This window comes from Schistocerca piceifrons, chromosome 3 (assembly GCF_021461385.2).
Source record: "Schistocerca piceifrons isolate TAMUIC-IGC-003096 chromosome 3, iqSchPice1.1, whole genome shotgun sequence".
NCBI lineage: Eukaryota > Metazoa > Arthropoda > Insecta > Orthoptera > Acrididae > Schistocerca > Schistocerca piceifrons.
This window is the reverse complement of record NC_060140.1, coordinates 182,349,295-182,493,473: the sequence shown is the minus strand read 5'-3', so window position 1 is coordinate 182,493,473 and position 144,179 is coordinate 182,349,295. Positions and strand designations below refer to the sequence as shown.

The window sequence follows — 144,179 nt, the reverse complement described above, 5'->3', positions numbered from 1 at the left end:
GACGTTAAAATGTAGCTGAGACTATACTTCTATATGAAGTTGCCTAGTTTACAAAAAGGCCCATTCCTGATGACTATAAAGATCGAGAAACTACAACAGAGAAACGTGGTGAATACGCATGTTACATAGGAGAAAAGACAGAAATAACATGCTGAAGCTTATCATAAGTACTATGTTCAATGGTTTAATTTCTATGATTAGTATAATTGTACGCTAAAAATACACTCGGCATGATTTACTATTAAGTAAAGCACTCCTATGTTAGATTTCGAAACCGAAACAAACATTCTGGAGCCCCACCTAACTAATACACTAATCAGCCAGAACATTATGACCACCGATCTAATAGCTGGTACGTCCATCTTTGGCACGGATAACAGCGGTGACGCGTCGTGTCATGGAAACAGTGAAGTCCTGGTACGTTGCTAGAGGGAGTTGGCACAACATGTGTACATACAAGTCACCTAATTCCCTTAAATTCCGGGGAGGGGGCGATGAGATCTGACGCCACAGCCACTGACATCGCAGGTGTGTTCGATCGGGCTCAGATCTGGCGATTTGGGGGCCAGCAAATAAATTGAGACTCGCCACTGTGTTCTTAAAACCACTTAGTTACACTCTTGGCCTTGTGACATGGCGCATTATCTTGTTGAAAAATGCCACTGCCGTCGGGAAACATAATCATCATGAAGGAGTGGACGAGATTTGCAATCAGTGTACGATACTCATTGGCCACCATGGTGCCTTGCACGAGCTCCACTGGACGCATGATTGCCCACGTGAATGTTCCCCAGAGCATAATGGTGCCGTCTACAGCTTTTCTCCGTACTGCATTGTATGTATCAAGGAACTGTTCCGCTGGAAGACGACGGATTCGCGCCCTCCCATCGGCATGATGAAGGAGATATCGGGATTCATCACACCATGCAATATTCTGCCACAGCGCCAACGTCCAGTGCCGATGGTCACGTGCCCATTTCAGCCATAGTTGCCGATGTCGTGCCGTGAACATTGGCACATGTATGGGGCGTCGCCTGCCGAGACCCGTAGTTAGGAGTGTTCGGTGCCTTGTTCTTCAGACATACCTGCCCAGCATTAAAGTCTGGCATTAGTTCCGCCTCGGTTCGCCGCCCTTCCTTTTATACCAGTCTGTGTAGCCCACGACGAAATGCGGGGTGGCTGCCCAACGTCATGATGTCTAGACGTGGTTTCACCTCAGCTTCGCCATGTGCTAAAGACACTCACCACAGCACTCCTCGAACACCCGACAAGTTGTGCTGTTTACGAAACGCTCATGCCGAGCTTCCGGGCCATCAGAATCTGCTCTCGGTCGAACGCGGATGGATCGCGTGCCTTCCAAATTCTACATATGGACAGCACTCTCACTGATATTACAGGGTGTTTCAAAAATGACCGGTATATTTGAAACGGCAATAAAAACTAAACGAGCAGCGATAGAAATACACCGTTTGTTGCAATATGCTTGGGACAACAGTACATTTTCAGGCGGACAAACTTTCGAAATTACAGTAGTTACAATTTTCAACAACAGATGGCGCTGCAAGTGATGTGAAAGATATAGAAGACAACGCAGTCTGTGGGTGCGCCATTCTGTACGTCGTCTTTCTGCTGTAAGCGTGTGCTGTTCACAACGTGCAAGTGTGCTGTGGACAACATGGTTTATTCCTTAGAACAGAGGATTTTTCTGGTGTTGGAATTCCACCGCCAAGAACACAGTGTTGTTGCATCAAGACAAAGTTTTCAACGGAGGTTTAATGTAACCAAAGGACCGAAAGGCGATACAATAAAGGATCTGTTTGACAAATTTCAACGGACTGGGAACGTGATGGATGAACGTGCTGGAAAGGTAGGGCGGCCGCGTACGGCAACCACAGAGGGCAACGCGCAGCTAGTGCAGCAGGTGATCCAACAGCGGCCTCGGGTTTCCGTTCGCCGTGTTGCAGCTGCGGTCCAAATGACGCCAACGTCCACGTATCGTCTCATGCGCCAGAGTTTACACCTCTATCCATACAAAATTCAAACGCGGCAACCCCTCAGCGCCGCTACCATTGCTGCACGAGAGACATTCGCTAACGATATAGTGCACAGGATTGATGACGGCGATATGCATGTGGGCAGCATTTGGTTTACTGACGAAGCTTATTTTTACCTGGACGGCTTCGTCAATAAACAGAACTGGCGCATATGGGGAACCGAAAAGCGCCATGTTGCAGTCCCATCGTCCCTGCATCCTCGAAAAGTACTGGTCTGGGCCGCCATTTCTTCCAAAGGAATCATTGGCCCATTTTTCAGATCCGAAACGATTACTGCATCACGCTATCTGGACATTCTTCGTGAATTTGTGGCGGTAAAAACTGCCTTAGACGACACTGCGAACACCTCGTGGTTTATGCAAGATGGTGCCCGGCCACATCGCACGGCCGACGTCTTTAATTTCCTGAATGAATATTTCGATGATCGTGTGATTGCTTTGGGCTATCCGAAACATACAGGAGGCGGCGTGGATTGGCCTCCCTATTCGCCAGACATGAACCCCTGTGACTTCTTTCTGTGGGGACACTTGAAAGACCAGGTGTACCGCCAGAATCCAGAAACAATTGAACAGCTGAAGCAGTACATCTCATCTGCATGTGAAGCCATTCCGCCAGACACGTTGTCAAAGGTTTCGGGTAATTTCATTCAGAGACTACGCCATATTATTGCTACGCATGGTGGATATGTGGAAAATATCGTACTATAGAGTTTCCCAGACCGCAGCGCCATCTGTTGTTGACAATTTTAACTACTGTAATTTCGAAAGTTCGTCTGCCTGAAAATGTACTGTTGTCCCAAGCATATTGCAACAAACGGTGTATTTCTATCGCTGCTCGTTTAGTTTGTATTGCCGTTTCAAATATGCCGGTCATTTTTGAAACACCCTGTACATGCACCGAGTATGTCTGACCAAGAATCATTCCTCCCAAGGTGGCGCTGCTATCACCTGGACGGGTTTATATCGATAATAAACTGGTTGAAATGGCTCTAAGCACTATGTGACTTAACATCTGAGGTCATCAGTCCCCTAGACTTAGAACTACTTAAACCTAACTAAGCTAAGGACATCACACACATCCATGCCCGAGGCACGACTCGAACCTGCGGCCGTAGTAACAGCGCGGTTCCTGACTGAAGCGCCTAGAACCGCTCGGTCACAGCGGCCGGCTATATATCGATAATAGGTCGGTGGTCATAACGTTCTGGCTGATCAGTGTATGTCTAGTATGCCTGACGTTCCAAAATATTGCGGCCGGTGTTGCTTGTTGCTGCCACCACATCAGTATAAGGCGCAGATAGCCTCTCTATAATTTCTTACTGTTTTAGAGACTCATAGGTTTTTTGGTTCATTATTCTCTGAAAGTTATTTACAAAACTTGGAAACTGATGTATGTAATTATACAAACGCCTTCAGAAAAATGTTCCTTTGTGGTAGGAGTGAAGGGAGTGGTGACCAGTATGCTTCTCATACCCTCCCGCCTCACCCTCCCTCCCCCCTCCCCAATTGGATCCACACCCAAACTAATAGTGACCTTGTCGGAGGGACTATCCGAATACTCATGAAATAATTTAGCGAAAGCAGGGGAAATTGAAAAAAAAAAACCAAGTGGCCGGATGAGGATCTGATCTATCCACATCCTAATAAGAGTTCAGCAACGTATTATATAGCTCCCTTTGAACTGATATTCTTCTGTTTTGGCGTAGAGCTATTAAGGGAGGTGGGCAAAACTTTGGAAACAATGCGTTCTTGAAAATAAACGCATATGCTAACCAAGGGTTGCAGATTGTGCTGATTTATTTGATGACGAACCGCGCCTGTTCAGTATCACCAGTTTGTTGCAAGTGTTAGTCGTGGTAAGAACACTATCTTTTGCAGTTGTCATGCGCTATGTTGGAGTTAAGTGAAGTCGAGCGTGGACAAAGTATTGGTACTCGTACGGTGGGTTCTTCCGTAATCAAGTGAGGCGAAGTGTTTTATGTTACAACAGACATCGTATCGACGATTCACATTGCATACAGGAAAAACGGAGAAACATCTGCTATGTCTGAACGTGGACGAAAGTGTGTGTTGTGTGATCGTGACAGACGGTCATTGAACAGGAGTTGAACGAAAAATAAGAGGGCCACGTCTGCAAAAAGTCACTGCTCGACTGGATGTCGCACTTGCGAGCCCAGTCAGCACCCAAACAAAACGAATGAAGCTCCATAAGCTACACTACTGGCCATTAAAATTGCTGCACCAAGAAGAAATGCAGATGATAAACGGGTATTCATTGGACAAATATATCATACCAGAACTGACATGTGATTACATTTTCACGCAATTTGGCTGCGTAGATCTTGAGAAATCAGTACCCAGAACAACCACCTCTGGCCGTAATAACGGTCTTGATACGCCTGGGCATTGAGTCAAACAGAGCTTGCATGGCGTGTGCAGGTACAGCTGCCCATGCAGCTACAACACGGTACCACAGTTCATCAAGAGTAGTGACTGGCGTATTGTGACGAGCTAGTTGCTCGGCCACCATTGACCAGGCGTTTTCAATTGGTGAGAGATATGGAGAATGTGCTGGCCAGGGCAGCAATCGAACATTTTCTGTATCCAGAAAAGCCTGTACAGGACCTGCAACATGCGGACGTGCATCATCCTGCTGAAATGTAGGGTTTCACAGGGATCGAACGAAGGGTAGATGCCGGCCGGAGTTGCCGTGCGGTTCTAGGCGCTTCAGTCTGGAACCGCGCGACCGCTACGGTCGCAGGTTCGAATCCTACCTCGGGAATGGATGTGTGTGATGTCCTTAGGTTAGTTAGGTTTAAGTAGTTCTATGTTCTAGGAGACTGATGACCTCAGATGTTAAGTCCCGTAGTGCTCAGAACCATTTGAACCTTTTGAATGGTGGAGCCACGGGTCGTAATACATCTGAAATGTAACGTCCACTGTTCAAAGTGCCGTCAATGCGAACAAGAGGTGACCGAGATGTGTAACCAATGGCACCCCATACCATCATGCTGGGTGGTACCCCAGTATGGCGATGACGAATACACGCTTACAATGTGCGTTCACCGCGATGTCACCAAACACAGATGCGACCATCATGATGGTGTAAATAGAACCTGGGTTCATCCGAAAAAATGACGTTTTGCCATTCGTGCACCCAGGTTCGTCGTTGAGTCACCATCGCAGGCGCTACTGTCTCTGATGCAGCGTCAAGGGTAACCACAGCCATGGTCTCCGAGCTGATAGTCCGTGCTGCTGCAAACGTCGTCGAACTGTTCGTGCAGATGGCTGTTGTCTTGCAAACGTCCCTATCGAGACGTGGCTGCACGATCCGTCACAGCCATGCGGATAAGATGCATGTCATCTCGACTGCTAGTGATGCGAGGCCGTTGGGATCCAGCACGGCGTTCCGTATTAACCTCCTGAACCCATCGATTCCATATTCTGCTAAGAGTCATTGGATCTCGCCATTAAAACTACTACACCACGAAGATGCTTTTCAGAGCATTCACACAAGGTTGGCGCCGGTGGCGACACCTACAACGTCCTGACATGAGGAAATCTCCAGCGGATTTCTCATACACAAACAGCAGTTGACCGGCATTGCCTGGTGAAATGTTGTTGTGATGCCTCGTGTAAGGAGGACAAATGGGTACCATCATGTTTCCGACTTTGATAAAGGTCGGATTGTAGCCTATCGAGATTGCGGTTTATCGTATCGCGACATTGCTGCTCGCGTTGGTCGAGATCCAATGACTGTTAGCAGAATATGGAATTGGTGGTTCAGGAGGGTAATACGCCGTGCTGGATCCCAACGGCCTCGTATCACTAGCAGTCGAGATGACACGCATCTTATCCGCATGGCTGTAACAGATAGTGCAGCCACGGCTCGATCCCTGAGTCAACACATGGGGACGTTTGCAAGACAACAACCATCTGCACGAACAGATCGACGACGTTTGCAGCAGCATGGACTTTCAGCTCGGAACCATGGCTGCGGTTACCCTTGACGCTGCGTCACAGACAGGAGCACCTGCGATGGTGTACTGAACGACTAACCTGGGTGCACGAATGGCAAAACGTCATTTTTTGGATGAATCAAGGCTCTGTTTACAGCGTCATAATGGTCGCATCCGTGTTAGGCGACATCGCGGTGAACGCACATTGGAAGCGTGTATTCGTCATTACAATACTGGCTTATCACCTGGCGTGATGGTATGGGGTGCCGTTGGTTACACGTCTCGGTCACCTATTGTTCGCATTGACGGCGCTTTGAACAGCGAACTAACATTTCAGATATATTACGACTCGTGGCTCTACCCTTCATTCGAACCCTGCGAAACCCTACATTTCAGCAGGATAATGCACGACCGCATGTTGCAGGTCCTGTACTGGCCTTTCTAAATACAGAAAATGTTCGATTGCTGCCCTGGCCAGCACATTCTCCAGACCTCTCACAAATTGAAAACGTCTGGTCAATGGTGGCCAAGCAGCTGGCTCGTCACAATACGCCAGTCGCTACTCTTGATGAACTGTGGTATCGTGTTGAAGTTGCATGGGCAGCTGTACCTGTACACGCCATCCAAGCTCTGTTTGACTCAATGCCCAGGCGTATCAAGGCTGTTATTACGGCCAGAGGTGGTTGTTATGGGTACTGATTTCTCTGGATCTATGCACCCAAATTGCGTGAAAATGTAATCACATGTTAGTTCTACTAATATATATTTGTCCAATGAACACCCGTTTATCATCTGCATTTCTTCTTGGTGTAGCAATTTTAATGGCCATTAGTGTTTTTGGTGTTTTCATACGTTTCTCCAATCCCTGTATGTGCGCATAGTGAGATAACATTAGATACTGATATGGGTGGATAGGAGTTTTTATAGAGACTGTCGGGAGGTAGCGTCAACAGTTGTCGCAGAGGGAGTGGCGAGGCGGCTGAGTGTTGTGGAGCGGCGCGGACACGCGCGTCTTGAGGCGGACTGCCCGGCGCTGCGCGACTCGCCGCGGCCGATGCCTGCCTGAGCAGTGCCCCTATCACAGCCTATTAAGTCTCGTTTATTACCACAGATCTCTTTTTGACGTCATTCGCTGTTTAACTCGAGGCGAGAAGACGCGCTCATTAGGCACGGCCTGTGACGCACCAGCTCACGTGGCAGCCCTTTTGTTTGCCCGCGTGGCGCGCGAGGCGTTCATATACGGGAGCACAGCGGGCAGGCAGTAACATTCTGGTGCGCGTTCGCTCTCTCTGGATGCCCGCACGAGCTGTCCAGCGACACTGAACACAAATTATTCCCTGTACTTGTACCGTTATCGTTCCTCTGTTTCTTCGATTATTTTTCCCACTTTCACTTAATTCCACTTCCTTCGAATACGTGGATGGTTACAATTGCGATGCTATTGTGATCTATCGTACAACCAACAGCTGATACTAAACAGTATACTTTGTATTAAGAGAACATTAAACGTGCATGTGTTTGCACGATACAGGCCCTTGAAATTACAACACCAGGAAAGAGAGAAAATAACAAAGTTTTACTTATTGTGCAAGTATACAGCGTAGCCCATTGATAGTGACCGGGCCAAGTATCTCACGAAATAAGCATGAAACTAAAAAACTACAAAGAACGAAAATCGTCTATCTTGAAGAGAAAGAACCAGATGGCGCAATGGTTGGCCCGCTAGACGGCGCTGCCATAGGTCAAACGGATATCAATGGCGTTTTTTTATTTAGGAACTCCCATTTTTAATTACATATTCGTGTAGTACGTAAAGAAATATGAGTGTTTCAGTTTTACCACTTTTTTCGCTTTGTGATAGACGGCGCTGTAATAGTCACAAACGTATAAGTACGTGGTATCGCCGGCCGCGGTGGTCTAGCGGTTCTGGCGCTGCAGTCCGGAACCGCGGGATTGCTACGGTCGCAGGTTCGAATCCTGCCTCGGGCATGGGTGTGTGTGATGTCCTTAGGTTAGTTAGGTTTAAGTAGTTCTAAGTTCTAGGGGACTTATGACCTAAGATGTTGAGTCCCATAGTGCTCAGAGCCATTTGAACCATTTTTGAACGTGGTATCACGTAACATGACGGTATTTGCTTCGTGTTCAAATGGAATGCGGAAAAGGTCGATATCGTGTTGATGTATGGCTATTGTGATCAAAATGCCCAACGGGCGTGTGCTATGTATGCTGCTCGGTATCCTGGACGACATCATCCAAGTGTCCGGACCGTTCCCCGGATAGTTATGTTATTTAAGGAAACAGGAAGTGTTCAGTCACATGTGAACCGTCAACCACGACCTGCAACAAATGATGATGCCCAAGTAGGTGTTTTAGCTGCTTTCGCGGCTAATTCGCACATCAGTAGCAGACAAATTGCGCGAGAATAGGGAATCTCAAAAACTTCGGTGTTGAGAATGCTACATCAACATCCATTGCACCCGTACCATATTTCTATGCACCAGGAATTGCATGGCGACGACTTTGAACGTCGTGTACAGTTCTGCCACTGGGAACAAGAGAAATTACGGGACGATTACAGGTTTTTTGCACGCGTTCTATTTAGCGATGAAGCGTCATTCACCAACAGCGGTAACGTAAACCGGCATAAAATGCACTATGGGCAATGGAAAATCCACGATGGCTGTGACAAGTGGAACATCGGCGACCTTGGCGGGTTAATGTACGGTGCGGAATTATGGGAGGAGGGATAATTGGCCCCCATTTTATCGATGGCAATCTAAATGGTGCGATGTATGCTGATTTCCAATGTAATGTTCTACCGATGTTACTACAAGTGCACGACAGAATGGCGATATACTTCCACCATGATGGATGTCCGGCACATAGCTCGCGTGCGGTTGAAGCGGTATTGAATAGCATATTTCATGACAGATGGATTCGTCGTCGAAGCACCATATCATGGCCCGCACGTTCACCGGATCTGACGTCCCCGGATTTCTATCTGTGGGGAAAGTTGAAGGATATTTGCTATCGTGATCCACCGACAACATGCGTCAGCGCATTGTCAATGCATATGCGAACATTACGGAAGGCGAACTACTCGCTGTTGAGAGGAATATCGTTACGCGTATTGCCAAGTGCATTGAGGTTGACGGACATCATTTTCAGCATTTATTCCATTAATGTGATATTTACAGGTAATGACGCTGTAACAGTATGCTTTCTCAGAAATGATAAGTTCACAAAGGTACCTGTATCACATTGGAACAACCGAAGTAAAATGTTCAAAAGTATCTACGTTCTGTATTTTAATTTAAAAAACCTACCTGTTACCAGCTGTTCGTCTAAAATTGTGAGCCATATGTTTGTGACTATTACTGCGCGATCTGTCACAATGCGAAAAAAGTGGTCCAACTAAAACATTCATGTTTCTTTGCGTACTACACGAATATGAAATTAAAAATGGGGGTTCCTATTCAAAAAAACGTAGTTGACATCCGTTTGACCTATGGCAGCGCCATCTAGCGGGCCAACCATAGCGCCATCTGGTTTCCCCCTTCAAGCTAGACAAGTTTCGTTCTTTGTAGTTTTTTCGTTTGTTGCTTATTTCGTGAGATATTTGGCCCGGTCACTATCAATTGACCACCCTGTATACTAAAAAGCCAAAGAAACTGGTACACCTGCATAATATCGTGTAGGGCCCCCGAAAGCACGCAGAAGTGCCGCTACACGACGTGACATGGAGTCGACTAATGTCTGAAGTAGTGCTGGAGGGAACAGACTCCACGAATTCTGCAGGGCTGTCCATAAGTCCGTAAGAGTACGAGGGGTGGAGATTTATTCTGAACAGCACGTTGCAAAGCATCCCAGACATGCTAATTAACGCCCATGTCTGGGAAGTTTGGTGGCCGGCGGAAGTGTTTAAACTCAGAAGAGTGTTCCTGGAGCCAATCCGTAGCAATTCTGAACGTGAGGGGAGTCGCACTGTCCTGCTGAAATTGGCCAAGTCCGTCGGAATGCACAATGGACATGAATGGATGCAGGTGATCAGACAGGATGCTTACATACGTCTCATGTGTCCGAGTCGTATCGTATCAGGGGTCCCATATCACTCCAACGGCACACGCCCCACACCATTACAGAGCTTCCACCAGCTTGAACATTCCCCTGCTATCATGCTGGGTACATGGATTCGAGAGGTTGTCTCCATACCTGTACATATCTATCCGCTCGATACAATTTGAAACGAAACTCATCCGACCAGGCAACATATTTCCAGTCATCAACAGTCCTATGTCGGTGTTGACGGGCCCAGGCGAGGCGTAAAACCTTGTGTCGTGCAATCATCAAGGATAGACTCATCACTTGAAGTATTTCTTCTGTTAACCGAAGTCTCTCTGCAGTTCACTGTATCTATATTGTCTGTCTAACGTCTGTGGTTTCTCTTTTTAGAGATGTCCATTCCTCTTCACCTAAACTGCCTGCACTGTGGTATTCATTACTGTAGTACCTACAGCGTTAAAGAACTTCAAAAGTATATTATATTCCTCCGTACATCACTACCGCACTGTTTTCTATGTTGATTCTTTCTGACAGTACTCTTTAAACTTCAGTCTACTCTTCATTGTCACGTAATTGTGCTCTGTCTCTTTGTCTACTCCTGGGTATGCCTTACTATCCAATATCTAATTTCGGAATGTGTTTCTGACCATGAAGTAATCCAGGCGGTATTTTCTGTGTCTACAGGCCCTTTTTCTACCTTACTACCTAGTATTCACTGTAAACAGTGTAGTTCGCAGTTACAAATACGGGCAACCATCAGCTGTATAGTGGAATGTTGACAATGAAAATTTCGTGCTAGGGGTGGGAGTGGAGCGTCAACAGCTTTTTGAGTGGATTGATGCATGGGTGAAGTCTCACATTATCCATTCGCAATAACTACACTGAAAGAAAAGACGACAGGAACAAAAATTAATGTTTCCCATTGTCACTGGATCAAATTCGGCAGTGACATTGCAGGCTCAGGGAAGGAGCTAAATAAAATGCTTAAAGTCTCAAATCAAGAGATATCAAAACAAAAACTAAAAACAAATACCAAGAAGACAAAAGTCTTGGTTATAGACAAGAAAGAAGGTGGACGTAGCACTGACATACGAATAAGCAGCGAACAACTCCAGGAAGAACTGAGATTTCGCTATCTCAGTTGCAATGTGGAGGAAAACAGTAGATATCGCAAGGAAATAGAGAGAAGAAAAGCACTGGCCAAGAGAGAAAAATAACAAAAACCTTCTGCTGTAGAAGCACATCAGCTTCCACACTAAGATTTGAAAAGACCTGTGTATGGAGTGTCCTGACGTACTGATCTGAAACCTGAATGTTAACTATGCAGGAGAATACAGTTCGCCTCGAAGCTGCGGGAGTGTGGTTCTGGGCGAGAATTACATGAACTAGCTAGGCTGACAGAAAAACGATTGAGACGGTTCTACAAAAAATAGGAGAGAAGAAGAAGTACTAGAAGTTATTGGAAAACGCAAAGAAAAACTCATTGGACACTTCTTTTCTTCTACAAGACTTTCGAAGGCAAGATCGTACGGAAGACACAGAGGGGACGACTGAGAACATCTTATTTAAAAAGTTGGATTAGTGAGATGGGACGTTCTTCATACACGGAAATGACGAGAACTGCTGAAGAGAGAAAGCTATGGTTGCGGAGATAAGACTTAGCCTTTTGAGAGAAGAAGAAGAAGATGTATTTAAAACGAGAGTTTATCAACAGTAACGACCAAATACAACTTTGAAATGAATCCATTTTAACGATAGCTAATGTTTCATTACTTACACTTCAATAGTCTCCACTCCTGTTTGCAGATATTTCAGATTTTAAGTTTGCTGTGAGTAGCAGAAACATCGATAACGTAGCGCGGTGGTCAGGACATTACATTACAGTTCGTGAGGAACGAGTTTCAGATCGGCATTGGCTCGTCCAGATTTAGGTATTCTTCTGCTACCCTAAAACTTTTTAAGGTAAAATTACCTTAAAAAGCGAAGACACGGTCGATATCCTTATACTTGTACGATTTTCTCTCTGTCGTTCTTTGCTGTGTGATCTGCCGTTTTAAAAGATGAAATGTGATGTCTATGCATTACCAAATTTTCTGTGAATTGTCTTGCACTCTCTAGGAGAAATTTACACTTAGTTTTGTGTGAATCGACATTCTGTGTTATATTTATAATACTATTTGATTAAACACCTCGCCTTAACTTTAGTAGTAGCCTCATTGCATTTCGAATATTATCTCATCTCTTCTAATCTCCTCTCGTCGCTCACCTCATCACATCTCCTCTCTCCCATCTCATGTCATTGCACTGCATCTCCTCTCATCTATCTCCCATCTATTTCCTCTCATCTACCTCCTATCTCCTATCTATCTTCAGTTTTCTGTCATGTCTTCTATCTTTTTTACCATCTTATCTCCTACCTCCTATCCTATCTACTGTCTTTTCTCCTGTCCTAGCTCCTCTTCTGTCTCCTGTCCTATCTCCTATCACCTCTTCCATCTTCTGTCCTCTCTCCAGTCTCCCTTCTCCCATCTCCTCTCCTATGTCCTCTCCTATCTTCTCTCCACCCTCCTCTTCCATCTCTTCCCCATTCTTCCCTCCACCTCTTCACCTTCCCTTCCCATATTTTGTCCCCTCGCCACCCGTCCCCTCTCCTCCTACCACTCTCTTTGCTTCGTCTCTCCCTTGTTTCTGTTCTTTTTTTCATACCTGCAACACAATCTTCTGTGTATGTAAATACTTTTGTGCTTTGGTTATCGCTTACCTCATTTTCAGCATAATCTGCTTTTTAAACATATTGTGTTAATTAATTTATACTCTAGTATATCTTCCTTTTGTCCACGTCCGTAGCTGACTGGTCAGCGTACACCTCTGCCACGTGAAGGACCTGGGTTCGATACCTGGTATTGTCAAGAATTTCACCTTGATGGGAGAACTGGAACGGGTTTGAATCAGCCTCGTAATAGCAAGTGAGGAGCTACTCGAATGAGAAGTAGCGGCTCCACAGTCTGGGACGTCGGCGAAACGACTGGGAGAGCAGTGTGCTGAGCACATTCCCTTCTACACCGTATCTCCAAGACGCCGCGAGGCAGAGGATGACACGGCGACCGTCGACGTCCCTGGGGCCTTCAAAGTCTGGAGGAGGAGCTCGTTTTTTGTATCTTACTATTACCAGAAATCGGAGTAAGAAATATTAATCAAAAATAGCAATACTCACATTATCATTGCAAAGTGCAAATGAATGTGTTGCACGTCAAGCGTTTACCACTACTACTAATGCTCATTCAGCACAAGGTTGTGTCTAAAGGCAAGGACACTGAAGGTGATTAGAAAGGTGGTCGTGGGAAACGGGCTGGCGCGGCTTGTGGGAAGCAGCCCGTAGCTCTGTGGGCGCTCTTTCCGCCGATCCGCACCGAGGCTGCGGTGGGAGCCGCGGAGCTCGGCCCGCACCGTTAGGTGGCTGCAGTAAGCGCGCCGTGGCACAATTTGCCGTAATGTTCGGCTATTGACGGGCCGGGTCGACGGCCGCCGGCTTCGGGGCGGCCGAGCGCGCGAGCGGCACGGCGAGCCAGCGTTGGAGACACGGCACGCACGCCGCGCACCCAGTCTCTGCCCGGCTGTGTATGTCGCACTGCACCTCACGGAATCTGCGTCTACGAGGGGTGGCCGTTAAGTTTTGATTACCATGCGGGAAAAATCAAGGCGCTACCAGGAATCGTGGTGTTAGTACTTTAGCGCCCTGATTGCAGAAGTCCATTTCGGCTGATCTGGAAATGTTCCAACTTATCCTCATAGTGAAAATGTCTGCACATAAACGCTGCAGCATCTATGAAAACAGGATGTCGTCACTTGGTGTCAAGTCAGACGAATACGAGGTTCAACGACACAACTGGCCATTAAAATTGCTGCACCACGAAGATGACGTGCTGCAGACGCCAAATTTAACCGACAGGAAGAAGATGCTGTGACATGCAAATGATTAGCTTTTCAGAGCATTCACACAAGGGTGGCACCGGTGGCGACACCTACAACGTGCTGAAATGAGGAAAGTTTGCAACCGATTGACCGGCGTTTCCTGGTGAAACGTTGTTGTGATGCCTCGTGTAAGGAGGAGAAATACGTACCATCACGTTTCCGATTTTGATAAAGGTCGGATTGTAGCCTATCGCTATTGCGGTTTATCGTACCGCGACATTGCTGCTCGCGTTGGTCGAGATCCAAAGACTATTAGCAGAATATGGAATCGGTGGGTTCAGGAGGGTAATACGGATCGCCGTGCTCGATCCCAACCGCCTCGTATCACTAGCAATCGAGATGACATGCATCTTATCCACATGGCTGTAACGGATAGTGCAGTCACGTCTCGATCCCCGAGTCAACAGATGGGGACGTTTGCAAGACAACAACCATCTGCACGAACAGTTCGACGACGTTTGAAGCAGCATGGACTATCAGCTCGGAGACCATGGCTGCGGTTACCCTTGAGGCTGCATCACAGACAGCAGCGCCTGCGATGTTGTACTCAACGACGAACCTGGGTGCACGAATGGCAAAACGTCATTTTTTTCGGATGAATCCAGGTTCTATTTACAGCATCATGATGGTCGCATTCGTGTTTGGCGACATTGCGGTGAACGCACATTGGAAGCGTGTATTCGTCATCGCCATACTGGCGTATCACGCGGCGTGATGGCATGGGGTGCCATTGTTTACACGTCTCGGTCACCTCTTGTTCGCATTGACGGCACTTTGAACAGTGGACGTTACATTTCAGATGTGTTACGACCCGTGGCTCTACCCTTCATTCGATCCCTGCGAAACCCTACATTTCAGCAGGATAATGCACGACTGCGTGTTGCAGGTCCTGTACGGGCCATTCTGGATACAGAAAATGTTGGACTGCTGCCCTGCCCAGCACATTCTCCAGATCTCTCACCAATTGAAAACGTCTGGTCAATGGTGGCCGAGCAACTGGCTCGTCATAATATGCCAGTCACTGCTCTTGATGAACTGTGGTATCATGTTGATGCTGCATGTGCAGCTGTACTTGTACACGCCATCCAAGCTCTGTTTGACTCAATGCCGAGGCGTATGCACCCAGATTGCGCGAAAATGTAATCACATGTCAGTTCTAGTATAATATATTTGTCCGATGAATACCCGTTTATTATCTGTATTTCTTCTTGGTGTAGCAATTTTAATGGACAGTAGTGTAAAATCCAACAGCCCAAAGAAGCAAAGAAGCGTGACCGGGTGCTGTTCTGAATTACGGTGAACTGAATTACGAAAGTAACTTAAGCGATGTATGTCACAAGTGACATAGCTCCACGAATGTTGGGCCATACATACGATGGGCGTTCAATAAGTGATGCAACACTTTTTTCCTCGGCTAATTTCGGCTGAAAAAATACGGAATTTATTGCAGGACATCGTGGAGTATTCTCACTTGAGCCCCTATAGTTGGATCAAGTTCCGAAAGGGGGTGGCGCTATAGGTAGCCTTCAACATGGCGTCTGTAGCTGTATGCGTTCCAAGCAGAGAGCTGTCACTGGGTGAACCAGAGGATTATAGATATTCATAGGCCACTGCAGGCTATCTATGGAGACCTGAACAGTGAACAAAAGCACGGCGAGTCATTGGCTGAGGCGTCCGTCATCATCGCAACCAGTTTGCGTATACCTGTCCGATCTCCTGCGTGCTGTGATTTCTGCAATTCTGGAACGTGCGGACACTCCTATTCGAGATGATCGACGCATCACAGTCGAACACCTCGCTGCTGAACTGGACTTCTCTGTTGGTAGTGCTTACACACTCGTCCACCAACTGTGTTACTCCAAAGCGTGAGCGCGCTGGTTTCCTCGCTGCCTAACACAAGACCACAAAGAGCAACGAAGGACAATCTGTGCGGAATTGCTTCCGCGTCACGTGCCTGATCGTCATAATTTTTTGTCGAACATCGTCACAAACAATGAAACAAGAGTTCATCACTTCGAACCGGAGACAAGACGGCAATCCATCGAGTCGCGCCACATCATCTCTTCTCCGAATAAAAAGTTCAAAGTCGCAACCTCAGCCGGTAAAGCTATGGCGACAGTGTTCTGGAACTCTGAAGGGGTTATTCGGTTTGATGTCCTCCCTGATGGTGCAACAATCAACTCTGAAGTGTATTGGGCTCACGAAATTGAAGAAATCTCAGCGTGTTCGTAGCCATAAAAACGCAAACGAATTTCTCCATCTCCACGACAAGGCCTCACTAAAAAGTGGTTCAAATGGCTCTAAGCACTATGAGACTCAACATCTGAGTTCATCAGTTCCCTAGACTTAGAACTACTTAAACCTAACTAACCTAAGGACATCACACACATCCATGTCCGAGGCAAGATTCGAACCTGCGACCGTAGCGGTCGCGTGGGTACAGACTGTAGCGCCTAGAACCGCTCGGCCACACCGGTCTGCAATGTGGTCGTGCTGCAATGTGCTCGATGGGATTTAAGTTGGGGGAACGGGTATGACAGTGCATTCGCCGAATATCCTCTGGTGGCAGGAGCTCCTCGATGTACGCTGTTCGACGCGGTCGCGCATTGTCGTTCATGAAAATGATGTCAGGGCAGAATTCACCTCTGAAAAGACACACATGGGGAAGGAGTATATTTTCACAATAACGTTGACCGATGAGCTTCCCACGTTCAATGATTTGGAGATCAGATGCTTCCCCACACGTCAACTCCTGGACTACCAAAACAATTCTGTTCGACAGTGCTGGACGTACCATCATATGACGAAAGCTGGGAACACGTAGTGCACCTGTAAACATTGTCGTATATGATCGTTTTGCTGGTCCAGATGTTATGCTGTTCGGAGGCAAAATATTGCATGAGCGCACTGACACTCAGCTCTGCGAAAATGATATTCTCACCTGTCAAAGTTATTGTGACTGTTCTGTATTCTTTCCCCACGTGTCTCTTTCCAGAGTGCATTCGTCCCTGATTTCATTTTTATGGATGATGCTGCGCGACTGCTTCGAAAAGCGCATTTGGAGGAGCTTTTGATTCGAATGGACTGGCGAATGGACTGGCCTACCATTGCCCCTACTTAAATCCCAAAATACATATCCACTTGCACCAACGACCATCCAACAGTTGTCAACTGCTCTGGTGGAGGACTGGAATGCCCAACCACTAGAAATCGTTAACAACCTTATGGCCAGCTTGGGAGCACTTTGCAGAGTTTGGATAGCTGTCCGTTATGATCACACGCCCTATTAAGATCCATACTCCTGCCGTTTGTAATGTTCACGAGACTAGCATAAAGGCCGGCAGCTGTGGCCGAGCGATTCTAGGCGCTTCAGTCCAGTACCGCGCTGCTGCTACGGTCGCAGGTTCGAATCCTGCCTCGGGCATGAATGTGTGTGATTTCCTTAGGTTAGTTAAGTTTAAGTAGTTCTAAGTCTAGGGGACTGATGACCTCAGATGTTAAGTCCCATAGTGCTCAGAGCCATTCTAACCATTCGAGCATAAAGCGCAGCCACTTCAGCCTTATTGTCTTCGAAAAAAAATTGTAATTTCTATCTGTGTATTTCCTTCAGTTACCTTGTGTACTATACTGCTGCAGTTCTCTCTAAGCGAGGTCCAAGTTTCACCGAGATATGTTACTTGTCAGTGAGACGTCGTACAACAGTTACTTTCATCATTAATTTATGCACACCAGTGTAGCAGGCTGGGTGTCGTGAACCGAAAATAATACCTTGGACAGCTTACCGCGTATCTTCGTTTTCACAAGCTCTCGTAAATTCATTATGTGATTTCGATAGTATCTTCTTGTGATGGTTTTACCCGTACCAGTACAATCTGTTAACACCACATAACACCAGTCCCAAAACACATTCACAATCAGTCTGCCCGATGATGGTTGGATCTTTGGCTTTTCCGTCTCGTGTTTCCACAGTTGCTTTGCTGCTCTGTGTTGGGATCGAAGTGATATACCTCGCACTCGTCTATGCCGATCAAGCGGCTAAGGAAATCATCTGCATTGGCCTGACGCTGCTACAAAACTCACGCTGCTGTATTGTGTATGGATGGGTGCTTCAATGAGTGTGAGCAGCAGCGAAATCTTACGGACAACGGCTTCTGCCATGTCCAAAGTGTAGTGCAAAATATTGATTATAAGAATGTGTGATGTCTGTTCTTTCGGACATGTCCGAAAGAACAGACACCATGCATTCATATAATTTGACAGGCCCAGCTGGGCAATGGATCCAGTTCTTCAGTGTGGATGCACAAATAGGTCCCACCTCCTGCAGGAATTTCAGAGAGCGAACATGGAGGAAATTGGCGGAAACTGTAGATAGGTGGCGCCCGATGGGAATGTGAATCGGCCTCGAGGAGTGCCGCCATAGTCCGTGCAATTGCGTTAAAGCTGTGTCCCGGCTGACGCAGTGGTTACCGCACCTGGCTAGTTAGCAGGATATCCCGGCTTCGAATCCCGGATCGATGCACATTTTCCCACGTTGCCGCTGACTCCGCATAATGTCCTAATGAAGCTGACAGCAGTGATCCCCAACCTTCCCATTCCTTTCTTCCCCTCTCCACCTTCAATTTACATACAAAATACTGATAACTGCCCCGTGACTGATTTTCACTTTTCCCGCTATCGAGGTTCCCGGTTCTTCGCAGAAGGATATCCTGTCGTTTATTGTTAGACGACATGAATTCTATATTTCATTTTCTCAATGGGCTGTCTCGTTTTCTGATGCTTTTCTGTTGACGAGCTGCGGTACCGCGGTGCGCGGATTACAATGTTTACCAGAACGGCAAACTGGAAAAAAAATCAGTTACATATGCCGAGGTGAAAAGTCATGGGATGCCACCAAATACCATGTCGGGCCTCCGTTTGGCCTGCGTAGTGCAGCAATTTGTCGTGGCATGGATACAATAAGACGTTGGAAGTCCTCTGCAGAAATGTTAAGCCGTGCTGCCACTATAATCATGACGATCAGGTCTCATACTCCGAGGAGCGTAGGGGACGATGCGGAAGACACACACCGCCGACTAGGCAAGGTCCTAGCGGAGGTAGTTTGCCATTGCCTTCTTCCGACCGTAATGGTGATGAATGATGATGATGAAGACGACACAACAATACCCAGTCCAGCCGACCATAACTGCGAATGTGTTGCCGGTGCAGGAAGTTGTGCACGAATGTGAATACCTACAGATGGTCTCCAAGTAGCCGAACATAGCCATTTCTAGTCAATGATCAGTTCAGTTGGACCTAAGGACGCAGTCCATTCCACGTAAACACAGCGCACACCATTGTGGAGCCACAACCAGTTTGCACAGTGCCTTGTCGACAACTTGGATCCACGGATTCATGGGTCTGCGCCACACTCGAACCCTACCGTCAGTTCTTACTAACCGAAATCGGCACTCATCAGACCAGGCCACGGTTATCAAGACTTCTGAGGTATAACCGATATGGTCACGAGCCCAGGAGAGGCACTGCAGTGGATGTCGTGCTGTTAGCAAAGGCACTCGCTTCGGTCGTCTGCTGCCATACGAGGTGCATTCAAGTTCTAAGGCCTCCGATTTTTTTTCTAATTAACTACTCACCCGAAATCGCCCTGCAGACGAACACATTTTTCACAATGCTGACGCCATGATTCCATGGCAGCGGCGAAGGCTTCGTTAGGAGTCTGTTTTGACCACTGTAAAATCGCTGAGGCAATAGCAGCATGGCTGGTGAATATGCAGCCACGGAGAGTGTCTTTCATTGTTGGAAAAAGCCAAAAGTCACTAGGAGTCAGGTCTGCTGAGTAGGGAGCATGAGGAATCACTTCAAAGTTGTTATCACGAAGAAACTGTTGCGTAACGTTAGTTCGATGTGCGAGTGCGTTGTCTTGGTGAAACAGCACACGTGCAGCCCTTCCCGGACGTTTTTGTTGCAGTGCAGGAAGGAATTTGTTCTTCAAAACATTTTCGTGGGATGCACCTGTTACCGCAGTGCCCTTTGGAAAGCAATGGGTAAGGATTACGCCCTCGCTGTCCCAGAACATGGACACCATCATTTTTTCAGCATTGGCGGTTATCCGAAATTTTTTTGGTGGCGGTGAATCTGTGTGCTTCCATTGAGCCGACTGGCGCTTTGTTTCTGGATTGAAAAATGGCATCCACGTCTCATCCATTGTCACAACCGACGAAAAGAAAGTCCCATTCATGCTGTAGTTGCGCGTCAACATTGCTTGGCAACATGCCACATGGGCAGCCAGGTGGTCGTCCGTCAGCATTCGTGGCACCCACCTGGATGACACTTTTCGCATTTTCAGGTCATCATGCAGGATTGTGTACACAGAACCCACAGAAATGCCAACTCTGGAGGCGATCTGTTCAACAGTCATTCGGCGATCCCCCAAAACAATTCTCTCCACTTTCTCGATCATGTCGTCAGACCGGCTTGTGCGAGCCCGAGGTTGTTTCGGTTTGTTGTCACAAGATGTTCTGCCTTCATTAAACTTTCGCACCCACGAACGCACTTTCGACACATCCATAACTCCATCACCACATGTCTCATTCAACTGTCGATGAATTTCAATTGGTTTCACACCACGCAAATTCAGAAAACGAATGATTGCACGCTGTTCAAGTAAGGAAAACGTCGCCCTTTTAAGTATTTAAAACAGTTCTCATTCTCGCCGCTGGCGGTAAAATTCCATCTGCCGTACGGTGCTGCCATCTCTGGGACGTATTGACAATGAACGCGGCCTCATTTTAAAACAATGCGCATGTTTCTATCTCTTTCCAGTCCGGAGGAAAAAAAAAAAAAAACGGAGGTCTTAGAACTTGAATGCACCTCGTAGTTGATGAACGTTATATTTCGCCGCACTGTCCTAATGGATAAATTCGTCCCACATTGATTTCTGTAGTTATATTCCGCAGTGTCACTTGTCTGTTAGTACTAGCAGCACTACGCAATCGCCGCTGGTCTCTGTCATTAAGTGATAACCCTCGGCCACTGATTTGCACGTGGTGAGAGGTAACGCCTGAAATTTGGTATTCTCGGCTCACTCGTGACACTATGTAGATCGGAAAGTTGAATTTCCTAAAGATTTTCAAAATGGAAGGTCCCATGCGTGAAAGTCTGTTTATTCCCGTCGTGCGGCCATAATCACGTCGGACACCTCTTCACATGAATCACCTGAGTACAAACGACAGCTTCTCCAATGCACTGCCTTTTATACAGGGTGTTACAAAAAGGTACGGCCAAAGTTTCAGGAAACGTTCCTCACACACAAAGAAAGAAAATATGTTATGTGGACATGTGTCCAGAAACGCTTACTTTCCATGTTAGAGCTCATTTTATTACTTCTCTTCAAATCACATTAATCATGGAATGGAAACACACAGCAACAGAACGTACCAGCGTGACCTCAAACACTTTGTCACAGGAAATGTTCAAAATGTCCTCCATTAGCGAGGATACATGCATCCACCCTCCGTCGCATGGAATCCCTGATGCGCTGACGCAGCCCTGGAGAATGGCGTATTGTATCACAGCCGTCCACAATACGAGCACGAAGAGTCTCTACATTTGGTGCCGGGGTTGCGTAGACAAGAGCTTTCAAATGCCCCCATAAATGAAAGTCAAGAGGGTTGAGGTAAGGAGAGCGTGGAGGCCATAGAATTGGTCCGCCTCTACCAATCCATCGGGCACCTAATCTGTTGTTGAGAAGCGTACGAACACTTCGACTGAAATGTGCAGGAGCTCCATCGTGCATGAACCACATGTTGTGTCGTACTTGTAAAGGCACATGTTCTAGCAGCACAGGTAGAATATCCCGTATGAAATCATGATAACGTGCTCCATTGAGCGTAGGTGGAGGCGTAGGTGACGAAACTAAAATGAGCTCTTACATGGAAATTAAGCGTTTCCGGACACATGTCCACATAACGTCTTTTCTTTATTTGTGTGTGAAGAATGTTTCCTGAAAGTTTGGCCGTACCTTTTTGTAACACCCTGTGTATTATGTACGTGATACTACCGCCATCTGTGTGTCTGTATATCGCTATCCCATGACTAATGTCACCTCAGTGTAAGTTCACTTTTTCGAGATGATAATTAAAACTTTATGACTACACTCGCACATTTAGATCTACATTTGTACTCCAGTATTCACCATAAGGTACGTGGTTAAGAACACGTAGTCATTCTGAATTATGCACTCCTTCCCCCTCCTAATCTATGCGCAGATGATTCGTGGGAGGATGGAAATCCGCACCCTACTCTGTAAGGCTACCACGCCAGACTTAGCCACAGACGGAGAAAGTGGAGGCTGTCACAGAACGCTTAGGGCTCTATCCAGTTCTGAGCAGCTGGTATATCGAGAGACATTTGTCCTTCCGTGTAAACAAGAAAATCAGTAATTACTTCATGACAAAAATTTGGAACGGAACAAATATTTAAGAAGACAACAAACTTAATGGTAGGTGATGTGATTACGTTCAAAAGTGGTGTGAGTGTTGATGAAGAAATGGAAGTAGCGAGTAGCACATGCACAATGACAAAAGATTTGTAGAGCTGCAATAACTCTTCGTACGTAATCCGGTGGATTGCTCCCCAGAGTGAGACCGTCTCAGGGAATTGTTATTAACTAATTCCTATCAAAATAAAGAATATTCGAAATAGCAAAACTCCAGAATGAAATGTTCACTCTGCAGCGCAGTGTGCGCTGATATGAAACTTCCTGGTAGATTAAAACTGTGTGCCGGACCGAGACTCGAACTAGGGACCTTTGTCTTTCGCGGGCAAGTGCTCTGCCATCTGAGCTACCCAAGCATGACTCACACCCTCTCCTCACAGCTTTACTTCCGCCAGTACCTCGTCTCCTACTTTCCAAACTTCACAGAATAGCAAAACTGTCTAAAACAAAGACCAGCTCGCGTTTACGAAGGTCATTCAAGAAGTAATGGAACACATTTTTTTAATGAAAGTAAGTTCTTTTTATTCAGGATTCCAGTACACTATATTATTTACCATTCTTTTGGATACAAAATCTAATTTTCCAACACAATTTTCGTTCAGTGCGACGGCCTTACGATACCTCACTGGGATGACCTGTATAACCGCATGGTACCACTCTACCGATCGACTTTTGAACCAACGTCTTGCCGTATCAGCAACCACCCCATCATTCACGAACTGCTTTCCACAGAGTGCATCCTTCGCTGGGCCAGACAGATGGAATTCGGAAGGTACAAGATCCGGTCTCTGTAAGGTGGATAAGGAAGAACAGTCCAACGAAGTTTTGTAGGGTCCTCTCGGGTGCACAGAATTGTGAGGCATTGAAACTTCCTGGCATATTAAAACTGTGTGCCGGACCGAGACTCCAACTCGGGACCTTTGCCTTTCGCGGGCAAGTGCTTTACCATCTGAGCTACCCAAGCAGCACGACTCACGCCGCCCCCTCCCCCCCCCCCCCCCCCCCCCCCCCCACGTGAGAGGCATTGTGTTGTAGTGGAAGAGGAGAAGCTCGTTTTCATTCTTGTGGCAACGAACATGGAGAAACTGTTTTATGAATTTCCTGAAGGTAGCAGAATACGTTTCAGAGTTGATCGTTGCACCATGAGCGAGGACCTCAAACAGAGCAACTCCCACCGAGACCCAGAAGACTGTCGCCATGAATTTTCCGGCTGGGGTTGCGGCTCTGAACATATTCTTCGACGGAGAGGTAGCGCGACGCCACTCCACGGACTGCCGTTGTGTTTCATCGCCTGTGACGATTTTCGACAAAAAATTGGCACGAAGCGCTTCGTAAGGTGCAAGCAATTCCGAAAAGACGGTCATTCGCTGCTCTTTATGGTCTTCTGCTACGTGGCGAGGAACCCGGCGGTTATACGTCTTTGAGTATCACAACAGGTGGACGAGTGTGTCAGCACTGCCGACAGGGATGTCCAGTTGAGCAGCGAAGTATTTGATTGTGATACGTCGATTACCTCGAATGAGAGTGTCCGCACGTTCCAACATTGCAGGAGTCACTGCTGCGTGCGGGCGGCCGGCACGCGGAAGATCGGCAGGTCTGCGCAATTTTGTTGTGATGATGATAGACGCCTCGCCCAACCACTCACCGTGCTTTTGTTCACTGCCAAACCTCCGTATACATTCTGCAGCGTCTGTGAATATCTCCAATGCTCTGGTTTTCTGCCAAAAGAAACTCAATGACAGCCCTCTACCTGGAACGCACCTCCGTTACAGACGTCATTATGAATGCTATATAAAGCGCCGCCACCAATCAGAACTTCATGAAACTATAGGGGCCTAAGCGAGAATATTCCTCGATGTCCCACAACAAATGCTACATGAGAAAAAATAAATTACTTTATTTATTGTTCGCCCCTCGTAATATACCAGCCCAGATAGCCATGTGCGTTATCACTCCGCTCCCAGGATTCGGCAAGACGCGCGTGCTCCGCCGGCCTCGATGGCCGAGCGGTTCTAGGCGCTTCAGTCCGGAACTGCGCTGCTGCTACAGTCGCAGGTTCGAATCCTGCCTCGGGCATGGATGTGTGTGATGTCCTTAGGTTAGTTAGGTTTAAGCAGTCTAGGGGACTGATGACCTCAGATGTTGTCCCATAGTGCTCAGAGCCATTTGAACCATTTTCGCTCTCTCCTTTTCGACTGCCCTGGCGGACTGACAACGACGGCCCGTGTGCAGGCCAGCCGCCACATCTGTCTGTGTGAATAGCGGGCTGGTACCCAAGTTCCTCATCAGTTACATGATTTTCAAACGTACAGAAAACGTCAGCACACGTTGACATGGCATAACACTACACGCAGCAGATGGGGTAGACAGTTTCCATCTTAGGGGCGGGGAGGGGGTGTAGGGGGGAGGAGAGGAGGGGGGAGAAGTGCCGTCAGGAAGGAGATCCTAGAATCCTATACTATTAACAACGCCACGTCCGCAAATTAACAAATGGTTCAAATGGCTCTGAGCACTATGGGACTCAACATCTGAGGTCATCAGTCCCCTAGAACTTAGAACTACTTAAACCTAACTAACCTAAGGACATCACATACATCCATGCCTGAGGCAGGATTCGAACCTGCGACCGTAGCGGTCGCGCGGTTCCAGACTGAAGCGCCTAGAATCGCTCAGCCACACAGGCCGGCGCAAATTAACAGGCCAACACCATGAGAAAACGGGCAAGAGCCAGGAAAAAGAATATATACTATCTTATAGTATACAAAAAAGAATGTTGTATGTTCGTTTTCTATGCCTTCCTGTATGATTCATAAAACACCAATAAAACTTTGGGGAGTTAACGTGTACATGTCCACGAATGTTTTTGTGACGGTTTCACTACCGCCAATAGGGGTGGTGGTGAAAAGGGAGTGACATAGACGTTTAAGTCAGAAACGTCTGGAGCAGTATCTATCAAGTGATGCATGTACACAGCTAATCATTTGTATAATTATTTGTATAAAAATATTGTAGGGTTAATATACTTCAATCACTTCTAAGGGTGGGGGCAGGGTTAGGAAAACGTTATATGTAAAAATCTTCGATAATGACTGATATTAGTACCAAATTCATAGATTTCGGGGTCGCTAGAATTACTTGTGGCAGTGACGACGGCGTTTCGGCCGTAGACCTGGGAGTGGGAGAGGGGTGCGAAGACAAAGACGTACCAGCGTATCTCTGTAACGGCTGAAAGAATTTCTGCCAGAAGTGTTACACATATCACTTGCTATTTCGAAAATTTAACGTGACAATACACGTGTAGCACCCATACGGCTTACGGTTTGGGGTGAAAAGACATGACATAAAAGCGTAACCCAGGCATACCAGGAGCAATTTGAACCAAATTTGGTATGTACATGACTCATTTTTTGTATAAAAATACTTTGGTAGTGAGATATCCCTGCTACCAGTAGGACTGCAGGCGACAATGAGATGGACTGACTTGCAGGAAAGTCTGGTATTTCTTTCCTGTAATTAGTTGGCTTGGAATGCTTTGAAATATGAAGCAGAATCCATTATTCGCATTGTTGAGTGCCTGAACTATATCATGATTGTGAGCACTGGAGCGAGCCAATAATTTTGCCAGCGTGCTTCACGCCACACGGCTCCATACCTCAGGTATACTTAGCGTCCTCTCTAATCTCCAACGGTGTAAAATAGCGGAGAGTTAGAGAGTTATTAGCGTCAGATCTTTTTTTCAAACCGACGATCAGTTGCTGGCGCAATTGCAAGTCTCTTCAGAATTCAGACAAAACTGTAGGGTGAAATTTTCTAAACACAGGGATGAAATATGTATAAAACTTGCGTGAAATATGATAGATGTAGGTGATAGCCTCAATTTTAATTTTTTTTTTTTTTTTTGCAGGAGACGGAAAGACCTAAAATAATGTATATTCCAAAGCATTTGAATAAAAATTTTCAAATCGTATTCGCAATTGCGAATACGGACAACCATCAGCTCTATAACGATGACGACAATGAAAATCTATTCAGGATCGGGACTCGAGCATGAATTGCTCGCTTATCGCGAGTGGTCGCCTTAGCTTAGGCTGTCCGAGCACGTCTCAAGGCCAGACTCAAACTCTGTATGTCGTCGACCATGTGTCGACAACCAGTACTCGTACACCCGTTATGTATATACCTGTGCAGGACGATATCCCTCATGCCACATTCTTCCTGCAGCAGATCTTGCCAGAAGCTATATCCTTCCACATTCCTACCAAGACCGTACATCGTCACCGCTCCACCCAACCCCCCCCCCCCACCCCCCTCCGGTCCCACAATCCACAAGCCCTACTACTCCTACTAGTATCCCGTCTTATGTACCGCTTCTTCTTGCAGACTCGTGACCAGGATACATTCACACGCCACTGGCAAATACAAAGACATATCAGGAATTTATTAAATGCAAGAAAACGCCGGGAATGGCGTAACACATGCCCCATACTCAACGCTACTCTTCCCGTTAACTCTTCCAATGTCCCAAGTACTGGAAAGCATTTCGTCGACTCACTGGGAATACTTTACTACCCTCTTCTTCTCGATAACCATCGCTTACCTGACAACATGAGCAAAGCTAACCACTTTGCATCCTGTCGGTCTGACATCTTCTCCATCCCTGACGGCCCACATTTTGATTACTCTCTTTTCCCTACCCCCCATAATCTTTCAAATATCGCTGTCCCACCACTTTCTCCCAGCTTTCAGTACTTGGACAACATATCACAAACGGAATACAGCAGTTACAACAAGCGACATAAAACATGTACTCCACAACAAGCGCAAGACTTCCCCCGGTCATAATTGCATTGCTTATCAACACCTCGAAGAATACACCTCTCCTTTCTATTCACTCTTGCAACCCTTTACACAACTGTTCTCTCCTACTGTCCTCTACATTAGAAAACCTCCTTTTTTCAAGCCACAAAAATCTGCTACTGATATCTCCACCTACCACCGCAGCACCCTCACCTCAGTGTTTAGCAGGTCTTTGAATCTGTCCTCTTCTGATGCATCCATCAGCATTTGAATCAACACCACATTTTTTTCCTGTTAATCAGTGAGGCTTCGTCCCAATTTCTCACTGGATTTGATCAGTGCTCTGACTCACTCTGTAAATGGGGTATTGCGGAGTCTCCGAGCTGTGACTGTAGCACACTAGACATTAAACTCCTCATACCTCTACACTGGTGTTGTCGGCACGTACTGTTTGTTCAGGGGTTTCTACTGGCTGTTGCTGAGGCAATTATATTTCTAAAAACCATGTCAGTGCTTGTGATGGTACACTCTTTATAGTTATTAACAATTTCCATTTTAGCGTTATTTTATTTATACTAAGTTCTAATTGACTCTAATTTCTTATTATGCTGCGACAGTACCTAACTGTTGTCTGCTGCCGAGCTGATCTTCCAAACAGCATCCTATATGAGCAAACCAGGTGCGTCTTTATCCATGGTTACTTGTACAATACGTATTTAGGCTACACATGGCTCTGGTTAAAAAGAATATCTCGATGTAGGCACAGGTTCGAGCCGCGTAAATCTACTATCATGCCCCACAGCTTATTCGCTGCATATAATAACCAGTAGCTGAGATCCTGCAGTGAAGTAGTCTACGAAATGGCTGGTATTGCTAGTTACTAAAATGCACACAAATAAAAAATGAAAGTTAAATGAATAATGTTACTTTCACGACAGGTTTGGTGTGAGATGAGAACAACGTCACCTTGCAGGGAATCAGTAAACTGAGACCACCGCTGGAGTTCTGCAGGGGATCGTCTATGGATGTTGAAGTCTGTGGCAATAATAAAGGTGGAAAAGATACGATCTAGGTGGGGGAAGAAGTCGTGCGGGATGGGGTGATTAGGTTGGCACAGGTAATGGTTAGGGTTTGGAAAAAAAGGTAAGGATAAAGTGTTCGGTGGGTTGTGGCCAACTGCAACTCTACCTCTGGCCAGGGGAAGGTGGACGACAAGGATCCAATATATATACTCCGTCGCTGCAGTACTGTGCATTCCAGTCACTGATGCTGGTCCGCAGCAAAGAAGTACACTTGTACCTGCACCACCCGTGGGAAAAGTGTTCAGACATTCGAACCGCTTATCGATGTGTACTCGGCGGCGTTAATACCTTGACGACATTTCTGCAATGTAATTACACCAAGAGCCGGATTCCAGGCCTTATCCAAATTAAAACCATTATCTCTATTCATTAAGTTATTGGTTAATCTAATTTCAATGGCTTCCTTGAAAATAGAATCCCATGAGGTGGGTGTTAAAATCTACACGTCACTGTAGCTCATCGAATGACACATATCTATACAATGTTCAGCCACATCTGACTTGTCAGGCGGTAATAAGCGTGCGTATCTTCGGCGTTTCACACATCTCTAGTGAACGTTGCCTGAGGTCTGACTTGTATATGACATGCCATAATTTCCGCAAGGGATCTGATACACACCCGCTTTACGAAGCAATAAATCAACCTTCAGAGACCGAGTAAGCATACAACCTTCGTAGGAGAGTGGAAGATCACCTTAACACTATGTTTCTCGAGAATAAGTCTTATCTTCGACAAAACAGCACCCACATAAGGCAAAAACGCTCTTGATCTGATGGTATTATTTTCTTCTTCTAGATCACGTACTTGCATTCTAGCATTCACACTGAGTGCTCTGCGAATTTGATGCTGGAAATGTATATTGGTTTTAAAAATGGTCTTGAGGTGTGTAAGCTCTTCTTCCAAATTATCGAATCTTAAGGCCACCTATGGCCGCGCGGGATTAGCCGAGCGGTCTGAGGCGCTGCAGTCATGGACAGTGCGGCTGGTCCCGGCGGAGGTTCGAGTCCTCGCTCGGGCATGGGTGTGTGTGTTTCTCCTTAGGATAATTTAGGTTAAGTAGTGTGTAAGCTTAGGGACTGATGACCTTAGCAGTTAAGTCCCATAAGATTTCACACAAATTTGAACATTTTTTAAACGTATGGTTTGTTTACATGCCAGTAGCTGTCATAACGCTTTAAAAACAAGTAGTCCGTATCAATGTGTATTTTGTAACCACAAAAATATAATATTCTTGAACAATAAAATTTAATTTTAACTTCTTTTGTCGACAATTTTCTCTGTACCATGCTGATATATTGTTTGGCTTAGTTTTAGACGTCAGTTGGAGAAATTTAAAAGCAGAATTGCCACATAATGAGAAATACGAATGTCACCCATATACATGAAAATGAATATGTGACACTCACGTTAACGATATGAATGAACTGTTGAAATTTGTTGTTGATGAAACAAAGTTGTCAAAATTTTTTCTAATTACACTGTATACTTCATAAATGCTAAGTTACACGCCCGATCTCGTGGTCGTGCGGTAGCGTTCTCGCTTCCCACGCTCGGGTTCCCGGGTTCGATTCCCGGCGGGGTCAGGGATTTTCTCTGCCTCGTGATGGCTGGGTGTTGTGTGCTGTCCTTAGGTTAGTTAGGTTTAAGTAGTTCTAAGTTCTAGGGGACTGATGACCATAGATGTTAAGTCCCATAGTGCTCAGAGCCATTTGAACCATTTTTTGCTAAGTTACACCAAATAATACTTTGTCGGTTTGCACTCTCACGGCAGTCTCAGAACAGTCTATAATTTAAACTTATTTTCCATGTTGTTGCGTCCACCAGAAGATACGAGACGCAGCCATGCACAGAGATCATCACATAGCAAGGCCAGCCCCGAGAGAGGCGCGGTCAGACACAACAAGGACTATGTTATGCTTCCGCCTTACGTCACACAAATAGTTCGCAGGTGGACATCCCTCTGTCAAATGAAGATATAAGCAAACGCAAGGCTCCATTCAGAGTGTATCGACAGTTACTTCGACAGTATCAACATGGTGCTTCAAGACGGAATCAGGACTTACATACCGTCGCCGCCCAGAAGAGCCACACTGGACATTCTACAAGGTATATCAGTCATCATTCACTGATTTCAAGACTAGACCTGCCTTCAAAGTAGATCAGTGAAAGTGAACTTTGAGGCGCATTGCCACATAACTGCACCATCTTCACATTTAAATTATGTAATGTATCACCTCGTTTAATAAATTACTGTAAATTGTTGCTAATCCGTGTTGCTTTTATTTTGCCCAAACCTATTTTACTCTGTGATGAGGCTGTACAGTTACTGCTTGCAAACAAGCCACCTAAGTAATAACAACTACTATGGGCGGTAGGAGGTTCTCTTCCTGCCACATTTTTGTTTGACACCAAAAGTATTTGGTGAATATACCATTTATGACTTCACTCAATTTTTCTCAGCTGTCTTATTCCACCAGGAGATTGTGTTACTTATTTCTATGCAAACTCTTCATGGACACTACAGTTAACTAGTGCTGCACACGTCCATGTCTTTGACCTTATGATGTCCTGAAGGCTTTAAGGGGCTCCGGAAAGGCTCAAAATCACAAAAAGTTCAATTTTTACATTTTTGCGTTTTCTGAATCTGCAGACTATTACCTTTTAATAGATATATAATTTATTCAATTCCGAAGACTACAACTATTTTTAAATTTTTTTTGAAATGTGTTCCACATGGGCGTGACCCACTGTGGCGCTGTTGAACTGCTGTCAAATGGTGTTATTATTAACGTCCGTGTTCATCAGGTACATTTTAGTGATGTGAGATAAAGTATGTATTGTGGCTAACCTGTAATGGTTCAATATATATCGCTGGTGTGATTGTCGATTGTTTCATGTTTATTTACTCTGTCGTTATCTCGAAAATATTCGTAATTAATTCTGTTTCTTGAGTCTCTGTTTTGTTGAAGTATAATAATGAGTAAAAGTAAAGTTATTAGAAATCCTCTGAAGGCTTTTAAGGAAAGGAGAAATGTTGGAAAGCCAAAGGTATGTGTTATTAGTGTAAACAATAAAGACGATAACCAAGTGAGTGAACCTAACCTCTCAAGTACACCTGCCCATAGCAGTCAAAGTGGGAGAGAAAATACTTCACAGAAGAAGCTTGGTTCAATGAGTGAAAACTATGAATGTTTTATGGGCGAATGGGACGTGAATGAAATATTTGATATGTCGGTTCTCAAAGGAATTTTTTCAAACTGTGTAAGATGTATTCATTGTAGTCAAGTTGGTCTGGAACTCTCCATAATAAAGCACGTAGGACTTGCTAGTGAAATACAACTGAAATGTGATAAGTGTTCATACATGACCACCTTTTGGAACAGTGTTGCAGTAACTGCAACTGAAGAAAATGGTAGCAAAATCTACGAACACAACAACGAGCGATGCTTGCTTTAGACAAGGAACGCCTTCGGGCTGCAGACAGGGCTGTAAAGAGTCTAGAAATACAAGCAAGAGTAAACAGGAGGAGGAACAAGAGGAAGCTGGAGGAGGAGTTTGCAGAGGATGAAGATAATCCATCCTATGGACCTGGAATGCACTAAAAAGTTAATCCAATCTTTGTCGCTCGATTCCCAAAACTTTTATTTTCTCATACTAATTACATGTTTTCTAAGGATCTTCCAAACATATTTGTTTCAAACTTTCAGTAAATGTTACACAGTACCTTCTGCATAATTTAACACAGCCTTTTTCCAAAAAACTGTATATTTTTGAATATATAAATAAAAAATTGCAAAAAAATGTTGTGAATTTTCATTACAATTGAAAAAAAATCATCTTTAATAACTGAACTAAAATTTTGTAAAATCCGTGTGTTAAGTTGTAGCCCATATTCCAATAAATAATCTGTAAAAAGTTCAACTTCCTTCCTCAAATACTTTTTGAGGAAAGATGTAATTTATAAGCGTTATTTTAACATTGCAAGTATAGGGCGTTCCGGAGCCCCTTAACTACTGATACTTCATTCAGTGCAATTTAATTATGTCGTACCAAGAACTACATATTTTTGGTAAACCTTCAATTACCGTTTCATTGTGAAACGTCCCCTTAGAAAAATTATTGAATTACTGTGCTGATAAATCTCTTACATTAGTTGATTTTCAAACAGCTGAGCAAAACTAAACATACCCAGACATTTCGCTCTTTACCTATTCTGATCAACACTAAACTGACACACAATATTTTTTAGCGCAACGCAATCTGACTTTCAATAATTCCTACAAAAGAATGGCCCTGACTAACATTAACCTATATTTTTCACAAATCACTTACCTCACAAAAATCTTCGTTACTCGAACTACTGCAATACAGCGAGCGCCACTACTGCCAGATAAATAAAAGATTCAAACTACTGAAGGCACTAACTACTGATAGGCATAGTTAGCAAATGAAAGATTTTGATAGAGAACAAACAATGTATTTACCTTAATAGTGTTCAAAAGTCATAATATATATAGCAGTTCATGACATCCATTGTTACAAATGTACTGTTTCTGATGGACACACGTCCAGATCATCCGCTCTCAAAAATCCGCCCTCTCACTTCCCCACATCCACCACTGCTGGCGGCTCACCTCCAACTGCGCAACGCTACGCGCTCTTAACAGCCAACAGCCCAACACTACAATAGCGAATATTACAACAATGCCACCCAGCCACAGACTGCACACAGCACAGCCAGTGGTTTTCATACAGAGCACTACGTAGCGTTACCGGTATAAAAACCTAAACAGCCTACTTACAGTTGAAACTGTATACTTTGTACAATATATGTTATGAAACGAAAAGCACCAAATACGAAAGTTTTTAACCACCATCATGCCGTATCCTGTCATTTTATTGCAGCAAATCGAAAGCCTTTAAGCACCATCATGCCGTATCCTGTCATTTTATTGCAGCAAATCGACCAAAAACAACGCGTTTTTGAGAGATCCTTATTGTGCTGGTGCTTTGAAATAGCTCATATCGATAGCAGCTCTGTTCATCCACGAGATCCAGAAACCAGCAGATACCGGCGCTCAGGTTGAAGCCGTGTTCTTTGACTTACAGAAGGCGTCTGAGGCACTTCCGCACTGCTGCCTAATGAACAAAAGAAGGGCGTACGTAATACCAAACCCTAAGGACTCCGTTATCCCCTCCGCTGTCACTTCCTATCGATTCTTGAGGTGTTCCGGGGCTCTGAGTGGTTTACACCGACGGCTCAATGGCTGATGGGCACGTAGGCTTCGCATATGTTCATGGAGGACATATTGAGCAGCACTCCTTGCCAGTTGGCTGCAATGTTTTCACTGAAGAGCTGGCTGGCATATCTCGTGCTCTTGAGTTCATCCGCTCATGCCCTGGCGAGACATTTCTCCTGTGTACTGAGTCATTGAAAGCCTACAAGCTATCGACCAGTGCTACCCTCGCCACCCTCTGCTAGCGTCCATTCAGGAGTCCATCTATGCCCTGGAACAGTCCCGCCGTTCAGTGGTGTTTGTGTGGACCCCAGGACACGTCGGAATCCCCGGCAAGGAACTTGTCGACAGGCTGACCAAGCAGTTGACGCGGAAACCGCTTCTGGAGACGGGCATCTCTGAAGCTGACCTGCGTTCTGTCTTACACTGCAGGATTTTCCGTCTTTGGGAGACGGAATGGCATAACAGCACGCATAACCAACTGCGTGTCATTAAGGAGACTATGAATGTGTGGAAGTCTTCCACGCAGGCCTGTCGCAGGGAATTAGTTGTCCTCTACCGGGTCCGCATTGTTCATACGTTGCTAATGCATGGCTACCTACTCCGTCGCGAGGACCCACCTCAGTGTCGCTGTGGCTCCCAAATGACAGTCGTCCACCTCTTGCTGGACAGCCCACTTTTAGCCACTCTCAGGCAGACTTTTAACTTCACCAGCACCTTGCCTTCGGTGTTGGGCGACAATGCCTCCACAGCAGCTGTATATTACGTTTTATGCGTGAGAGTGGGTTTTCTACTTCTATGTAGGTTTTAGCGCATTTCCTTTGTCCCTCTGTTCCTCCACCCTAGTGCTTTTAGGGTGGAGGTTTTAATGTGTTGTAGAGTGGCTGGGTTTCCCTTTTTAGTCTCGTGGTTGGCCAGCCACTGTAATCTGCTTTCATGTTTTACTCTCTTCTGTTTCTAGCGTCTCTCTGTTGTTTTCTTCTCCTCTTTTGTTCCTTTTCGTTTCCCTTCGTTCTTGTGGATTTTTCTTTCTTTCCGTTTTGTGTTACATGTTCCCTTTTATTCTCACACTTGCGGCATTGTTTTATTAGGAACAAGGGACCGATGACCTCGTTGTCTGGTCCCTTCTCCCGCGCTTAAACCAACCAACCAACCAACTTTGGGCGACCCAAGGTGGTGTTATAGTACCATTACTTTCCACAGTGTATACAAATGACCTAGGAGATAATTTCCGTGAGAGGCTTCTCGCCTGTGATGCTATTGTATACAGGGAACTTTCAACGTTAGAAAATTACAGCGAAATGCCGGAAGACGTAAAGAGAATCGACGTTTGGTGCAGGCAGTGACAGTTGACCCTCAACATCATTAACTGTAGCTTATTGAGCATAGAAAGAAAGATCAATATTATTTTATGACTGCACGATTGCTGAACAATCACTGAAAGGAGATTCATCCATAGACTATCTAGGAGTGCACGTAGGGAGTGATTTAAAATGGGACGACCACGTAAAACTAATAGCAGGTAAGGCAGATGCCAGACTGAGATTCGTTGGAGGAATCCTCAGGAAAAGCAGCTCATCAACAAAGAAGGTAGCTTACAAAACCCTAGTTTGACCATTATGGCTCGTCAGCTGCGATCCGTACCAGACAGGATTGATAGAGGAAATAGAGATGATTCAAAGAAGAGCAGCCCGTTTCGTTACTGGTTCATTTAGCAAGCGCAAAAGCGTCACGGAGATGCTAAGCCAGCGACAGTATCAGACGCAGCAAGAAACGCATCATGCATCACGTGGTCCTCCACTGTTAAAGTTGCGAGAGCGTTGATTTCAACAATTTTTTTCAACAATTTTTTTCTCTCTGTAGCTGAAAAAACAGTTTACCATAATAAATAGGCTCACACAGAAGCTATTGAACTACTTAACCACATGCAAATAACATCTAAAGTAGCACTTCATTTCAGAAGTACAACCCCTACAGAAATTGAAAAAACCATAAAATTACTCAAAAACTCAGATTCCTGTGAATACGAGGGCATATCAAGTAGGATTTTAACATCGTGTGCAGACTTAATCAGTTATATATTGTGCTATTTGTGTAACCAATCTATGGAAACTGGTGTGTTCCCAGATAGATTAAAACATGCAGTAGTGATGCCAATCCACAAAAGTGGAGCAAGGGATGAAATATCCAACTATCGGCCCATCTCCCTGCTGCCAGTATTTTCAAAGATATTTGAGAGAATAGTGTATGATAGGATTTATAGTCACACTACACAAAATGGCTTACTGGCTCCTACACAGTTCTGTTTTCGTAAGGGCTCCTCAACAGACAGAGCTATATTTAACCTAACAGATGAAATTTTAGGTGAACTAAATTACAAAAGGTATCCAATGGGGATATTTTGTGACCTTGCCAAGGCATTTGATTGTGTAGATCACAACACACTCTTAAAAAAGCTTCCACATTATGGCATTAATGGCAAATCTTTGACTTGGTTAGAATCATACTTACAGAACAGGAAGCAAAGGGTTATCTTAAGGGGGACAGGAACAGCATTAACAGTAGACTGAGGAAATATAAAGTATGGAGTCCCACAGGGCTCAATTCTTGGGCCATTAATTTTTCTGTTCTACATTAATGATCTACCAATCACAATTAACAACAGAGCAAAAATAGTAATGTTTGCCGACGATACAACTATCCTCGTAAAAGGACCCAACTCCACAATGCAGGATACAGCCATGACAGTCTCTACTCAAGTACAGAATTGGTTCACTGCGAATAGCCTAACCTTAGATATTTCAAAAACCATTATGATACAGTTTCTGACAAAAAACAAAAAAATAAAGCTCCTGAAATACATGTTAACAATCACAAAATTAATGAAACCACAATACAAAATTCCTAGCTATCCAGATAGACAGTCACCTAAGATGGAAAGAACAAATTGATCAGCTGGTCATGAAACTTAGCTGATCGTGCTTTGCACTAAGAGCTCTTCATCAGTTAGTAGACAGAGAAATAATGCTGTTGTCATATTTTGCATATTTCCATTATGTTCTCTCCTATGGCATAATCTTCTGGGGAAATGCTGAGGTGTTGAAAAAGTCTTCAGAATACAGAAACGAGCAGTGAGGCTAATGTGTGGGGTCCCTAACGGGACATCTTGCAGAGGTCTCTTCAAACCTCTCAGGATACTTACCATCACAGGTCAGTATATATACTCACTGATGTTATTTGCAGCCAACAACAGGGAACTGTTTCAGAAAAATTGTGACATCCACAACCATGATATAAGACAGGTGAAAAATTTTCATCAAGGCTCTGTAACTCTCACTGAAGTAGGGGAGTTACTGAGTCAGGTATAAAGGTCTTCAATAAGCTCCCCAATAATATAAAAAAGGAAATAAAAAATGTACAGGTTTTCAAAAGGAAACTAAAATTATTCCTCATCGAACAAACTTTCTATAAAATGAATGAATACTTAGAGGTATGATGTACAAGAGTGGGGGAAACTGCGTAAGAAAAGCACTCCCTTAAAGATAAAGTGTGATGCTGTTACTTATAGTTTAACTGAAATTGTGGTGATAAAATGTAAATTTATCTGTTTCATTACGAGAAAATGTGAACTCCCATGTATCCCACTCTCTTGAGCATTCATTTAAACCTCTTCTTAAGGAATGCAGTTAAAACTTCTATTCATTCAAACCATGAGCATGAAGAAAATTTACTTCCTTATATATGTCAGTAGCATAAAATATGCACTGTCACTTATTCTACTATTTTAAACAATCACTTAAACTGTTTTTGGCATAATGCAGGCTTTAATACTGCATGCAAGTAATTGTTCTTGTAAAATAAACCAATGTCTGTGGAATGTGATGTATAAATGTTAATGTACTACTGTAATTGCATCAATTGACTTGTCCTATATTACTTGTACACTGGCTGTATAATATGTAATCAACAGGACCAAATAAATAAATAAAATACGTTCCTAGAAGCGTCGACCAATATATTGCCTCCTCCTACGTATATCTCGCGAAAAGACCATGAAAATGAAATGAGAGACTTCAGAGCTCACGTGGAGGGGTACAAACAATCGTTCTTCGTACGAAATATTCGCTACTGGAACAGGAGAAGAGAGCAGTGACAATGGTACACAAAGTATCCTCCGCCATGCACCGTCAAGTGGCATACGGAAATTAGATGTAGACGTAGATGAAACAGCAAATACAGGCTTCATCTGCATACGACATAATTCGTTATGGAATCACGTAAGTTCTGCTTTTAACGAAGCAAAATTCTGACGACCATTTCTCTGTACAGTTGCGTTCTACCAAAACTACCGCTACCTAGCGGTAGTTTTGGTACACTACATGAATGACGTAGTAAATGTTACGGTTACCGGTAGTATTGATAGAGAAAGAAACGTAAACAAATGCGTAAAACAGAAATTACGACCGAGCGAGGTGGCGCAGTGGTTAGACACTGGGCTCGCATTCGGGAGGACGACGGTTCAATCCCGCGTCCGGCCATCCTGATTTAGGTTTTCCGTGATTTCCCTAAATCACTCCAGGCAAATGCCGGGATGGTTCCTCTGAAAGGGCACGGCCGACTTCCTTCCCCATCCTTCCCTAATCCGATGAGACCGATGACCACGCTGTCTGGTCTCCTTCCCCAAAACCAACCAACCAACCAGAAATTACGAGTCGACCATTTCTCTTAGTTTTTTGTTTGTTTGGTTGTTTGTGTTGCATATAATTGGTACCGCACATCATTCAGTGTTAGTCCATTGCATATTTCATATCCTTACAGAATATAAATTGCATTTCATAAGTAATAAAAATTAGTCGAGCACGTAACTTCTGCCTTTTATGTGACCAAGGAAATTACTTTTGGTGCAAGTCCAGTTTATTTGCGGAAATACAAGAAGTATATATAGTTGCTGTCTTTTGGACTCAATAGAACATTATTCATCACGATTAAAGACAAGAGTTTCCTTTTATTATTGATAAATGCGAAAGTTATTTGTTAATAACAGAGACATTTCTTATATAAGCTCGGCGAAATATTGAAGCAATGTTTGATATACTTTTGCTTTGCGTTTTTCTTTCTTTTTTTTCTTTTTAATTTTAGCTCTTTGTTGAGGAAATTGTGTTTCACAGGTCTCTACGATAAACCTGTGTTATTTTCTTTATTTTTACTACAACATCCCTCGGTTTCACGTTACAAATCAACAGTTTTGGAATAATTCCTTAATTAATCACAGACAGTTTCAGTTTTGCAATTACATACTGTTTAGTTTTAGGTAGCAGACAGAAGGATAGCTACGTAAAACAAAAAGTTCCTTACGTGACACGACCCTTTATATATCCTTACTGAGTTTCTAGACGGTTTACCATATCTTGTTATTAGAGAAATCTAACCAGACACTGGCCGCATACGCTTAAGAAAAGTAACGCTCGATAGGAATGTAACAATTTGGAGAAATGCATGATACACAATGTGGCCTCTTACAATATATTTGTTCACAGCCGGTTTAGATCTTATGTTTTAACTTACTGGATGTCGTGCCTGTGCAAGGATACTGTGCACTTACTGCTGTTACATGTTTTCAGTGTTTTCTGCTTGCTATTTTTCTGACATTTTCAAGTCAGCTATGGCGTATACTTTTCTGATTTAATGTATGACATGTGAAGTTGTCACAACAGATATTTTTCCTCTGTGAAGATGATCCATGATCGAAACTGGTTGTGAATAAGCACATTGTACGACAGCACAGTGCGTATCATACATTTCTCCAAGTATGTCGAAACTGTTGACAGTCACCTGAAAATGTTTTTGAGGTAACACACCAAGGTAAAGGTAACGTCAGTACTACCTACAACTGACCCAAGTTGCTAGGGAAACTACCGTAGTCTACGCTTACTTATGATAGTCTACGACAGGGTTGTAGCCTGTCCCCAATGTTATTCAATATGCATGTTGAGCAAGCAATAAGGGAAACAAAAGAAAATTCGGAGTAGGTATTAAAATCCATGGAGAAGAAATAAAAACTTTGAGGTTCGCCGATGATATTGTAATTCTGTCAGAGACAGCAGAGGACTTGGAAGAGCAGCTCAACGGAATGGACAGTGTCTTGAAAGAAGGGTATAAGATGAACATCAACAAAAGCAAAACGAGGATAATGGAATGTAGTCGAATTAAGTCGGGTGATGCTGAGGGAATTAGATTAGGAAATGAGACACTTAAAGTAGTAAAGGAGTTTTGCTATTTGGAGAGCAAAATAACTGATGATGGTCGAAGTAGAGAGGATATAAAATATAGACTGGCAATGGCAAGGAAAGCGTTTCTGAAGAAGAAAAATGTGTTAACATCGAGTATAGATTTAAATGTCAGGAAGTCGTTTCTGAAAGTATTTGTATGGAGTGTAGCCATGTATGGAAGTGAAACATGGACGATAAATAGTTTGGACAAGAAGAGAATAGAAGCTTTCGAAATGTGGTGCTACAGAAGAATGCTGAAGATTAGATGGGTAGATCACATAACTAATGAGGAGGTATTGACCAGAATTGGGGAGAAGAGGAGCTTGTGGCACAACTTGACTAGAAGAAGGGATTGGTTGGTAGGACATGTTCTGAGACATCGAGGGATCACCAATTTAGTATTGGAGGGCAGCGTGGAGGGTAAAAATCGTAGAGGGAGACCAAGAGATGAATACACTTAGCAGCTTCAGAAGGATGTAGGCTGCAGTAGGTACTGGGAGATGAAGAAGCTTGCACAGGATAGAGTAGCATGGAGAGCTGCATCAAATCAGTCTCAGGACTGAAGACCACAACAACAACAACAACGGTAGCGTGCGGTGGTTTTACAACTGTACGAGTGTCTGTGCCTTCCACACATGAGAGAGCTCTGAAACATGAATTCCACGCAGAGACTTCACAAAACTCGACCAGTCCATTTTCCACGGACACATCCACGTCCCGTGTGAGGACGGCTGTATGTAGACACCACCCTTGCGTGGGAGTGCGTTACGAGACAACGGTAGCCGGGGCCGTATTCAGGCCGCGCCTGCCTATGGGAGTATCCGCGGCGCCATGCCGTGGGCGGACCGCGTCGAGCGCTCACCTGCGGAGTACAAATTGTCCAATTACTCGCCGGCTCGGCCCCCTTTGATGCGCCTGCGTCCCTTTGTCTGCCGGGAGCGGGCTACATATGGCGTACGCGCAGTTAGCGTCATGACGAGCCGCACGCCACTGCGTGCGCCGACCGCCAACGGGACGCCCGATTCTGGGTCCGCATTCCAGCCCAGCGCCCCGCCGCCGTCTTCCCTCCTCTTAAGAGCCTCGTTCCGCACGGGCTGTATTGCGCCACTCGTGGCAGAGGGCGGAGGCGAGCAAGGTGCATCGCCCCCGGGGGCCCTGACTGGAATCCTCGTTAGATACACCAGCACCATTTTGTCTGTACGGAACACCGCAATACTGTATCATTTAACCACACGTCGTTCTTCAACTGGTTGCACCCACTTCGTTTACCTTTACCGAGGATGCTTTGCGGGCACTGGAAGACTGCGAGCAATGGTATCATTGCCCTCACGGTACTCTTTCCAGCAGGCTAAACATTTCAGTACTACGATCTCAGCAGATCCTTCAGTCTGTAGCAGCAATAGGTGTTGCGTACGACGGCAGCGAAGTAATAAGCGCGAGGTCATGACTTTCCCCTACTGGGAACTTCTCGCTCACGGGAAACAGTTGTAAATCTTGGTCCCTAGCACGCAGGGCGTTAAGCAGACTGCCCATAAAGCCTTCGTTACAGGGGCCGTCGCATTCAACGTGCAACGTACGAACTTGACCTCCACCGAGATGCTGAACGCTCAGAAGCGATCCTGCTTGAGCATATGTTACGTAATATGCCTCAACGTGGTACATGTGACCGCAGCACGCTCCAGCGACAGTCATGGACTGTAACTGGCTCGCAAATCACACACTTTGCTTACGAAATGGACGAGCTACATTAAAAAGCACGATTCCTCAGTTGTCTATATGCAACTCATGTTGTTTAATTATACATAAATAAAAACTTCAGATCCATGAATTCATTATGAGGCCAAAAGGATGTTCCATGTCCAGTCAGTAAGGACATCAGCCTGTAGAAGTTTCATTGCAGATAGTGTGGTGCAAATTTACAATAGTCTTCCACACGGTACATATACGCTGAAGCACCAAAGAAACTGGCAGAATACAGTGCTGCGGTCGGCAACACCTATACAAGACTGGCGCAGTTGTTTGATCCGTTACTGCTGCTACTATGGCAGGTTATCAACATTTGAGTGAGTCTGAACGTGGTGTTACAGTCGGTGCATGAGCGATGGGACACAGCATCTCCGAGCTAGCGACGAAATGTGGATCTTCCCGTACGACCATTTCAAGAGTGCGGTAAAATATCAAATCTCCGACATCACTGGTGCCGGAAAAAGATCCTGCAAGAACGGGACCAACGACGATTAAAGAGAATTGTTCAACGTGACACAAGTGCAATCCTTCCGCAAATTGCTGCAGAGTTCAATGCTGGGCCGTCAACAAGTATCAGCGTGCGAACTATTCAACGAAACACCATCGATATGGGCTTCCGGAGCCGAAGGCTCACTCGTGTACCCTTGATGACTGCACGACACAAAGCTCTACGTCTCGTTTCGGCCAGTCAACACCGTCATTGGACTGTTGATGGCTGGAAACATGTTTCCTGGACGGACGAGTCTCGTTTCAAATTGTATCGAGCAGATGGACGTGTGAGGGTATGGACACAACCTCATGAATACATGGACACTGCATGTCAGCAGGGGACTGTTCAAGCTGGTGGAGGCTCTGTAATGGTGTGGGGCGTGTGCGGTTGGAGTGATATTTAACCCCTGATACGTCTAAAAACGGCTCTGACAGATGACACGTACGTAAGCACCCTGTCCTGCACCCATTCATGTCCATTGGGCATTCCAACGGACTTCGCAATTCCAACAGAACAATGCGACGCCCCATACTTCCAGAATTTTTACAGAGAGGCTCAAAGAACATACTTCCACTAGCCACCAAATTCCCCGGACATGAACATTATTGAGCGTATCTGGGATACTTCGCACCGCACCGTTTAGAAAAGATCTCCACCCCCTCGTTCTCTTACGGATTTATGGACAGCCCTGCAGGATTTATGGATTCATGGTGTCAGTTCCCTCCGACACAATTTCGGACTTTAGTTGAGCCCACGCCATGTCGTGTTGCGGCACTTCTGCGTGCTCGCAGGGAACCTACACGATACTAGGCAGGTGCATCAGTATCTTTGGCTCTTCAGTATATATATATATATATATATATATATATATATATATATATATATATATATGAAAAAAAGTTTTGCGTCACCCTGGTTCTCAGAACTCCCGAAGACAGATGTTGACTGTGGATATTGTATCACAGACACAGTCCCTTTGATTGTTCAGAGATGTCGCTAAACCCGCCCAAAGATGTAAACAACCATTCATGAGCGGCGCCTATTAGCTGGAGGGGCTCCGACAGCTGATCAGTCCCAGTCATTCCACAAGGAAGGAGGTACACGGCTCGTGTTGTGTGTACTTCAACCATGCCTAGACGTCAGTATTGCGGTTAGATCGCGTTTGCATTGTTACTTTGTGGCAGGAAGGGCTCTCAACAACGGAAGTGTCCAGGCGTCTCGGAGTGAACCAAAGCGATGTTGTTCGGACTTGGAGGAGACACAGAGAGACGGAAACTGTCGATGACATGCCTCGCTCAGGCTGCCCAAGGCTACTACTACCTACGGATTATGGCTCCGAGGAAACCTGACTGCAACGCCACCATGTTGAATAATGCTTTTCGTGCAGCCACAGGACGTCGTGTAACGACTCCAACGGTGCGCAATACGCTGCATGATGCGCAACTTCACTACCGACATCCATGGCGAGGTCCATCTTTGCAGCCACGACACCTTGCAGCGCGGTACAGATGGACCGAACAACATGCCGAATGCACCGCTCAGGATTGGCATCAACTTCCTTTTACCGATGAGTGGCGAATGTGCCTTCAACCAGACAATCGTCGGAGACGTGTCTGGAGGCAACCCGGTTAGGCTGAACGCCTTAGACACACTATACAGCGAGTGCAGCAAGGTGGAGGTTCCCTGCTGTTTTGGGTTGGCATTACGTGGGGCCGACGTACGCCGCTGCTGGTCATGGAAGGCGCCGTAACGGCTAAAATACGAAACGTGAATGCCATTCTCCGACCGATAGTGCAACCATATCGGCAGCATATTGGCGAGGCATTCATCTTCATGAACGTCAATTCGCGCCCACATCGTGTACATATTTTTAATGACTTCATTCAGGATAACGACATTCCTCGGCTAGAGCGGCCAGCATGTGCTCCAGACATGAACCCTATCGGACATGCCTGGGATAGATTGAAAAGGGCTGTTTATGGACGACGTGGTCCACCAACCACTCTGAGGGATCTACACCGAATCGCCGTTGAGGGGTGGGACAATCTGGACCTTGCCTTGATGAACTTGTGGATAGTATGGCGTGACGAATACAGGCATGCATCAATGTAAGAGGACGTGCTAGTGTGTTTTAGAGGTGCCGGTGTATGCAGAAATCTGGACCACCACCTCTGAAGGTCTCGCAGTATGGTGGTACAACATGCAAAGTGTGGTTTTCATGAGCAATAAAGGGCTGAAATGATGTTTATGTTGATCTATATTCCAATTTTCTGTACAGGTTCCGGAACTCTCGGAACGGAGGTGATGGTAAGAAGCACAATATCTTACTGGAAATAGTGCAAGTTCTCTTGCAGATAAATCCGTACGTGAGCGAGAGTGCGCTTAACTTTTACAAAACATCGAATATTACAACACATACGACTATTAAATTAAGTCTCAGAACCCTTTCTAAAACGTACAGGCAAATAAAAAAAAAATGAATTTCGCTAGATGAGAACCAGCTCCAATCGACTTTGTAACACTGCATGTCCATTCAGTAGACTTCGCTGAACTTCGACAGTATATGACAAAGTTTTGTACGTTACCATCTCCTGAAGGCTTGTTTCACCGATATTCACTGACGGAAAAGAAGAACGGCAACACAAAAAATAATTAATGTAGATTAATGAAATTTCTGGAATACATTTGTCTAGGTGATTCACACTGCAAGATCATAGGTTAATGTAAGCGTGAAACAAGCCATTGCAAATGTAGAATGCTAGTACATTTACAAACGATGTTACTGCCAGAATGTTGAGTGCAAGCACGCGAACGTGCGTACATCGTGTTGTGGGATGGAGTTCCATACCTGTTGCACTTGGTCGGTCAATATAGCGACGCTTAATGCTGTTTGTGGATGACGCTGGAGTTGTCGTCCCATGATGTTCCATATGTGCTTTATTGGAGACAGATATTGTGATCAAGCAGACCAAGGCAACATGTCGACATTCTGTGGAGCATGTGGGGTTACAACAGACGTATGTGGGCGAGCGTTATCGTGTTGGAAAATGCCCCATGGATTGCTGTTCACGAAGGCAGCACAGCACGTCGAATCACTAAGCTGACGTAGGAATTTGCAGTCAGGGTACACGGGATAACCACGAGAGTTCTGCTGCCATACGAAATATTCCAGGTATAGTTTCAGTGTGTACAGCATGCAGACAGGTTGGCTGCAGGCCGTCAGCTGGCCTCGTCGTGACCAACACATGGCCATCATTGGTACGGAGGCAGAACCAGCTTTCATCTGAAAACATAACAGAACTTCAGCCTGCCCTCCAATAAGATCACGCTTGACACCACTGGAGTTGCAAATGGCGGTGGTATAGTGTCAGAGGAATCCACGCTACGGGGCGTCTGACTCTACATCTACATCTACATCTACATCTACATACATACTCCGCAATCCACCATACGGTGCGTGGCGGAAGGTACCTCGTACCGCAACTAGCATCTTCTCTTCCTGTTCCACTCCCAAAATGAATGAGGGAAAAATGACTGCCTATATGCCTCTGTACGAGCTCTAATCTCTCTTATCTTATCTTTGTGGTCTTTCCGCGAAATGTAAGTTGGCGGCAGAAAAATTGTACTGCAGTCACCTTCAAATGCTGGTTCTCTAAATTTCCTTAGTAGCGATTCACGAAAAGAACGCCTCCTTTCCTCTAGAGACTCCCACCCGAGTTCCTGAAGCATTTCCGTAACACTCGCGTGATGATCAAACCTACCAGTAACAAATCTAGCAACCCGCCTCTGAATTGCTTCTATGTCCTCCCTCAATCCGACCTGATAGGGATCCCAAACGCTCGAGCAATACTCAAGAATATGTCCTATTAGTGTTTTATAAGCGGTCTCCTTTACAGATGAACCACATCTTCCCAAAATTCTACCAATGAACCGAAGACGACTATCCGCCTTCCCCACAACTACCATTACATGCTTGTCCCACTTCATATCGCTCTGCAATGTTACGCCCAAATGTTTAATCGACGTGACTGTGTCAAGCGCTACACTACTAATGGAGTATTCAAACATTACAGGATTCTTTTTCCTATTCATCTGCATTAATTTACATTTATCTGTATTTAGAGTTAGCTGCCATTCTTTACACCAATCACAAATCCTGTCCAAGTCATCTTGTATCCTCCTACAGTCACTCAACGACGACACCTTCCCGTACTCCACAGCATCATCAGCAAACAGCCGCACATTGCTATCCACCCTGTCCAAAAGATCATTTATGTACATAGAAAACAACAGCGGACCTACCACACTTCCCTGGGGCGCTCCAGATGATACCCTCACCTCCGATGAACACTCACCATCGAGGACAACGTACTGGGTTCTATTACTTAAGAAGTCTTCGAGCCACTCACATACTTGGGAACCAATCCCATATACTCGTACCTTAGTTAGCAGTCTGCAGTGGGGCACCGAGTCAAACGCTTTCCAGAAGTCAAGGAATATGGCATCCGTCTGATACCCTTCATCCATGGTTCGCAAGATATCATGTGAAAAAAGGGCGAGTTGCGTTTCGCAGGAGCGATGCTTTCTAAAGCCGTGCTGATGCATGGACAGCAACTTCTCTGTCTCAAGGAAATTCATTATATTCGAACTGAGAATATGTTCGAGAATCCTGCAACAAACCGATGTTAAGGATATTGGTCTGTAATTTTGAGGATCCGTCCTTCTACCCTTCTTATATACAGGCGTCACCTGCGCTTTTTTCCAGTCGCTCGGGACTTTACATTGGCCAAGAGATTCGCGATAAATGCAAGCTAAATAAGGAGCCAATGCAGTAGAGTACTCTCTGTAAAACCGAATTGGAATCCCACCTGGCGATTTATTTATTTTTAACCCATTCAGCTGCTTCACAACCCCAGCGATGTCTATGTCCTCCATACGGGAATCTGTACGAGACTCAAACGGCGGTAAATTTGTACGATCCTCCTGCGTGAAAGATTTCTCAAATGCTAAATTTAAAATTTCAGCTTTCGTTTTGCTGTCTTCCGTTGCCAGGCCAGACTGATCAGTGAGTGACTGTGAAAGGTGGCTACACTGAATCACAGCGCCAGAGATTGCGCCAAAGAGTATTATTCAGCCGCCTCCACTGGCAGTGCTTGTTGAGATGTGGTAGTGGCCGTAGTTAGTGTTTGTTGAGAGGTGATAGTGGAGAGTTCTTGTCGAGAAGTCGTGGTGGAGAGTGCATATTGAGAAGTGGGCAGTAGGAGTTCCGATGTAGCCGTGACTAGTTGTGAGTATGTTGTATGCAGTTGTTCTGATGGGCTATACAGCCGATGCTGTTCGATTGCGGATGCTGTAATGATCAGAGTGTATGTTTCGTCAATATATATGAAGGTAATAAATTTTTTTATTAAAAAAAAACATAAAACGTGCATGGGGGCTTAATTATATAGAATGAAAATATTTTTTAATTTTTAGTAGCTGACTGTCCGGTTACGCAGTCTCGTAACCGGTTGGCCCTGACTGGTATTAGTACGCAATCTGACTGCATAGAATAACAACAAGAAATGAAAGAAAACTTCCGTTAACACAATTAATTAGTTAAGTCCCCAGCAACTACAAAAGCTCCGAAACAAAAACTACGAACAACAAAGCACAAGTGTAACTGTTCTGTGTGTGGAAGTGTGATTCAACGTACACATCTGGCACGGTTCTTCCTCAAAAAGACAAGATATTTTAAATACCATTTACACTGAATTAATTACGTAAAACTGAAATACTATACTTGCACATAGAAACCAGAATTACGCTCTAATACATGAACACAAGCCAGATGCTTTGTTGACTGAACCTGTGACCAAGAGGCATTATTGTTTAAGACATTTAAAATAAAAATAAAAAAATTTATTACCTTCATATATATTGACGAAACATACACTCTGATCATTACAACATCCGCAATCGAACAGCATCGGCTGTCTAGCCCATCAGAACAACTGCACACAACATGCTCACAACTAGTCACGGCTACATCGGAACTCCTACTGCCCACTTCTCAATATGCACTCTCCACCACGACTTCTCGACAAGCACTCTCCACTACCACATCTGAACAAGCACTGCCAGTGGAGGCGGCTGAATAATACTCTTTGGCGCAATCTCTGGCGCTGTGACGCAGTGTAGTCACCTTTCAACTGGATGGAAGCCTTCGACCCGCTTACCGATTTTACGTAAGACCAGAATTTCCTTGGGTTTTCAACAAGATCTTTTGCTAAGGTATGACGGTGGTAGTGGTTGTATGCATCGCGCATCGCTCTTTTTACAGCAACACGCATCTCTAATAACTTTTGCCTGTTCTCATTCTCCCGATCTCTTGTACTGCGAGTGCAGCTGCCTTTGCTTCCTGAGCATTCTCCCAATTGCGCTGTTAAACCACGGTGGGTATTTTCCGTCCGTAACCCACTTTTTTGGCACATACTTGTCCAATGCGTGGTTTACAATGTGTTTAAAATTTGCCCATAATTCTTCCACGTCCATCGTACCGGAAGTAAATGAAGTCGATTCATTTACTAAGTGGGATGCTAACAACTGCTTATCTGCTCTTTCTGGTAAGAATACTCTCCTAGCCTTCTTGACCGACTTTTTAATTTTTGTAACCATAGTCGTAATGACAACATCATCATCAATAACCCATGTTTCAACACTGACACCGTCGATGAGATCTGGGCCGCGCGGGATTAGCCGAGCGGTCTAAGGCGACGCAGTCATGGACTGTGCGGCTTGTCCGGGCGGAGGTTCGAGTCCTCCCTCGGGCATGGGTGTATGTGTTTGTCCTTAGGATAATTTATGTTAAGTAGTGTGTAAGCTTAGGGACTGATGACCATAGCAGTTAAGTCCCATAAGATTTCACACGCATTTGAACATTTTTTTTTTTTTTTTGATGAGATCTGGTCTGTTCGTGGCTACCAGATCTAAAATTTTTCATTACGCGTTGGCTGTCGATTTAGCTGCTCAAGACAGTTTTCAGATAATGTGTTCAAAAGTAATTCACACGACGGCTTGTCTGTACCACGTGAAACGAATCCATAGACATCCCAGTCTATACTAGGTAGGCTGAAGTCGCCTCCGACTAATGTAGCATGATCCGGGTACTTCTGCGATACAGAATACAGACTCCCTTTGAATGATTCTAGAACTGTCACGTTGGAAGCTGGTGGCCGGTAATTACACACCACAATTAACTTTATTTCCCTTAGCCCTATTGAACGAGTCCAGATAACTTCACAATCACACTCTATTTCGACCTCAGTAGACACAATATTTTTGTCAGCTGCAATGAAGACACCACTTCCTACGGTGTCTAATCTGTCTTTCCAATACACGTTCCAACCCTCACTAAATATTTCAGAACTTCCTATCTCAGGGTTCAGCCAGGTCTCAGTCCCGAGAATAATTTGCGCGCCACACGCTTCCTGGAGGGCAGTAAATTCAGGAACTTTATTCCGAACACTCTGAAAATTTACTGCTAATATCTTGATGGCTGAAGTGTCTTTACACTGAGCGCGTCCTGATTTCCCTGCCTGCACGTTGACTGGTGAGTGTTCATCAGGATACCTCGCACTACTGCCTAGCCTAAAAAACCCCCATGTGTACGCCACAGGTACTCTGCTACCCGAGTAGCCGCTTCCTTTGTGTAGAGACTCATAACTGTCCATGAAGTAACCAGTTTATAATGTGTGTGTTAATGTGATGCCAACAGCTGCTCAAACTGCTGCTGCAGATGCAGTATGATGCACCAGAGCCATACACCAAACACGATGGTCTTCCCTGTCGGTAGTGCCACATGGAGCCTGGTCTTCTTGCGACCGCACAGTCTCGTGACCACTGCTGCCATCAATCATGAATAGTGACTCTACTAGCGCCACTGTTAAGCCACTGGCAATCAATTTGAATAGACTTTATCTTCGAAATGTAGAGGAAACACTCATACCATCTTTCGTTTATGCCGCACAGCTGCTTCTTCGTGTTGAGGTTTTTTTCCGTCAGTGTATTACAGACAGACATTTGACTATAACAAATTTTACCAAGAGCAACGCGTTTCTGATGGATCTTGAATCGGGATGCTTTCGTAACACGCAAGTTACGAGTATAGTAAGAAAATTCTTCAGCTACCAATATGACGTTTCCTGCCATTTTATTCCAGCATATCATACCAGAAACGACTTATTTTTGATCTATCCTCAATTTGCGGTGCTTTTAAACAGCATATATTCATAGGATGTAAGTTGTATTATAAAATCCACCAAATATGGGCTACAGATGAAAATGACAGAATCCATGGCATCTCCAGACTCTGTACTGAAAGGAAAGGCCATTCTTAGGTCTCACTGGTCAACGCTCGAAAGCGCGTTCAGACTTTCTGACGTGCTTGATATTGCCCCGCACGTCCACAATGACTGTGCAGCGTGCTTTCTCCACGATATGACGTCTGAATCTCTGCACAGTCAGTGCTGGCGTTCGAATGCACGATGCTTGCGATAGCGGATTAACATTCGGCTTAAGCCGACATCTTGATTCGTTCGGAGTAGCCTGCATGCCGGCTATAGTGTATAAGAACGTCATGAATCTGTAATTGCTCGATTTCACATTACTAGACACTGTCTATTTCTCTAAGAAGTACTCGCCTATATTTGCTTATTTACTTTATCGATTCCTTTAGACCTACACTATATTTATATATTTATATAAATATAATACGCAGATTCTTAACATTTTTAAAGCTGTTACATGTCTTGGTTGGTTACAAAGTTATATCTCAGCATGATAACGGGAATAATAATAATAATGACGATGGTAATGATGGTAATATCGATAATATTAAGTAATACACTCCTGGAAATGGAAAAAAGAACACATTGACACCGGTGTGTCAGACCCACCATACTTGCTCCGGACACTGCGAGAGGGCTGTACAAGCAATGATCACACGCACGGCACAGCGGACACACCAGGAACCGCGGTGTTGGCCGTCGAATGGCGCTAGCTGCGCAGCATTTGTGCACCGCCGCCGTCAGTGTCAGCCAGTTTGCCGTGGCATACGGAGCTCTATCGCAGTCTTTAACACTGGTAGCATGCCGCGACAGCGTGGACGTGAACCGTATGTACAGTTGACGGACTTTGAGCGAGGGCGTATAGTGGGCATGCGGGAGGCCGGGTGGACGTACCGCCGAATTGCTCAACACGTGGGGCGTGAGGTCTCCACAGTACATCGATGTTGTCGCCAGTGGTCGGCGGAAGGTGCACGTGCCCGTCGACCTGGGACCGGACCGCAGCGACGCACGGATGCACGCCAAGACCGTAGGATCCTACGCAGTGCCGTAGGGGACCGCACCGCCACTTCCCAGCAAATTAGGGAAACTGTTGCTCCTGGGGTATCGGCGAGGACCATTCGCAACCGTCTCCATGAAGCTGGGCTACGGTCCCGCACACCGTTAGGCCGTCTTCCGCTCACGCCCCAACATCGTGCAGCCCGCCTCCAGTGGTGTCGCGACAGGCGTGAATGGAGGGACGAATGGAGACGTGTCGTCTTCAGCGATGAGAGTCGCTTCTGCCTTGGTGCCAATGATGGTCGTATGCGTGTTTGGCGCCGTGCAGGTGAGCGCCACAATCAGGACTGCATACGACCGAGGCACACAGGGCCAACACCCGGCATCATGGTGTGGGGAGCGATCTCCTACACTGGCCGTACACCACTGGTGATCGTCGAGGGGACACTGAATAGTGCACGGTACATCCAAACCGTCATCGAACCCATCGTTCTACCATTCCTAGACCGGCAAGGGAACTTGCTGTTCCAACAGGACAATGCACGTCCGCATGTATCCCGTGCCACCCAACGTGCTCTAGAAGGTGTAAGTCAACTACCCTGGCCAGCAAGATCTCCGGATCTGTCCCCCATTGAGCATGTTTGGGACAGGATGAAGCGTCGTCTCACGCGGTCTGCACGTCCAGCACGAGCGCTGGTCCAACTGAGGCGCCAGGTGGAAATGGCATGGCAAGCCGTTCCACAGGACTACATCCAGCATCTCTACGATCGTCTCCATGGGAGAATAGCAGCCTGCATTGCTGCGAAAGGTGGATATACACTGTACTAGTGCCGACATTGTGCATGCTCTGTTGCCTGTGTCTATGTGCCTGTGGTTCTGTCAGTGTGATCATGTGATGTATCTGACCCCAGGAATGTGTCAATAAAGTTTCCCCTTCCTGGGACAATGAATTCACGGTGTTCTTATTTCAATTTCCAGGAGTGTAGTTAAGAAAAAAGGAAATTATATATATATATATATATATATATATATATATATATATATATATATATAATTTCCTTGCTTTAGATATAACTTTTTTTAATGTATTATGTATCTGTACCAGTATCAGTGGATTTGTATCTGAAAGTGAATACGTTCTAGAATGGCATCAGAGAACGTTAACGTTATATCTCTGGTACAGTGGTAATTTTTTAGTTTTTATAATTATTACGTTTTGTGTTTAAAAACAGTATCGGAAAAAAACATCGGAACTGTTTAATGCAGTGTATTACACTGCATGTGTTATGCACCTCCCTTCCATTCGCATTTCCTCGTCTCCGATGCCGAAGTGGAACCGGAAGCTGCGTCGACTTGAGTCTGATGTGGTGCTGCGGTTTATTGTGATCTTGGCTCCACATGCACTTTCTGTAACGCAACTCTCGCACTCACGCCTAAACGCGAAGTGTGGCAAGCTAAAGCCTACTTCGTCGGCAGAATTATCCAGACAGTTCGTTGGACAAACTAAGAACGGCCATTCGCCGCCACCCACCCAGTCAGGAAAGAGCTGTAAGTGTGTATCCGTCCCATAGCCAGGCCCCGAAGGGTTCCCCATGTTAACTCAAACCTTTACGGAATGACCAAGTGCTGATACTAGGGTCGCATTATAACGGAGCTGCGAGATGGCAGAGGTCACTTAATCCGCTTCCTCCACCCTGCCATAGATGTCTGCAGCAGTTTCCGGTGGGATGAGTCCCAATGTACTGAAAATGCGAAATTCTGCAATTATTTAACCCATTATTTGTGAAATTACTGAAGATATCACTGCCAAATGTTTATCAATTGATCATCGGAATGTATTTAGCTCATCGATCTAGAACTGAGAAGGTACACATAGTGAAAACTGAGATAAGTTTTTTGAAATATATTCCTGATTTTTAGAAAAAATAATTGTGTTTTGTACAACGTATAATCAGTTATGTATTTATAGAATAAAAATCCGCTTTAGTTGCTAATTATTTCCGTATCGAGCTGCCCAGGCGGACGCTGTGGTAGGTCCTACGCACCCATACGTTTGTTTGACTGACTCGCCCGACCGCCACACATTCATGCTTTCATATTTATTTGGTGGTACCTGAAGATGAATCTTTAAGCTTCGAAAACTGTCGTGGAATAAATTAAGAGAATTACTAGCAACTGAAGCGGATTTTTATTCTATAAATACAGGGTGGAGCAAATAAAAGTGGCCCAAACGAGTGGATACGATTGGACGTGCTGTATCCATATAACCTACCTTGTGAAAAGACCTACTGATATTCCAACAGGATGGAGCAACTGCCCGTACAGCCGACTGAACTTTGGAGCACATTTACACAGTCTGCACGTCTGACAGAGTTCTTAGCAGAGGTCAGTTTCGCCGCGGCCCTCCGGGCCATCCAGGTCACGTGATCTGTCAGTGCGCTATTACATGGTGTGGGGAGCCCTCAAGTCTAAGGCATATAGCAACAACCCTCACAGTCTTCAAGAACTGCAGCGGAACATTTCGCACGAGACTGCAGCAATTTAAGCAGACGAACTTCGATCCGCGTTCAGCAACTTGCTCACCAGGGCCCTGAAGTGCCAAGAGATTAACGCTGGTCACCTTCAACATCTGCTATACTCAGGTTAGTACTGTATTTGCCTTCCTCTGCTGTGTTTCTTTGTACGCTGGAACTCTGTTCTCCAGGCCACTTTTATTTGCCGCAACTTGTATATTCGTCAGTTGCGTATGTTCATCGTATCAAATATTTAGTACTAATCATATAACTCGCAAAACACTGATTGCAGAGCCATATAAGCAGCTCCACTATGCGAATAATTTCTAAAATTTTTATGTTAATATGTTTTCTGATTCCAGAGAAAAATGGGGCTTTTGTAGTAAGTAGTGGGGCAGTAAGTCTGTGGGAACATTTGCTTCTCTCTAAAAACAAAAAAATAAAGAAACAAAAAAATCACTCATTAAAATCAGCCTGCTTCCTAGCCTCATCCTTCTTGTACACCTAAACTCTTCGTTCTTCTCTTCTTTCTTGCCCCCTTGTTCATTTGCTGAGCAGGAATTTCAGCCTCCCGCATCCTTAACCGGTCCATTGCTTCCAATGTTCTTGCTGTATTCTGCCCTATATTTAATCCCAGCTCATCCAGGACTTTAATTCCTCCAGAATACTCATCATTGAAGGAAATAACTGCATCAGACACACCTAATCTTAAAGTTTTTATGTCCACGAAGACATTTTTTTGGAATCCAAGTCCACACAATATTGTTGAATGCCTCGATAACTTTTTCTATACTTGAAACATATATCTGGCGCAAGTGGGCACTGCTCTTTTCATGCATTCCAAATCATGGGGGATGGTAGAGCACTTGCCCGCAAAAGGCAAAGGTCATGAGTTCGAGTCTTGGTCTGGCACACAATTTTAATCTGCCAGAAAGTTTCACATAGGAAACCTTTTCACATGAATCATCTGAGTACAAATGACAGCTCCAGCAATGCATTGCCGTTTTATATCTTATGTACGCGACACTACCGCCATCTGTATATGTACATATCGCTATCCTATGACTTTTGTCATCTTAGTTCTGACACTCTACTCCTTTTGTCTTTCGTCAGACATCACCAGAAACGCCTGTGTGTGTGTAAGCTTCTATAGAATGACTGGGGTAGGGAGTGGACCCATATTCTATGACAAAGCACAACGGTGTTTAAGCCGTACACAAATTGGTTTCAATGCGGAATTATTGTCAAGGAAATAAACAAATTTACATAGGTTGTAACCCGACAATGTTAGGACAATTGTTAAGATAACACATTTCGTCCGGAGTAATCGAAATAACTCTAAACATAACAACATCAGATTTCTTTCCAGAAGTTTCTACGTCGTGATATTGGCCAATATTACGATAAATCATGTGATTACAGATCTAAGTTTGGTACTACTTAGGATGGTTACTTTTTTGTGACATGCCGAGCAAAAAATTACTCAAGGTTGCTAGAGTTTACAGTGGACGCAAGTTGGTGAACCAACAAGTTTACATCTCTGCCCGCAGTATTTACCTTAGCTGTGATGAGTTGTCGGATGGAAGTTTGCTCTCGTCCTCTGAAGTTCCTATAATAGCTAATCAAAACCTTTGCTGATTTTATCAGCAGAAACTCTCCAATGTTTCTCGTTAGGTGAGAAAATATGCACTCATCCTTAGTCTTGAAATATGGCGATATGCATGCTGCTCCAGCCATGTGCATGGCTGGAGCAGCATGCATATTACAATGCCCTCGCGGTTCTCCTAAGAACAATTAACTATGTGGCTGGTTCGTTTCTCCGCTATCGGAGCTCAGTGCCGCTACAGCTAATGTTAGCCGCAGTGAACACAGTGTTCAAACAAAATTCCTCCTCTGCGTTGTATGGAGCTTTACGCGCCCCATTCTGCACTTGACGCCAGTTCAGAGGAGAGTCCCCGAAATTTTCGGTCCTGTTTCTCTCGTAGCAAAAGTGTTCCCCCACTTGGGTCCTTTTGTTAGGTTAGGTTAGTGTTGTTTAACGTCCCGTCGACAACGAGGTTATTAGAGACGGAGCACAAGCTCGGGTTAGGGAAGGATGGGGAAGGAAATCGGCCGTGCCCTTTCAAAGGAACCATTCCGGCATTTGCCTGAAACGATTTAGGGAAATCACGGAAAACCTAAATCAGGATGGCTGGAGACGGTATTGAACCGTCGTCCTCCCGAATGCGAGTCCAGTGTGCTAACCACTGCGCCACCTCGCTCGGTGGGTCCTTTTGTGCCCCAAGACACGGCTTTTTCCGACCAATAGGGGCGTTCCTCTTATTTTGTGGAAACTCTTTCTGCCAATCGCGAAGGGCCTACCATTAAACTGCATCGAAATTTCGGCACTTTACTCCTTCCTAGTTCGTGTCGGTCAATCGGACATTTTATGCCCCCTCCAGACGTCTAAAAGTTAAATGTTTACATCATGAGTGTACCACACGCAGTTCACGTGATCGACTGCATCACTGGTTTGTACGTATGCATCTGGGAATTCCCAAAGGCAGTTTTCTAAAGGTTCTTTCTGCACCACTTCGATGGCCCGCTACTTGCCCTCCTGGATAAGTCATCTGGCCCGTTCGTTGTCTCGCGCTGCGGTCACTTTTAAGAGATTTCCGTTGTACTCTGCCCATGACGAGCCCAGGACGTTGCCCCTCGCGTTTGGTCCCCAAACGAAACCTTTTCTCCAGCAGCTTGTTTCGCCTCTTGCTCATTGACATGCAGGATGCTTGGTGTGTTAATACCGTCGATTAAGTGTCATCCCTTTTCATTGTGTACTGTACATTTTTATAGGCAAATCTGCTCATTTTCTCCGAAGTAAGTCAGGTGACATATTCACCTTCCCATTGCAATGTATAAAAACTCATGTAAGGTGCGAAATTGACCTACATTTAATCTACCACCTTACAAACTGTATACTGCAATACTTTCTCAGAGAGCCAAGAACTAACGAAAAGACCCACATTGTAGTAGTTCTGGGAGGAGGCTGCAAGAGGAAGGACCACCAAAGCACCTATGGCAGAATTATTCGGGGTATCTTGTGACAGAAATTACCTTGATTAATATCAACATTCTGTCCACCCAACGCTACACTGCATCGTGCTGTGATTGCAGTCCGCGTTGATTCGCCTCTATCGTCGGAGAAATTGCATATGCTGCTCATGAAACACTTTGCACTTGCATCCAATTAGTAAACTGTAACTTAACCGCTTGTCTGTTTCTCTCTTTCTGAATGAATCTTCCTAAAACTGTAAACCAAAAACTTAAAACATCATTACGGAACAAACTAGTTCCTCAATTAAAATCGTGTACTGTGCAAAACGCTGAATATACTGAATTATACAGAGATTTAATATGACTTGCTTAACACTGTCAACAAAACAAAGATAACTGTTTGTGTAAAAATGCAATGCTATCCTGAATGTAACTTGACTTCTGAAATAAATGCTTCCACGTGGAGAGGCCACACGGTTTGAGGTGCCATGTCACGGATTGCACGGCCCCTCCCGCCGAAGTTTCGAGTCCTCCCTGGGACATGGGTGTGTGTTTATTGTTTGTAGCATAAGTTAGTTGAAATAGTGTGTAAGTCTAGGGACCGATGACCTCAGCAGTTTGATCCTTCAGGAATTCACACACATTTGAACATTTGAAATAAATGCCCAACTGAACTTACAAACTAATTCCTGGCCCTAAACTGTATCTTCACTTATCTCGTGTCCTGACAAACATTTTGCAGATTTCTCGAAAGCAGTGTGTGGCATACAGCAGCAAAGCAACATAAAAAAATATGACTCAAAATTCTGTACCACAAAGTGAAATGAGGATACATACATAATAAACTGAATGAAAAGTGGGAAGTTTAAGTGGTGAGAAATTACTTCTGAAAATATTCAAATGAAACTCTATATTCAAAAATAATGCTTTTAAAATGAACTGAATGTTCACAGTAGTATTTACGTAACACGACTTAAGGAAATAATTTTAAGAGAGGGAAATCTCGTCAGCCTATCACAGCAATACACATAACAATGTTACTATCTGAGCTTCGTTACTACAATCTCAATAGCACACAACAATGCTACGTGCTTGCGCGTTTACCTTTATCAGTGTTCCAGAAAAACTCACAAATAATCCCCTTAGCTTATCTCTCCATAACTGCATCGAAACTCCAATTCCACCAATGTCATATCACACTTACAAACAAAATTTCCTGACCATACATCAAAATACATCTGCTACTCAACACTGCTCAACTTAGAATGCGCTCTCAGGCAGAAGCGGTGTAGCGACACAGAGATTTTGTAGCAAAAGCCAAAGATTACTCAGCTACATTGTTTTGCTCTATGTGAGGTATGTATATCGATGTTTACGACTGAAACTGAATTTTCAGAATGGCCAAAATAATGTGCACATCTCATAAAGGAACGTCCTACTTAACAGAATGGAAGTGGGAGGCCAACAACATCCGGGCCAAGAGCAGACTCTCTCGCGTGTGTAACCGCGGCTACAGAGATGAAAAATGAGTTTTAATGGTTCGGGCTGTTCATTTCATCCGCCCTCGAAGCTACCACTGGGAGGCCCGAGCTCCAATCGCGGCCTGTGCCAAATTCCGCACACTCTCGGCAATGAGTTACGTGCGAGACAAATTACGTGACCTATTGCTCCACTGATTTAGTCGGAACGCTTATGGATGGACCCGCATTAAATCTCAGCACCGTTGCACTTAAAAAACCACTATAAATAACTTTTGCCAGACACTGTTATACTTCTATCTACTCTAAATTCAATAATTAAAGACCTGTAGCTATACATTTCCGGAAAGATTTTAATATCCTACCACTGAGCGGAAAAGTGCACATCACAACTTTCTTTGAACTGTGACTGGCTGACGCCCGAACAACAGGGGCTTACATGCATTGAGAATAGAAAATAGTGCATTGAGAATGGCTAGCTACTAGCTGAAATCTGGATTTGCGTAATAAAATCTAAAAAAAGGACCACTGATTGCTGCACTCTGCAATTTATAAGTCACATAACAGTCACTGAGTGCACCCTTCTTTCCGAATGGAGGGTAACCTGAGAAACACCACGTCTAAAGTTCCACATGAACAGGTGGAATTTATTTGCTTCAGCTACACTTCACCAAGTCTCCTCCGTTCACTGAGCACCACTTCCGGTACTAAAACGAAACAGTCGCCCAGAAAACGGGAACGGGCTAAAGAAATTGCCAAGCCCACGCATGGGATTGCACTTCAGTTCTTGTTGTCTTTCCGTGTTTGAAGATAACTTCTTTGATCCCGAAGGATCACTGTCTCCACTTGGAAAAGTGACATTGAACGACTCGTCAATTTCGCAACCTGCAAACGGCTACGATTCTCTAGAACCAAGGCTTTTAAAAAGTTTGTTTCAAACAGGTGCTGAGAACACTGACGAACCTGGAAATATCACTCGCCTTCGAGTCGCCCTTGTATGTCCTCTCCGCAACCTTTTTAGGAGGATTAGGAAAAGGTAAGGATGCCAATGATAAGACTGGCTGACTACCCTGGCATCCTCAGTGAAAGTGAACAATTGAAGGATCTGTTAAATGGGATGAACGTTCTAATGGGGCCCACGATACAGACTGACACTCAGTCGAAGAAAGACGAAAGTAAAGACGAGTAGCAGGATCTAGATTAGCGATGAACTTACGAAGGGCGTTCGGTAAGCAAGGGGACACTTTTCTTTCTGAAAGCAGGTTGATTTTATTCAGGATTCCAACACACTATATTATTCACCACTCGTTTGGCCACAAAACTCTAATTTTTCTAGAGAACCTCCGCTGAATGCGACGGCTTTACGCCATCTTACTGGAGGGCCTGTATGCCAGCAAGGTACCACACCACTGGTCGGCGTCGGAGCCGGCGCCTTGCTGCAACGGGAACCTCCCCATCATCCTCGTACTGCTTCACGCGAAGTGCATCCTTCATTGGGCCAAACAGATGGAAATCGGAAGGTGCGATGTCCGGGTTGTAGGCTGGAGGAGGGAGAGCAGTCCAGTGAAGTTTTGTGAGCTCCTCTCGGGTGCGCGGACTTGGATGAGGCCTTGCGTTGTCATGGAGAAGGAGAAGTTGGTTTGCATTTTTTGTGACGACGACCAAGCTGAAGTCGTTTCTTCAATTTTCTGAGTATAGCACAATACACCTCAGTGTTGATTGTTGTACCATGAAGGAGGACACTAAACAGAGAAACCCTACAGAGTCCCAGAAAACTGTCGCCATGACTTTGTAAGTAGGCTGTTTAGGTTTTAATATTGGTAACGCCTTGTAGCGCTCTATATGAAAATCACTGACTGTGCTGTGTGAAGGCTGTGGTTGGTTTGCATTGTTGGAGTATATGCTATTGTAGTGTTGGGCAGTTGGCTGTTAACAGCGCGTAGCGTTGCGCAGTTGGAGGTGAGCCGCCAGCAGTGGTGGATGTGGGGAGACAGATGGCGGAGTTTTGAGAGCGGATGATTGGACGTGTGTCCATCAGAGATAGTAAATTTGTAATACTGGATGCCATGAAGTGATATATATATATATATATATATATATATATATATATATATATATATATATATAATGAATTTTGAACACTATTAAGGTAAATACATTGTTTGTTCTCTTTCAAAATCTTTCATTTGCTAACTATGCTTATCAGTAGTTAGCGCCTTCGGTAGTTAGAATCTTTTTATTTAGCTGGCAGTATTGGCGCTCACTGTATTGCAGTAGTTCTAATAACGAAGATTTTTGTGAGGTAAATGATTTATGAAAGGTATAGGTTATTGTTAGTCAGGGCCATTCTTTTCTACGGATTATTAAAAGTCAGATTGTGTTGCGCTAAAAATATTGTGTGTCAGTTTAGAGTTGATCAGAATAAGTAAAGAGAGTAATGTCTGACTACGTTCAGTTTTGCTCAGCTGTTTGAAAAGCAAATAATGTAAGAGGTTTATCAGCACAGTCATTCATAAATTTTTCTAAGGCGATGTTTCAACTTTCCTGGCTGAGGGTGGGGCTTTGAACTTTCTCTTCCGAGGAGAGGCGGTATGACACCACTCCATGGATTGCCTTTTTGTTCTCGGCTCGAAGGAATGAACCCATGTTTCATAAACTGTGAAACTGTTCGAAAAAAATTTTTCGAGATCAACATCGTAACGCGCAGGCAGCTCCGCCCAGATGGTACTTCATTGCTCGTTGTGCTCTTTTGCTAGGCAGCGAGGAATCCTGCGGCCACACACTTTTGAGTACCCCGGTGGTGGACGCGCGTGTCAGCACTACCAACACAGACGTCCAGTTCAGCAGCTTGGTGTTTGATAGTGATCCGTCGATCACCTCGAATGAGTCGTATCGTATCGTGTCGTATCGTATCGAATGAGCATATGCTCACGCTCGAACGTTGCAGGTGTCGCTGCAGTGTGCGGCCGTCCGGCACTCGGGAGATAGGACAGGTTTGCGCGGCATTGTTGCGATGATGGCAGACGTCTCGCCCAACGACTCACCGTGCTTTTGTTCACTGTGAGGTCTCCGTAGACATTCTGCAAGCCCCTATAAATATGTGCGCTGGCCTGGTTTTCCGCCAGAAGAAGCTCAGTGCTTGGAACGTACGCTCGTTACAGACGCCACTCTGAAAGCTACGTGTATCCCCGCCATCTATCAGAACTTCACCAAACTATGGGGATAGAAACAAGACTATTCTACGATGTTCTACAACAAATTCTCCATTTTTTCAACCGAAACTAAGATAAAATGTGTTGCATTACTTATTGAACGCCCGTCGTAACATCAAAGTTAGAGGCCCTGAAGAACATGATCTGAAGGACTTCTGCTAGCTTTGAAGAAGAATTATGTAGGATGCACGCAGCGAACAGTATATAAACAACAGAGAGGGGGAAGACGGAGATTGAGATACATCCAAGAAATAACTGCGGGCATTCGTTGCAAGTGCTACTCCATGATGAAGAGGCTAACACAAGAAAGGAATTCGTGGCGAGCCGCATCAAACATGTCAGAAGACTCATGGATCAAGCTCCTCTCCGTCAAAAATACGGAATGACACTTTCATCGACTCCAGGCTCGAAAAATCTCCTTCCCCCTTAGCGAAAATACTGACAGAGGCAGGACGAGCTCAAAGGTGCGGCCAGGAAATTATATGTTAAGCATTCGGCAGCCCAGTTCGTTTCTGTCTTTCCTCTTGTCCTACCCGTTCTTTCTCTCTCTGTACATATTTATCCTAAATATATGGCACGCAAATCTTACCCTCACCAGTGTTATTTCTCCTGGTGCCCTCATGCACCAGTACAGCCCTTCCCTCGTTCTTGGCATCCCTCTTTTGCAAGCTCTTTTAGACCTAAAAGTTTTCCTCAATAGTTTTCTTTCTCTAGTTGTTCCAAAACTGATGTTTTCGTCTCGGGTGTATATAAAACCTCTCTTTAGGTTAACAAAAGATTTTTGTAAAATGTCACCTGCAGTTTAACCTCACTGTCCAATATTTTATAATTCCCCAGAAAAATAAAGGTCTGATCACAAATTTCGTCAGCAGTTCATGAGTCGTTATTGAGCACCAATAAATCTAAGACGGCGGCACAGGAAACGAGGAGGGGAAAGGCCAGGGAAGGCTGCAGCAACTTTCGAACCAGATTGTTTTGCGCCGAAAAGAGGATCCCGGCGGCAGCGGCGGCGGCGGCGGCGGCGGCCGCGAATGCAGATAAAGGTAATGGAACTGGCGCCAATGAACGCAGCGGCGCGTCGCGGCGCCGGTGCCTGCAGAGCGGCGCTTCATTTCCAGCGGGCCGTTTCCGGCGTCCAGAAGACGCGGCCCGTAAATTAACGCGCAGTCGCCAGCCGGCAGCCGCCGCTGCCAGTGGCGCTGTTTTGGCCAGATATCACGCTACATAAAGCACTCTCCTGAATAATTCACATTTGTTAAAACGGGTGCGGACGCTCGCCTGCCGCCGCGCGCCGCTGTAATACGGTGCGCATGACTCGTTGATGTATTCATTTACAACAAATGTTGGCGCGGTAGGAAATTACAGTGTCACACTTATGGCTGCCAGATGAAATAACGGGGAAATTGGAAACTGGCCCCCGCCGAGCCGAGCCGCGCCGGCCGGCTGGACGCGCCGTCGCTCAGCGCGCATGCGCCGTGTCCGCCCGGCCCGTATTGCACCGTGCCCCCCCGCCGCGCTTCACCGCTCCATTACTCGCCGGCAATCAGCGGCAAAGCAGGTGCGAGCAGCGCCCGCTTGGTAATCAACAAAGACTTAATTCCTAACAACAGCCGAATTATTGCCTTCCCCACTTTAGGTGCTAGGAACAGGCGTAACTGATTCCGCCACGCCGGCCGGAGTGGCCGTGTGGTTTTGGGCGCTACAGTCTGGAGCCGAGCGACCACTCCGGTCGCAGGTTCGAATCCTGCCTCGGGCATGGATGTGTGTGATGTCCTTAGGTTAGTTAGGTTTAATTAGTTCTAAGTTCTAGGCGACTGATGACCTCAGAAGTGAAGTCGCATAGTGCTCAGAGCCATTTGAACCATTTTTTTTTATTCCGCCATCTGCACACCTTCTCTTTTTTTCCGGTTCTCTTTTGCACTCAGTCGCAGTTATGCAAGTAATATAGGTTTATATCATCTTTTGCGACTGTCATAAATATCTTATTAAGGCCAAAATAAGACTCTTATTATTGCCACAAAAGGTTACCTCTCCATCATATGTGTTAACACTTCGCCAATATTAACAGCATATGTGGTCGTATCTATCATACACAGGGTGTTACAAAAAGGTACGGCCAAACTTTCAGGAAACATTCGTCACACACAAATAAAGAAAAGATGTTATGTGTACATGTCCACGGAAACGGTTAATTTCCATGTTAGAGCTCATTTTAGTTTCGTCAGTATGTACTGTACTCCCTCGATTCACCGCCAGTTGGCCCAATTGAAGGAAGGTAATGTTGACTTCGGTGCTTGTGTTGACATGCGACTCATTGCTCTACAGTACTAGCATCAAGCACATCAGTACGTAGCATCAACATGTTACTGTTCATCACGAACGTGGTTTTGCAGTCAGTGCAATGTTTACAAATGCGGAGTTGGCAAATGCCCATTTGATGTATGCATTAGAACGGGGCAATAGCCGTGACGCGGTACGTTTGTATCGAGACAGATTTCCAGAATGAAGGTGTCTCGACAGAAAGACGTTCGAAGCAATTGATCGGCGTCTTAGGGAGCACGGAACATTCCAGCCTATGACTGGCGACTGGGGAAGACCTAGAACGACGAGGACACCTGCAATGGACGAGGCAATTCTTCGTGCAGTTGACGATAACCCTAATGTCAGTGTCAGAGAAGTTGCTGCTGTACAAGGTAACGTTGACCACGTCACTGTATGGAGAATGCCACGGGAGAACCAGTTGTTTCCGTACCATGTACAGCGTGTGCAGGCACTATCAGCAGCTGATTGGCCTCCACGGGTAGTACACTTCTGCGAACGGTTCATCCAACAATGTGTCAATCCTCATTTCAATGCAAATGTTCTCTTTACGGATGAGGCTTCATTCCAACGTGATCAAATTGTAAATTTTCACAATCAACATGTGTGGGCTGACGAGAATCCGCAAGCAATTGTGCAATCACGTCATCAACACAGACTTTCTGTGAACGTTTGGGCAGGCATTGTTGGTGATGTCTTGATTAGGCCCCGTGTTCTTCCACCTACGCTCAATGGAGCACGTTATCATGATTTCATACGGGATACTCTACCTGTGCTGCTAGAACATGTGCCTTTACAACTACGACACAACATGTGGTTCATGCACGATGGAGCTCCTGCACATTTCAGTCGAAGTGTTCGTACGCTTCTCAATAACAGATTCGGTGACCGATGAATTGGTAGAGGCGGACCAATTCCACGGTCTCCACGCTCTCCTGACCTCAACCCTCTTGACTTTCATTTATGGGGGCATTTGAAAGCTTCTGTTACGCAATCCCGGTACCAAATGTAGAGACTCTTCGTGCTCGTATTGTGGACGGCTGTGATACAATACGCCATTCTCCAGGGCTGCATCAGCGCATCAGGGATTCCATGCGACGGAGGGTGGATGCATGTATCCTCGCTAACGGAGGACGTTTTGAACATTTCCTGTAACAAAGTGTTTGAAGTTACGCTGGTACGTTCTGTTGCTGTGTGTTTCCATACCATGATTAATGTGATTTGAAGAGAAGTAATAAAATGAGCTCTAACATGGAATGTAAGCGTTTCCGGACACATGTCCACATAACATATTTTCTTTCTTTGTGTGTGAGGAATGTTTCCTGAAAGTTTGGCCGTACCTTTTTGTAACACCCTGTATACCGGGTGATAAAAAAGTCAGTATAAATTTGAAAACTTAATAAACCACGGAATAATGTAGATAGAGAGGTAAAAATTGACACACATTCTTGGAATGACATGGGGTTTTGTTAGAACCACCCCATATTACTAGACGCGTGAAAGATCTCTTGCGCGCGTCGTTTGGTGATGATCGTGTGCTCAGCCGCCACTTTCGTCATGCTTGGCCTCCCAGGTCCCCAGACCTCAGTCCGTGCGATTATTGGCTTTGCGGTTACCGGAAGTCGCAAGTGTATCGTGATCGACCGACATCTCTAGGGATGCTGACAGACAACATCCGACGCCAATACCTCACCATAAATCAGAATGCTTTACACTGCTGTTCACAACATTATTCTTCGACTACAGCTATTACTGAGGAATGATGGTGGACATATTGAGCATTTCCCGTAAAGAACATCATCTTTGCTTTGTCTTTCTTTGTTATGCTCATTATTGCTATTCTGATCAGATGAAGCGCCATCTGTCGGACATTTTTTGAACTTTTGTATTCTTTTTGTTCTAATAAAACCCCATATCATTCCAAGCATGTGTGTCAATTTGTACCACCTCTCTATCTACATTATTCTGTGATTTATTCAGTTTTCAAAGTTATACTGACTTTTTGATCTCCCAGTATATATATATATTATTTCTCAAGTCAACCACCCTTTTTCTCAACACATACTAATGGCACACGGTTCAATGAGTGATCGTTAGAAACTTTTTTTAACCGACTTATTCTCAAGAATATGAGATTCGGTGTTCAGGAATAAATATTGCATGCCTCAGAGTCTCCCGCTCACATTTCCATTTGCAGTCAGGTCGAAACAAAATATAAATAAAAAAAACCATTACGCAAATTAAAAGTAAAAAAAATTCCATTTAGAGGTCATAAACATTAACAGACAGTTGTTATACGACAGAGCAAACGATGGAAACTCATGCAGTTAATTAAATATGTACTAACTGCAACAGCGACTTCACATACCAGAACTGCAGTTGTAATATAGTATCATCGTATAGAAGGAGAATTGCCTTCTTACTTGATAATCGTATATAGTATCAGAATAATAGTGGCAAGATTCCGTTTGGTGGCTGGCATATAGCGTTCATCTGGATCAGCAGGACAAATGTTTGTCACAACTGTTCTCCTTCCGGCTCAAACTTACCCACTGAACCCTGTCACTTACTCGTGGTGCGGGCATGATGTTGGCCCAGATCCCTCACCTCTCGGTGGAAGCGTCAGCTGATTCAGCTGCTGGTTCATGAGTGTCAGCTTCTTTGCGCTGGACAAGTGCAACTAACTGCCTAATGTCAAGCGAGAGGGATCATGTGCGTTACTTAGTGCTGTTTAAAATAAAGAATTTAGCTGGAATGATCAGAAACCTTGCATCCTGCCTGTTTAGAAAATATTATTGTCTCTTGCTCAGGCATTAAATGTAAATACGGTGTTACAGTGCCAGTTTTACTCTGAATTACGATGCAAAATTCCTTTGGAAATGCATGCATGCTTGGTTGACATCACATGGAAGTTTGGGTCCGGCTGTGAGAGGTGCACGGGTAGCCAAATGGTAATGCGGCCGCTCTCGACAAGTAGCAAGTCCAGGTTCGAATCCCCGTCCACCACAAATCTTCATTGTCTTCATTCCATTGTACAGCTGATGGCTGTCCATATTCGCAACACCGAATATATTACATATAGCAAATATAGATGTCATTAGGTCTGTGACGGAGAAGCATACGTGGTGAGAACACCCATAACGCATTTGAAAACTATATACAGAGTGCCACCGTGTCTGATGGACAACATTTGTCTTATCTGAAACCAAACCAGCTAAAAGGACATATTGTAGGGGAAGGCGGGGCAAGATGGGGAAGCTAACTTTAAACCCTTACAAAAGGGACAAAAATAAACAAATTCAAATAGGTTTGATTATCATTTCTTTACTTAACCATTTAATTATAATAGCATGCAAAGAAACCTGCAAACTTGTTACATTTAGTTAGAAATATCTCGATTTGAAACATAAACTACCAATTCCCCGTCTTGCCCCATATGCGGGGTAAGATGGGAACTAGCATGAATTCGTTCAAAAAATGGTTCAAATGGCTCTGAGCACTATGGGACTCAACTGCTGAGGTCATTAGTCCCCTAGAACTTAAAACTACTTAAACCTAACTAACCTAAGGACATCACAAAAATCCATGCCCGAGGCAGGATTCGAACCTGCGACCGTAGCGGTCTTGCGGTTCCAGACTGCAGCGCCTTTAACCGCACGGCCACTTCGGCCGGCCATGAATTCGTCTCTAAAGCTTAAATAAGGACTGGAATAACAACATCATGTGACGATAAGGTTTCGAAACATGGTTCTGCGAATTGTAGAATCAGTTATTACTTTTTATTTAGGCCACTTATTTTACATAGTACAAAAGTGTGGACAGCCTCGCCACCATCACTTTCCATCCCTGCACAAGTGTCGTGGGCCCAGCGTCCGCAGCTAATGCACCGTATCCAGCCTCCTTCAGAGAAGTCATAGCAGTATAAACATTCTTCACTCTCTTCCTCGTTGTCATTCGACCTCAGTTTATTATCCCTTGAGCATGAAGGGGTGGTTAAGACGCCAGTAACGTTTCTCACTTTTTCGTTGTCATTATGTCCTTTTGGTGGTATCCCAGGTTTATTAAACGTCTTTGAGAAGAGTTTTCGTTTACATGCAGCACGTTTGGGGACTCCTCTTCGTTTAATTTCTTCAGATAGTTCACTCCTATAAGGAGATTCGGTTAAAACAACGGGTTTTCCACGCCTATTAGATGGTTTCCTTGTGTTTTTTTTATTCACCTTTGGAATAGCTAACACCATTTCAGGGCTGGTAACCTGAAAGTTGGACGAAACAGAGGCTTGGTCGTCAGTTGTTAATTGTTCAGGTGTTATACGTCTTGACAACATCTCTGGTATTTGGTCTTCCGCTTCTGTAACTTCAGATGTGTGAGCTTGAAGAATGTCTGTAGCTGAACAGGGAAGGTAATCACTTTCTTGAAACACGTTTCTGTTTACAGGCCAAATGTCTGTTTTCCGAAACCCGTTCACTGCTGTGGACATTGTATCTGAATGAATGAAGGCTTTGCCGAATAAACTTGCGACCTGATGCAGCGTAACAACTTTTCCAGGATGGGTGCGAAGCCACGATCTTACTTCATCTTCGTAAAATTTACTGAGAGGTTTCATAAATGCCACGTCCAATGGTTGAAGACGGTGTGAGCAGAGTGGTGGCAAACACAGCAAGACAACCCCATTTTCGCGGGCCGTATCTATCAGTTCTAAATTCTTGGTGTGCGTTTTGTGGCCGTCCAATATGAGAAGTGTTGGTCTTTCCTTTGACGCTCCAGTAAATGCAATAAACCTCTTAAATAAAGTCAAAAATAGTTCTTTCGTCATCTAACCAGTTTCTTGGACTTCTGCCCAGGCACCAGGGGGCAGGCCAGTCTCAAACGCTTGTTGCATTCGTTTTCGAGGATTAATTAACATAGGTGGAACGTAGCACCCCGACGCTGAAACACAGATTTCTGCAGTCGCAGTCTGGCCTCTTTCTGCTGAAGTAACTGCTCCCACCTGTCTGCGCCCTTTCGAAGCAACCACCTTTGTGTGATCTTTTGGAATGACTGTTAAACCAGTCTCATCGCAATTGAAAATTCTGTCTCCCGTCAACTTGAATGTGTCTAACTAACTTTCTAACAGATCGAAAAACCGATCTACAGCAACTCGATTAAACCCCATTGCTCGTGCGATTGATGTGGCCTCTGGTTTTCGTGTTGTTAAGGTAGGATTTCGTGCAAGAAACCCATTTAACCGATCTCTTCCAGCAGATTTGGCTGCAGTATTAAATGGATGTTTGATGTTGTTTCGTTCAGCTAGCTGAAAAGCAAGTTCACAAAGTTCTTAAAGTGAGGCCAAAATAGTGACCTTCCATCTGTGTTAAGCAGTCTTTAAGTTCCACCTCTTGTTCTGGGGTGAACACACTTTAGTGATTGGTCCTAACCTTTTCACAACTGTATAGCCAGGGTTTGCACGTTTCTTTGCCACATGTCGTTCAATCGTTGTCTGTGGCACGTTGAACTGTCGAGCAGCCCTGAAAGAACCCATATGACCTTCTATAACAGCATTTACAGCGCCTTCCATTGACTCCAATGACCAATCTTGCCTAGACGTTTGTCGCCGATGCTTGTGAACCATCTGAAATAAACCACGTGGAACGTACTACTGAGTCAGATCATTCCTGGTAGTCTATATTATATAGTAAATACCATTTTGAAAATAATGCAGACCATTTTTGGTTTCTTTAGTACATGGTACGTATATTGAACTAAACTCGTCCACACGAGCAGGTTAACCTCAATATTAGTAGTGTCAATATTTGAGCCTTGTTTTAAATGGTATAGAACCACTGGTTGCAAAATACTAACGCGAATTCTGTACAGACGAATGGAAAAACTGGTAGAAGCCGACCTCGGGGAAGATCAGTTTGGATTCCGTAGAAATGTTGGAACACCTTACGACTTATCTTAGAAGAAAGATCAAGGAAAGGCAAACCTACGTTTCTAGCATTTGTAGATTTAGAGAAAGCTACTGACAATGTTGACTGGAATACTCTCTTTCAAATTCTAAAGGTGGCAGGGGTAAAATACAGGGAGCGAAAGGTTATATACAATTTGTACAGAAACCAGGTGGCAGTTATAAGAGTCGAGGGGCATGAAAGGGAAGCAGTGGTTGGGAAGGGAGTGAGACAGGGTTGTAGCCTGTCCCCGATGTTATTCAATCTGTATATTGAGCAAGCAGTAAAGGAAACAAAAGAAAAATTTGGAGTATGTATTAAAATCCAGGGAGAAGAAATAAAAACTTCGAGGTTCGCCGATGACATTGTAATTCTGTCAGAGACAGCAAAGGACTTGGAAGAGCAGTTGAATGGAATAGACAGTGTCTTGAAAGGAGGGTATAAGATGAACATCAACAAAAGCAAAACGAGGGTAATGGAATGTAGTCGAATTAAGTCGGGAGATGCTGAGGAAATTAGATTAGGAAATGAGACACTTAAAGTAGTAAAGAAGTTTTGCTATTTGGGGAGCAAAATAACTGATGATGGTCGAAGTAGAGAGGATATAAAATGTAGACCGGCAATGGCAAGGAAAGCGTTTCTGAAGAAGAGAAATTTGTTAACATCGAGTATAGATTTAAGTGTCAGGAAGTCGTTTTTGAAAGTATTTGTATGGAGTGTAGCCATGTACGTAAGTGAAACATGGACAATAAATGGTTTGGACAAGAAGAAAATAGAAGCTTTCGAAATGTGGTGCTACAGAAGAATGTTGAAGATTAGGTGGGTAGATCACATAACTAATGAGGAGGTATTGAATAGGATTGGGGAGAAGAGAAGTTTGTGGCACAACTTGACTAGAAGAAGGGATCGGTTGGTAGGACATGTTTTGAGACATCAAGGGATCACCAATTTAGTATTGGAGGGCACCGTGGAGGGTAAAAATCGTAGAGGGAGACCAAGACATGAATACACTAAGCAGATTCAGAAGGATGTAGGTTGCAGTAGGTACTGGGAGATGAAGAAGCTTGCACAGGATAGATTGGCATGGAGAGCTGCATCAAACCAGTCTCAGGACTGAAGACCGCAACAACAACAACAGAACCACAGGTTCATGAAAGTAGGGCCACATGTCTTATGTATTCGAAATTTTAAATATCTTCGTAAATAATACTGACAGTTTTATTTTCGCGCAATGATCGAATTTTTGTTCATGATCAGAAATCCGTAATTATCCTTCGATACTATGAATATATGTAGTTCAAGTAATACAACCCAGTAATGACCTCATTGGAATGTATCATTTGTAGTACGGCTTCTACTGCTAAAATGTCAGAAATGTGATGTCATTATGTAGTTCACCACTGAACATAACTGCAAGTATGTCCAAGATGTAAAAGTGGTTAGATCCAATATTCGTCGATTAATTATATTTTTATAGTGTAGAACATGACGCATTATATTCTCCTCCCTCCCCCCAGAAAAGTAATGGTGCTTGAGAGATGAGGCATTACTTAAAAACTTCTAAAAGTCAGGTGATGCCAGTTTGATCTCTAAACCACCAGTAGCATAGCCTCAAATAAGCCTAAGATGGAAATAACAAGCTCTTTACGAATTTTGTAGATACTTTTGATATCAAACTGACATTGTGACACTTGACATAAAAACTGTATGTGTTGCTGATGTATTTTTTGACGTACGTTTATGACATGGCAGTACGGTAAGTTACAAGCTTTACATATTTTTATTGTCGTTTAAAACATAAAAATAACGTTGTGACAATATTCACGTCTGTGTTTTTATCTTCTTCCTCCTAGAGACTGTGCATGCTCAGCTTCGTTTTCGGGCATAGTCTCGTGTGAACCTAGGATGAAATGTTAACTTCCTGCTTAGCATGTTATTTCAGCAGACCACATGTGTTTCGTAGAGTCATAGAACAATGTAGATGTGAAAGTACTGTAACTTACACCATTTACATATTTTGTCAGGTATTTTAGACATGAAAATAGCATTGCGACATTTGATACAAATTTATGTTGCTGATGTGTTTTTCACACACTTTTAGACATTGAGCTACTGTCAGTTACACACTTTACGTATTTTAGACAAGAAAATACCATTGTGACACCTGAGATAAACATTGCGTTTGTGTGTGTGCGTATGATAGTTTCAATATTTTCAACATGGGGCAAAATTCATACCCTTCAAACTCTTCTGAACGTGGCCCCATCTTGGATTGTAACATCAGGTAGATTACAAAACACAACTGGGCTAGTTCCGCTATTTTGAATTTTTTGAATATTCTATCAGCGCCTTCTTGGATTTTTTGGCGACTGCAGAGCCGACTAGGAGGAGCTGCTTGAACTGTGTACCAAAGTCGGCATATCCGTAATACTGCTTGTTGACTGTAATACTGGATCACTTTTGACCTAGGTCCTACATCATCCACATAGACTTCTATTTGCTATAAGACATCAGACAATTCATACCCCTCGAAGAGGTCTTCAGTGTACTCTTTCCACCTATCTATTCTAGCTTATGCATTTATATGTGGCGTCTTTCTCTTACTCTTAACGTTGACGCCTTTGCTTTTAAGGCTGTTTTATTTTCTGTATGCTACATCTGCTGTTGTGATGACCACTTCTCTTTCTATTTCTTCACGTTTTTCTAGCAACCATTTCGCCTTGGCTTCCCTGCGATTTTTACTTATTTCATTCCCAAGTATATTGCTGCATTCCCGTTTTCTCTGAGTATTTTTTTTTACTTCCTTCTTTCAACGATCAGTTGAAGTATGGCCTCTGTTACCCAAGGTTTCTTAGCTGTTAGCTTCCTTGCACCTATATTTGTCCGTCCAACTCTTGTAATTGCTCTGTTCAGAGATGTCCATTCCTCTTTGACTGAACTGTCCACTGTCGTAGTCATTATCATAGCATTTACAGCCTAAAAGAAATTCAAATGTACGTCACACCTTCTCAGTACTTCAGTATCCCACTTCTTTCCACGTTTATTCTTCCTGACGATTCCGTTAAACTTCAGCCTCCTCTTCAGCATTACTAAATTGTGGCCTGAGTCTACATATGCTCCTGGGTAGGCCCCACACTTCACTGACTAATTTCGGAATCTGTACCTCATCATGAAGTAATTCAGCTGGCTGTTTCCTCGTATTCCTCCTCCTCTTGTGAATCTTGAACAGTGTATTCGTTGTTAGTATCTAAAATTTATTACAGCAATTTGTTATTCTTTCACCTAACTCATTCCTACTACCAAGCCCATATCCTCTGATAACTCTCTCTCCTTCCCCCTCCTCCACATTTCAATCCCCTATAATTATATTCATCTCCTTTTACGTATTGAATTACACATTCAATATCCTTTCGTTCTTTTATTTACTGCTTGTGACGACAGCATGTGTACTGGAACTATTGTCATTATCGATTCTGAAGAGAATAGTCCTATTGCTCTCTATTAAGGCAATAAGTTTTCATGTGAACTACCTTTCTCTCTGCAAACAGGAGGAAAAGGAAATTAAATAAATATAAAAGAATCGATAGATAGAAGTAAGTTTCGTACTGTGCCAATATCTCACTGACGAGCTTCGTACTAAAAGGAGGAAGTAGGGTGACTGTGTGCCTGAGGATGCAAAATCAGTAGTGGGCTACGAATCGAAGTATTGCATAATTAATGTAAATCAAAAATACCTCCCATTTATGTTCAATTGTGTTTACAGTGATGGCAAGCAGTCTTCTGCGAATGACTGATGAAGTTTTTTGTTACTGTGATCCGAGTGCATGTTAGGGCCTCTTTTTATTCGTTTTCTTTCACACTTACGTATTTATATGTCTTATAGCTAATACAGAAGTTTTTTTTGTTCAAGCTACACTGGTTCAACATCGGCATTATGTCCCATGTTCGTTTCCTCGAATAAATAACAAAATAAACGGAGACCAAACGTTGTTTATAACATTTTAGAGGTTTGTACGCTGCATAACGAAATTAAAGGATCACTTTTCGAAACCCCATAATTGTCTCCCATTGCGACGCGTTAAGTTTGAACTTTAGCTCAAAGATGCCTACAGCCTTGCTCGGCTCGGAGACGCTTCAAACAGCCAGGTGTCGACATATGAGAGAAAAAGACCACAGCTGGGAAGTTCATGCGAGCTTAGAATGGCTTACTGATGTCACATTGGCACCAAATTTTGCCACAGTTCTCCCCAACGGCACCGTACACTCGTCACACTATGAAGCTCGTCACAGCCTCTCTTACCCACATTTCACCCCTTGTTTTAACGTCTCTCCGATGAAGGTCGGAACCAGGACACCCAGCGTTTTTCAGATGGGAGACGAGGAAAACGTTTCAGACACACCACCGCTCAGAATCTACGTGACAAGGCCTCAAGGGGTGGCATGAAGACGTCGATGAAACCACCCCTTTCCTTGGGAGTTGATTCTCACTCAATTCGCGGTCAAAAACGACACTTCCCAGTGCGATGAGCAACAAGGCACTGTATTTGACAGTCTTTGACACTGCTGACAGAACAGGCCGTTTCAACCCTTTCAGAGACACTGTGGGGTTGCATCCGCATCGAAAGTGATCACACCCTTTTGAAGGGCAGCGCGACCACAGTTTTTGCTCTCGTATATAGGTTGGGACCACTAGGGACCGTTCAAAGCCATACGACGAAATATGAACGTGATCGGAATCAGCAAAGGGTACTTACGCTTTTTCAACCCTTCTGTTTTCCGTTCTTCTGCAGTGCTATCAGGCGGGAGTACGTGAATAAAACGGCAGAGGTTCGCCCAATTCGGCTACACACTCGGTGTCACCCAAACATCTTAATTGAGTACGTGACGGAAGTAACTGTCAGTAACTCCGACACCAGTTCAGCAGGGCGGTTGCTCTAGCGCCTGAAGATAGGCAAACACCACCCCATGCGCCAAGGCGTATCGAAAGGGTTGCCTAAACCTCAGGCGACAGAACAGCCGCCACCCTGCTTTGCTGTCGAAGTTTCGTAACGTGCTCAACAAAGTTGCCTGAGTGGCACTGAGGTTGTTGCCGAAATGGGGGGTCTTGGAGGGGCACTTCGACGTTTTATTGACGCAGATGTTAATGTTGCACTCCTCCATGATCTTGCCACGGGAGGGCAGAAACCAGTAGGGTTGAAAGAGCGTAAGTACCTGCGCTGATTCGGAATATGTTTAGATTTCATCGAAGGGTTTTGAGCGGTCCCTGTTGGTTCCAACCTGTACACGAGAGCAAAACTTGCGGTCGCGCTGCACTGCAGAAGGAGTGCGATCACCTTCGTTAAAGATGCAGTCCCACAGTGTCCTTAGAAAGTGCTGAAACGTCCTTGGGAATCGGAAATCCGTGAATGGGAAGTTAATGGGCGGGGGTCGTCGCGGTGCAGCAACTGGGAAGCTGGGATTTGGGGTCCAACGTAAAGCATGTTCGGATGGCCGAGATGTCGAGGAGTATCCAGGGTCATGTCACGGTCCGGCACGAATTTTGGACTCTTTCCGTTGCATTGTAACAATGCCCTGTGCGGCTGGAAGTCATTATTTCATTTCTATCTCTTTTCCATCCGTTTCCTTTTCATACCCCAGTTATTCACGAACACATCGCAACTGCTTCATCATGAGTGGTGCCCGTTCTGTCGGGTATTAAACATGTGTGAAATCTTATGGCACTTAATTGCTAAGGTCATCAGTCCTTAAGCTTACACACTACTTAACCTAAATTAGCCTAAGGACAAACACACACACCCATGCCCGAGGGAGGACTCGAACCTCCGCCGGGACCAGCCGCATAGTTCATGACTGTAGCGCCTTAGACCGCTCGGCTAATCCCTCGCGGCTCTGTCGGGGATGTCCGACAGGAACAGACACCACTCTTAACTGTAGTTCTATGGGCGCGACGGCTGTTTGATGAAAAAGTTTCATTGCGGATGCACAACCACTGTCCGAACTCCAATGGGAATCAGAAATCTGCGAGTAGAGGGTTAAGGGGCGGGGGTCGTTGCGGTGCAGCGTACGGGAAGCTAGGACTTTGCGTCTGATGGAAAGCATATCAGGATGGCTGAGGCGGTTAAGACAATCGTTCTAGAGAAGCGGAGCATCGTGGCTCGAGTCCCAATCCGTACAATGCCCTGTGTGGATGGAAGTCATTATTCCAATTCTATCTATTTCCCAATCTGTTTCATTTCCATTCCTTTTACCCAAATTATTCATGAGGGTCGGTTCGCTGGCCAGCCTGGATGTGATTTTTAGGGATTCCCCACAACCAGCTAGGTGAATACTGGCACAGTATCCAAATCCCGCCTCAGTCACACAACTCGTAAACATTTTGAAAGCTTTCACAGACTTTCACTGCACGCAGACAGTTGGGGTACACACATTCCTTCCTTTGGGGGGGGGGGGGGGGGGGAGGGGAGGGGGTTTACGGTGTGGTGACAGAAACGGCATCCACCTAATCCTTAAATTAACCACACCATAACCGTTAACAACCACGCCGACCCTACCCACACGCGAGGCACTTACTTTGTGCATCCTTCTTCAGTCAGTGCTTGATCCCTTCGTCCATGATATTTACGCGACCTTAAAACCTTCCTTTCTGTGTCCGGATGTCAAGAAATTCGTGCCTGATGATGAAACTATAAAGATCGACATTCATCGCATGAAATTTATTCAAAGCTTAACTGCAGCATACGGCTCGTTCTCACTCAGGCGTCTGCATCACAGACTGTGGCACAGAAACAGTACGTTTGTCATCTGCCTAGCAAAAGTCAAAACACAGAAATATGGTGAGGTCGTTGACACGTAATGCTTATAACTGGGTACCTTGGGGTTTTCTGGATCATGGGACTGTGTGGATAGAAATAAGAAAATATTCTACTGCTGAGCCCACGCGCACAGATTGGACGCCATTGTGTTACAGGGCTGTTGTTACATAAATCGTCAACAAGCAGCAAGAAGCTTTTTCGAAATATATTCGATCCAGACAGTAATCAACCAGAAGGAAATGGAAGAGATAAGACAGTATTACTTATAACAATCCGCCATGCAAAATTAAGTCTGTTTGAAATAAGGTCTATTGTTGAAACACATGTATGCTAGTTATGAATATTTTCATTACCAACTGTGTAGGATCTACCAGGTCAGCCAACAGAGCAGCTAGTGAGATATGTTATAAATTTAAGAATCTGGTTAAATTTATAAAAAAAAAATTACAATGATTGAGGTTTTGTGAATCAGTCTTCATGGGGCTTTCTCATTCAGAATATAATATGCATTATTTCTTTTTCATTAAAGTATTTATAAAGCCTAATTTTATGCAAGAATCACTCAGCCTCCATTAAACAGTTCGTAGAAAATGTTTTAAAGTGGTATGAGTGCACGGAAATTTTCTTCTTCAGTCCAACCAAATAACATCACACGAATTGCTTCCTACGTCCACATTCATGCATGATGCGTCCCCTCTGTTACCACAGACTCAGAGGTAAGTGAAGATATTCGGAAAGCCAGAGACATCATCATCATCATCGTCATCATGATTTTCTTTTGTTTTCCAAACCCCAAGAAAATCCACTGGTACCACATGTGCAAGAGGAGAGAAACATTCAGCTTGTCATCTAACTTCACCTCAGTCTTACAAGAGAGAAGAGAAAGAGTGCGTTGTCAAAACTCGCAAAGAAAGAACGTCAAGGGCTGCAGAAATGCACTGCATATTGAAGCGAAACCTTCAGGTCCTGCAAGAGCAAATATTACGACCCTAGACCTGTGAAGAAAGGGGAATGTATCGGGTGTGATAAGTGCAAGGAGAAGTTTCATGAAATTTGTACGGTGGGCTGCTGGTCGTAACCACTGTGGAAAATGAGTGTAACAACTACTAGAACAGTTAAAAAGTTCAACTATCGATATAGTGTACAATTGTATGACAGTTTACCATGATTCATGTAGCCCATTTGCGATTCAAATAGAACCACAAATCTTTAATTTTTCTTTTGTTTGTTTGTAACAACATTTTAAATTTTGCTTTTTACGGTGAAGAAGAATGGGTTTCGAAGAAAGGTACCTTACCATTCAAAACTTGTAGCTGTGATCCAGTCACCACTACAATTTAACATGTTGTTGTTGTTGTGGTCTTCAGTCCTGAGACTGGTTTGGTGCAGCTCTCCATGCTACTCTATCCTGTGCAAGCTTCTTCATCTCCCAGTTACTACTGCAGCCTACATCCTTCTGAATCTGCTTAGTGTATTCATCTCTAGGCCTCCCTGTACGAATTTTACTCTCCACGCTGCCCTCCAATACTAAATTGGTGATCCCTCGACGTCTCAGAACATGTTCTACCAACCGATCCCTTCTTCTAGTCAAGTTGTGCCACAAGCTCCTCTTCTCCCCAATTCTATTCAATATCTCCTCATTATTTATGTGATCTACCAATCTAATCTTCAGCATTCTTCTGTAGCACCACATTTCGAAAGCTTCTATTCTCTTCTTGTCTAAACTACTTATTGTCCATGTTTCACTTACATACATGGCTACACTCCATACAAATACTTTCAAAAACGACTTCCTGACACTTAAACCTATACTCGATGTTAACAAATTTCTCTTCTTCAGAAACGCTTTCCTTGCCATTGCCGGTCTATATTTTATACCCTCTCTACTTCGACCACCATCAGTTATTTTGCTCCCCAAATAGCAAAACTCCTTTACTACTTCAAGTGTCTCATTTCCTAATCTAATTCCCTCAGCATCACAATTTAACATCTGTAGCAAAATATTTATTATGTTTCTGGAACCGAAAAAGTTGAAAGAATTCATTCAGACCTACCTTATGCTAGTCTTTTCTGTGGAAAAAAAAATGGCTCTGAGCACTACGGGACTTAACATCTAAGGTCATCAGTCCCCTAGAACTTAGAACTACTTAAAGCTAACTAACCTAAGGACATCACACACATCCATGCCCGAGGCAGGATTCGAACCTTCGACCGTAGCGGTCGCGCGGTTCCAGACTGTAGCGCCCATAACCGCTCGGCCACTCCGGCCGGCTTTTCTGTGACAGTTGAGGGATGTAGTGAAATCTGTAAAGGAATTTGCAGACAAGTTGTAAGGAGTTCAGCACCCTGCTGGAGCAAAACGTGATTTCAATGTATTGCTCACGCTCTGACCAGCAGGATGGTGAACCCCTTACAAAGTTTCTTCGTCATGTGGATCTGTGAATGCGCGCAGTAAAGATTTGGTCTGATCAGAAAAGTAAAAAATGTTAGGTAGCTGCAAGCTCCGCTGAAGTTCTGATTCGTTCTCAACTCTCGTGCTTTTGCCCGCCAAGTAATGAACTCTAGTTTCGGTGGACTGCTGACACTCTGATGTTGCAGTTATCGTACTGACTGAATAATGTCCTTGGGGCCACATAATGTATCGCCGATATTTCAGAAAACCTGTCACCGTCGCGCGTATGGGGTCTGAAATACGATGACCCGGCGGCAGTTCCGGACGCTGCCCGTTCGCCCACACTCTGCTACCAGAGGCCCGCAGCGGGCGCTGTGACAGGCCGCGCAGGTCGTCACGGGCCGAATTTAATTACGCCGGCTGCGCCGCCGCCATTCGGGAATCGTATTGTTTTAGCGAGGCGTGCTTGCCGCCAGCGCGCCGTCATAAATCGTGGCTCTTAATTTCCTCCGGCCTTCCGCCGGCGCACCCAGAGACCGCAGCTCGCCGCGGCCGGCGTTATTTAATAACACATAAACAGTGTCACACAGCGCCACTGCGGGCCAGCTTAATAAACAACGGCACGCGGCGCCATCGACGGCCGGCGCGCTCGCGTCTCTCTGGCTGCATTTCCCCCGGGCCGCTAGGTACGACACCAACCACGCCGGTACCTCGCGCCAGTCCGGACGCCACAGCCGCTTCTGCGGGACGTAACTTGGCGCCAACGCGGAGATCTTCTGGCACCCTACGTCGCTGGAAGGTCAGGTCTTCTCCTGCCGGACGTTCCAGCGGTAATGATTCACACTTTCTGGGATGACGGAGAAGGGCACATATATCAGTGTGAAACAGAGAACACTGGTCGGCAAACGTCAGATTCAAAGGCCAAAGGCGAAAAAGAAATTTGAACACTTCATTTGCTCTGATGTCGATGACGAAAATACTAGTACAGTCGTTTCTGTTACAAATTTATTTCACCGCAGTACTTGCACAAGTCACTCCATTCACTACAGTTGATCAAAGACTCGTCTCCCAGCTTCCGTGCAGGCAGTAAATTGCCACTAAAAACTATGTCGTATACTTTGGAACCGGTAAGACCTGAACAGCCTTGTCATTCAGAATGACGTTTCCACTCCGCAGCGGAGTGTGCGCTGCTATGCAACTTCCTGGCAGATCAAAATGGACGACCCGAGACTCTAGCTCGGGACCAAAAAAATGGTTCAAATGGCTCTGATCGCTATGGGACTTAACGTCTGAGGTCATCAGTCCCCTAGAACTTAGAACTACTTAAACCTAACTAACTTAAAGACATCACACACATCCACGCCCGAGGCAGGATTCGAACCTGCTACCGTAGCGGTCGCGCGGTTCCAGACTGTAGCGCCTAGAACCGCTTGGCCACTCCGGCCGGCAGCTCGGGACCTTTGCATTTCACGGCTAAGGACCCTACCATCTGAGCTACTCAAGCCCGACTCACGACCCGACCTCATAGCTTTAATTCCGGCTCTACCTCGTCTCCTGCCTTCCAAACTTCACAATAGCTCCCCTCCAGATCCTGCAGAACTAGCACTCCTGGAAGAAAGGATATTGCGGAGACATGGCTTAGCCACAACCTGCGGGATGTTTCCAGAATTGAATTTCCACTCTGCACTTGTAGTACTTTGGTACTGTGACGTCCCCTCTCCCATTTTTGTTGTCGCTGTTGATGTTGAGCCGCTACTGCTACAGCTCGGTCGGTGGACGAGCAGTGATGGTTGTCCCATCGGATAACGCGGAACAGCACCTGAAAATCTCTGATGAAAATTGTTCCACGCGTAATTGTAAGTAGGCTGTTTAGGTTTTTATATTGGTAACGCCACGTAGCGCTCTATATGAAAATTACTGTCTGTGCTGTGTGCAGTCTGTGGCTGGTTTGCATTGTTGGAATTTGCTATTGTAGTGTTGGGCAGTTGGATGTTAACAGCGCACAGCGTTGCGCAGTTGGAGGTGAGCCGCCAGTAGTGGTGGATGTGGGGAGAAATGGTTCAAATGGCTCTGAGCACTATGCGACTCAACTGCTGAGGTCATTAGTCCCCTAGAACTTAGAACTAGTTAAACCTAACTAACCTAAGGACATCACAAACATCCATGCCCGAGGCAGGATTCGAACCTGCGACCGTAGGGGTCTTGCGGTTCCAGACTGCAGCGCCTTTAACCGCACGGCCACTTCGGCCGGCTGTGGGGAGAGAGATGGCGGAGTTTTGAGAGCGGACGATCTGGACGCGTGTCCATCAGAGACGGTAAATTTGTAAGACTGGATGTCATGAACTGCTATATACATTATGACTTTTGAACACTATTAAGGTAAATACATTGTTTGTTCTTTATCAAAATCTTTCATTTTGCTAACTACACCTATCAGTAGTTAGTGCCTTCAGTAGTTAGAATCTTTTATTTAGCTGGCAGTAGTGGCGCTCGCTTTACTGCAGTAGTTCCAGTAACGAAGATTTTTGTGAGGTAAGTGATTCATAAAAGGTATAGGTTATTGTTAGTCAGGGCCATTCTTTTGTAGGGATTTTTCAAAGTCCTATTGCGTTGCGCTAAAAATATTGTGTGTCAGTTTAAGCACAGTCATTTATAATTTTTCTAAGGCGACGTTTCAGAATGTATCAAAGTCCGTTTGCGAGTCCGCACAGTCTTCTCAGCGATGCGAACTGCTGATTTTAATTGTCTGTTACGGTTTTATGATGATTTGCTATGCCCGGTTAGTTAGTTATTGCAGTATTGAGTGAATCATTCATCACCGGCGTCGTTTCACGCGACTGAAGCGAGGAAAAATTCATTTGCGGTTCAGTATCAGTAGTTGTTGTTACGTTGCGAGGCAGAATTGTTCACTACGGCACGACGCAAATCCAGAGATAATCTATAATGCTATCTTGCTTTCGTGCGTCGTGATATTATTTCGGCAAAACACTCCTTTCAATGCTCAATGTTCATCAAGTCACTCTTTCAATTAAAATGTTCACAGTAAATTAATTTTGATCATCAATTATCACGCAGTTCAATTAATGATGGAACCAACACGTGAGATTTCCATTGCTGACGAACAGTTTTATTGTTCCTTCTTAACAGTTAGTTTATAATCATCACACCACACACACACACCGATAGACCAGATCAATTACGATTCTTTTCAGTTCGGTGATCGTGACAATTACAACTTTTACAATCGGCGTGTTTGTATTATATTTGTGTGGTCATATTAATGTTTCCTACTCCAAGCTAATCAGGTATTGCAGTCTTCGGTACTATGTCCATTCTTCGTTGTAACTGTTCACTTTGATGAAGGTTGAGTCCAACAATAATATCTCCAATAATTAAAGTTCATTAACTCGTCGTACACTATCAGAGTATCACTTCAATTCAAGTTCTGAAGTCAGAATAACTGAGAACAAAGTCCGCGCATCTCTATCAAACAATATTACTTTTTTTATTTTTATTTTATTTTATTTATTTATTTATTTTTTTTGTTGAAAAGAAACAATCTCGTAGCGTTCCGTTTGTAGTACTATAACAAACAGTGCTCTCTCTCGACTTGATAGGAAGCAAGCTAGCAAGCGACTAACTTTTCCATGATCGAGCATTGTAGACGCATTGAATTTTCTTTTCGCCTCGTTTACAACTCTCTTTCACAATAAATGTTATCTCTGACCGACATATTACTTTGAACTTAACTTTCGTCGTACTGATTTGCAGTTATTACTAAGATGTTTGATAGCTAGTTAAAATAACCTTTCTTTCTTTCTAGTTTTATATCATGACATACTCAGTAATTATTGAAACTGGAGTTCATCAAAGCTTTAAGGTGTTATATTATTGTCAAAGTTGTCCTACCTGTCAGGATAACACTGTTACCTACTTTAAATTATCATGACATTCTTATTTGGGATTTCGGGTTTCTTCGGGTGTTACAGTAGCTCACAGGGTAGAGCACTTGCTCGCGAAAGGCGAAGGTCCCGAGTTCGAGTCTCGTTCCGGCACACAGTTTTAATCTCCCAGGAAGTTTCGTATCAGCGCACACTCCGCTGCAGAGTAAAAATCTCATGCTGGTTTCCTATGTGATCTGCACAAAGAGAGTTAATAGATTTCAAACTCTGAAAGGTAGTTGGAGCTAGATACATGGGATATTCCATTTCGGAAAATGCTAGGGAATTCAGTAGTCCAAGAACAGCAGTTTCAAGAGTGTGGCGACAATACCAAATTTCAGACATTACCTCTCACTGCGCACAACGTAGTGGTCGATGGCCTACGTAGAGTTCTCAGTGATAGCAGACAAGCAACAGTGCATGAAATAACCGCTGAAATCGACGTGGGACGTATGACGAACGTATCAGTTTGGACAGCGAGGCGATATTTGGCGTTAGTGGGTTATGGCAGCAGACGGCCGATGCGAGAGCCTTTGCTTACAGCACGACATCCCCCGCAGCGCCTCTCCTGTGCTGTGCTCGTGACCATATTGATTGAGCCCTAGACGAGTGGACAACCTTATCCTGGACAAATGACTCCCGCTTTCATTTGGAAGGAGCTCTTGGTATGTTTCGATTGTGGTGCAGACCCCACAAAGCAATAGACTTGAGTTGTCAACAAGGTACTGTGCAAACGGTGGTGGCTCCATAATAGTCTGGGCTGTGTTTACATAGAATGGATTGGATCCTCTGGTCCAACTGACTTGATCATTGACTGGAAATGGTTATAATCGCCTAGTTGGATACCACTTGCAGCCATTCATAGACTTCAGGTTCCCGCCATTCATGGACTTCATGTTCCAAAACAACGATGGAATTTTTATGGATGGCAATGCGGCATGTCACCAGGCCATAATTGTTCTCAATTGGTTTGAAGAACATTCTGGACAGTTCGAGCGAATGATTTGGCCACCTATCGAACATTTATGGGACATTATAGAGAGGTCATTTCACGCACAAAATCCTGCATTGGAAAGACATTCACAATTAAGAAAGGCTATAGAGGCAGCATGGCTGAGTATTTCTGCAGGGGATTTTCAACGATTTGTCGAGCCCATGCCACTTTGAGCTACTGCACTGCGCTGAGCAAAAGCAGGTCTGACTTGATGTTAGAAGGTATTGCATGACTTTAGTCACCTCAGTGTATGTATACAGACGTACCAAAAATTATGGTTTGTTGTTAGCTTTTGCCCTTTTCCGGCCGCCTTTCATTTTTTCTCGGTCAACTAATGACTCTCTTTCGCCTTGCTATATAGGATCTCGCAAGTATGGTGTAAGAAGTGTGTCAGAACTCTCCATTACATTGAAAACAATATATACAACTTAACGCTGTTTTTTTGCATTGTGTAAGACTGGAAATAAGTAAGCACTCAGATATCGATGGCAAAAATCTAAGGGCGAAACTTGGGAGCGCTTTTATAAGTAGTGTGGGTCGAGAGCTCTGAGACAGAAGACGAGTCACGCTGCACTAGCGTCGGTGATGGTAGATCATACCACATTCAAGGCCTGATTTCATTCATATGGCCAGGAGAGATTTAAATGGCTTAACTACGCTTGAAGGTGGAATTCAAGGCAAAATCCGCAAGCATAGCGTAAAGCGAAATTGCAGGGTTAGGCTCGTGATTGTTAGTCTGAGTTTGCAATAATCCCATGTTTTGCTTGTCAGTTAAAGAAGCCTCCTTATCCTCTAAATCATAATAATTATTTTCCCCATCTAATTCATAAATATGCTGTGGTTACTAAATGTATAATTTGTTAGTCTGACACTCAGCCATTATTGAGACTTATGTTATTGTCAGGCATTTCGCCATTATTAAAATTTGTCAAACTATTATTGGTCATGACGATTTATGAAGTTTTTAAATAGAAGTAATGTATGAAATCTCTTTCTACAAGTTATTTAGTAATTAACGCGACCTAAGCAAGCTCCTTTTTATTAAAGTCATTCTTAGTACCAATAAGCTTTAGCAGATGCTGCTGCATGCTGCTGCGAATTGCTGCAAACCACTTGGAGAAAGACAGTCATCTAAAGAGGTGACTACAAAACTTAGGCCCAAAACAGAGACATTGACACACCATAACATGTCATGTACTCTAATCCAGTTAATTCCATCGCACAAGTCTGATTCTATATCACTTGTAAATTCTTATTGAAGCACACAGTCTGATAGTTTCGGTATTCATTGTTACAGGTTAGATTGTTCCTGTAGTTCTTCATATTCAAACACGCAGTCAGGTAGTTATCCAAATGTTAGTTTTAAGTTTATCATGTAACGATCGGTTGAGGGCTTAAATGACAGTGAAACTGACACTCATGCAACACACACACAGTGTTATGCTGGTTAGATTCCGATTAAAGACAGTTCAGATTGCTTACCGAGTCCATTTTCACAGACGAACATAGGCTATACTTGTTGTAGGAATGTTATATATTTGTTACAATGGGTAGTCGATTTTCATCCATCCTATCCACATGATTTTCCCATTCCCTTCTGTAGTAGATTATCTTGGCGTTCAAAAGAAAGATATTTAGCTCCTCACGAATATATTCATTCCTTATTCTGTCTTTTCTTGCACATCCCCTTACTGAACTTAAAAATTTCATTTACGCGTCATCCATATTTTACTACCACTAGGGACCGACACAGTTCTAAAAAACTTATTTGAAGTCTCTTTATAAACTTCATACATATTCTTCCTGTCGTTCCACGCTGTAAACCATTCTTATTCAGCTTTTCAATTTGCTTCAACGTTTCTATCACCTTCGACAATAGGTGATAGCACTGCAGAATGGCAGAGAGCACAAGCTGCTGGCGCAGTATGCAAAATACGAGTCACAGTGCAACACAGTTCACTATTTATGATGCTGTATATTGTAAGACAACGAGGCTTGGGTCTCGTGTAGTGGTTCCCTTTGCGATGCAAGAAGAATTGCTGATAAAAGCTCATGGTCGCTTGTTATATTGGTCATGGATGCCACAGAACCACAGACCGAAGACTACCTGAACATTACTGGTGGACAAAGTGTAGACAAGATGTAGAGCGCTACGTTAAAACTGTGTGACATGTGCACTACAGATTGAATTTAGCCATCAATGTGCGCAGCTATGAACGTTGCCCAAAGTCAGTAGACCTTTCAAAACGCTCTTGATGGACATCTTCGGACCTTTTAGCTAGACACCAGCAAGAAACCGCTACATCCCCTATTTGGGGATGGTCGCTATCCCAAATCATCAATATGACGTGGTAGAAGGCACAGTGGTGACTAATTAGTTGCCGGTTGCTGTGGACGAGCGGTTCAAGGCGCTTCAGTCCGGAACCACGCGGCTGCTACGGTCGCAGGTTCGAATCCTGCCTCGGGCGTGGGTATGTGTGATGTCCTTAGGTTAGTTAGGTTTAAGTAGTTCTAAGTCTAGGGGACTGATGACCTCAGATGTTAAGTCCCATAGTGCTTGGAGCCATTTGGACCATTTTTTGAACTAATTAGTTACTGATGTTCGGTGCTCTGGAAACGATAATCATGACACCAAGGTTATTTCGGAATTGATAAAGCAGTTATGCCGTTTGTTGCATATTCACAGACTGAGAGCGAGGCCATTGCATCCAGAAGCCAACAAAAGAACTGAACACGTACATCGAATAATAGGGAAAATGTCGAGCCACTATGTGAATAACCATGACAATGAATTGGATACTTTCTTCTCATTCATTTTAGTGGCATATAATTCTAGAATCCATGAAAGTACAGGAATATCGCCATACGAAGTGATATATGGTTGGAAAATCCCATCACCTTTTGAAGTGATCAAATCGAAGAAATGAAAAAACAATGAAACAGCACGAAATATTGCAAGAATATTGAGAGAAGTGTGGGAATGGGCCCAAAGAGCTAATATCAAGGCCCTTGAGCAACAAGGCGGCGGTTTGTCTCGCCACGGGGCCCGGGTTCGATTCCCGGCAGGGTCGGAGATTTTCTCCGCCCAGGGACTGGGTGTTGTGTTAATCTCATTATCATTTCATCATCATCAGTGGAAGGCAACGGGAAACCATCACTGGACTCACTTCCCTAGACGCTCATGCGGTGGACCTCTCTGACGAGGCTTCCCCATGACCAAACCTGCCGTAAGGCAGAAAACAAAGTAAGTAGTGAGCAACAAGAAAGATTGAGACAATGCAACAGTAAGCTACTAGAACATCGTTTGGCTCAGTGGGTGATGCTAACAACCCATGTACATCAAAAGGCAAACAAAAACTAGTCACCCAGTACCGAGGTCCATGTCAGGTAATAGAGATAACCTCGCCAGGGGAATAGCAAACTACTATTGCCAATGAACATGACCATTGTGCATGTCAGGCATATTGGTCCTTTTAGGGAGACACCAGATTCATTGGCACCAGCAACGGCGGCCCACTGAAAAAATGGGATAGGAGTAGAAGACAAAAAGGAGAATCAGAAACACTCGTGAAAATTGCACGCGTGATGACTTATGCGTTGAGATCATGAAAGAAGTAGTAGTAATTAAGAAGTTGATGTTTTCTTTAGAGCCAGCCGGAGTGGCCGAGCGGCTCTAGGCGCTTCAGTGTGGAACCGCGCGACCGCTACGGTCGCAGGTTCGAATCCTGCCTCGGGCATGGATGTGTGTGACGTCCTTAGGTTAGTTAGGTTTAAGTAGTTCTAAGTTCTAGGGGACTAATGACCTCAGATGTTAAGTCCCATAGTGCTCAGAGCCATTTTCTTTAGGTATAGTTAGCCGGCCACGGTGGTCTAGCGGTTCTAGGCGCTCAGTCCGGAACCGCGCGACTGCTACGGTCGCAGGTTCGAATCCTGCCTCGGGCGTGGATGTGTGTGATGTCCTTAGGTTAGTTAGGTTTAAGTAGTTCTAAGTTCTAGGGGACTGATGACCTCAGATGTTAAATCCCATAGTGCTCAGAGCCATTTGAACCATTTTTTTAGGTATAGTTATTGTATCGCATGCCACAGAAACGAAAGTGTGTGGATTTTGAGCAAATTGTAACGGAAGTGTTGTGATACATTAAATATTAACTGCGAATGATAAATGTGTGGACAAAATAACAAGTCATTAGTTAACGGCTAAATGTCATTGTTTGGTAGAATAATGGTTGTTTTTTGTGATATCATGAATGCAGTTTGCTTAGATCAGTTTATCATATTGTCACGGTAATTCAGGAGTTCATTGTGTAATGAAGGAACGTCAGACGACGGGAGTAGAACTTTTTTTTGCTATTATTTTGTGGCGAATACATTATATATGTTATCGATAGACGATGGGCTTAGACCGAGTAAGAGCGAATGGCTAGTTTTCTGTCTCCAGGTAACATCACCAGCGAGGATGACCGTGGGTTGCGCCATAATTCTAGCATTGCTGCACCTGCACAGCTGCGAGAGGGTGGAAGCCTTCCAGGAGGGACCACAGTTGGAACTAACTTATAATGTATGGTACGTGGAAAACGAGGCGCGAAGACTGGAAGAAGGCCTGCTTCGGTGGCCGAGAGGTTCTAGGCGCTTCAGTCCGGAACCGCGAGACTGCTACGGTCGCAGATTCGAATCCTGCCTCTGGCATGGATGTGTGTCATGTCATTAGGTAGTTAGGTTTAAGTAGTTCTAAGTTCTAGGGGACTGATGACCTCAGATGTTAAATCCCATAGTGCTCAGAGCCATTTGAACCATTTTGAACTGGAAGAAGCTTTCCCGGAACTGCACCTTGAAGACGGGAAGAAGGGGGTGTTAGGAGAGATATACGGAGACTACTGAGTCTGTAGCTCTCCTAAAAACGCCTCTAGCACCAGTTACAGCAAGTTGCTCTCTTGGTTCCAATAACATTGAAATAATGGAATCAAGGGTGGTTAGACGGTGGCAGGCGGATTACTGAAAACAGCAGTTAGGACCGCAAACACCAATGACTTATAGGAACTTAGAGACACTCTAGTGCAAGTACAGAACAACGCGTGAAGCTCTCTCTAAACATCTAATGGAATGGCACACGACGCAACTATCGAATCTAGGCCAAGGAGTTCTGAACAATATCAGAATGCTACGACGATTAACAACAGATCTAACGTGCTTCTTGAAAATGGCCACCATTGTGATGCACCGCTATTTAGATGTAAAGCAGCTTTGGTTCGACCTACTGGATACCAGGTTGGCTGTAGTGATCTTCAACGAACACCGTCCAACAGTGTAGGGGATGCCCGAGTTGAGGTAGCGGAATTACAGTAAATCATACACTACGCGGTGCATGGACAATTAACCCTACCCTTTGTCCACCGAGACAGTTTCTGGACGACCTGCGTAAGGCACAATAAGATCTAACAGCTATGCCAGAGTTTATTACTCCTCTGGTCGAGACAATCCTATTTCACCAACTCGCGACAGTAAGGTCAGCACAGACCGCAATCGGCTGCATGTGCCAGTCCGATTCATTCCTAGTAGCAAGAACCTATGCCCGGTATAAGTGTACACAATTCATCCATACCGTATGAGATGGGAGACGTACATTTCGTACAAGTAAGAACAAAAGAGGTGCTACGGATTTCGCCAGGAGGGCAAAACCACGCGCTAATATCGGCAGACGAACTGTGTCGCCACATGCTCTTCGTAAGCTCCCTTCTGCTTCACTTCCTGCAGCACGGGACAACAGTGAATGCCCAGCGTTACTCGCAAACCTTGACCACCCTTCGCCAAGCGATCAAATCAAAACGACGAAGCAAGCTCACCCGTGGGGTCATTCTGCTCCACGACAATGGAAAGCCTCATACTGCCAACACAATCGCGGCACTCCTGCAGAAATTGAAATGGGAAGTTCTCGGCCACCCTCCATACAGTCTGGACGTATTTCCCTATGATTACGCCATTTTTGGTCCCCTTAAAAAGGTTCTGAGGGGCAAACGATTCACCTCGTACGAAGATGTCCGGCTGTACCTGCGGAACTGGTTAACATCGGAGCCCCGGGAATTTTATGAGACAGCCATTCACCGTCTTGTGTCACAGTGGGACAAGTTCCTCAGCAGGGGTCAATAGTTCTAACACACAGGTACTGGTTTCCGTTATTATGCCTCCGGCTCGTTTCTTTCATCATCATAATCATCATTCGTGACTGTGGCTAGATTGGACTGTGTAAAAATTGTACTGTGTAAAAATTGTGACTTTGTACGTGCCCTGATTACAGCGCAGTTGAGCTCTCCACAAACCAAAGATCATCATCATCGGTACCGCCTTCGAGGCGGGCTGGATTTGGGGCCAGTGCGCCTCCCCATATTCCGGAAGCGTGAGTTTTAACGCACTCGGCTATAAGGGTGGGTTTACTATCCACCATTATAGCCGAGTTCGTATTGCACCTTAGTGTTCAAAGTAATATTCAACTTGGTGGGTGATTCACTTTACAGTGTTGCTGATGTCGAGGCAGGTTTAAAATAAGCACCGCAAAACAGTCACTTACGGTGTAGCTGTCGTTTGGAGATTATCTTCTAAGGCTACAGAAATGAAACTAGATTCCATCAATCATAAATCACAATACAGCGAAGTAATTGTTAATGATTTGGAAAATAATTGTTTGAGCCACATACAAAAGAGATAGTTAATTTGTGAGCTTAATGGTTTAGTTGATAATAATACAATTCAGGGAAAACAGTGGTGCATACGCAGAACGACTCTGCCTGTGTGGGTTAAGGACGTCGCAGAGAGAAAGCGAGGGGAGAGATTAGCAGAGTTCAAGCGGACGATTGACTCGGCAGGCGATTAAGATTTCATCAACCGTAATTACCAGAGGCCGTGTTTAACTACGCCCGCTGCATGCAAAGTGTCGTGGAGAACGACCAGAAAAGGGGACGCCCGGCACAATGCCACCGGGAATATGTTGTAGTAATAATGATGACGAATCGCTTTAATTACAGCGGACTGCGGAAGTGCGGGGGAGGGTTACTCGGCGAGAAGTTTGTGCGGGGTCTCTTGCTGCAGTAGAACAGAACAGCGCCGAGGAGGATAGGTTGGGGAGCGCTGGAGAGCGGCCGGCTTCGGCAGTGCTGGAAGGAAGGGGGAGGGGGGGGGACCGTTGCCGCCACCACTAAATTGGCAGTTCCTTCCTGTTTACCGGGGGGGCCGCCCGTATCAATAATACGCGCGCTAATAAATGACCTCCTGTGAAAAACAGTCTGCACATATTGCTCCGGCCGAAATCAGACCTAAATGAAATTTTGTTGACCGGGAAGTTTGCTTCCAGCTCGGCGTACTCTTTTCGTTTACACAGTTTTTTGTGGTACTCGGTGGCCAGCATTAGGTCGTATTTGCATTCACTTGTTCGTCATTTCTGGGGTAGCAAAACACGAGATCAGTTGCGCAATCGCATGTACGTGATCAGTACACTGCAAACAGAGGAAAGCAAAGTCTTCAGGAGTGGGCACTTTGTCCAATCACTTTAGTAGCACAATGTGCCTCACCCTACAAGAACAATCCACATTAGCAATGGTTCGTTCCGTACTCCGTAACGATATGCAGCTAATGTTACTGCCATGCTATGTTCAGTATTTAGTAGGCGTAGCTTATAAATACGGCAATTTCTGATGCCTACAGTTTAGGTTAGGCTTCGCTGTGAACCTCATGAACACCATCTGAAATTACAAATTGCTCTAACCAGTCATATTTATTGTTCTACGCGCTGCGCGGTTTACAGGAACGCCTCCATCATCAGATGCGTTTATTTCAAATTAATAAGACTTAGAACGTGTATGTAATGTAAATGAAAGAGTAAAAATAGCCTGTGACCAGTGAATGGTAGTGACACAGTTTATCCACAAAATGTTGTACGTGTAAATCGCCATCTGTCTTATTAATATTTTTGCAGACCTTCGTCGCCAGTTTTGTAACGGTCTCATCGCTACTGGTGTGGAGACCGAGTTGCCACTGTTGTTACGGTAGGCCGAGTTTGAGAGTTCGTGAAACTGCTTCTGGTGCACTACGCCCTAAGACAGTTTCTTCCTGCGACTATTATACAGCTATGCCTCTGGTTGGGGTAACAAGCTAGATGAACGAAGATTCTACAACACCCCAACAAATTAGTAACAAAGTCACGCAAATGAGTAAAGAGCTTTACTTATCTTTGTGACTCGTCGAATAATGAATTCTGCAACGCTGCTTGTAATATAACAAAGGAAAGGCCCTCAATGGCTAAGTGCAAATAATCGTAGGTAATACAGTACATAGCAAATGCAGAGTTCACAAAACGACGTTCCCTGTCCAAGTCAGCCCTGGACGATGAGCTATAACCAAGTGGACGAGAGCTGCTCTTCTGTCTTCAAAAAATGGTTCAAATGGCTCTGAGCACTATCGGACTCAACATGTGAGGTCATCAGTCCCCTAGAACTTAGAACTACTGAAACCTAACTAACCTATGGACATCACACACATCCATTCCCGAGGCAGGATTCTCAGTGCCGCTCGTGGCGACGCTGGAACTCGCGCAACTGGCGAGTCTCTATGGCACTGACTCCAGCTCGCATCTTTGCGCTTGTGGTGCTTTTGCCCTGGCTGTGTCGTGTTTGGACGACACAGTAAATATGACATAAATCCAACTGACGACGCCGAAACTCTAATAGTCATTAGCAAGGTGAAATTGTTACCAGGAATAATAAAAAATATACCAAATAAAATGGAACAAAAATATTTGATGACATATTGCAATCTGCAAGGTTTAGCAAGGTGAAATTATAACCATCGGTGTTAGAAACTGCGAACAAAAAAATTGAGCCTGTTAGTAGTTACTGTTTCTTATTGATTCCTTCTTGTAAAGTGCGTGACTGATGTATTTTTAGTGCATCTTTCCAATATTGAAATCATATTTCTAGACTTTTAGTGTATGTTTCTGGTAATTTTAGTGCGTAAATGGATGGATATTCCGGTTATTGTTAGGGCACGTAGATCCGCAGTCATGACAGTGCGCTTGATATTAAAAAGAAAAACACCTTCATTCGATTTTTCGACGTAGAACACGAGTTCGACCCTATAAAATGATGCAAGATGCTGGACATTATCAGAAACATAGGAATAAGCTGTAGGGAAAATTGTTAGTACACAGTACGTACAAGAACCAGGAGTGAACAATAAGAAAGTGAGTCCAAGAGAGAAAGGCTGGGATTAAAAATGGTGTAAGGTAAGGATGCAGTCTTCTTCACTGCTGTTCAACGTACACATCAACGAGGCATTCACCGAAATAAATGAGAGTAATGTACAGATAAAGCGACGTAGTGTTTTGTGGTAAAACCGTCTAGATTGAAACTTCCTGGCATATTAAAACTGTGTGCCGGACCGACACTCGAACTCGGGACCTTTGCCTTTCGAGGGCAAGTGCTCTACAGTCTGAGCTACCCAAGCAGGACTCAGTCGGTAGAGCACTTGCCCGCGAAAGGCAAAGGTCCCGAGTTCGAGTCTCGGTCCGGCACACAGTATTAATCTGCCAAGAAATTTCATATCAGCGCACACTCCGCCGCAGAGCGAAAATTTCATTCTGGAAACATCCCCAAGGCTGTGGCAAAGCCATGTCTCCGCAATATCCTTTCTTTCAGGAGTGCTAGTTCTGCAAGATTTCGCAGGAGAGCTTCTGTAAAGTTTGGAAGGTAGGAGACGAGGTACTGGCAGAAGTAAAAGCTGTGAGGACGGGGCGTGAGTCGTGCTTGGGTAGCTCAGTTGGTAGAGCACTTGCCCGCGAAACGCTAAGGTCCCGAGTTCGAGTCTCGGTCCAGCATACAGTTTTAATCTGCCAGGAACTTTCATATCAGCGCACACTCCGCTGCAGAGTGAAAATCTCATTCTGGAACCGTCTAGATTACTTAATATTCTGTTAACTAAAAAAGTAAAACACCCTGGAGGGTAGGAGGAAATAAACTTCGCGCGTTGAGAGAGCATATGAGGTTATTGCAGCGATTACAAAATCGAGTCAAATTTACAAAGAACTAGCTAGTATGAGTTCAGTCCTCAGTACGACGCTGCACCACCCTTGCCCTAAACCCATGCCCTGATTCGTTTGGGAAGTGTGTCATACAGGCATTATATCATCTCCTGAAGCAAGCCGGCCAGCAGCTGTTGCAACTGGTCCTTGATATCCTGGATGCAGAGTCTGGAACGGAGTTGACGTCCGAGCAGGACCCAAACGAATTCTATCGGAGAAAGATTTGGGCGTCTTGCCTCAAAATCACGCAAATAGCTCATAGAGATACATGCCATCTGTGGAAAAGCATTGTCTTGATGAAAAATGGCACTACCATACTGTCGCACTTGCAGGATATCCCTGAGTTCAAAAATGATTCAAATAGCTCTAAGCACTACGGGACTTAACATCTGAGGTCATCAGTCCCCTAGACTTAGAACTACTTAAACCTAACTAACCTAAGGACGACACGCACATCCATGCCCGAAGCAGGATTCGAACCTGCGAGGGTAATTTGTATACCAATGTCATTTCTCTGCTTTTCTGCTACATTCGCGAATGGTGTACAGGAAGAACAAAGTTTTGTCTCTATGTGAGCTCGAATCTTCGTAATTTTACGTTCATAACCTTTTCTCCACATATATGTGGGAGGAAGCAATATACTGGTTTACTCATCTTGGCACGTACAGTATGTAACCTCCCAGCAAATAATGTTCGTCAATGACAATAAATGTGAGAACTTGCAGTCTGAGCCAAGTGTAAGCTCCCCACAAAAAATGAAAGTCAATTCAATAAAAAATGAAATCTCAGTGACAATCAAAATGCAAATAGACCGAAATGTCGATCTTAGGCCCTGTTCACTAATTAAACTGAAATTCTTACCTCAGTAAAACTGCATGTCTAAATTCTGCTCTCATTCTTCGCCATAGCTTGGAGGAAATGCATCGCAAACATTCTTTGAATTTAAGTGAATTTTTTCTTTAAGGAAATGCATGGGAAATGTTCTTTCAATTCAAATGATGGTTTTCTTTAAAACTTGCTTTGAAAACAAAATTATTATTGGGGCAGTTCTTGAACAAATTAATTACACTTAAGATGCATTACATTATCAGATGAGCGCAATGCTGCTTCATTACCTTATTTAAAAAATATAGCTCGTCCTGAATCTTGACCAGAGTCCCATGTCGACGCCAGCCGACTCCTCACACACAACTCCGACTGTCTCTCGCGCGCAACTAGCACTGACGAACTACATGCTCTCGCGACCCGCTACGTACAACAACTTTCTCGCAACTGAATCATCTCGCACGCGCTACTACTCTCCAACTGAACACGCGCGGTCAAGCGCAGACTAGCAAAAATAACTCTCTGGTCAGAGATTCTAATGAATACCCTGCATACATACGTGTTTCAAGTATGAGAATTTCAACAGTAAACCACACCGTGGTGGTATTCTGTAGCGTCTGACACTGGCTTCAGATGAGCTTCTTCATGACGTTCTCATGATGACGACACGAACCTACAACAAGATGCGCTGCCTTTATTTTGATCCTAAGTATTTCTTCTGTCAATCCTATTTGTTATGGGTCACAGGCTGACTAGCAATGATCAAGTGTCGATCGAAGCTGCCTCCTTTGTGAGTGGGCTACACTTACCTACAGTTCTTGCAATGAATGTCAGCCTGGTATCTGCCTTTCACGACTAGCTTCACGTATATATGAGGAACCCAACGGCCTTGCCGCAGTGGTAACACCGGTTTCCGTCAGATCACTGAAGTTAAAAGCTGTCGGGCTGGGCTAGCACTTGGATGGGTGACCATCCGGTCTGCTGAGCGCTGTTGGCAAGCTGGATGCACTCAGCCCTTGTGAGGCAAACTGAGGAGCTACTTGATTGAAAGGTAGCGGTTCCGGTCTCGGAAACTGAAATACGGTCGGGAGAGCAGTGTGCTGATCACATACCCCTCCATATCCGCATCCAGTGACGCCTATTGGCTGAGGAAGACACGGCGGTCTGTCGGTACCGTTGGGCCTTCATGGCCTGTTAGGGAGGAGGAGGATGATATATGAGGAAGATAAGAAACGACGGGGTACTCCACATAATTAGAGAAGAAGCGAATATGTGGAAAACACTGACTTCAAGAAGTGACAGGACGATAGGACTCGTGTTAAGTCATCAGAGTATAATTTCAATGGTCTGGAAGGAACAGTAGGGAGCCAAAACTGTAGGGGACCGTTGCTACTTATCATTTGTCTCCAAAATGCCCTGACTCGGCCTCATCCTTCCTTCAACACGGTATGTAATCGAACACTGCCTTGGTTAATATGGTGTTTTCCATTCTTTGTAAGGGACCGGTCTAGTTCTCTCTATTATTTAATATTTTATTATGTACTGATTCTGTGTTTAAATCTTTCCTGATATCTTCATTTCGTATCCTATCCATCCATGTACATCCTTTAAGACTCCTTAAAAATCTTGGTTCCCCTGAATGCATTTTACTCATTTACTTTTGAATCGGCACTAGGCTTCATTAATATGAAGCAATGTGGTTAAAGCCATTACTTTCAACATTTCATTTTAGTTTGTTTCCTAACATTGTTTTTGAAAGTTATTTGAAAGCTACCACATACAGATTGAAATTTGCTAACTTTCTGATCAATGTCCTTTTTATTATAAAAACTTTCGTGACAGTCAAGTTGTTAAAATTCAAAACTCGTTCTATAATGTTGTTTTATAGAACAGTTCAGATCCTTTCCTCTAAAAGCTATATTTTCGTTTCATGAACTGGGGTTTTAAAATTAGTAGACTGACATGGATATACCATTGACTTGAATCATTTGAATCGTTAAAATATATCCAACAACTAATCGAAAACTTTGTGTGTAAGTGCTTCTCTGATATGAATAGGATGGCACAGGAGAGAAGTCCTGGTGGGTCGTACAAAACTGGTCAGAGGACTGGGGAAAATAGTCTTGCTGAAGGAAACATCGTACCATTTGCTTTTGGTGACCTGCAAAAATTATAAATCAGGATGACCAGATATAAATTTATGCTACTGCTCGGTCTCCTTCAGGTACAGTTCGAGTTCTCGCGTGTTTTCGTATTTATAGCCTACAGTGGAACATATTCATAGGATGTATAAAAGTGGTACTCTGATATGAAGAAGTTGACGCATAGGAGGTGGCTGTCCGCATCAAACCAGTCAGAAGACTGATGAAAGACTCCTTGTCATAAAAAAAAGGGCAATGTTTCCACTAGATAGGTTCAGTTTGCGTTTTCGAGGCAAATCGCCAGCACTTAAGTACCTGATTCCGCCTTGTGACACAGCGACACTACTGACTTTGAAGATTGTAAAACCAAGAAGGAGACATGTGATGACAATGAAACTTATTCCACATATTGTGGGCATATTAATGCACAAATGTTCAGAATTCGAGGACTGTACACGAGCTTTGACCGAGAAAATTCAGTATGGTGTGAAGCTGCCACGCGCTGAAATCAGAGCCTCTAGACATCTTGGCACGGAAACAAAGACGGCCCTTATGTACCACTGAGGAACATATTGCCACGCATTTTGTAGGCGTGGCCATAAAGCGTTTACAGTGGTTGTAAGAGGACAACAACGACCAGATTGCCGACGGACCATATCTCAGGTATGTTCGATGGGCGACATCTCAAGCAAACATGTGGGCCAGGGAAGCAGCGGTACCCATCGTTCTTCGAAGACGGCTTGCACATTACTGACCTCAAATGGAGGCATATGGATCAGCATGCAGGAGCGCCAGTGAATCGGACCCCCAACGCATTGCACATGCCTACTGTGCCACTTAACAATGCAGTCTGTCAATTGTGTTTACCATGGTTGCATCCAGCTCTTATGCGGCCATCACCGTAGGACAAGCTGAAGTGGGACTCTTCCGGGAAAACTAGATTTTTTCCACTCAGAACGCCAGTGATGTCGGTCGTGCACCGCTTGCACTCTGAGCGGTTGGTGGATTCCTGTCAATCGAAGCCGAAGCAATGACATTTGTGCCACAAATTCAGTCTTCAGAAGATGGCGTCCAGCATTCGATGCGGAGACGTCCACACACGCTGCAATGCTCTGACATCGAGGCAACACTGCAGACGGAGCGGTTCTGTCAGTTGCGGGCATTCAGACTAGATGGCGGCCACCCCACGCCGTGGTCACATATTATGGTCCCGTGCCCGCTCCTCGCTGTGCGATCCGCTCCTACTCATTGTCTCCATACACGTAGAGTAAGCCGGGGAGAGTTGGACTACGGGGTGAGGCGGATCAGAGGCGTATTTCACAAATGTGTCACCAGAGAGCAGTTTCTGCTACTTGTGAGGAAACTCTTTTGTGAACAAACGTCGTGCTAGAGTGTTGCAGTTATTTTCGCGTTAGTTCTGGAGAAAAATTACTTTCCATGTTCTGGTAAGTCAGGAAGTTTGATTGCGTAGGTACATAATTTTTGTATTTAGCTTAGTTTGCACAATACTGGTGCAGTTTCTTTACTGCGAGCTTGACAAATGTATAGATATGAAACTATCCTAAAATGGCCACCGAGTTCGATGACTGCAAACAGAAGTCGCGGTGGTCCATCTCTCCCATAAAATCGAAAGAGATGGATCATTGTCATTTGTGGGAGATGGACCACTTGTTTTAAAGTGTGAGAGATGGAACACAGTTAAATTTAGCATCAAGACGTGTGGAATAATCCCACTGGAGATGGCCACAGCCCCAGACTATGCTGTTTTGTGACAAGATACGTCTGAGTCAACAAATGGAAGGGCATAATCTCAAAAACAGGCCAACCAACCACTTAAAAGCTCATCAAAATACTTAGTGATCCCAAGCACATCGAAAGACCAGAGTTGTCTGGACAAATGAAATTCTTTCACTGACTCAAACTCGGACTCCACACTAAAATTTCCAAGATTATCACTTCAGAAGTGATTACTCCTAAACCAACACAGACGAAACTTTGAGAAGAAATATCACCTGTTCCTTCTATTGATAATACCATGAATTTTAAGGGGAAGGTAGCAACTGTACCCAAAAAGGTAGACTCTGTTGAAAATACCGAATCTGTAAAGAAAAACAGGGATAAGAAAAGAAGGGAAACAGAAAAATGCACGAAAAGATCACCAAAGGGAGGTACTAGTGAAGAAGGAAACAGACTGAAGAAGGTTAAAACGAAAAATGCTATAAATAGCTCACCATGTTCATCAAATGCAGACATTGTAGAATGTTACGAAAATATCTTTGATGAATAGGATGGAAGTGAATGTTGGGTGTTTTGAAATTTATTACGAAATTAATACAAACGACGGTCGGAATCAATATGTTTCCTTTTCACGATGGTCACGTGAATGGTGTTCAATATTCGGCAATAAGTGCAGTTGCTGTGGTGGGAGATAGACTAATGCTTGAACAGAATCAACAACTCATTACAAACGTCAGTGTTCAATCAATCTTTATAATAAACTGATAAAATTGTTCTGGTCTAAAATATTTAGTAGTATACGCATAATTCTGTACTTACTGCAATATATTCCAAACAAAAATTTGTAACTTTAATTGTCTGTTTTCTTCATGTATGGTAATTTTTATATGGTCCACCTTCAACAGTAAACTGATCCATCTCATCCATAAACCTACGAGTGACATGGACCACTCATTAATATTTTGGTTTTATCATATCTATTGTATTTAACATGGCACTGCCTCAGTAACTGATCGTACCTAAGTTTATTCAACATTCTATATGGACATGCTGCCAAAAGTCAAAATGTTGAGAAACACACAAATTTTATGCTGAGTCCAACTCTCCCAGACTTTCACTAGCACTGTCTTATCAGTGTACGCTATACGAACACAGTATGGCAAAATCGTTTTCCGGAATCCAGTTATTATTCCCTGCTCACCCTCACCCACATTCTGATATTATACCATTAAACGCCCATGAGACATACTGTTGTGACCGTAGAAAATTTTAATTTTTATTCTTGCTTCTGTGACCATAATAAGAGTCTAGGCTCCATAGGCAAACAGCCTGCCGACATTAAGAAATAGTCCAGTCCACCAGGATGTAGGGACAAGATAAGTGGCGGAAGCTGCCAAGCATGGCTTGTTGATGAAATAACTTAGTGTTTGACTTCCTGCCAGAGGAAGCAGCATGAATCAGACTTGCGCAATGGAAGACGCAAACACCAGGGCGATAATACAGCAAGAGACAATGTCAGTCACGTGTGGAAAAGACTCGTGTGGAACCAAATTAAGTTGCGTGCAGCTAGAAACGAAAGTGTCATGTGGAACTGAAGGCATTCTTGCACAAGCCGACCAATTAGAAACGAGGGTATCGTGTGGAACCATAGGCATTCTTGTGCAATGCGATCACATAGAAATGAAAGAGTCGTGTGAAACAAATTAACTCGTGTGCACCCGAGTACATGAGAAACGAAATAAAAGGCCAGGCAGCGGAATAGCTAGAGGCAGAGATTCAGATGCAGATTCAGAGCCAGTGCCGGCAGTTTGGAGATTCCGCAGCGAGACGCCAGCGGGGCCGAGTAGGTCCATAGCAGCCGATACAGCTGATAAAGACTTCAACTACGAGAAGACGGTGATAGACACTGGTGGACACTCAGGAACTGCAGGTCCAGTAGGACTTTTAGAGTTTCACTGGAATAGTGTTGAACAGAGGCTGTCAGTCTTTGTCTCTATTACTTAGAGAGATATCAGTGCTAACCAAAAACAAGTGATTGCTTTGTACTTGTTTCTTATATTTACCGGCAATTAGTTTTGAAGTAGCAAGTCCGAATAAATAGACTGACTCTTACTAAGGGGTTTGTGGTCCAACACCTCACATAAGTATATGTGAGAATAAACCTGATAGAAACTAACCAATCTTTTCTGCCTATTGCAGTTCTGTAACCTATTTTCAGGAAACTTATTTGCTTCAAACCAAGAAGGTTCTCTCCCTCTCATCTCCGATATAAAGGTTGACAGCAATTTACAACTAACCCATTGTCGTTAACGACCCGATTGTGCTACGCAGTTCGGACTTACTTCATTCTGGTATAGTGAGGCTGTGCCGGGATGCGACAATTCCGGCATTTGCTTACACGTTCGCACTTCATTTAATGGCTCTGCACCGACTGAGTGTGGCGCAACTCTGACCTGTCCGAACACACAAAATTAAGGGCTCCTGGGCCTACATACGCCACCTCTCTACAGTGTTAATCGCTTAATATGGGCCGCGCGGGGTAGCCGTGCGGTCTAGGGCGTCTTGTCACCGTTCGCGCGGTTGCCCCCGTGGGAGGTTCGAGTTCTCCCTCGGGCATGGGTGTGTGTTTTGTTCTTAGCGTAAGTTAGATTAGGTAGTGCGTAAGCCTAGGGACCGATGACCTCAGCAGTTTGGTCCCATAGTCCTTACCACAAATTTCCAAATTTTGCTTAATATGGTTGCACTGTCATATATATCCTCCAATTTACGAGGGTACATAGGACGGTGAAGTGATTTTGGAGTGATTCAGACCATTCCTTGCGAATCTTGCAGTTTTCACAGACAGTAGCGTACAAACACCGGCTCGCCGTCAGTACCGGCTGGCGGAACAAATTTCGTGTGGAAGGCAGTTAGATTTGTCGCCAGTCGACGCGCCCCTAGAACACAGGCAGCTGGCCGGCGGACAAGTGCGCGTAATCAGGAGCGCTGGAGCTGGAATCTTATTTATCGCAGCTGTAGTGGGGCGGGGGTGGGGCAGGGGGGGGGGAGGGGGGGCGAAAAGTGGAGTGAAGGCAGCGCCGGCCTGGGAGGCGGCGGAAGAGAAAGCTGCCACAATGCTGTGACGTCACCGCGCGTGAGGGGGTGCGGCAAAAAGAGAAAAGCGCGTGTATAATGTTTCTTTACTGTGACAGACGGGAATTAAGCCCGGAGACGCTACAAAGAAACTGCCGGGCGTTCTATGCGGGCGCGCTTCTGCCGCCGCCGCGCTCACAACCGGCTTCTCGTTTAAATAAATCTGAGCATTTAGAAAAGCGAGGAGAAGGGAGATAATCTGAAGGCACGGAAGCCCCAGAGTGAGAGAGAGAAGAAAAAAGTTTCTTCCCACCCACGCCCCTATAGATCTGTGTTGTTGGCGCCCGTACACAATGGCGCGCGCGCACACACATATACCACACTAACGCACACTCACACACACTCGTACAAACACACACCGGGTTACCCTGGCCGAGCGTGGCTTCTAGAATAACGCTGTCCACTTTATACAGGCGGGGCCGTGCCTAAACAGAGCGTGTGCTTAAGGCCTCATTAACAATACGGGCGCTTTAATGCCCGAGATAGCAACAGAAATGCGAGCCTGTCGGCTGCCAGCAAGCGACTGTCTCGTCCGTGGATTAACGAGTAACGATATGGCACGCGGGCGCGCCAGCCGAGAGAGTGCTGTGCGCAGGTAACAATGATAGCCACTTAGAGCCGTGGCCGTGGCTGCTCCCAAAACCGCGCCTCTGACCCGGTGTAGCGCAACGGAATAATGGTCTCTTTCTGGCCACCAAGACCTTCTGCTGCTGTCGCATACCAAGGCCTGAAGCAGTACAGGTGGTTTATCCGATAGGTACACTGCACATGCCGAGCAAGTACACATCTAAATCAGCATCTACTGGGTGGCGCATGAAAAACCGGGACCGAGTACAGACTGCTCGCCACTTACGCACGAATTGTTGTCCGCCACGAACAGATATAACAACAGATTGATAAACATATAATAATTAGATAATAAAAAATACAAATAAGCTAATGCAAAGTTCTATATTCGCTGAATTTATTTTTGCCTTTTACATTCGATTACATAAAGTGCTTGGAACGACCTTCTTGTGCTTCAGTGTACTTTTGCTCGCGTCTTAACGTGTTAACATACACCTTATGCAACTCTGCGGCATTAGTTCTCTAAATTTCCTTACAAATGGTTCAAACGGTTAAAATGGCTCTGAGCACTATGGGACTTAACATCTGAGGTCATCAGTCTCCTAGAACTTCTTAAACCTAACTACCCTAAGGACATCACACACATCCATGCCCGAGGCAGGATTCGAACCTGCGACCGTAGTAGTTCCTTACGAATATTGTCCTTCAAGTCTTGTAATGTTATTGTTTCATTAGCATACACTTTTCAATTTAGACTGCCCTACATATACTGTAGAAGACACAAATCGTTAGGTCCGCCAAATGCGGTAGCCATAGTCTTTTGCTGACATTACCTTCTTCTGCGCATCTTTCATGAATTCCTAAGATTGACTCGCTTGAACTGTGACAGGTCGCCCCATCCTGTTGAAAGAGAGCAAACGTATGTTCGTTGGGAGGGGGTTGGCGGGGGGAGTAGGAAGGAGGTCAACTGTGAGTAAAATTAATCAAATATTCGCATGTAAACATCAGTTTTTACTGTTCTCTCAAACAATACGGGATCCATGATCCGACTTGCTGTCACGGCACACCACACCTCGATGTTTTCACAGTGAAAAGGTTCCACATGAACCATAGGAAAGCTTCGCCCGAACAGGCCGTGAAAGTCCATCGGTACCGACCGGCCGTCGTGTCATCCTCGGCCCACAGGCGTCACTGGATGCGGATATGGAGGGGCATGTGGTCAGCGCTCCGCTGTCGCGGTCATATATCAGTTTAAAAGACCGGAGTCGCTTCTCGTCTCTCAAGTAGCTCCTCAGTTAAGCCGTCGGCACACGGACCGTGCATCCGAACGTTGAGATTTGAGCGTGCCGAGTTTCTAACGTCATAGCGTGGAATAGCACGTTCGGGAGTCATCCCCATCGTAATGCATGACGTGCCGATGTTCGCATCTCGCCACGTCAATTTTTTCCCCAAACATTCGCGTAATAGGTTCTGATGCATTATTATTAAATATAAGTATATCCTATAGTATGTTATGTAAATGTAATTTCACCTTTTTTTGAGAAGTGAGTTTGTTCGATTGGCTTAATCTACAGGACAGCTTGCGCTACTTGTATAACGATATTTTGCTCCTTTTTCTTTTACGTTTCGTAATTCACATGTTGCAAAAATTCTGCTACTGGGTAGGAACAGTGATCAAGTACGAATGACCTTAGGGTTTTAATAAAATGTTTGAATGGTGAAATGATGCTTATATTATGTGGAGAACTACTACTAATTTGTATCACACTGTTTGTAATAGAACTTTTATAAGCCTTTGTCCTTATCTATTGGACATGGTACTTTCCTTTTCGTCTTAAAACGTGTACATGGATATTGAAGTTTTTATTTGTGTATATTACATACAGAGCAACGTGACTAGCGTATGGGCAATAGAGCAAATGTGCTTTTTAATAGAGCTAACGTGGGAATTTTACGCGTGCCCGTTGAGTTCAAATTCAAATGGCACTGAGCACTATGGGACTTAACATCTGAGGTCGTCAGTCCCCTAGAACTTAGAACTACTTAAACCTAACTAACCTAAGCACATCACACACATCCATGCCCGAGGCACGATTCGAACCTGCGACCGTATCGGTCGCGCGGTTCCAGACTGTAGCGCGTAGAACCGCTCGGTCACTCCGGCCGGCTGCCCGTTGAGGAAACAGTGTGATTTGCGAACTAGAACATCCCACAACTGCCGCTGGAGTGTGTTGCGATCGCGTATACCACGTTGGAGCCCACGTACCGTATGCACAAGTCGCCTCGTTCCTGAGCGTTCAGCAGCACGTTGAACTCAACACGCTCAATGTTGATGTTCGACAGCACGGTCCGTGTGCCGACGGCTTTAGTATCACAAGGACTGAATGCACCCCGCTTGCCAGCAGCGCTCGGCAGACCGGATGGTCACCCGTCCAAGTGCTAGCCCAGCCCAACAACGCATAACTTCGGTAATCTGTAACCACTGCGGAAAGACCGTTACATGAATCATATAGGGACTGTTTACTGACCAGTATCTAGTGTTTGAGGAGTTCACGTCCTCTCAGGTGGAACTACGCTTCATCACTCGTTAAACACAGCAGCGGATCCAACATTCCACGCTCAGTTGCTGGACATGGCCACACACAGTAATTCACACGTTTTGCCTTATCTTCCTCCTTCAGTTTCTGGACGCATGTCATTTTGTAAGGCCTTCATCCCTATATGGTGTAAAACACTCTGACAAGACCTACGCTAAATGTTCACTTGTTGCGACAATTTACGTGCCTACTTTCTTGGCCTCTGCTAACGGCAATGCCGCATTGGTAACACCGGTTCCCGTCAGATCACCGAAGTCAAGCGCTGTCGGGTTGGGCTAGCACTTGGATGGGTGACCGTCCGGTCTGCCGAGCGCTGTTGGCAAGCGGGGTGCACTCAGCCCTTGTGAGGCAAACTGAGGAGCTACTTGATTGAGAAGTAGCGGCTCCGGTCTCGTAAACTGACATACGGCCGGGAGAGCGGTGTGCTGATCACATGCGCCTCTACATCCGCATTCAGTGGCGCTTGTGGGCTGAAGATGACACGGCGGCCGTTCGGTAACGTTGAGCCTTCATGGCTTGTTCTGACTGAGTTTTTTTTTTTTTTAATGTTTTGTTTTCGGCCTCTAGATCATTCGCGCTCGAATATCCGCGACCACAGCACCTACACGACCGGACGGAGCTCGAACTGACCCTTGAGCACGCCTCTTTGTCACCAGTTCCATTATACTGCCCTTTGCTAGTATGGAAACGCCAAGAAACTACTTTGTGAAAAAGTGCCGCGTCTCCTTAGATGTACCGTTAGAGACTTACACTTCCAGTATTGTGATTAGCTCCTGAGGAGGATGCATCTCGCTGAGATATTTGCTTCACATGTGTTAAATAAGTCGCAACAGCTATCGTACTGACAATACGAAACGTAGTCGCGACAACTTCCAAATAATAGATGACAATTGGCAAGCAACAATGAGCAGTATAGTATTCAGGGACGGTTTTTCGTGAACCACCCCGTACATCCATACTCTGCAAACCACTGTGAAATCCATGGCAGACGGAACTTCTCATTGTACCAGTCATTACTGCTTCTTCCCGTTCTATTCACATGTGGAGCGTGGGAAGACTGACTCTTGAAATTGACCTGATCCTGTCGTAATGATTTCCAAGGGAGCGATAGTTACGGGGTTGCATATTCGTAGAGCCATCATTTAAATCCAGTTCTTGACAATTTGTAAGTAGGCTTACTCGGGATACTTTGCATCCATTTTCAAATGGGTGCCAGTTCATTTTGTTCATATCTCTATGACACTCTCCCTTGCGTCAAACAATCCTAGGATCCTTCTCTGTATACGTTCAATATCCCCTGTTAGTCCTTATTTATACTGGAGGAACGTGAGCAATATTCTAGGCCGAGGGAATCCATTTCTATTATTTTAAATAATGACACTATTTGGAATAACTGTAGTTGTTGGGATAAGGGTAGCTTAGCCCGAACGACGTGAAATAATAATCATGAATTTATGGTATATCCTTGTACATAAATTCCTATGCACATAATTTTGAACAATATAGTTTATAAGGCATTGCAGAACCTCGGTGTAAACGATATTTGATGTAAGAACGTAATCTTCGTGTACTTTTTGGTTTTCATTTTCTTTAAGGGATGCAAAAATGTTAGTTTATTTAGTTATCCTTGAAAACGCTACATACAGCTGCCATTGAGTAAAGACTGGGTTTGATAAATGCAACCCTGCTGTCTGAAGCGGTAGTCCCTGCGACGTGTTACAGTGACCGCAAACGCAGTTTTCATGGGTAACTGCCTCTTCGTCAATCGAAAAGGCGGGCTTGGATCAAATGGTGTTACGTTTATCCGTAGTATTAAAACAGTTTTGCCGGTGTCAATAAATAGGGGATCCGTGCGAAACTTCCGCACTCTGTAGTTGTAAATAACAACAGTATTTGGAATAAGTATTGTCCTTCAGATAAGGGTAGTATGACAATGATAAATGTGTTTGTCGTGTTTAGAAAAGCCAACTTGTACGACGGGCAGAGATAACAGAATACAGCATTGGTCACGGTTATTGTCTGTGACAATGCTGTATACAAATTATCCAACTAATAAGTTCTTCAAATCAAATAAAATGGTATTTTTAATAAGTTAATATGAAAAGGAACTCTATTATTCGTGGTTAATAAGTCAGATTCGTAAAATACAGGTATCAAGCTTGGCATCCATGATACTCTTTTGCCTGTGATAGTTAAAAGTCTTCTTTATGTTAAAATTTTTGGCAGATAGTAGGTTTAGAGCAAAATGCGATATACAATATCAGAAGCCGGTTAAATAAGCTTTCTAACGATTCCTCATTCACTTATGTACGATTAATATGTATTGAGAAGAAGGGGATGTTGATTTGAGAAATAATATATATGATGAATGACGATGGTAGGACTCACGGTTGATTTGTAAGCAATCTCCTTTGTCAAATTGTAAGGTGTCAGGCAAATCCAACACCTTCCATGAAAACCCTGACATGATAAGCAAATCCAGTAGCTCCGAATAAATCGTGACATTAAATTAACCAAAGTAATACGAGTAACAAGTGAGCAAATGGAATACCACAGACTAACACAAGAATGACTAAATGCATGTCATACCTTCCCACCGTAAGACAGACGCAGTTCCGAGGGGAGAAACGAGAACAGAAGCCGAGAGCAGAACCGTGTTAAGTTCGAAGGCCCTACGATAAGGGACGGAGACCCACGTCGCCAGCTAACCACCAGGACCACCCCCCAGCCCATGTTAAAAGCTAGAGCCCTCCCGAAGAACAGTATAGATCTTATGATAACACTAAAAGGGCCACACCAGCCGCAAGTTTTAGCGTGAGACTTTTTCGCGTCTCTGTTACGTTGCAAACGTTAAAAACATTGCCCCACCACGAAAAGTAACCGCCAGGACTACCCCCCAGCCCATGTTAAAAGATAGAGCCCTCCAGAAGAACAGTATAGATCTTACGATAACACTAAAAGGGCCACACCAGCTGCAAGTTTTAGCGTGAGACTTTTTCGCGTCTCTGTTACGTTGCAAACTTTAAAAACATTGCCCCACCACGAAAAGTATAACGTTTCTCATTGGATAGACAGAATTTTTGTAGGTGGAGCTTAAGGTTAACATTGAGACCCTGATTAGTCAGATGAAAACACAGCCAGACAGTTTTTTTTTTTTTAAACCAACTTCGGTCAATTGTAGTAAGGAGAAGTTAGGACAGAGTTGCTTCCGAGACGGCGAGGTGAGCGGAGCTGTGCTGGCCGCCACCCCCTGGCGAACGCCGACAAGGTAATGAACGCATGCGATGCCGCATAACAGCGCATAAAGCTTCACTCAGAACTGCAGAAGTCTCATCTGTTACACCCCCGTTTTGCGTAATACTAGTGTCGATCGTCAATTGAAGCTCATGTTATTCATATTTGCTACGTAAGTTAAAATCTGAAATGCGATGATTTTTCTGTTATATAATTATTGAGAAGCCACATCAGCCACTGTAATTTACGACAAGTTAGATAAGTAATTAAAGATAATTGAGGGTCACTATAGACGATTTTGATAGTTTTCTCTTTTGTGAAACTTAATTTAAACCTAGATTATAGATGTGATATGGCATAGGTCATCCTTTGATCCATTGTAGAACTTGGAAACCCATTCAGGGAATATTCGTTCACATTTCTGTTGAACGCAGTTGGTTTTTAGCATCCTGTATTAAAACATTACTTTTATCAACAGTGCAATTTATAAATAATGTTTTGTGAGTGGAATAAAATTTCCAATGGTAAACTTAACCGCTTTTTCGACGTTATTTTACCAGCTAACTAAAAATAGGAAAGCCTTGAACCCCTTCCACTAAATTTAGTTAGTATTAAGATTCTTTTACAGGGAGTGCAGTGGAGCTGACGCTGAAACCATTAGGTATTTGGTTATATCATCGCTAGTCTCACTGAACTCTTCTGAACTCTACATGTCATGTGTGGTCCTTACCAGCAACAGGTCCCAGGTTCAAACTAGTCAATTCCCTAAAAAACACGCTCAGAGCGTCGTTGCGCGAAAGTGGTAGGGAGACACGACATAGAACAACATACACCACGCACAATGTTAGAGAATGGTTCAAATGGCTCTGAGCACTATGGGACTTAATATGTGAGGTCGTCAGTCCCATAGAACTTAGAACTACTTAAACCTAACTAACCTAAGGACATCACACACATCCATGCCCGAGGCAGAATTCGAACCTGCGACCGTAGCGGTCGCGCGGTCCCAGACTGTAGCGGCTAGAACCGCTCGGCCACTCCGGCCGGCTCTCCTTTGTAGACTGATTGCATTTCCCTACTATTCTATCAATAAACCGAAGAGTGCCACCTGCTTCACCCACGACTGAACCTATGTGATCGTTCCATTTCATATGCCTACGAAGTGTCACATCCAGGTAATTGTATGAGCTGACCAGTTTCAACTGTGAGTCGTCAATACTGTTAGTCATACAACGTTCTTTCGTTTTCTGAAACGCTGAGTTTTGCTTTTGTGAACATCTAAAGCAAGTCGCCACTCTTTGCACCATTTTCTGCAGGTTTCCTCAAACAGTCCTTCATTATAGATAATACATCATCTGCGAAAAGTTTGAGGTTCCTATTAATATTGTCTGCAAGGTCATTGATATGCAATATGCAACATGAACAACAGGGATCCCAGCACACTTTTCTAGGACACTCCCGAAGTTTTTCTTCGTATGTCAGTGACTCTCCATCCAAGATATTGTGCTACGTCCACCCCCTAAGAAATAACAAAATATCTCAGTTGAGTCAGAAATTTCGATTGGTATCCCAGAAGACATACTTTTTATAAATCGATCGATTTTACTCTAAAAAAACATAAAAAACAGCTTCGCATACACTAGGCTTTCCTATTTATGTGGAACATGTTGTCCCAGAATTAAAGTCCGCAGCTCGTGGTCGATCGGTAGCGTTCTCGCTTCCCGCGCCCGGGTTCCCGGGTTCGATTCCCGGCGGGGTCAGGGATTTTCTCTGCCTCGTGATGACTGGGTGTTGTGTGCTTTCCTTAGGTTAGTTAGGTTTAAGTAGTTCTAAGTTCTAGGGGACTGATGACCATAGCTGTTAAGTCCTATAGTGCTCAGAGCCATTTGAACCCAGAATTAAATAAAAAATAGTTCCTATGCCCCATTTCTGAACAAGGCTTTAGGGAGATTTCCTTCTGTTCTACGGGAAATGCCGGAACCGGAAATATCCTTCCAAATATTCTCAATTGAGAATCCCCTCTGCTTCACATCTACCCGTCGTATTTGGCTGACAAATCCGTGACTGTACGATGGGTCAATACTCTAGCATAGAGACTGAAAAAAATCTGCTTTTCCTCTTGTTAAAAATGAAAAATATGGATATGAAATAACGTAAAATAGACTGAAATTCCCATTTCCGACTAAGCATTTAGAGATTTTTCTCTTGAATACCAGGTGAATAACGGAACTGGAAATCCCATGTCTGTTGTTCCTAAGTGAGGCCCCCTCTCCTCAACTGCAATTATGCTGGGATATGTGGCAGACAAAGACAGCAAACTAGATTCGCGGGAACCGAATGAAGCGGGGCCTGTTGTTAAAAGAGCAGCAGTCAGCAGAGTGGGTCGGTCAGGAAACCCCAGTGACTTAGAACATGGGCTAGTCACTGGGTGTCATCTGAGTAACCAAACCATAAGTAGCGTATCAACCCTTCAAAATCTGCCGAAGTCGACTGTTGGTGATGTGATTGTGAGGTGGAAACGCGAAGGAACAAACACGGCTAAACCAATATCAGGTAGACCACACGTATAGGCTAATCGGCACCATCGACCATCGCGGAGAGTGGATCGCATGAAATCGGCGGAAGGAATCACCCGTGAGATCCAAAGTGCTATCAGCAGTCCAGCTAGCACAGTGAACGTGCGTAGGGAGTTAAAAGAAATGTGGTACAATGGTCGAGCAGCTGTCGTGAGCGACACATGTCTATAATCAGTGCTAAGCGATTCCCGAGGATGTGTAAACAGTGACGCCACTTGGCAGTTTATGACCGGAAACGGGTGATTTAGATCGATAAATCACGCTGTAGCCTGTGGCAAACTGATGGGGTACGAGTTTGCCGGTTGTCTGGAGAATGTTTCCTGCCATCATGTGTAGTGCGAACAGTGATGTGCGGAGGAGACAGTGTTACGGTATGGGGGAGTTGCATTTAAGAAAACACAAAACGCAATACTATACAAACATGTTTCACAGCACTGCCTATTGCGTACAGTATACGAAGTTCGAAGACGATGATTTTTTGTATCAGAATGACAAGAACTCTCTCAGAAAGCAACATCTGCGAAACAGCCGTTTGTGTCCAATATCATACCTAAAATGGACTAGTCTCTCCTGACTCTCTATCTGAACGCGACGGAACACCTTTGTGTTGCTCGAACAGTCCACGGGTGCACTGCCGGTCCATAGTGTCAAACGGGCACAATATTTCGGCGATCAGACATGTCGCCATCATCAGGAGCGCTGACGAACTGCCTATCGTACATATCACATTGCTGAAGTGTATAACAGAGATATGGGAGCTTCCTATTTTATCTCTACAATGCCTCATATTTTAAGGACTAATAATCATCGTAAAGTAGGTGAATATGAGTCTGTATGTATTTGGGCTAAAGGCGCAGGCAGCTGTAACAACGTTCGTATTCTAGGTGATTTGACTCACTATTATAGAAATTAATAAAGTTCCTGTCCTGTCCTTATATTCTTTCTATGAAAAAAATAATTACAGTTCGTCAGCGCACCTGACGATGGCAACATGTCTGATCACCGAAATATTGTGCCCGTTGGACGCTATGGACCGGCAGTACGCCCGTGGACTGTTCGAGCAAGAAATACGCCTGGAGAAGTTGAAGAATCATATCTTTGTGTTGAATTAGAACGTCGAGTTTTTTTCAGACTACAACGTCTTTAATTTCGGTTCTTGGGGAAAAATGGGCTGCATGTCATCCACAGCATTCAGACATCTCATGGAAAGTATTCCCCGCAGAGTTCAGCCGTCATAAAGGCGCAGAGTGGACGTATCCCAAATTAATGTCCGAAAAAATGTTCAAATGTGTGTGGAATCTTATGGGACTTAACTGCTAAGGTCATCAGTCCCTAAGCTTACACACTACTTAACTTAAATTATCCTAATGACAAACACACACACCCATGCCCGAGGGAGGACTCGAACCTCCGCCGGGACCAGCCGCGTAGACCATGACTGCAGTGCATTAGACCGCTCAGCCAATCCCGCGCGGCAAATTAATGTCCACTAATAAGTGTCCGGATGATTTTGATCAGATAGTGTGTATAAATACCGAGCCTCTGAGCAGGATAGTGTAGGATATATCGAAGTGATATTAGCTACCTTCTGTTCGATGCTGTTCGAGTAGTCGGTGAGGAAAATAATAGCCGTCTATATGCGCCAGTGCGCCCCATGATCTTATGTCATTTTCATGGTCCCTACACAAGATAAGCAGTAGGAGCAGAAGTAGTTTCACGTAATCTTCCTCGAATATTTACTTCGTATCTACCCAAAAGTGTTTGGTGTAAACAGCGTCGCCCATGTTCCAAAGATTGCCATTTAAATTCCCTGAATTTCTTCCTTGCACTATCATAATTACACGCTATATCCTACTCTTACGATTCTACCGGCTCATCACTCAGTGTCTACTGTCGTACCTACTTGATAAAGGACTCCAGACAATGGAACAGTGGTCTAGGGTCTGCCGCAAGGGTGTTCTGAATGAGGCTTCCTTCACAGATAGGGGTACTTTTTCAGCACCCATTTACTCTTCCTAGTACTTATTTTATGTGTTTGTCGTAATTCATGTAGCTCTCTATTGTTAGTATCATATAGTTAAACGATAGCGCCTGCTTCAAAAGTTTACCACTATTCCTATAATCGGATACTGTCACGTCATTTCTCTTTGTTGTGGTCATTGTTTAGCATCTCTCCGCTTTTACAAAGGGCTGTCATTCACCGATCACGTACAAATGCTGTCCAAATCCTGGCTTTATGTACGATCGTCCAGCGTCCATACTTCCCTGTAGTGAACAGCATAATCAGCGAATCATCCCTTTTATATACTGCGAAAGCTAGCAGTCCTGTTACGTTTCCTTGTGGCATACTCGACTCTACGTTTTTTCTTTAACGTAAGCCCTCTATTAAATGTAAGTGGATTTCTCAAAAATTCTTCGAACCATTCACGTATCTGTTAAGATACTCCGCAGGATCGTAACTGGATTATCAATGGACAGTGTAGTAGTCCATTGAACTCCATTTGGAATTCTTGGAAGATGGAATTTTTCTCTTTTTAGGTGTTCCAGAAGGAAACAACAGTTTTGGATGGGCCGATGCATATATCGGTCACCTACAGAGAGTAAAGTACCGCGCTCTCAAATTCGCATTATACACTTCTTACCTCACGATTTCCCGATTGCAGAACTCTATTTGGTAGCACGAATACCTCACCACCGGGAACGGTGTAAGCGATCACCTGGCGGTAGAAAGTCACAGAACCGACACTTCCGCAAGGTGAGCCCCAGGATGCAGCACAACAACGCCTCTAGCTGGCAATATCTGCTGACAAAGTAAAATTGTTCCTCCCAGCGTACTAACTTTTTCGAGTGTTTCAGATAGTCACCAGAGAATACCGTCTGTACATAAGCTGCAAACGCATAATCAACGAGAATATCTGAAAGAATAGCACAAAGGACTAAGCCTTCACAGAAGAATAAGCGGCAGGGATTTCTTTCAAGCCACGAGCAGTTTATGAATCTATGCTACAACAACATCACCACTCGGAGTAGCAGTATATCGCTGGGGAAGTGAGCTGTGGACTGAGATTCTTCGTTCCTGTTTCCACCAGGACTGTTCTTAATATACGACGCTGGACTTGCCAGGTACTAGACTGGTCTGGCAGTTACTGCTACTATCCGCACTTTCGAAGTCTGCATTTGTAGGCTGGTATTTCTGCATTCCCCGCAACTGACTGCATGGTATTAAATAAAGTGCTGTTTTTACGGACATAAAACAGCCTGTCTTTTCATTTCCATAGTCATGACGATGCAAAAATAGAGGAAGGGCAGGAGCATTTACGAGGTAGATACAAACATGCAAAATATAATCTTTCACGGTCGTAACTGTCGCAATCAATAAAATGTCCCGGACTATTAAGCCGTTGTCGAATGGATTTCACACTTAAACCCAACGTTTCGTCCTCACCCGCGGAAGACATTTTCACTGAAGATCGTAGCTTCTTTGAGTGACCGATTTACGCCCTGATAGTACTCAAGTACTGGAAGACAGAAGCGAATACCATGAAAAGCTGTACACAGAGGCTACAAAAATTTCAGTAGGGAGGAGGAGGGCGTGAAATTGAATGACATCTGAATTCCGTTGCTGAAGAAGATGTGTACCAGTCTTTCACCATGGGTGATCGCAACAGCGTCAGACGGCAGTCGACAACGGCCAATTGCGCTCTCCTATACAACACACGTGACTCCATTGCGCGGAAGCACGCGTAAACCGAATTTCGGTGCAGTCAGTAGAGAGCCAGGGCGTGAATGGGACACTCAAAAAAGCTACAATCCCTCTTGAAAATGTCTTCCATAGATGGGGAAGAAAAATTGTATTATAGTGTGAAATACATTCGATCACGGCATAATAGCTCGGAACATTTTATTAATCCAGGTCTCACTTGTCGCACTATGGAGAGAAAACAAAAGAAATCTTACTCGAATATTTCATTTCTCAGCAACACTGAAAGCAGTACGTGTACTATAACTGCATTTATTGTGGGCATTTTATACGATACTATTGCCTGTTTTTTTTTCCAAAAACTTACCTGAACTATGTACTTCCCTCTGCTGTCCTTAGCTTCCCTACGAGGGAAAAGCGGTGTGTTTCATATTACAATGTATTTCAGGAGGGATAGTGAATATTTTAGGAATAGTGGTATAGAGTAATTTGAATAAAACTTTCCATAAGACAAGTATCCAATTTTTATTCGTTACAGTGATTTAGCTCGTTGAAGAGATAAACTTCATTATGCTTGTTTGCACTCCAGTTTGAAATGGGCTTATTTACCGACTGTCATTTCTGAAGTCTGTTGTGACGCTGTGTTTGAATTAACGCAACTGAATCTTTGAATTGTGATTTAGATTTGTTGACGAGCTCTACTGTGTCATTTAACCATGTCCACACGTATCTACAAATTCTGAGTCCAGGTTTTGTAACGGGAAAGCTGCTGCTGTTTGTAGGGAATGCCGTAGATGACTTCCTAACCGAGTACCAGATTTAAACGTCTTGCTCGTGTTTTCACTAAACTGCGTAAGACTAGAGCGATGCCCATCAGTAATATTTCCTCTGAGTACATAAATGTGGATGAAGTAGAAGACATTATTCAGGTGATAGTACGTAGTCCTCGGACAAGCTCATGCAGAATTTCTACACGTGTCAGTGCTCCATAAGTAGTATGGTAACGTACTACCTGGTGTAGTTTGAATTTCAACCATGTGTTTAGTGCCATGAAGGATGTATATGTGTCCATGTCATGATCCACATCCATGACGTCACAAGCCCTACCCTGTTTCTCAGTGGCATCATCACTCTTATCGATAATGTCATCATCTTATCAATGCTATCATCATCATCAGGTAAGAGCTACATCCCTCCCTCTTTCCCTCACCACTCTTCCCTTCCTCAGCCAAACACAGTGTATTAAAAAATGAGGCAGCCAATGATAACATAGCGATAAAATTGTGCAAGTTTCATTTGAATTGTGTAAAAATGGCGTCAAGTTCAAAGATATGCAATATTTCTGAAAGTAGTTACTTAACCTTAACTTGTATGGTATCATGTTCAAAGATATCTGGTTTTGAATTGCTTTAATTGGCACCATCACTCTCTCACTCTCTCTCTCTCTCTCTCTCTCTCTCTCTCTCTCTCTCTCTCTCTCTCTCACACACACACACACACACACAGACACACACAAATTTTTAAGATATTTACTTTTTTCAAACACGCACTTTACATTTCTCAGGTACTCACATCATTAACAATTAAGTCAATCATCAGTATCATCAACATTTTTCATGCGATAGTGAACCCAAGCCAATGTATTCTCCTTATCCGAAAGTACATAACGTTAAGCATTCTGTGCAGATACACTTAGTCTGAGTTGTATAATATTACAAACTACATACACTAAAGCGCCAAAGAGACTGGCATAGGCATGCGTATTCAAATACAGAGAACAGTAAACAGCCAGAAGACGGCGATGCAGTCGGCAACGCCTAAATAACACAACAAGTGTCTGGCGCACTTGTTAGATCGGTTACTGCTGCTACAACAGCAGGTTATCAAAATTTAAATGAGTTTGAACGTGCTGTTATACACACATCAAAAACAGTTTTGCATCACCCCAGTTTCCAGAAATCCTGAAGATAGTCGTTGACTGTGAAAATTGTATCACAGACACAGTTCCTTTGACTATTCAGAGATGTCACTAAACTCGCCCAAAGATGTATACAACCATGCATGAGCAGCGCCTATTAGACGGAGGGGGTCCGACAGCCGATCAGTTCCAGCCATTCCACCAGGTAGTTCAACCATGCCTAGACGGCAATACCGCGGTTCCATCGCGTCCACATTGTTACTTTGTGCCAGGAAGGGCTCTCAACAAGGGAAGTATCCAGGCGTCTGTGCCTGAACCAAAGTGATGTTGTTCGGACATGGAGAAGATACAGAGAGACAAGAACTGTCGATGACATGCCTCGCTCAGACCGCTCAATGGCTACTACTGCAGTGGATGACCGCTACCTACGGATTATGGCTCGGAGGAACCCTGACAGCAACGCTACCATGTTGAATAATGCTTTTCGTGCAGCCACAGGACGAAGTGTTACGACTCAAACTGTGCGCAATAGGCTGCACGATGCACAACTTCATTCCCGACGTCCATGGCGAGGTCTATCTTTGCAACCACAACATCATGCAGCGTGATACAGATGGGCCCAAGAACATGCCGAATGAACCAGTCAGGATTGGCATTACATTCTCTTCACCGATGAATGTCATGTATGCCTTCAACCAAACAATCGTCGGAGACTTGTTTGGAGGCAACCAGGTAGGGCTGAACGCCTTAGACATACTGTCCAGCGAGTGCAGTAAGGTGGAGGTTCCCTGCTGTTTTGTGATGGCATTATGTGGGGCCGACGTACGCCGCTGGTAGTCATGGAAGTTGCCGTAACGGCTATATTATACGTGAATGCCATCCTCCGACCGATAGCGCAACCATATCGGCAGCATATTTGCGAGACATTCGTCTTCATGGACGACAATTCGCGCCTCAATCGTGTACATCTTGTGAATGACTTCATTCAGGATAACAACATCGCTCGACTAGAGTGGCCAGCATGTCCTCCAGACATGAACCCTATCGAACATGCCTGGGATGGATTGAAAAGGGCTGTTTATGGACGACGTGACCCACCAACCACTCTGAGGGATCTACGCCGAATCACCGTTGAGGAGTGGGACAATCTGGACCAACAGTTCTTTGATGAACTTGTGGATAGTATGCCACGACGAATACAGGCATGCTTCAAATAAGAGACGTGCTACTGGGTATTAGAGGTACCGGTGTGTACAGGAATCTGGACCACAATCTCTGAAGGTCTCGCTGTATGGTGGTTCAATATACAATGTGTGGTTTTCATGAGCAATAAATGGACGGAAATGATGTTTGTGTTTATCTCTATTCCAATTTTCTGTACAGGTTCACGGACTGATGGAAAACCTTTTTCGATGTGTATAGTTGGCGCACGGGCGATGGGACACAGCATCTCCAAGGACCGATGAAGTTGTGATATTCCCGTACGACCATTTCACGAGTGTACCATGAATATCAGGAATCCGGCAAAACATCAAATCTCCGAGCGCTTCCGTAAATTGCTACAACTATGCTGGGCCGTCAACAAATGTCAGCGTACGAACCATTCAACGAAACATCATCGATATGGGCGGGTATGGAGACAACCTCAAGAATTCATGGACCTTGCTTATCAGCAGGGGACTGTTCAAGCTGATGGAGGCTCTGTAATGGTCGTGTGCAGTTGGAGAGATATGGGATCTCTAATACGTCCAGATACTACTCTCACACCGAGCGAGGTGGCGCAGTGGTTAGACACTGGACTCGCATTCGGGAGGACGGCGGTTCAATCCCGCGTCCGGCCATCCTGATTTAGGTTTTCAGTGATTTCCCTAAATCACTCCAGGCAAATGCCGGGATGGTTCCTCTGAAAGGGCACGGCCGACTTCCTTCCCCATCCTTCCAAAATCCGATGAGACCGATGACCACGCTGTCTGGTCTCCTTCCCCAAACCAACCAACCAACTACTCTCACAGGAGACACGTACGTAAGCATACTGTCTTGATCACCTGCATCCATTCGTGTCCATTGTGCATTCCGACGGACTTGGGCAATTCCAGCTGGACAGCTGGAGAATGCGACACTTCACACGTCCAGAACTGCTACAGACTGGCGTCAGGAACAGTCTTCTGAATTTAAACACTTCCGCTGCCCACCAAACTCCCCAGATATGAATATTATTGTGCATAGCTTGTATGCCTTGCAACCTGGCGTTCAGAAGAGACCTCCGACCCATCGTATTCTTACGGATTTATCGGCAGCTATGCAGAAGTCTGGTGTCAGTTCCCTTCAGTACTACTTCAGACATTAGTCGAGCCCATGCCACGTCATGTTGCGGCACTTCTGCGTGCTCGCGGTGGCCGTACACGATATCAGTTAGGTGTACCAGTTTCTTTGTCTCTTTACTCTACATCTACGTCTATACCCTGCAAGCCACCTTGCGGTGTGTGGTGAAGGGTACTTTGTGTACCACTATCACTGTTCATATCCAAAAAAACAGAAACCACGCAGAATCCTCATCTGTGAAACATTATATGTAAACTGAAGGGGATCACTGGCATCAGCTGCAGCGGAACAATAAAGCGGAATCAGCGACGACGAATGAAAATGTCTATCAGACTGGGATTCGAGCCCTAGATCAGTGGCGACGAGCGAAAATGAGTACCAGACCGATATTCGAGCCGGGGATCTCCTGCTTACTACGGTGGTACGTTAACCACTGCACTGCACCATCCGTGGCATAGCGTTATCCCAACTGCGCGGACTGTCTCGGCATGCCTCAAGTCCGATCCATATCCGCAGTCGATGTCCATTGACTCCATGTTCGCTAGTGTTGTGAAACACTATATGTAAATTGAAGGGCGACAAGTGAAAATGTGTATTGGACCAGGATTCGAACCCAGGATCAACGGCTTACTAGGCAGGTGCGTTAGCCGCAGCGTCATCCGTTCCAGAAGAACAAGCACCATGCATTCATATAATTGATACGCCTAACTAGCAATGGATCCACCTTCTTCAATGCGGATGCACAAATACCGTCAATCTCCTGTGGGAATCTCAGAGTAGCGAGTCAATGGACTACTGGTGGGTGCCGCTCGGTGGGAATGTGGATCGGCCTTGAGGCGTGCCGAGATAGTTTGCTCATTGGCTATAACACTGTGTTTCAAATGGTGGTGGTTAACGCACCTGCCTAGTAAACCCTTGGTCCTGGGTTCGAATCCTGGTCCAGTACACTTTTTCGCTCGTGGCCGCTGATTCCGCTTAATGTCCCGTTGCAACTGACAGCAGTGGTCCCCTTCAAATTACATACGTTTGCCGGTAAGTCTCCGTGTGGGGTCGAACCTCTTTAATTTCATTTTCTTGACCTTTTCACGAGGTAAGCGTGGGAGAAAGTAATGTATTTATTGACTCTTCTAGAACGTACGCTGACGGAACTTTAACAATAAACCACACAGTGATGCAAAATACCTCTCTCGTTGTTTCTGCCACTGCATTTCTGTGACACTCTCGTACGTACTAAACGAACCAGTAAAAAAACGCTCTGCTCTTCTTTGGATCTTCTGCATGTCCTCTATCAATCCGATCTGCTACAGATCCAACGCTGACGTTCAATACTCAACTGTTAGTTGAACGAGTGTTTTGTAAGCTGCTTCCTTTGTTGATGGTCTACACTTCATGCGGACTCTTCCAATGAATCTCAGTGTGGCGTTGGCCTTACTGGTGATTAATTTTACGCGGTCGTTCCACTTTAACTCGTTACGTGCGCATACTCCTGGGTGTTTTATAGAAGTAATTGCTTCCAGTGATTGTTCTGCAATTGTGTAATCGTACATTAAAGGATTTTTCTGTCTATGTACACTATTTGTACCAAGTACATCGATCTTCTGCGGGGCTTCGTGCATTTCACTACTATCTTCTACCGTCGCGACTTCTCTTTATACAAAAGCATCAGATGCAGAAAGCCTTATGGAACTTCCGACGTTATCTATGGGGTGTTCAAAAAGTCTCTCCGGAGTGCCGTATGATTGTTAGCCGCGCGTGCCGTATGCTGCAGTGAATATACCGAAATGAAATTCAGTGAAATACAAGTTATTAATTTAGTGAATATTCATTTTTACTTACAAATTTTCACATTAAATGTTGAAGGTGTCCCCCCTGTTGTTGAAAACACAATTCAATTCGTCTAATCACTTTTCCAAACACAAGCTGCAATATTTTTTGAGTAACAGAAGTAGTGAAAGTCGATATTGCAGTTTTCAATTCATCGATGGATTTTGGAAGGTTTTTTTTACAGACAATTGCTTTCGCTGCACCCTAGAAGAAAAAGTCAGCTGGTGTTAGGTCAGGCGATCGTGGCGGCCATAAGTCCCTCTGAAATTATGCGATCACCAAAAACATCAGCAAGCAGTGACATTGAAACGCGAGCTGTATGCACGGTTGCACCATCTTGTTGACAATACCGTTCAGTATTGCACATAACACAAGTTCTCCTACGAATGGGTACAGAATATCACTGCAGTGTCGTTGTGCGTTTATTGTTTCGTTGTAAAATATGGGGCCCACAATCCGACGTCTAGAAATTGCAATCCAAATTCCAAATGAAGTGGTTCCTCATGAATACACAACAGATTTACAGTACTCCACATACGACAATTTTGCGAGTTCATGTAGCCGGATAAATGAAACCACGCCTCATCAGTGAAAAACGTTTCATTAAGAACATCCCTTCCATTTTGTTGAACGAATTTTTTGAACCATTGACAATAATTCAGTCTCTTACCGTGATCAGTATTTTTCAGTTATTGTACGACTGTCACTTTGTATGGGGAAAGTTATAATTTTTTCCTTACAGCTGTGTGGGCCGTTCCGACACCAACATCGATTTCCTGGGCGAGTTTTTTTACTGACTTGTTCGGACTCATGGACATTTTATCGGAAATATTGAGTAGTTTATCTTCAGACAAAACGCTAGGACGAGCACTTCTCTGTGCATCTGTCACTGAATCCGTACTTCGAAATTTGCTAATCAAATCTCGCACAGTATCGCTATGTGGGAATGTTGTCTCCGGAAAAACTGAATTAAATGTCTGACGAACTGAAACTGTGTATTTTCCTCCAGCTTTGAACACTTGTTCGACTAAAATCACACGTTCTTCAATGGTTAGCATTTTAACAGTGACAAAAACGAAACAAGCGAACAAAGGAACTAAACTTAAACGTTCACGTCAACACGTAACGTCACACACCAACGATACTACTGACGCTGGCTGAGATAAATGAAACAGTGGAATGTTGGCAGAGTCCACTAGAAGGGAAGTAACCCAGGCAGGCGAACAATCATACGGCACGCGCGGCTAACAATCACACGGCACTGCGGAGAGACTTTTTGAACATCCCGTACTTGGTCATATATATATATATATATTATTATATTGAAAAGAATGATCCTATAACACTCCCCTGGGGTACGCACGAAATACCTTTTACGTCTGAAGACTTCTCTCCGTTGAGAATGATATGCTGTGTTCTCTTTGCTACAGACTCTTCAATCCACTCACACAGTTGGTCTGATATTATTTTGTTCATTAGGCGACATTGCGGAACTGTACCGATGACTTCCGGAAGTTATCAAAATGAAGTCTACATGTGCACCATTATCTGTTGCTTTCTAGGTTTCGTGGGCGCACAGAGAATGTTGGGCTTTGTTTTCGGAATCTATGTTAGTTCCTACAGAGGAGGTTTTTGGCCTCAAGAAATGTCACAACACGCGAGCAAAATGGTTCGTTGCTCATCACATACTCACGTGGAAAAATTATCTTCTGGCTCACTAGATTAAATTCACGTTCATCAGAAAAATATGTGCTCACTATCTCGACTTCATCTGATTTCAATATGAAATGACAAGGAGGGTAGTGCTTATGTCGTCATGCGTGGAAGGCATATGATGGGCACGTGAACGTCCATCATGAGCTTACTTCCAAATACAAGTATATGGTGGACGTTACGTACACACGGGCTCTGTTCTTATTATTCACAGCGGATTTAACATCTTCGCGAAGGAGATGAAGGTAGACGTTTGGAATTTCGCTGTTGGGTGGTTGCAGATCACCGAGTAATCCTACCAACAGTGTTTACTGATTAAACGACTGTTACTCGTCAAGGATTAATAACATCCACAACTTTCATTGGTGATCCAACGAAAACATATGTTTTTGTGGAGACACAGTTTCATAAACACGTCTCTGCACGTATGTGGCGTGACGTGATTGACAAAAGGTTGATAGGACCTGTTATGTACGACTTAGTGTTAGAGGGTGCCATTATCAAAACTTCTTTGAATACGAGTTTACCTTTAGCTTTTATATAAATTAAATTGAGTAACTATTTCTAAACGGAAGGAATTTGTGACATTTTAGGAACATATAAAAGGTATTTCATTATACCTCTTCTACATACGCGTCGTTTCTTTATTGTTTATACTATATTCATATACTTTCAGTTGTCCGTAACTGGTGTTTTACTACCGTCATTGTAACCTTCATTTAATCTATGCCGGCCGGTGTGGCCGAGCGGTTGCAGGCGCTTCAGTTTGGAATCGCGCGACCGCTACGGTCGCAGGTTCGAATCCTGCCTCGGGCATGGATGTGTGTGATGTCCTTAGGTTAGTTAGGTTTAAGTAGTTCTAAGTTCTAGGGGACTGATGACCTCAGATGTTAAGTCCCATAGTGCTCAGAGCCATTCGAACCATTTGAACCATTTAATCTATAAATATGAATCCTCTGCCATTATTCCTTTACGTGCTGACTACGCACCCACGTGTGGCTGCTGTAACTTTTTGGTAATCGTAATTTGCTCATTTTATTTCCGCATTTAATGCTCATCTTCTTGTTTTATAAATCTGTTTATTTGTTTTTCGTTTATATTTTCTCATTTTTAGCTTTCATGACGCCTGCAAAGCCGAGACCGGCAATTGGTTTGAATAAAGTATCATGTGACCAAGACCTAGACTTTTTATTATCCAGCCAGATGTGTAGTCACTGATCCAGAAGGCCTATTTCGCGAAGACTTTTGGCAAAAGCATCACTCTGATTCTGCAAAAGCTTTTTTCAAAGAGATGGAGGTGCGGGCAGAGGTTCAAGGCACGTTCTTATCAGGAGTTCCAACCGGCCTCATGAGAGTACAACAGCACAGTCTTTGATTTTGCAAATAAAATTAGTTACTGGGCTAAACCCAGTGCGGAGGCATCGAGTCCGGGCCACGTGTTCTATCGATCAGAAGAAATAAAACTGCGATAAAGAAAGCTTTACAAAAATGCCGTAAAACATCTAAATTGCTCTGACGTCGATCGAACGGCTTCAATAGTAGACTCCTTAAACTCTGGAAGCGTCGATAAACATAAATTTCTCCATCGCTTACACAATATCTTCCTGACTACTCGCAAATTAACACACGTTATGTCTCATTCTTTGATTTAATAAAACTGAGAACAATGAACTGCATAAACATTAGTTAGAAACAAGGAAGACTGGAGGCACCAAAATAAACAAGGAGAAACAGCTTTGTGTGCAATGCTTGCGATTCTATAGTAATCTGCGGCTCTGCATGGCGAACAGTGTCGACTGTCAGATCTCGGAGAAGAATAACTGCGTCACAACGCCTTTACATTGGTAGCTTACTGTGGAAGCGACCACCAGAGATGCTGCTGTGCACTTTGTACGCGATAAAATGCTCTGTTGCGTTCAATTAAAACCTGAATCACATCCTTTTGACAACGTTATAGCTTTTCTTATAAGGTTAACACATATGGCCCTATTTCTCTCTCTTCTCTCATCCTCAATCAGTCACGCCACCCCTTTCCTCCTCTTTTCATTTCTTGCAATCTTTCATGTACCTCTTTCTCTCATCCAACGACTCTTTCATCTCTGCTGCTGCTGGTTCCCTTAGTTTATATCTACACTATGTGATCACAAGTATCCAGACATCCCCAAAAACATACGTTTCTCTTATTAGGTGCATCGTGCCGCCACCTACTGCCAGGTACTCCTTATCAGCGACCTCAGTTGTCATTAGACATAATGAGAGAGTAGAATGCGGCGCTCCGCGAAACTCACGAACTTCGAACGTGGTCAGGTGATTGGGTGTCACTTTCGTCATACGTCTCTACGCGAGATTTCCGCACTGCTAAACATCCCTAGAGCCACTGTTTCCGATGTGATAGTGAAGTGGAAACATGATGGGACACGTACAGCACAAAAGCGTACAGGCCGACCTCGTCTGTTGACTGACAGAGACCGCCGACAGTTGAAGAGGGTCGTAATGTGTAACAGCAGAAATCTATCCAGACCATCACACAGGAATTCCAAACTGCATCAGGATCCACTGCAAGTGTTATGACAGTTAGGCGGGAGGTGAGAAAACTTGAATTTCATGGTCGAGCAGCTGTTGAAAGCCACACATCAATCCGGTAAATGCCAAACTACGCCCCGCTTGGTGTAAAAAGCGTAAACATTGGACGATTGAACAGCGGAAAAACTTTGTGTGGAGTGGCGAATCACGGTATACAATGTGCCGATCCGATGGCAGAGTGTGAGTATGGCGAATGCCCGGTGAACGTCATCTGCCAGCGTGTGTAGTGCCAACAGTATAATTCGAAAGCGGTGGTGTTATAGTGTGGTTGTGTTTTTCATGGAGGGGGCTTGCACTCCTTGTTGTTTTGTGTGGCACTATCATAGCACAGGCCTACAATGATGTTTTAAGCATCTTCTTGCTTCCCACTGTTGAAGAACAGTTCGGGGATGGCAATTGCATCTTTCAACACGATAATGGTTCATAATGCACGGCCTGTGGCGTAGCTGTTACACGACAATAACACCCCTGTAGTGGACTGGCGTGCACAAAGTCCTGACTTGAATCCTAAAGAACATCTTAGGGATGTTTTGGAATGCCGACTACGTGCCAGGCCTCACCGACCGACATCGATACCTCTCCTCACTGCAGCACACCGTGAAGAATGGACTGCCATTCCCCAAGAAACCTTCTAGCACCTGACTGAACGTACGCCTGCGAGAGAGGAAGCTGTCATCAAGGATAAGGGTGTGCCAACGCCCTACTGAATTCCAGCATTACCGATGGAGGGCACCGCGAGCTGGTAAGTCATTTTCAGCCAGGTGTCCGGGTACTTTTGATCACATAGTGTACCTGACAGTAAAACTGTCTTAGTTGTTCTACTTTTCATGAACTAGTATAAAGCCTTCTTTTGCGTTTAACTACTACTGCTTTATTTCCAAGTCTTGTATCAGATATTAAATTAAGTTTTTATAACATTTGTGTCGTTATGTGGAAATAATGTGGTATATTACACACTCTGGTTGGATATTACAGGGCCCGATGGTCTTAATCGTGCGAGGGTAAGTAAATGAATGAAGAAATAACATAAATAATCTAGTTGCCCCAAGTTCTGAGAGGGAGAGATTTATCAATGTGTGATTCTCGTGTGATTGTGACATGTGGCGAAAGGAGGGAAGGTAAAATTAGACTTTTTTCAACGCTAATGAAAAGTCCTCAACATGATCAACTTTTAACTATGTGACAACGTAACACATTTTTGTAAATAGAAACTGCCAATACTGCAGTGACCGCGGAATTTGTGTCACAGACAGGTCACGTGACATGTGCGATATGTAGTCTGATTAAAATCATTTATTTGTTGACACTTCAGGCCTGAAACTTGGTTTCTTAGATCAGAATAGACACAACAAAGAGTGATTTCACTCGACGTTTTCGAGCAGTATATGCATAATTGGTTAAAGAGGGACTTCGCAGCCCATTTAAGTTTCATCGCCTCGTGGCATTCCTACAACCGTTACAACTACACCTGTATTTTACATTGACTACAAATCCTAACTGGGATGAAAAATCCTTCCCACCTGGGAGCAGATGCAGTAGTCCTACTTATGATACATATATTGACAATTATCGGCAATGATCAGTCTCATCGCGTCGTAAAATCTGAAATTTAATATCCTTTCAACCCAGACAATCAGCACATAAGAACATTAGCGTATGCACTAACAACAAAAAATAAACAGTGTGAGCTTGTCGCTACCGCTGTCGGTTTATAGTTTATGCTACCTGCAATGATGTATATAGACTTCATATGCTCGCGATCACTATGCGCGAACTATTAGTCGTACAGGAAAAATGAGCAGGAGCTTTTTGTATGAAATTTAATGTGATTAAATTTTGTACTAGCACCAGTTTTCGCTGGAGACCAAGGCTTTCGAGTTATTCAAAAAAACGCGCAGAGGTCACCTTCAAACGCACCTGTACCCTGCACTCGTCACTCACCAGCCAGGAGTTCCAATATGTTCATTACACTCCCTCCTGCCGCTGCACAAAATTTCCGACTACACGAATTATTCCCGATATTCGACCGGGTTTGGTCTGTGTTGATTGGACTGTTGCGCTACCAGCATGGTCGGATACTTCATTAACATTATTAATTTAAACTTGCGCTTCTGTAATTGCTTATTTTATACTCTTTAAACTCGCAAATTGTTAGATGAAATTTAGAGAAACGTTAGTGTTACCGTCTGTATTAAGGCCAGTCAATTAAAGCAAAAAAGAGTCGAATGTGGTAAATATTCCGTGCAGTCACAAATAGTTGTAGAATGGTAGGCAGAAGAGCCATGAACAACGTACTAGAAATCCTGACGGATAGGGGCTGCGGATGGGACTGTGGGTGCGTTTGAAGGTCACTTTTGTACGTGTTTGTCATATAAATCGAAAACAACTGCCTCTATCGAAAACTTATCCCAGTACAAAATTTAACTGCATTAAATTTCGTACATAAAGGCCCTGTTCATTATTTCTGTAGGACTAATAGTTTACGCGCAGTGAGCGAGAGAATATGAAGATCTCTCGCGTGTTTCATGAAGGCTACGTATAACATTGCGGGTTGCACAGAACGACAGCGATATGGACAGCTGAATCACCCAGCATTTCAATACAGCAATAATACGTGGCGATTGTAAGCATCCTATACTAAAACAATCAATGCAAATTAAATAAATGTTTTCAAATCAACGAACTTTACGTCTGCAGAAGTTGCTTTTTAAAAAACAGTATTCCGTTTCACTGATTCACTTAATACACAATAGGACGCCGACATTTACATCAATTTCCAGAAGCATCATTCATGGAATGGCGAAATTTGGTCATATCTCATTAGGCAGAAAGGGAAGAATAATTTCTCGTCACCTTATTAGTTGATTTCTCGCTCCAGAACGCTCGCAGCCATCTACCAGGTACGGCAGCACCCACCATGCTGTCCGATCCAGCCTTTCGCTGAATTTACACGGCCCGCGGTGCGACGTAACGCCGAGCCGGACCGAGCGATGACGCGCTGAAATCGCATGGCAACGGACGGTTTGGTTTAACAATGGGACAGCTCGGCGCCCGTTTAGACTGCAGACTGAACGGAGAGAGGCCGAGCGGTGCAGTGCGCTGACGCCGATGTAATCGCCAGCTAACTTCTGTTTCGTGTGATCGTTATAATGGGCAATTTCCTGCGATGGACGCAATAATGTACGGGAACGCCCTGTAATGAGAGGTCAGAAGAACAAACACTACCATAACAAAGACGTGGTGCGTCAAGCTTGGAATGAAGTATCTCAAGACTGTGCAGCAGACAGTAAGTACATAAAAGCAAAATAAATAAGTATAAAAATATTCCAAATAAGAAGCATAGAGTGTTCCGTATATTATCACATATGAATTATGTATAAATGTTATTATTTTGATAGTTACAGTATTCAATAAATAGTTCTTAAGTTTACATTAATGACTGATGACACTGTCTTTCAACGTATCGTACTCTCATTATCAACCACTGGTTGAGTATAATACGGGTAATTTTAAGCAAAACCTACTTTTTCACTCAGCTCAGATGTATGACGTCATATCTTCTGAAGTATGTGTTTTACAGTGATAGGATTTGGCACCTACATTCCGTGATACATGTGGATACTGTGTGAAATACGTACTACAAATAGAGTTAATGGTAAATAAACAACAAATTAAAACGTCACGCCTGATGCGGCATTTTTAATGCATGGACAGGGAAAATGTAGCAAGCGATAAACTATAACATTTTGTGACGGGTATTAACGAGAAGAAGTTTCGTGAGGATTTGAAATTATGCATTACGTTCGTTGCAAGTTGCTCCGTGCTCTCATTCTTAAACACTTGAAGAATGTAATGTGGCTATTTGTGTGCGAGTAGTTATGCTACCACAAGACATATTCACAGTTTCGACCAGTAATACTTTTTTGTTTGTTTTAAACTTTAAACATAAGATTACACCTTCCAATGAGTAGATTATGGCTGCACTGTAAACTTTAAATTCGGACAATAACCACGCGAATTATTGATACTAAATGGTTTGTACCTGGAAGCCATTAGATAGGCAAACTGCAAATAGAACTGTGCACAGTGAACCCTGAACTATGAACGTTGATAGTCGTTTTATAATACAGGTTGTAAGTTCTCAAAAGTGAAACTCCAGTCTGTTGAACTATGAAGTAGATAGATTTTGAGAAAATAAATTCAGTTACAAAATACATACTTTACTACATCCCCGTAAGTGGTGCATCTAATCCTTTTATGTGACATCACTGTAATTTTCTTTGTTGATAAATGTAATTAATGTAAATTAGTTTATCAAGGTTCTCAAAGCAGGCCAAAGGAATTACTTTACGTGACATTGGTGTTAAGCTTCGCAACATATGTTTACGAACTTCCCTGAGCACTACAGCGATGGACACAGGTCAGTCGTGCAATGAGAACCATGTGGCGTTTTACGTGTTAGAGGGTCGCGTTGCAGTCATACGTGTAACGGAGTGGGGCGTTCTCGCTGTAATGTCCTGCACAAGGTAGTCCACGAAGTGAAAATATGCGAATTATGATTAATCGGGAAGTATTGTCGAAGACTCGGGTATAGGGTACATTCTGTGTGTTGTAGAAACTTGATGACTGATCTTTGTCATTTCTAAACACTGTTTCTGTTGGGTCAGCAACGTGGTCGCACTGGTCTCATGTTTTCGCATTTAATGCTATCAAAATTATTAGCATGGATATAATGCGCTGCAGATGAATATTTACAAGTAATCTGAGAATAAAATCGAGAGAGACAGGGAGAAAAAGCGTTTTTAATAATACAACGTTTTTTAATGTCACCAGGACAAACGTAATTAACATTTTTTATGTCACCTGATGTCTTTTCTTCATTCCTATAGAGCAAAGCGATGACAGATCTTGAGCAATGGGCTGTTTCGTTCCACCAAACAAGTCTTTGCCTCTAGATGATTTACATAATGTTTTTATTGGGTCGTACAATTCCTGATGCCACAGTATCGCGAAGAAACACGAGACTGCTGTCGACGCTATTCGTCTCCAGATTCACCACGCGTGTTTTCTCGTTTTAACTGATTTTGTGCTATATTTCTACGACGGTAGTAAAGCCTCAAGTTGGCTAGTGAACAATATCATCTATCGTTTATCTCGAGTACTGATTTTATCCCCATCTCAGTCCACTCTTTGCCTAGCCTGCAGCTGTAGAATTATTTTGTTTCGCTACCTAATGCAAGTAAATTTGATTGGACTTTATACACAAGTACATTTTATTATGAACATCTGAAGATTCGTTACTGCAAAACAGACTTGTTATAATAAAACATTTATGAAAAGAAACTTCGTGGTACACATTTCTATATTCCTGCAACTGATGGGCATGTTGATCAGGGACAAATCAAATAATCATAGAGTTGCAGTAGCAACAGGATATAGTGTGCGTGTGCAGACAGCTGAAACATTGCGGTATTTTGTGTGCAGCTTCGTAGAGATGCAGGAGATCGCTGCTACGGTTATTTGCGATGGCCTGTCCGATCATTGTAGTTGCAATTGCGAAACTGGTGTTTCCGAATTCAGCACACTGAAATGCACGGGTTGGCCCTTTTCGAGTAGAGTATGTAGTTGAATCTATAAAATGGCATTGTAAATGCCGTAATACATGTGAACTTGTGCAAAGCTGATGAACTGCACAAATATTTTTCGCTATGAACGCAGCTTCATGACGGGAGAAATGTGGCCCGGGATTTATTTAACCCCAGCAATACTAACGCATTCTCCATAAAGCGCATTACCAAGGGGAGAGGAGAGAGAGGGAGGGGGGACTTATTTTTTGCGTACTCTAAAAAAACGTAAAAAAAAATAAAATTCAGTAATTTTTGTTGACTTATATTAACAAAATACTCTTTAAAGAGATACTGATGTGTAACTAGCGTCCAGGATCTGAGGTACTTTACACCCACGTAAAAAAAAGAGATGACAAAAAAATGGTTCAAATGGCTCTGAGCACTATGGGACTTAACATCTGAGGTCATCAGTCCCCTAGAAGTTAGAACTACTTAAACCTAACTAACCTAAGGACATCACACACATCCATGCCCGAGGCAGAATTCGAACCTGCGACCATAGCGGTCACGCGGCTCCAGACTCAAGCGCCTAGAACCGCACGGCCACACCGGCCGGCAAAGACAGGACATACTTTAAAAGAAAATCGACGAGTAGTAAGTAAGGTCCTGAACTTTAAGATATGGAATGGCATTCACTGAGGAAAGTGACATCTACTATCAAGACATAAATTGTTTGGGTTAAGTTAAACTGAAAAATTTTAAGCAGTCGCTGCGTGCAACAGCCTTCTAAATGGAAGGTAACCCGATTTAAAACATTTATGGAATGTGGTAGAAGAATTAATTAAAAATAATATTTTTTCAAAATTTTAAAATATAAGGCAACTGACGATTTCCACTAATTTGATGTCCGCCCAAATCTGTTCAGACAACACTGAACCTGCTGATACCATCTGTCTGCTGTAAATCAAAAATGGTTCAAATGGCTCTGAGCGCTATCGGACTTAACTGCTGAGGTCATCAGTCCCCTAGAACTTAGAACTACTTAAACCTAACTAACCTAAGGACGACACACACATCCATGCCCGAGGCAGGATTCGAATCTGCCACCGTAGCGGTCGCGCGGTTCCAGACTGTAGCGCATAGAACCGCTCGTCCACTCCGGCCGGCTGCTGTAAATCATGACGTCATCAGAAGGGCAGACATAAACCACTCTATGAAATTCAATCTGCGTAAAAGCAGGTGCCACAACAACTCGCAATCAAACATTCAACCTAACTTAGACCCCGGGCTACACTACACATCAGAATGTCACTACTACTAAGATTTCGTTCTCGCGTTTGTTAGCTTCGCCAACTCACAACCAGTCTAAGCTGGATCTCGAGCTACTGGACAGATCAGTATGTCACCATAACCTACACTCGAGAAAAAACTATAGAAATGAAATAAATTTTGTTAGTGTTCCTTTCCAACTCTGTTTGTGCACTTATGACGTCACACGATACATCCTCAGTACTTAATGAGTCAAAGCCGAAGTTCGGGGTCCGTAGATGTAGTCCATCTGTGTTCTGTGCTAATACGCAGTTCCTTTTCTATCCAGTGTGCTTTAATTCTATGTTTCTTTGATGATTACAGTTTGTGTTAACGTCATTTAAAACGACTTAGTTCCATCGCCTCCTTTCCCAGATCCGGTCATTATTAGACAATTACTAAGAATCTGGAAAACGACTCACGACGCCGGGGCGATAGCTCTTATCGTGTTATCTGTATATATAAAAAAAGGGCCTCCTGATCGAGGGCGATCCTTTTGCTGACGCCAGCAGAAGACCAGTGAGACGAATAGCTGCTATTTCCGCGAACGGTAATTACGGAGGACTTGGTAACTTTGATCTCTCCCTCAGTCTGTTGAGAAACGGACGCGGCGCACAAAAGAAACGAAAGGATTCTACCATCGCCAAACGAGAAGTCGTGACATTGTGCTCGAGCAATAATTACACGCATTTTCTTCGAAGTTCCGCGGCCTGCTACAAAAAAATGGGAAAAAAAGTGCTCGTTAATTTCGAGAACATGAGTTGACAAATCTAAGGAACCGCTCATAATTACACGCGATTATCCGCTCCACGCTGCGACACAGGACTGTTAATGTCTCAGGCGGTTATTATACGTGATTACATAGGCGAACAGATATAATTGCATTGTACGACATTCTTAATAAGCAAAAATTCCGCTCATCACGGTCACCCTCGACTTGGTTATTTTATGCTGGGTGCCCTTCCTCCCCCTCCCCCCCATACCCCCTCCCCGCCTCCTACTCACCTCCTCCTGCGCTTCCTTATTAACTTTTTCCCTACCGCGTGTCGCACTCTGTTCCAGTGATTTCAGATGGCAGCCATCTGCAGGGACAAAGAGTGGCGTCCGTTTATGAAAAGGAGACGGGATGTGGTCATGACGGACACGCTCGACGGGGTCCAAATGAGGACACATGAATGAGAGGAAGTGGGCTAGCTCTCCGCTTTTAATTACTGCATGCTGTCTGCGGTTCCCTCAGGAGACGGCGGGGGAGGCACGGCATTCAGCGACACATGTCGCGAGTACAAAAGTCAACAGCCGGTCGACGCTGCTGGAGACGTGCACGGTCTTAAGGTAGCACTGCGGCAGACGTAAGGGGTCCTTTCAACATCGTCCACGTACACCTTCTTAACATTAAAGCAGATGTCAGAAAGTGGGGCTTGTTTTCGTTGTGGCGAGTTTCCCTCAATTTCAAAAATACACTGACGGGAAAAGAAACTGAAACACCGACAAGGAGTTGTGCAACATAAACGAAAGTTGGTAGGTGTGTTTCCAAATCTAAAAGATAATTTCTATTAAACTTATCACCAGTCACGAAGACGGTATTGCAGTGGCGGTGATATTCTGATGACGATGCACTGCGGCGACCACAGCCGTTACTAAACACCTCACATGAATTTGCAATTTGGAATAATGACTACCATCAGTTGTAGGATGGAATGACGACAATGAAAATTTGTGCTGAGCCGGGACTCGAAACCGCATTTCCCGCTTATCGTTAGCGGTCGCCTTACCATTTCTTGTTTGTTTGTTCATCTCATTTTGTTCTACATTGTTCGTTCGCTGAATTTGTTCGGGGCGGACGTCCAATGACGCTCGTTGACGTTATTCGCTGATCCATTTACTCAGGTTTCTTTTACACTACTGGCCATCAAAATTGCTACATCAAGGAGAAATGCAGATGATAAACAGGTATTCATTGGACAAATATATTATATCAAAACTAACATGTGGTTACATTTTCACGCAATTTGCGTGCATAGATCCCGAGAAATCAGTACCCAGAACAACCACCTCAGGCTGTAATAACGGCCTTTGATGCCCTGGGCAAAGAGTCAAACAGAGTTTGGATGGCGTGTACAGGTACAGCTCCCCATGCAGCTTCAACACGATACCACAGTTCATAAAGAATAGTGACTGGCGTATTGTGACGAGCCAGTTGCTCGGCCACCATTGACCAGACGATTTCAATTGGTGAGAGATGTGCTGGCCGTGGCAGGACCTACAACATTCGTTCGTGTATTATCCTACTGAAATGTAGGGTTTCGCAGGGATCGAATGAAGGGTAGAGCCACGGGTCGTAACACATCTGAAATGTAACGTCCACTGTTCAAAATGCCGTCAATGCGAACAAGAGGTGACCGAGACGTGTAACCATTGCCACCCCATACCATCACGCCGGGTGATACGCAACTATGGCGATGACGAATACACGCTTACAATGTGCGTTCACCGAGATGTCGCCTAACTCGGATGCGACCATCATGATGCTGTAAACAGAATCTGGATTCATCCGAAGAAATGACGTTTTGCCATTCGTGCACCCAGGTTCGTCGTTGAGTACACCATCGCAGGCGCTCCTGTCTGTGATGCAGCGTCAACGGTAACCGCAGCCATGGTCTCTGAGCTGATAGCCCATGCTGCCCATGCTGGTGCAAACGTCGTCGAACTGTTCATGCAGATGGTTGTTGACTTGCAAACGTCCCAATCTGTTGACTCAGGGATCGAGACGTGGCTGTACGATCCGTTACAGCCATGTGGATAAGATGCCTGTCATCTCGACTGCTAGTGATACCTGGCCGTTGGGATCCAGCACGGCGTTCCGTATTCCCCTCTTGAACCCACCTATTCCATATTCTGCTAACATAATTGGATCTCGACCAACGCGAGCAGCAACGTCGCGATACGATAAACCGCAACCGCGATAGGCTACAATCCTTTTTCAAAGTCGGAAACGTGATGGTACGCATTTCTCCTCCTTACATGAGCCATTACAACAACGTTTCACCAGGCAACGCCGGTCAGCTGCTGTTTGTGAAATCGGTTGGAAACTTTCCTCATGTCAGCACGTTGTAGGTGTCGCCACCAGCGCCAACCTTGTGTGATTGCTCTGAAAAGCTAATCATTTGCATATCACAGCATCTTCTTCCTGTCGGTTAAATTTCGCGTCTGTAGCACGTCATCTTCGTGGTGTAGCAATTTTAATGGCCAGTAGGGTATTATTACAGACGGTAGCTAACCCTCTGACCGAACAAGCTGAGCTACCCTGCCGGCAGCCATTTGGCTATCCGTGCACGACTCACAGCCAGACTGAAACTTCCATATGTCGTCAACCACACGTCCACCAAATCCGAGTTCGTGTCCCGGTGCGGCACAAATTTTCCTTGTCGTCATTACATTCTACAGCTGACGGTAATCATTACTCGCAGTTGCGAATCCCAGTGGTGAGTCACGTAAGAGGCTCGCTTGTAGCGCCACTGTAGGAATGCAAGTATGGTTTGCTTTAAACACATGCTGTAACGGTCGTGAGGGTTAGTTATTTCTAAACTTGGACGTGGTAACTTGACAGTCAAGAATGCCTTTAAGACGAAGAAGACGCCATTATCAGCACCCCACGCTGTGATAGGGGTTCCGCAGGGCTCAGTTCTTGGCCGCATATTATACTCGCTATGCACCAATGACGCGCCAAAGTTGGCAGGTGGTGGGATAGCGCTGTATGCCGATGACACGGCGGTTTACAGGAGTAGCAGTAACCTCAGTTTCAAAGCAAGAAAGCAACAGGAGCACTTGGACGAAATCGTGAAGTGGTGTAACATTTGGAAAAGAAAGATCAATCCTGAAAAGTTCGTAGCAGTTATGTTTATGAGGAAGTTTACTCCCCCCCCCCCGCCCCCCCCCCCCCAAATATACGGATTTCTGTAGCTGACAAAGAAATGGAGTGGCGCAACTCAGCTACATATCTCGCCCTTGTACTAGACAAACGCTTAACCTTCGCAAAGCAGATAGACAGATCCAGAGGTAGAGGTTACGCTGCTTTTATCCAACTATACCCACTTTAAAAAGGTGAAGGACTTAGCATAGAAACGAAACTAAGACTATACATGTCAGTTATCCTCCCAAGTATTTTATATGGATCCGAAGTTTGGTCTATGGCAGCAGACCGACATCTACAAAAAATTCAGAGACTCCAAAACGGAATCCTCCGCGTCATCGCCGATGCAGACCGCTACACACCAAACACACACATTAAGGACCTCTTAGAAGAACCATCCATCTACACCTACATTAAAAGAAAATCAGAAAAACTCTATGAAAAGGCACTACCTCGACCCACCAGCTAATTCAACAGTTAGGAACCCATTATCCAGATCCTTCAGAGAAGCGACCAGTCTCAACACTAACCCGAGAATTAGAGTTCAGACGGGCAAAACACGGTGGTGCTTCGGTGGAATTTAAATATAGATAGGCAATCGGCACCCCACTGAACTTGAACGATGTCGTGTAATAGGGCTACGAGAATCTGGATGTTGCTTCTACGATATTGTAGAAAGATTTGAGAGAACTGTGGCCACTGTACATGATTGCTGGCAGCGGTGGTCGCTGGAATGTACGGTCGCAAGCAGACTGGGCTCCAAACGGCGATGTGGCACTACCGAGGCATACACCTCTGTCGCATTTGAGTGCGTCTGCAGCACAATTTCAGCAGCGGTTGGCACCACAGTGACACAACGAAATGTTGCAAATCGGTTACTTCAAGGACAGCTCTGAGCCAGACTTCCTGTACCGTGTATGCCACTAACCCCAATCCCAAGCCATTAGCGACTTCAGCAGTGTCAAACGAGAGCTCGTTGGTTGGCAGGATGGAGGTCCGTTGTGTTTTCTGATGAAAGCTGGTTCTGCCTCGGTGGCAGTGATGGCCCTGTGTTGATCAGAAGGGGGCGAGTTTAGGATCTGCAACCAAACTGTATGCCTGCTAGACACACTGGACAAGCGCCTGGAGTTGTGGTCTGGGATGCGATTTCGTATGACAGCAGGAGCACACCCGTGGTTATCCCACGCACCTGACTGCAAATTTGTGCGTCAGTCTGGTAATTCCACCTTTTATGCTGCCATTCATGAACAGCATTCCCGAGGGTGTTTTCCAACATTATAACGCTCGCCCACATAATGCTGTTCCAACCCAACATGTTCTACTGAGTACCGACATGGTGGCTTGGCTTGCTCGATCACCATGACTGTCTCCAATCTGGCACCTATGGGACAACATGTTAGGACAACTGCAGCGCCATCCACAAACAGCATTAACCATGCATGCATTGACCGACCAAGTGCAACAGGCAAAAAATGACATCCGACACTTGAACAATACATTCCATGAACGTTTGCATACTTGCAATGGGCATTCTGGCGGGTTACACTAGTTATTTACTTACCAGCATTTCGCATCTGCATTGGCTCATCTCGCGCTTATGTTAACCTGTGATCTTGAAATGTTAATCAGCTAAACATGTTACTTAGACAAGTGTACTCTCTAAATTTCATTACTCTACACAAATTGTTTTTTGAGGTTGCAAATTTTTTCTGCATTGTAAATATCATTTTCTGACCACGCCTTTGTGCTCTTCATATCCGCCATCGTGACCGTCGTGGTTAATAGGCAGCAGCTGGGGATGGGGGCTATATTCAGGGAGGGAATGATGGGCATTTCCCTAATCCACCAAAATCCACTTGTCTCGGAATGCTAGCTGATCTCAAGGACATATAATATTCTATTGATGGCCAGTATTTCCGAACATTCACTGGAAAGAAACTTATGAATGTGCTAGTAGGTAGCCCTGTTAGAGGATTAGCAGTAATTGGTCAGTGAAAATGCCTATAAAAAAGAGAGAGAGAGAGGAAAAAAGAAAACAAACCGCATTCAGTCACAAATCGTTATCTTCAGGTACATGATCAGTCTACATCACTGTTTTGAATTTGGCTTACTTCTAGTCCTGTCAGTACTTGCAATACCAACACATTTTCAATGACATGCAACACCAAGAGGGCGTGGGGGGGGGGTACTTTATGCCCAGAGAAAAATAGAAATCATTAATTGTTGTTGACTTATATTTTTAAAAAAATGTTCAAATGTGTGTGAAATCTTATGGGACGTAACTGCTAAGGTCATCAGTCCCTAAGCTTACACACTACTTAACCTAAATTATCCTAAGGACAAACACACACACCCATGCCCGAGGGAGGACTCGAACCTCCGCCGGGACTAGCCGCACAGTCCATGACTGCAGCGCCTTAGACCGCTCGGCGAATCCCACGCGGCACTTATATTAAGAACATTCGTTTTAAAGAGGTAATGTGTGTAAGTAATTTCCAGAATATGAGAATATCTTTTAGAAAACTCTTATACCAATGCACTTTCAATGGCATTTTGTACTACGGAGGATATATACTCCATGACCACCACAAATGTTTTTAAAAAATGCGAATTTTGTCAATTGTTTCTAACTTTTACTCATAATATACTTTTTAGGAAGATACTGGTATTTAAGTAGCTACTGAACCTGAAAGTATGGAATATGAGGTTCGCTATGAAAAATTACATCTAATATTAAAAATTAAATTTTTCATTTTAAGTTTAACTGAGAATTTTAAAACATATGTCGAATCTGGTAAATGACTTCATTAAAAACAATAACTATATGTTTCATAGTTTAAAAATACAACGCACCTGACTAGACTGCAATATTCTAGAAACGTGGGCAGTACTCCCCCTCCCATTTCGGTATTGTGGGGGTCAAATGTACATAAGTATACTACATGGTGCCACATTATGATTACCATTGTTACCCATTATGTCAGTACAGGTTGAATAGATGTACGCTGATAGAAACAGAATCGCAACACCAAAAAATAATGAAATTTCGGAAATGCATTTGTCTAGGTAACATATTTAAATAACCAACGTTACAAGATCACCTTAATGTAAGAGCGAGATAAGGCATTGCAAATGTGAAATGCAGGTATATTAATAACCGGCGTAGCAGTCAGAATGTTGAATGCAAGCATGCAAACGTTCGTAGAATCTATTGCACAAGTGTCGGATGTAGGTTTGTGGGATGGAGTTCCGTGCCCGTTGCACTTGGTTGGTCGATACAGAGACAGTTAATGCTGTTTATGGATGACGCTGGGGTTGTCGTTCGATGATGTCCCATATGTGCTCGATTGGAGACAGATCTGGTGATCGAGCAGGCCGAGACACATGTCGATATTTAGTAGAACACATTGGGTTGCAACGGTGGTATGTGGGCGAACGTTATCCTATTGGAAAACACCCCCAGGAATTTTGTTCATGAATGGAAGCACAACAGGTCTAATCCTTGAAGCAACAGACGTGTAGCAGTTCGTTCCATCACTTTGATGTCAACTGATGCTCAAATTGCTGTTGCAGATGCAGTACGATGAGCCATACGCCAAACACGTTGGTCTTTCCTCTCGGTAGTGCCACGTGGCCGTCCGGAACCCGGTCTTCTTGCGACCGTACATTCACGTGACCACAGCTGCCAGCAATGACGTACAGTGGTTACATTTCTGCCAAGACTTTCTGCAATATCGCAGAAGCAATATTCAGATACCCGTAACCTTACTACACGATCTTTTTCGAACTCATGGAGCTGTTGATAATGGCATCTTTGTCGCCTTAAAGGCATTCTTGAGTAACATCAGCTCACTACGTCCGATCCCAAAGGTATCTAACGTACACGACCGTCATAGCGTGCATGTAAAGTAAACCTGATTTGCTTCCTCATAGTAGTGCTACTAGCGCCACTCTTACACGACTCGCGCGAAATTAGAACAGATACGAGGCGTGTTTTTTTTTTTAAGTAAGTACCGTTTTGAAATCAAAAAAATACGTCCTAAGATATCTCAATAATTTTATTTTTACATGAAAGCCTGTACCTTAGTCTACGCACTGACGCCATTACAGTCTGATTCTTCCTTGTTTACGTTTTGTACTGAGTGCTCAAGATGCCTCCGATAATCGTGAGTCCCTCCGACTGTGAAGCACGGGCTGTTATAAGATTTTTTAGTGCTAAAGGCCTAAAAGCGATCCATATTCATCATGAGATCTGTGCAGTTTACGGAGAAAACATTATGAGTGATGGAATGGTAAGAAAGTGGGTGAGAGCATTTAAAGATGGCCGCACAAATGTGCATGATGAACAACGCAGTTGGCGTCCTTTGGTCGTCAATGAAAATTTGGTGCAGGAAGTGGACAATAAGGTGAGAGAAAACAGACGCTTTACGACTTCATCCTTGCGGGATGACTTTCCTAATGTTTCTCCTAGTGTTTTGTATGGCATTGTGACCGAGCACTTGAATTACCGAAAATTGTGCGCACGTTGGGTACCGAAAATATTGACGAATGTGCACAAAACCAAACGTTTAAACAGTGCGTTTACTTTCCTTGAGCGGTACCACACCGACGGTGATGATTTCTTAAGCCAAATTGTTACGGGCGATTAAACATAGGTGGTCTACGTCACACCAGAAACAAGCATGGAAGTTGAGCAAAGGCATCGTTTTGCTGCAAGACAATGCCCTTCCGCATGTGGCGAATCAGACCAAAGATATCATCACATCTTTTCGATGGGAAACTCTAGATCATCCCCCGTACAGCCCCGATCTTGCACCCAGTGACTACCATCTGTTCCTGCACTTGAAGAAACACCTGGGCGGTCAGCGTCTTCAAGACGATGTCAAAACAGTGGTGATGCAGTGCTTAACTAGTCAGGCGGCAGACTTCTATGAGGAGGGTATTCAAAATCAGGTACGACGTTATGACAAGTGCCTTAATATTGACAGAAATTATGTATATAAGTAGATTAAGGTACAGGCTTTCAGGTAAAAATAAAATTATTGAGATATATTAGCACGTCTTTTTTTAATTTCAAAACGGTACTTACTTAAAAAACACGCCTCGTATCTTCTTTGAGATGTAGAAACGCGCCAACCAATTTTCGTTTATGTCGCACAACTTCTTCTTGGTGCTGCAAGTTTGTTTCCGTTGGTGTATTTATGTAAAGTGCAGACTTCACGACTCATAGCACACTTATTTCAACTCTTGAACTGACTTGTTCAAGTGAAAAATGCCAAGTTACTTCACTGTCGGAGGCCGCATGAAATCGTAGGTCCTCTTGCAAGTACTGGATAAATCAGCTCTATAGTCATATGAAGGCAAAGGGGCCGCGGTGGTCTAGCGGTTCTAGGCGCGCAGTCCGGTCGCAGGTTCGAATTCTGCCTCGGGCATGGATGTGTGTGATGTCCTTAGGTTAGTTAGGTTTAAGTAGTTCTACGTTCTAGGGGACTGATGACCACAGATCCATAGTCCCATAGTGTTAAGAGCCATTTGAACCATCTGAAGGCAAAGGCGTACCGACTTCAATAGTACCAGCACTGCGGTGTTTCTACTTTGGGCTTGATTACATCGCTATTTACCATACAGACTACTTGTTCAGTAAAGCTACAATGATTAATAACTGTTCGTACAACTCTGAACAATTTTCACGAGCTTTTACAACAGATACTTGAAAGAGGATGGTAAATAATATCTTCAAAAAATGGTTCAAATGTCTCTGAGCACTATGGGACTTAACTTCTGAGGTCATTAGTCCCCTAGAACTTAGAACTACTTAAACCTACCTAACCTAAGGACATCACAAACATCCATGCCCGAGGCAGGATTCGAACCTGCGACCGTAGCGGTCGCGCGGCTCCAGACTATAGCGCCTTGAACCGCTCGGCCACTCCGGCCGGCTAATAATATCTTGGTGAAGCTCTGTATTCAGAAGGGATTCATTGTTAGTTTTTCGCTACATGTATAGAGACTGGAGTGCATGGCAACATAGAAGTAAGAAACCCGAGAGAATGTTCGAAAGAGTCAAGCAAACAAAATGAAGTATTACTATTGTAACATGTGGAGTTTGTTGTTGTTGTAAACTGAACTGGTCTGGTTTCCTATTCTCAAGACTTTCATCTGTGTCCATGCTTTGTTCCTGAATAATGCAAGTGATGTAATTACGAAAACGTCATCTGCTATAATGAATCGCTAAAGTATTCGTATCTGTACTTTAATTAACTTTTGCTAAAAATAATTAGCGTAAGACAGCATACTGAATAAACTGTCCTGTGAAATTCTGTATTGCGCAATGGAGTGAATAATGCTACAATGTGTGACGGCACAGTACGTCACTCACCGTTCCAACGTTGAATATTAATACAATAAAAATTCTTTATAAACTTGGGAATGAAAATTTGAAAGAATAAATAACCAAAAAGTTTCTCTGAAAATGCCGTGTAAGCTTCTGCAAACTGGCCACATAAAATTCCAAACGTGAAATGATACACACGCGAATGTAACACTGCACTACGAGAATAAGACAGTATGCATAGCAAATAAAATTTGAACTGATCTTCGCCTAAATTATTGAGCCTGATGTCAAGTTTGAAATGCAATGTTTAAATGGCTACCCAGATGCTGCAGGGGCTAGTTGTCCTAGATTTTGATTTTTGATTATTTGTTCTGTTTTTTGTTTTGTTTTGATTTTTTGTTTTGTGGAATACTTGGAGAGATTCTGGTGGATGTGACGGATAAATTTTTGACTACCACATCATGTAGAAACCGTTAGTTAAATACGTGTTTAGGTTACCTCAAAACCACTTTTCCTATCAGTCTGCAACTAAGCCATGTAACCCTAGGTGCGGGGTTAGTTGGCATACCCACAGTAGCGAGTTATCATAAGTTGATATGCATAGAGATACTTAGGCAGATAAAAGCAATTTTCGCCAAAAATCATTTTGTTTTATCAATACTTGGGGTAACCCAAGAGAGAAAGAATAAACTGTTCAAAGAACGAAATTATTGTGAGGAAATTATGCTTGATCAAAAATAAATTCTGCTTAAATGTACAGTAAAGGAAAAAAAATCATAAGACGACAAGGAGTTGTGCGGCGTAAACCAAAGTTGGGTAGGCCTATTTATATATCTGGAAGGTAGCGTTTCTTCAAATTTGGCAGCAATCGCATAAGAGTGGCCTTAGTTGCACCACTATGAGGATGCAAATCTGCTTTGTTTTGAATATAGGCTGTAACGTATAATGAATCATCCTCTTCTAACATTAGGTATTCTTTTTTTTATTTTGTAGAGATAACCGATACCATGTATACTATCGATTCTTGCACAGGTCAAAATTATCTCAGCTGTTTCACTAAAAGAATTCATATGATTTAGTATACGATGTATTATATTTCAGGCTAAAATGTGTAAAAAACGAAATTTATGTGTTACAATCGATGTGTACTAACAATTAAAATTATTCTTCTTTTTGAATAATTGAAATTACAAAATTTCTGGCATACTTAAAATTCCTATTATTAATTGCGCAATCAAACGCTAATTATTAAATTTGCTTCTCGATTTATTCATGAAATAATGATATAATTTGCTAAAAATTCTTCTCCTGTCGAGAAAGTTTATGAACTCTTTTGCTTTGTAATCTTTTTGGAAACTGTGAGTACGGTAGAATGTAAGTAGTAGCGGGCATGCCTCAGATGAAAGTAGACGTTTTTACGAGTTTATCACCAACAATGTAATTATTGGTTTATTGAATGTGGAAATTATAAAGTCGGTGTGATAAGAAGAATGGAATAAAATGAAAAGATATTCATAGCAACAGGCAACTCTTCTTCAGTTACATCGTCTTCAAGAATCCGCAAAGTCAAATCAAAATTTTCAGCACCAAGAATGTTCCCCCTTGATACAACAATATTTTGAGCCAGCAACAACAACAAAAACGAGATAATTAAGATAAGTAAAAAAGTTATTCTTTAGTAATCTTACTCGTCTTAAAGATTTCAAAATCTGTGCAAAGAATGAGGACTTTAATGGTTTTGTGTGGGAGGGTAGGATTACAAACTGTCATGAGCATTAGTTAGCTTTGAGATTGGACGTGGTGAGTTGATATTAGCCAAGAATGCCTTTAAGACGACAAAGACGGCATTATCAACAACTCCGTGAGTTCGAACGAGGTCGTGTAGTAGAATTACGAGAAGCTGAAGGCTCCTTCTTCGATACTGCTTAAAGACTTTATAGGAATTTAGACACTGTGCGTGACTGTTGCCGGCGGTGACGACGAGAATTTACGGTCGCCAGATGACCAGGCTCCGGACGAA

General features: G+C 44.2%; 1 protein-coding gene and 1 pseudogene across 1 annotated transcript; both read left to right on the top strand.

Moving 5' to 3' along the window:
* The first annotated feature begins 40,756 nt into the window (after positions 1-40,756).
* Positions 40,757-133,268, top strand: LOC124788497. Its single transcript, XM_047255767.1, has 4 exons — positions 40,757-41,095; positions 62,709-62,871; positions 63,107-63,298; positions 133,153-133,268. Exons 1-4 carry the CDS (start codon positions 40,757-40,759, stop codon positions 133,266-133,268), a joined length of 810 nt encoding a protein of 269 aa, XP_047111723.1.
* On the top strand, positions 105,375-105,492 carry LOC124790276 (annotated as a pseudogene).
* Positions 133,269-144,179: the final 10,911 nt, after the last annotated feature.

Excerpts from the sequence above, each read along its gene's own strand:
- LOC124788497 (XM_047255767.1), top strand. The coding sequence starts at position 40,757 with ATGCCGTGGGCGGACCGCGTCGAGCGCTCACCTGCGGAGTACAAATTG. Across the intron at positions 41,096-62,708 it reads GGGCCCTGACTGGAATCCTC|AGGATCCCGGCGGCAGCGGC; the intron begins GTTAGATACACC and ends TGCGCCGAAAAG. Across the intron at positions 63,299-133,152 it reads GTGCGAGCAGCGCCCGCTTG|GAGACGGCGGGGGAGGCACG; the intron begins GTAATCAACAAA and ends CGGTTCCCTCAG.